This window comes from Ascaphus truei, chromosome 1 (assembly GCF_040206685.1).
Source record: "Ascaphus truei isolate aAscTru1 chromosome 1, aAscTru1.hap1, whole genome shotgun sequence".
NCBI lineage: Eukaryota > Metazoa > Chordata > Amphibia > Anura > Ascaphidae > Ascaphus > Ascaphus truei.
Window position 1 is genome coordinate 413,251,692 of NC_134483.1, and position 144,179 is coordinate 413,395,870.

The 144,179-nt window shown below is 44.4% G+C and overlaps 1 protein-coding gene across 1 annotated transcript; it reads right to left on the reverse strand.

The window, feature by feature from the left end:
* Window positions 1-9,902: 9,902 nt before the first annotated feature.
* Window positions 9,903-73,535, reverse strand: SMAD1 (SMAD family member 1). Its single transcript, XM_075614176.1, has 7 exons — window positions 73,306-73,535; window positions 41,820-42,359; window positions 26,967-27,221; window positions 22,666-22,785; window positions 15,986-16,207; window positions 14,790-15,046; window positions 9,903-11,429 (listed from the first exon to the last, which is right to left on the reverse strand). The coding sequence occupies exons 2-7, from the start codon at window positions 42,217-42,219 to the stop codon at window positions 11,286-11,288; spliced, it is 1,398 nt and encodes a 465-aa protein (XP_075470291.1). The 5' UTR covers window positions 42,220-42,359; window positions 73,306-73,535; the 3' UTR covers window positions 9,903-11,285.
* Between the last annotated feature and the right edge of the window lie 70,644 nt (window positions 73,536-144,179).

Sequence of the window (144,179 nt, forward strand, 5' to 3'; positions counted from 1 at the left end):
TTGTATATTCTAAACATCTGATTACTCTATACAATTACTATCAGATGTGTTTGCCAATAGGAGGGGCTTTATAAATCACTCGTGTATCAGCCCAACCATACTACTTGAGAAAACGCCATTACAGACCCACTTGCTAAAAGAAGCATATGACTAGCACTGTGGATAATACTGGACACATAAAGCTTGGCCCTCTGCAGACGCACTTACCAGAATGCCCTCCTACTGTCTCTGTACGTTCTCTCTACCTACCAATTAGATTGTAAGCTCATCGGAGCAGGGACTCCTCTTCCTTAATGTTACTTTCATGTCTGAAGCACTTATTCCCATGACCTGTTATTTATATAATGTTATTTGATTACCCCATGTATTACTACAGTGAAGCGCTATGTACATTAATGGCGCTATATAAAGACATACAATATAGCGTGAAACGCATGGGAGAATTCCCTTGTTTTGTTCACTTATGTACAGCAGGGCCCCGCGTCTCAGCGCTCCGCTTTTCGGCGATCCGCTGGTGCCGAGAAGGGGGCCGCCGTCTTGCCGCCATGACCGCACATGCGCAGATCGGGCCGGCCTGGGGTCGTGCATGCGCGGAATGGAGGCTTTTCTTGTTGCGCATGTGCAGTACGGCGCATTGCCGGTCTGCACATGCGCACCTAACAAAAATCGCCGATTCCACTTTCCGCCAATTTTCGCTTTACGGCGGGTCCTCGGAACAGAATCCGCAGTATTAATGGGGCCCTCCTGTACTTCAATAAAACTTTTTCCATTTTTCTATACTGGTGTATAAAGTGCATTTTTCAGGTCCGCTGACCAGCCAATCCTTTCCTTCGTTGTTGCCACTGTTTTTCAATTGGGCAGACACACGGCAGCTTAGCAGGACTCGACATAAAGGAGAAACCACACTTTCAGCATAAGGGAGACAGTGTTTCATTGTGTGCTGTGCCACACTTCACCGGGACCACGGAGGGACGAAAAGTAAACTTCCAATCGAGCAGGTAAGAGGTAATTAATATTTTCCTCATTTATATATTTCCCTGCCAGTTGTTCAAATAGAGCCTGTGCTCAATCCGCATACAAACCCTACCAAGTCCTCATTTTTCCTTCTGGCTCCCAAGTGGTTCCGTTCAGAGGATTGAACATACCTGCACCCACCAGCTGCTTTTACCTGAACTGATATACATACAGTTAGGTCCGGAAATAATTGGACACTGATACAAGTTTTGTTATTTCGGCTGTGTACCAAAATAAATTCAAGTTAGTTAAATAATGAATATGGGCTTAAAGTGCAGTCTATCAGCTTTAATTTGAGGGTATTCACATCCCAATTGGAGGAAGGGTATAGGAATTACATCTCTCTAATATGTAACCCCCTCTTTTCAAGGGACCAAAAGAAATTGGACAATTGACTCATAAGCTGTTTCATGGACAGGTGTGGGCTATTCCTTCGTTATTTCATCAATTAAACAGGTAAAGGGTCTGGAGTTGATTCCAGGTGTGGCATTCACATTTGGAAGCTGTTGCTGTGAACCCACAACATAGTTACATAGTAGATGAGGTTGAAAAAAGACATAGGTCCATCAAGTTCAACCTATGCAAAATTTAGACAACAGATACTTTATCCTATATCTATACTTATTGATCCAGAGGAAGGCAAACAAAAAACCCCATTAAGGGGAAAAATTAATTCCTTCCCGACTCCAAGAATTGGCAATCGGATTAATCCCTGGATCAACATTCTTCCCATGTATACTTATTTGGTATATCCCGGTATACCTTTCCCATCTAAAAAGATGTCCAACCTTTTTTTGAACAAATCTATTGTATCTGCCATCACTGTCTCCATGGGTAATGAATTCCACATTGTAACTGCCCTTACTGTAAAGAACCCATTCCTTTGTTGCTGGTGAAATTTCCTTTCCTCCAACCTTAAGGGATGGCCCGAGTCCTTAGTACTGCCCGTGGAATGAATAGTTATTTTGAAAGCTCCTTGTATTGTCCCCGAATATATTTGTATATAGTCATCATATCCCCTCTTAGACGCCTCTTTTCTAATGTAAATAAATCTAATTTAGCTAGCCTCTCCTCATAAGTTAGATTGTCCATCCCATTTATTTATTTGGTGGCTCTTTTCTGCACTCTCTCTAGTTCCATAATGTCTTTTCTTAGGATTGGTGCTCAAAATTGTACTCCATATTCAAGGTGTGGTCTTACTAGTGCTTTGTAAAGGGGCATAATTATGTTTACTTCCCTTCCATCCATTGCCCGTTTGATGCAAGATAAGATCTTGTTTGCCTTTGCAGCTACTGCATGACATTGGGCACTATTGCCAAGCCTGCAGTCTACAAGCACTCCTAAATCCTTCTCCATCAAGGATTCCCCCAATATATCTCCATTTAATTTGTAAGTCTCCTTTTTATTCTTGCATCCCAAATGCATAACGTTACATTTATCTGTATTAAACCTCATCTGCCATTTACCTGCCCACGTTTCCAGTCTCTCCAAGTCCTTCTGGAGAGAGATTACATCCGGCTCTGATTCTACTACCTTACACAATTTAGTATCATCAGCAAAGATGGAGACCTTGCTCTCGATCCCAAACTCAAGGTCATTAATAAACAAGTTAAAAAGCAGGGGTCCCAGTACCGATCCCCGAGGTACTCCACTCACGACTTTAGCCCAACCTGAAAAAGTTCCATTTATGACAACCCTCTGTTGTCTGTCCTTTAACCAGTTTTCAATCCAAGTGCATATATTATTGCTGAGTCCAATTTTCTTTATTTTGTACACCAACCTCGTGTGTGAAACTGTATCAAAAGCCTTTGCAAAATCTAAGTAGACCACATCAACTGCATTACCCTGGTCTAAATTCCTACTTACCTCCTCAAAGAAACAAATAAGGTTAGTTTGGCAAGATCTATCCTTCATAAATCCAAGCTGACTATTACTAATAATTTTGTTTTCCATTAGGTATTCCTGAATATTATCCCGTATTAAACCTTCATGTAGTTTCCCTACTATTGAAGTCAGGCATACAGGTCTGTAATTTCCCGGTTGTGATCTAGCTCCCTTTTTAAATATAGGCACATCTGTTTTACGCCAATCTTGTGGTACTGAGCCTGTGGAAATGGAGTCCTTGAATATTAAATTATAATGGTTTGGCTATTACTGAGCTTAACTCCTTGAGAACTCTTGGATGTATGCCATCGGGGCCAGGGGCCTTATTAAATTTAATTTTTTCAAGTCGCTTATGAACTTCTTCCTCAGTTAACCAATTGTTCATTAATATGGTGGTTGCGGCTTCCTCCTGCGGCACTACTATTGAACTTGATTCTTCCCTGGTAAACAGAGGCAAATAATTTGTTTAATACCTCAGCTTTTTCCTTATCTCCAATAATCTGCCTACCCATCTCACACTGAAAGGGTCCTATATTTTCTTCTCATTTTTTTGTTATTAAGGTACTTAAAGAACTTTTTAGGGTTGATCTTACTTTCTATTGCAATCCTTTTTTCATTATCCATTTTTGCTACTTTGATTGCCCTTTTGCAATTTTTGTTACATTCCTTATAATTCAGATACGATGTCTCTGTCCCTTCTGACTTAAAGAATCTAAACGCCTTTTCTCCCATACCTGTTTATTTAGCCACATTGGTTTTGACTTATTTCTTTTATACTTATTACCCAAGGGTATACACTGATAAGTGTGCTTTTCTAACAATGTTTTAAAGACTGCCCATTTATCTTCTACATTTTTCCCTGTAAAAACATCATCCCATTGTATTACTACTAGATTAGACCTCAGTTTATTAAAATCTGCCTTTCTAAAGTTTAAGGTCTTTGTTGAACCCAAGAAATCTATTTTTTGATAATTTATTTCAAATAAGACCATGTTATGATCACTGTTACCCAAATGTTCCAGGACTTGAATATTTGTTATTACTTCTACATTGTTTAATATGACCAAATCCAGTATTGCCCCTCTCCTGGTTGGCTCCTCAATAATTTGGGTCATATAATTGTCTTTAAGCACCCCCAAAAACCTGTTTCCTTTTGTTGTAACGCTAATCTCATTGCCCCAGTCTATGTCTGGATAATTAAAATCCCCCATTATGCAAACATGACCCAGTTTTGATGCCTTTTCCATTTGCAAAAGTATTTTAGCTTTCTCAATCTCACAGATATTTGGTGGTTTATAGCATATTCCCACAAACATTTTCTTAATACTTTTACCTCCACTGCTAATTTCTATCCACAAAGTCTCTACATTTTCATCATTCCTTTCATAAACATCATCCCTTATAATAGGTTTTAGATCCGGTTTAACATATAAACATACTTCACTTCCACTTCTATTTGTTCAATCCTCCCGAAAAAAGGAATAACCCTCTAAATTAACTGTCCAGTCATGAGTTTCATCCAACCATGTTTTAGTAATGCCTATGATATCATACTGCTCTCTTGCAGCTATTAATTCTAGCTCCCCCATTTTATCTGTCAGGCTTCTTGCATTAGCAAGCATGCATTTCAGTTTTTTTTCAGCCTGTACTATTATCTTATCTTCTCCTTCCTTTCTGCGCCCACTTGGTTTAGTCTTTAGAAGTTTTCTAGTATTATCTGTATTTACTATAGGTGTCTCACTGCTTTTCAAACTCGCACTTGCCCCCATTCTATCTCCATACCACCTTGTATCCTCCTCTTTTCCATTTAGTTCATTATCTGTTTCCTTCTCCTTCCCCTCCCCCCTCCATCCTAGTTTAAAATCTCCTCCAACCTTTTTAGCATTCTCCCCACTAGCACAGAAGATCCCTCTTCATTGAGGTGCAATCCGTCCCTAGAATATACATGAGTAAAAAAGAACGCACTGGTGAGCTCTGCAACACAAAATGGTCTGGACGTCCACGGAAGACATCAGTGGTGGATGATCGTAGGATCCTTTCCATGGTAAAGAAAAACCCTCTCACAACATCCAGCCAAGTGAAGAACACTCTCCAGGAGGTAAGCATATCATTATCCAAGTCTACCATAAAGAGAAGACTTCACGAGAGCAAATACAGAGGGTTCACCACAAGGTGCAAACCATTCATAAGCCTCAAGAATAGACAGGCCAGATTAGACTTTGCCAAACAATATCTAAAAAAGCCAGCCCAGTTCTGGAACAGCATTCATTGGACATATGAAACTAAGATCAACCTGTACCAGAATGATGGGAAAAAAATGTATGGAGGCTTGGAACTGCTCATGATCCGAAGCATACCACATCATCTGTAAAACACGGTGGAGGCAGTGTGATGGCATGGGTTACAATGGCACTGGGTCATTAGTGTTCATTGATGATGTGACAGAAGCAGCCGGATGAATTCTGACATGTATAGGGATATATTGTCTGCTCAGATTCAGCGAAATTGATTGGATGGCGCTTCACTTTACAGATGGACGATGACCCAAAACATACAGCGAAAGCAACCCAGGAGTTTTATTAAGGCAAAGTAGAATATTCTGCAATGGCCGATTCAATCACCTGATCTCAACCCAATCGAGCATGCATTTCACTTGCTGAAGACAAAATTTAAGGCAGAAAGACCCACGAACAAACAACAACTGAAGACAGCTGCAGTAAAGGCATGGCAAAGCATCACAAAGGAGGAAACCCAGCTTTTGGTGATGTCCATGCGTTCCAGACTTCAAGCAGTCATTGCCTGCAAAGGATTCTCAACAAAGTATTAAAAATGAACATTTTATTTATAATTGTGTTCATTTGTTCAATTACATTTAAGCCCCTGAAATAAGAGGACTATGTATGAAAATGATTGCAATTCCTAAACGTTTCATACAATATTTTTGTTCAACCCCTTGAATTAAAGCTGAAAGCCTGCACTTCTATTGCATCTCAGATGTTTCATTTCAAATCCATCGTTGTGGCGTAGAGCCAAAATTATGACAATTGTGTCAGTGTCCAATTATTTCCGGACCTAAACTGTATACATATAGTGCAGAATAAATGAGTTCAGTATTAGGTGATACCTTTTTTTATTTGGACGAACAATTTATGTAATAGGACAAGCTTTCGAGAGTTTTCCTCTCTTCCTCAGGTCAGCAATACTGATATACAAAGGTTTCGATGAGACCGGGAAGGAAGAATGTAGAACAGAGAGATGTATATGAGGTGGGGTGGAGGAGGCACTGGAAGGGTTTTAAACACAGAGATAAGGAAGGTGAGAATTGGGGATGGGGGACTGTACATCCACAGCAGCACAGAGGGGAAAGAGGATGCTGGGGGTGTGGTGGAAGGTATAGGATAGCACAATGGCAGGGAGGACCATTACAACAAATTATAGTGTGCGAGAAACCCCATGTCTGCTTTAAGTCCACTTGTTTTGGTGTCAAAGAGTTATCATTCTGAGCTCAAATTTTTCCGTTCTTGGGTGCGTTTGAACATTCCATTGGGATTTTGATTTTTAAATCATTTATGGAATGATCTTGTTGTGAGAAATGATGTCCCACTGGTGAGCGGTATCTTCCTTCTTCATGGTGTATAGAGTGTCTGCATATTCATTCTGCCTTGAAGCTTTTGGCTGGTTTCCCCAATGTAGAATCCTTGGTCACATGTCTTGCATTGAATCATATAAACTACATTCCTGGATGTGCAGCTGTATGATCCTTTAACACTGAGTGTTCCATGGTTCTGACTGGCTGTGGGATCTTGGCATATGTGTTGACAACGTGTGTTGCACGGTTTTGTGCCATTATCAGTGGCTACATATAATACATATTTGCATTACTTGACCATTTGAGTTATCTACATACCTCTCTAAGGCTGTCTTTGACGATATGAATGGCTTCTTCACATATCTTATTAGATTTCAAGGTGGTTTTTTTGTGACGTGATCTTGCTCCTCAAAAAAAAAGAAGAATGTAACTGCAGTACAAAAAAAAAAAAAGCTAGGATAAAAATATGGAGCATCTGTAATGTCAAATTTAGAAGCAGTAGTAGATTACTTGTAGGATGTGCGCTTAACCCTTACGGGGTTTCTATGACATTCCTTGATTAGCTCAGGGTACAAATATACCCAAAAGATTTCACAGTGGACTTTCAAGCATGTACTGTAAAATAGGAGAAGGGGGGGGGGGGGGGGGGAAAGAGGGGTGTGTTTAAAAAATAAATAAAAAAACATACCAAATTACAAACAGGGCCATTCACCGAGATTAAATAACATTTTGCGTAGTACAAAGGAAAATCTCTACAGTAAATGTGGAAAAAAAACTCCCTTAGGGAACAAGCAATAGCAGATTCAGTGCTCTCATTTCTAGAATGATATCCAGTCTTCTTAAAATGCACACCATAGATATGCAGAACAGGTTAAATATATTGCAGGTTATTGATTCGGGGGGAGATCAGATTACCACTTACTGAAATCAAGGAGGAACTATTTTCTCCCTCCTTCTATAAGAAATGTTCGGCTTTTAGAAGTTAATTTAAAAAGATGTTAAACTAGAATAGCAAAGAATATGGAACATGCCGTTGTCACCATCAGCTCGCACCTTACGGAGGATGACCCGGGAATGAACCCATTGATGCAGCTACAGTTCCGATTTAGGAATTTCACAACAGTAATTCTTAATAAAAAAAACCACATTGGTCATTTAGAGACCCACTCTAGGACAACACCGTAAAAACTTACCACATCTTTCCATCAACCTGCAGCCCCAAAACAGACCAATGAACTCTTGGATATTAACGTTCACATTGTTAGATGGATGATGCGGATTTGTGAATAGCCGGCTTTGCTTTTTATTTTCTGCACGTGAAATCACCAGACACAGAAGAAGCAAACTATTTTGACCACAAATTAACCTACTGCTTTAACGTCATTGTGCGATGCTTGCGTCTCCTCAGGGTTATACTGTACAGAATACTGAAATTATATATCTTTTTGAATCTACTCTAATTACAAGTTGTTTGTCGCTTCATGCGCAGTATCCTTCACTGCGATAAATAGTTGTAAAAACAACTTAAAAACTTAAACCTCAGGTTGTTCAATAATAGATTATACAGGTTATATCAAACAAATGGTATTTTCATAGGAAGATAAAACAACAATTTGGAAACGCTGAATACACTTCCTGCCAATAGGCCGACTTGCATAGTAAAAAATATTTTTTACGAGGTGGATACATTACATTTTACATTGTAAGTTAGACTGCTGTTTTTGGACACATTGTCTTTACATGTGACCCAATGTCCGATAAGATCTACATGAATGACATTATATCACAACAGCACAAAGTGAAATGGACAGCCCAGCGTAGGCTACTGCTGACAACACCAGCACGGAATGCAGAGTTCTGCCCAGGAAGTTGCCAAAGCACCGTTAATGTTGGATCTTGACATTGACGCACATATAGCCTGATGATTCATGTAGCATGCATCTAATGTTGTTCTTCATGTTTGCATTTAAACAGTCACCTGTCGGGTATATTTTGAGGTAATTAGCAGATTAAGTTGTAATGGTTTGGAGGTGTTTACAGCTGGAGGCCAGACTATTTACCATGGTTCAGATCTTAAAGGCTAATTGGTGTTGTGGTGCTATTGTGCCTACCGGTCTCTGGATAGTATTTGAAGCACAAGAAGCATCTTGATGCTTAAAGAGATGCGACATCTCCCTGTGCTTCTCATCGCCAGAGTCAGACACAGGTTGCTGGGGGTATTGTGCCCGAAACTAGCATGAAAATCACTGCAGCGTATCTCAAGGTGGCAGAACAAGCAGGAATGTTGGCGCTATGTTATTCTACTCTGGGCTGTAGAAACAACTTGGTTTTGAAATCTAATTAAGGTCTGAAAGCATACAAAAGTATATAGCATTCAATAAGCAGATGACAAACCGCCAGTGTTCAGTTTCCAGTTATCAAACCTTTACGCTGCACCATCGGAGTGGTGAACCTGGTCAGAAGGGATGTTAAGTCCCCTCCATATCTGTTCATGCCACAATGAGTCCGTTGCGACCACGCGATTGCTACCCCAAACGACCTTGTGGTAGTGATTTCAGAAAAGTGCTGGCGACCATCACCAAAAAAAAGCAGTTTTCTCAAGAGTTTTTTACTGGCAAGTAATTTACCCACAGACTATATAATAAAAATACAATGAATAGCTTCAATTGTACCAGTTCACCATCATTCAGAGCTTTAGCTGCAAACCTGGATTCTAGTCTCATTGACACATTGCCACTGCATGATTACAGGTGACCGCCCGGCTTTAAATGAGTCAGGTAGTTGCACTCAGATCAAGACGGCAAAGGAAAATAAAGTAAGCTGTATGGTGGAACAGTCTACAGGATTGTTTTAAGTTAAGAGAAGTGGTTGATCAGATGTTTTACCTGCAGGATGAGAATCTGGGTGCATAAAAAGTAAAAAATATTTATTGATGTACTGTACTATATATATCCTGTGTTTTAGTAATGAAAGGATTGATTCATTAAGTGGCTACTATTTGTTTAAAAAAAACAAAAACAACAGTATTAAGCGAGATTCTGATAACTGGTGTTCTACAAAAGAACCGCCCACCGTGAGAATTTAGGGGCTCTTACCACAACCGAGTGCATTGATGGAGTCACTGCAGCATTCTTTCCTCAGGTATGTTGAGCTGTTAGGAGTCAGGCGTTAAGGCCTAAATCTGAACGCTACCTACATACATTATCATTTTTTTTTTTTTTTTTTAAATATTTGGTACATCATTGTAAAGGAAGATGCTACACAGAGCAGAGTGGTCTCATTTTTGAAGATCACACGTACCCTCTAGCAGTGAAAGGGTTAAGGAAAAACACAGTGAAGATCTAAATGGTTGTAGACTTGGACTGCAGAATAACCAAACAAACCTCTTTAATTAGGTATCGACAACACAATCTCGTTTAGGTAAGCAATAATGACAGTTTATTTAAACGTCTAGTAGAGAAGATCCACTAGATTTGGAATAAAAGTACTTTCGAGAAGTACTACAGCTTAACTGTGAATATAAAAGACTAAAAGAAAACAAAAAAAGTACAAAAAAAAAGTAACTAAAGTTTGCAGTTGCGTGAAACTGGGATTTTGAATTCTTGAACCATTTCAATTTGTAAGCTTGGCAAAAGTTTGTTCAGCCTCTTCACTGCTGCAGGGCCCTGCAATGCTTCTCCACTGCAGGCCCCTCAAACAGTGAAGGGGTTAGGAGTTAAAGCCGGGTTTTTATATGTGAACTGCTGTACTGTTACAATGCAGCAGAGATCCACTCAACGTTGCAGCCCCTTCGGCAGAAGAGAGTTTAACAGTTAAGCACATTATACTATCCGATATGGAAATATGCAGGAAGCCAAGGCTGGTGCTGCAGAAAATAAAATGTTAATAAAAAATTAAAAAAAGTTTTTGCCCTTCTTTGCTTCATTCATCTAGTTAGCCATATCTGCGCCTGCAGGGAGGTACCCAACCGACTGGATAAAGCTACAATAAAAACCAGACGCGTGTGAAACGCACAGCGGATGTCAGACAAAGCCTGCGATTGCTCATCTAGCTGTGCTCACATTTTCTGCCGACATCTAAATGTCTTGCACCTCCATGCCCCCCCTCCCCCGCCCCCCCCCCCCCCCTAAACCTTCAAAAATCATCTAGTTTATTCTACCAATTCTTTACACTTTGGGAAAGGAGGAAGGAAAAAAACAAACACTCTACAAACATCTAGTAAGGAGCACACCCCCAACATCCTGATGGTAGTATGGCCAGTACACTATTTCATAAAGGCATTACACAAGTTAGTCTCCCATGTACAACTACTACTAAAACTACGGTTTTAATGCAGCTGAGACATCCACAAGGATGTATTAACGTTGGACATCGTTTCGCAGTCTATACCTCCCTAACCCTCCCAAAAATACCTGTTTCCAAGTAGGCCATTGCTCTTTAAAGGCAGCCTCAGAATATTTACTACAGCTCAGTGTAACTAGCAGACAGCCTGCACAAACGTAGCTTTGCTTACTTTGCACCGCACTGTTATACATTACAATGCTTTACTGTGAACTACAAATCCAAAAGTTAACATTTGCTGCAGCTGAAGGGGCCACATTTCAGTACACAGCAGCTGCACAAGAGGTCCAAGGATGGCTTTTCGACCCCCTCCTCCCCTCATCTTAGAGTTGGTCACAAACATCAAGTATTAGAGGCTCCCAAAAAAAGTCTTCTTTGCCAGTACGTGTCTGACTCATACATCCTTCAAGTACATGCACGGCTCCATAGCATCTGGAGGCAGAAATGTCAGGCTCCATTAAGAGACAGAAGAGATGGGATTGTGGGGTGAGCCCATCTGAGTAAGTACTTTGTCCAGCCACTGAAGGGGGCCGTGAAGGTGAATCTCGATCCAGCAGGGGGTGCTCGTCACATCCTGGCGGTGATACTCTGCACCCCAACCCTAGAACAATGAGACGAAACGTACACGTTACCCTACTTAAGCACAGCAGAGTCGAAGAGAGTACGCATTTCTACATTTACCATCACCTGGCAGGCAGAGGGGCTGCCATCTTAGAAAGAATAACATCGTTAAAGAAAACACTGCTGCGTGATGTCTAAAATTAGGTGTGACCGACATTCGTCTTCTGTGACAAGGTCACATTGATGCTTCGGTACAAGATGGTTGGTAGTTGGTGATCTTGAATCGGTGCATCTGAAGATTACCAGCTGTAACATTTCCCCTCAGTTTAACATATACATGTGACACGGAATAACTGCAAAAATGGGTTAAACAATTAAGATACATTTATGTAATGTAACCACATAGAAAGTTATGCAGTTGGTAGCATGGGTGTTGAATATTTGTCTATCTTCCTTAAAACTGGTTTCAAGAATAAGTAACCATTTTGCTGTTCTATAGTCTCCCGACTCTTTAGCTTTTGGCCACAGAGAAGATACGGATTCAGACTATTTGATGTGACATGGTACTGGCAGTTCTTGTGCTCTGTCAAGCCTTCTACGGCCCGTAATATAGTGGTTAGCCAGCCATCGTATGCTAGGGCCGCGCGTGTGCGCATGGCAGTGAGCGTGGAGCCGGGCGATAGGGGAGAAGACCCGAAAAGTAAGTATTCGCGCCGCTACTGCTCAGTGTCTGCAATGTGTGTGTGTATGCGTGTAGTATAAAGTTGCACAATATTAATAAATAATTTCTCACAGCATGTCTTAATTTTTAATACACACAGTGACACACAGTGACACACACACAGTGACACACACACAGTGACACACACACACACACAGTGACACACACACACACACAGTGACACACACACACACACACACAGTGACACACACACACACACACACAGTGACACACACACACACACACACACACAGTGACACACACACACACACACACACACACACACAGTGACACACACACACACAGTGACACACACACAGTGACACACACACACACACACACACACACACACACAGTGACACACACACACACAGTGACACACACACACACAGTGACACACACACACACAGTGACACACACACACACAGTGACACACACACACACAGTGACACACACACACAGTGACACACACACACTCAGTGACACACACACACTCAGTGACACACACACTCAGTGACACACACACTCAGTGACACACACACTCAGTGACACACACACTCAGTGACACACACACTCAGTGACACACACACTCAGTGACACACACACTCAGTGACACACACACTCAGTGACACACACACTCAGTGACACACAGTGACACACAGTGACACACACACTCAGTGACACACACACAGTGACACAGTGACACACACACTCAGTGACACACACACAAACACACAGTGACACACACACAAACACACAGTGACACACACACAAACACACAGTGACACACACACAAACACACAGTGACACACACACACACAAACACACAGTGACACACACACACACACACACACAGTGACACACACACACAGTGACACACACACACACAGTGACACACACACACAGTGACACACACACACACACAGTGACACACACAGTGACACACACACACACACACACAGTGACACACACACACACAGTGACACACACACACACACACACACACAGTGACACACACACACACACACACAGTGACACACACACAGTGACACACACACACACACACAGTGACACACACACACAGTGACACACACACACACACACACAGTGACACACACACACACAGTGACACACACACAGTGACACACACACACAGTTTTGACACACACACACACACAGTTTTGACACACACACACACACACACAGTTTTGACACACACACACACACACAGTTTTGACACACACACACACACACAGTTTTGACACACACACACACACAGTTTTGACACACACACACACACACAGTTTTGACACACACACACACACACAGTTTTGACACACACACACAGTTTTGACACACACACACAGCGCGACACACACACACACAGCGCGACACACACACACACAGCGCGACACACACACACAGCGCGACACACACACACAGCGCGACACACACAGCGCGACACACACACACAGCGCGACACACACACAGCGCGACACACACACAAAGCGCGACACACACACAAAGCGCGACACACACACAAAGCGCGACACACACACAAAGCGCGACACACACACACACAGCGCGACACACACACACAGCGCGACACACACACACAGCGCGACACACACACACAGCGCGACACACACACACAGCGCGACACACACACAGCGCGACACACACACACAGCGTGACACACACACCCAGCGCGACACACACACCCAGCGCGACACACACACCCAGCGCGACACACACACCCAGCGCGACACACACCCAGCGCGACACACACCCAGCGCGACACACACACCCAGCGCGACACACACACCCAGCGCGACACACACACCCAGCGCGACACACACACACAGCGCGACACACACACACAGCGCGACACACACACACACACAGCGCGACACACACACACACAGCGCGACACACACACACACAGCGCGACACACACACACACAGCGCGACACACACACACACAGCGCGACACACACACACACAGCGCGACACACACACACAGCGCGACACACACACACAGCGCGACACACACACACACAGCGCGACACACACACACACAGCGCGACACACACACACACAGCGCGACACACACACACACACAGCGCGACACACACACACACACACACACAGCGCGACACACACACACACACACAGCGCGACACACACACACACAGCGCGACACACACACACACACAGCGCGACACACACACACAGCGCGACACACACACACACACACACACAGAGCGACAGACACACACACACACAGAGCGACAGACACACACACAGAGCGACAGACACACACACACACAGAGCGACAGACACACACACACACAGACACAAACACAGAGCGACACACACACACACACACACAGCGACACACACAGCGTGACACACAACCCTTCCAAGCCTGTCGCTCACAGCAGCACGGACCGTACACACGAAAAGTGTGTGTCACGTGCACCAGCGTTCGCACAGGCACGCGCGTGCCCACTATATTACAGGCCTAAGACATCTGGTGGGAAGAAATGGTTTCCTTCTAGATAACAGAAGCCAGATAAACACCACAAGCAATACAAAGAACCAAGTTAAGGTGACATTGTTACAAATTGACGAGTTATTTTCTGCACCCAACACACTCAAGCGTTGCAGACATGTTACCTTGACAAAGCTCATCCGGATAGTGCACATCTTGGTGAGCTCATAGACCGTCTCAAAGCCATGGTTTACAGACTGAGCCAAGAGCTGAGCGAACTCCTGGTTATTGAAAATCTTCAGGCTGCAGCCACTAGGGATTTTACAGACCGTGGTAGGGTGGAATCCGTGGTGATAGTTACAATTCCGGCTCTGTACGAAAATGCTACTATCACTTAGGCACTCTGCGTACACCTCACCTCCGACGTAATACAGGTGAACACCTTAAGAAAGAAAAAATACAACAGTTTTGGTTGTCTCAAACAGCCATTTATAAGCCAGTGTGTGAAGGCAAAGCCAACACGTATGCCAAGGAGACACACCAATTCCAAACAATCACCTGAATTAAACAATTGCTGCCTTGGGAACAGCACATTCTATGTGTTTCAGGATTTACCAACATGTCCGCATTGTACAGTGATAATTTGGGGGAAACTGAAGCAGTCTTTTGACTGCTCATGCTTCTTTGTTTTCTACCTAGTACACCATCACCCTATAAATCTATAGGATTTTTAAAGCAACACATAAATGGAGCTGGATTCCATGTTTATACCAAGCAATTTTCTCATGGATGGTTGCAACGTGCAATTATAGGGGCTCTATAAAATGGGCATCGAGATATATATATATATATATATATATTTAAAAAAAATACACGTATAATGGGAGATAAAAGGACTTGCTCAGAAGAAGGCAGCACAGGCCCTTCTGGCAGGGACACCTTAAATGCAGGACAACCAGCACTAGGCCACCCCTCGCTCAGGGTTCATTACAATCAGTGTTATATTGGACAAACTGCATTATGGGCTTGTCTAATGAAAAAGAAATATGTTGGCAGAGCCGTGTTGAGCCCAAAGGAATATGTCAGAAATAAAGAACTTGAAAAAGTCCCAGCAAAGACAAACCAAAATGGCTCGATTGATTCATAGACATTTCCCAGAGAATCTAAAAGTATTACAAAACAATTATCCAATGAAAAATAGGAAGAAAAAAAAAATCAACACTAGAATAGTCCGCTTTTGCAGCAATGGAGGGCCTCAAAAACTAATTTGTAAAGAAGGGAACAAAGACAGTATGACATTTTAAACAAACAAAATAAACAACCACACAATTCATGCTGTTATGTGAATGAAAACGTTCAAGGAAAAATATCTAAAAAGCACCTTTCCCAATATGCCGCCTGGTGTTCTCGATGGTTGAGTTGCGGTTGACGTTGGACAGCAGCCCAAGGCAAAATCTGTTCCTGTTGTTTGAAGGATCAGTGAACCCATCCACCAACACACTTGTGGAGGAGGCATGGAATGCTTCTCCTACACGATTGTTGAGCTCATAGTAGACAATAGAGCACCAGTGTTTTGGCTCCTCGTATGCAACAGCCTGAACATCTGCAAGAAAGATATGGTTATAATCACATGGTATGGGGATTAATAAACTTCCCACTTGCTAGCTGTGTGTGTATGCATGCACTCTGATTCTGCAGCAAACACACACAGGCAGTGACAAATTCTTGATAGAAACAGTCACCACATCTGCTCTACATTTGAATACTTCAAGGATACATATAAGTAACCAATTAATCTGCTGGCTGAATGTTCCGAGCTTCAACCAATAAGAGTTAGAGAAGAACTGTAAGAACAAACAAAATGCCTACAAGTGCATAGGTTAGAGCAGCAATAGAGACCATGTTGACCCTCACTTATTCACACTAAGATTGGTTCCATCTTTTGATTTATTCAGAGAATGTATACGGCACTCGAAATTGGATATTATCTTATATCCCATACATTTCAACTCCGTTGGATTGCGTTGAAACATCAGTTTTACTTCAGATCTGATTCCCTTTTCATTGCATTTCTCCAATATTAAATGTGGAAAGAAAACAGTCACTAAATTTCAACCTTTTCTGCATCTCTTGCTGTCCAGAAACGAAGTATATATTTTTGAACGACTAAAATCAGAGATAGAATATATGGACCAGTGACTAGTTTAGTACCTTTTTAAATGTAAATATACATCTTCATCGGGTGGATTGACTAAATGTGAATCTTTATGGGCCAGTTGCTCTTTGCCTTGTGTTGCATACACAATATGCCCTGAAGCCTTTTCACTGTGCTAGAGAATTTCTTCTCATTCATTTGAATGGAGTTGAACTCTTCTCCAGCACTGGGAAGTAGAGTTGCGATGTTTCCAGTATTGAACCTGGCTGTCCTGAATTTGTACACTAAACAATTAGAGGCAATACTGGACAGTGACCTGACGAGCTTGGTGGGGGGGCAGGGGGGGCGCACAGGATTTCCCCAAGCAGAGAGAGAGCAGGGCTGTTGCCAGGGGGCTGGGCAGGTTCTTCCATCCCAATTGGCTGCTCTAGGTAATGCAGCCAAACAGGAGCCAATCAGGTGGTGGTGCCAGGAACCTGGGGCCAAGGAGAGGAGGAAACAGCATGGAGCGAGCGGTGTGTGTGTGTGTCGAGCGGTTCGCACGTCACCATTGTGGCCAGTATTTTTGGAGAAGCCCCCTGAAAACCCTACTGAAGTACATGAACAGTGGCTGTTTTTAATTTGTAATATTTGTATCTATGTGGGTAACATATTGGTTGCCAGCTATCAAATGTATTTCTTTCTGGTTCATCTATTGTTTCTGTAAAATGTTAGTGTTTATAGAAAGTAAAAAAAAAAATAGATGTGGATAGCACGGACAACTGAAGTGCTTTGATTTAGTTTACTTTGGGCACATCATGTACTATTGGATATTGGATGAACTAACATATTTGCACACCAACTTTAACCTTTTTTTCTTTTTAGAATAAATTCAAAGTTCAGCAGGGCCATGTCCGCTTCACGTGCAAGCAGTCCCCCGCCCTATACAACCTCATCCAGTGGAAGGGATGGGGCATTCTAATGACAGATGAACCACTTTAAATGACAATTTTCAAGGTCCTTCCTTAAAACTTAACGGAGGAAACCAAGAAAGTGAAAATGCGCCTCTATAGATGACCACACTTGTTTAAGGAAGCCAGTAACATAGTTAATGTACTTACAAGAAGGTTTTTGGTGAGTTATGTAGGACTCCCCCTTCTAAACTCCACTGTGAATAAGGAGGCAACATCTTAAAAAGAAGCAGTGACAGCTGGCACTATAATAAAGCTTCAAATGCAGACAAATTATTTATTCCACAGCTACAGTTCTATCCTGGAGCACTCCTTTCCAGCATAATTAAAAAGCAGCTTCTCATTACAAGAAAGGGTTACTTAACTTTCACACATCAAGATACTAGTTACCATCAAGGCTACGGCTTTCTCAAACTGCTTTCTCAAACTCTGAAAGAAATACTGCCAGCTGGCAATTCTTACTGGATGAATCATCCCCCTCTCACAGATTTTTCACACAACTTCCTTACGTTTGCTATAAGTCATGCAAAGCAGGTGCGATTTGTCTCCGTGTTCCCAGCTAGGGCCAACAATGGAAATCACCCAACTTTACCGACAGGATGCAGCTTGTTAAATGAAATCTCTCAGGACTAACAAATCTCCTACAGAATAGGCTGCTGAACAGTTGGAACAATATTTAGGATAACCTTGCTGCATAGGGATATTTCTCAAAATATGTAAGCAACTTATTAGGAGGGCAATTATAAATTTATATAAAATGGGATAGAATGGCATGAACTCAAGAACTATAGCACAAGGGGAAACATATGGGCCTACAGCGGAGACGGCTAGTGTTATAGCTACCATATGTAGAAGGAATTTATACTTTTAGGTCAACCCCTTTGCTACAGAAGTGGGCAAAATGTGTGGTTCACGGGGTGTGTGTGTGTGTGTAAGAAATCATCAATCCTCGTCTCTCCTCCGCTGGATGAAGACATCACCAATGATCTTCCAGGTACTGCGGTTGCAAGCCTCGTCTCCATGTTGCGGCTGAATCATCTTCACATTTAGGGTCCAAGTAAAACATCCATACGTGAGCACAGGTAGAAGGCGCTAGTGAAAAATGTTCCTCTTGGGGCACAGTGGAAGGTTTCGTTGTAAGCTGGTCTTGTCTTTTACAAATCCGCTCCATCCCATCTTACAAGGGAACATATTCCACTGTGCCTCAAAAGTAAAGTGTTTGACCAATGTATCCTGCCTCTGCTCACAAAGCTTGGACCCTAAACGCAAAGACAATTCAAAAAAGCTTCAGAAAACAAAGTAGTATGGAGATATGTATGCTTGGAATTACCCGAAGAGACCAGGAAAAGAATAAATGTGTTTGAAACCAAACAAACGTCTATCACAAGTGTGAAGAAATTTGGGCTGGACAAAAAAAATAAAAAATAAATTGCAAGAAGAAATGACCATGGTTGGGCATTAATGGTATTTGATTGGATTCCAAGAGGTATTTAAAAAAAAAAAAAAAAAAAGTAAGGCGGAAGGAGGAATTCAGAAAATTGGATTGACAAGGGCTAATCCATTTTTATATATTTTTCACATTTTGTTGCTTCATACTCCACAACGCTTTCAAACTAGACTTTACATGTAGAATCTACAAAAACTACTCCGAAAACTGATAAAGTTAGAAAATACATATCGTCTATAAAGAAGATTTACAGAGAAAAACAGATTAATCTCAGTTGCATAAGTATTTAACCCCTTTGCTACTCCAACCCTAAATTAGCTCAGGCGCAAATTAATAGTTTCAAAGGTCACAAAATGTGTGAAATGGTTTCAGCCAGGGTGTAATCACAGTGATTTAACTTGTAGATCATTTCCCTGCGGTATATAAAGACCGTCAAGCTGCAACTCGCATAGTGATTCAACAAAGCAACCATGAAGACCAAGGAGCTTTCAAACCAAGTCAGGGATAAAGTGCTAGAGATGCAGGAGAAGGGTACAAGAGAATGTGAAAGGTGCCGATTATCCCTCTCAGCACAGTGAAGCCCGTCATTAAGAAGTGGACGTTGCATCATATCGCCCAGGCACCACCTGTATTAGGTCGCCCTCCCAAACAGAGCAGCCGAGCAAAGCAGGAAACTGGTTTGAGATGTCACTCTGAAGCTAATAATGACCGTGGGAGATCTGCAAAGTTCTGTTTGAGATGGAAGTCGGTGTTTGTACAACAATAAGCCGGTCCCTACACAAAGCTGGCCTGTATGGACAGGTGGAAAGAAAGAAGCCATTACTCGAAAAGACTCGTATCATGTAGAGTGTGCAAAAAAGCATCTAGATGATAATGCAGATATGTGGAAAACGGTTTTGTGGTCAGAAGACAAAAAATAAATAAAAAGGGGGGCGGGGGGAAAGAGACTTGGTCTAAATCCTAAGCGTTACGTCAACACCATTCCAACTATTAAGCATGGTGATGGCAACATCGTGTTATGTGGATGCTTCTCTTCAGCAGGGACTGTGATTCTCGTCAGGATAGAGGGGAGAATGGATGGTGTAAAGTACAGGCGAATCCTTGAGGAAAACCTGTTGGACTCAGCCAAGACTGAAACTGGGGAGGAAATTCACATTTCAACAGGACAATGACCCGAAGCACAAAAGCCAAACTGGAGTAGTTGAACAAGAGGAGAATTAATGAACTTGAGTGGCCCAGTCAAAGTCCTGACTTGAACCCAATGGAATATTTATGGTGAGACGTGAAGATTGCAGTCCATCGACGATCCCCAACAAACTTATCAGAACTGGATCAATTTTCAAAAATGAATAATGGGAAAACATTTCTCCATTGTACTATTCAAAGCTAGTAGAGACCTATCTAAAAAGACTCAGCAGTAATTGCTGCAAAGGATGCTTCTACAAAAGTACTAACTTAGGGGGCTGAATACTTATGCAACCAGTAGATTTTATTTTGTATATTTCCCTTTGCGGACATTGCACCTCCTCATATAACAGTGTTCATTTTAACCACTACAGCGTTGTAGCTTAGAATAAAAAGTTTGGTTTAAAACCTGTGCATACATTATTTGTAATTCAGGAAAATGTGACATTATTGGTAAGGGGGTGAATACTTCTGCAAACCACTATACATACTTTTCATTTTTTTTTTATATATACAAATGTATTTTATACCACAACCCTGATCTGTGCAGCACAGCAAGTGGCATTACCATTTTCAAAAGGAGATGCAAAAAAGTGTTGCTGCGTCAACCACTCAGCAGCTGAAAAAGACTGCAAAACCTACACTTTTCAATCATTTCAGTAAAAGTCCCCTTTGAAAGACAAAATGGTGACAATTGCTTTTTTTTTTTTAATGTGCAAAAAAGAAGCACTCGTGAGAAAAGGCCAAGTAATTAATTGATCCGTTAACTGCTTTGCAACACATTGCTGGCAAGCCGCCCTGGCAGTGAAAGTGTTCACCGTGGTAGGGTCTGGTTGCTGAATAAGTCACATGATGTGTGTATCATTCCAGAACACAAGCCTGGCCCTGAAACGCTCTATGCAAGTTAAAGCAGCCAGTGAAGAAAGGGAAGTGAGAAAAGAAAAAAAAATAACAGAAACTAAGTAAAACTTCCCACGGGAAGAAAACAACCAAGTTCCTAAAACAGAAAAGACCTTTTTGAATCTGGAAGGACATTCAACAGTAACAACGGTAACTCTGAAGTACCAATTACCAGGTCTTATCACGGCTCTTAAGACAGGGGTGTGTATAATACACACCCACCAGGGGTGTTCTGGCTCCCCCCAGGTGCGAGAGAGCGAGAGATCCAGGGACAGAGTGTGAGAGAGTGTGTGAGAGACAGAGTCAGAGTCAGAAAGTGAGAGAAAGATTGTGACAGAGAGAACGAGTGAGAGAGTGCGTGTCTGACAGCACACCTACACTCCCCCCCCCCCCCCCCACCGATCACAAAGCAGGGTTTGGCAGAGTCCTGCAGCTCTCTGCCTGGCTCCCATGTGCGCCTCCGCCACCCATTCTCCCATCTCCCTTTTCTCCTCCTTGCCCCCACCCACCCTCCTCACTAGTCAGTGCCACTCAAAGCACGGCCGATTGTGCTTTGAGGTTGCGCTGGTGAAGCAGGATCAAGCACGCTGCTGCTGCTGGTTGCAGTGGTGACTGACAGGCCAGTCATCACCGCAACATAGGCGCCACATTTTAGAGACGCACACAGTATATTGCCTTGTTCCTGCATTAAGATACTAAGGATTTATAGATTTTTCCCATGTTCATCTCAGCAGAAAAACGAACATCACAACCTCACAGGAAAAAATGTAAGCCATTTTCTTCGGCCATTACAGGCTAATGCATGCATTTCAATGACTCCACAGAAGCTGCAGCTCCTCAAAGCTGGGAGATGGCGGATAGCAGCGGGTCTGCAATGTGCTGCACATTAAACTGGGTGTCATGGGAGCTCTGCAACATGCTGCAAGGATGTCATGTTTCCATAAAGAAAATATACTGCATAGGCAAAGGGTAGCAGGGCCACTGTAGGTCTTGCTTTATTTTGTACTGTAAGTCAACAGTTCAAACCTGGCACCTCACTAGTACTCTTCAACTAGTTTCCCCAAAGAAGCCGGATCAGAAAATAAATAATAAGTGTTAAAAAAAAAAAAGAGAGAAGAAGCCTGATCCGTAATGCAATTTTAGATCTCTTTACAAAGACTTCCATTACTAGATTGTAACATGTTGCAAGTATTTATAATACCCGAGACCCTCCTCCTATTACCATGAACAGTCTCCCACTTCCATCACAGCGTTGCGTATGCGATGAACAGCAACAAAGTTGCAATAGCGTGTGCAGGTCTAGGGAACATAAGGGCTCCTGGGATGCCAGGTTTTGTACTGTTCCACCATACAAAGTCAACAGTGGGACACACATACACATACACGTACACATCAACTATTGATAAGCAGCGCAACATGCTTACCTGCTCTGTTGCTTATTTCTGGAGGGATGGTAGGCACCATCATATTTGTGTCCATTGGCTGAGAGCTGTCCTGGGTCATCTGATCTTCAGGAGGCATGTAAGCCGGAGGAGGGGTATCAGCTGCACAGTGGAGAGGGGAACAAATAAAATCAAGATTTTTTTTTTAAAAGACTTCCTTCAAGCCAAATCCTGACGAGTAGCAGGTGATCCTTCTGCTTTGAGGGCTGAAGGGTACTTTTCATAAAAAAAGGAAGCATGGACAGTGAATGTTGGGCGCTCTGCAATGTGTCCCCGAAGTTCAGTTCTAAAGACAGAGGGCAGCCTATCTATCGTGTCACCACGTGTGTGTGCCATGGAATACAGAGCGTGTATATTTGTCTGGTAACAAACCGTAACAGTTTCTGCACCTTTATGTATTCATCATCTGAGGCTTTCAAATTTGCCTTTCTGCTTTGGACCGTGACCAAAAATACATTTTCCGCTGTGCTGTGTGAAGCAATTTGACAGATGTGAAAGGAGAAGCATGTGAAGCTACTGAAGGAAGTGATCGATTCTCACATTACAATATGGTCAGGAGAAGGACAGACATTCAGCTCAAACGGTTTGTATCCCGATGGGAAAGACGCCTGCACCTGCATTAGCTAATGTGTCTGGGTTATTGCTAAAATCTATATTAAAGATTGCTTAGGTGCTGGCAAATTTCCTTTTCAACTTGGACTTTGACTGTAGGTAAAATTGCTATTGACAAGCTTTTAAAATCTCACCCCCTCCCCCCCCCAATCTCTATTTATTACCCATTTTCTTTTTTTATTTACAGGATTGGAGCCAGGGGGTCCTCCAGAGATACTTACCAGTGAAGTTACCAGGTTTACATTTCCATCCAGGGAAAATGGAAACAAAATGGCTGCCAAATCTCAGACCAATAGGAAGGCACAACATTGGCTGCAGCTTTCTATTGGATGGTCACTCAAATTCCCTTTATAAATCAGGTGGTCGTGACGTCCACTTAAAAATCGGTACGTATTTTGAGAACCAGGAGCGGAATATAATGTGGTTCAGCTCTCGAGTCTCCCTAATTACAATATTGGATTAAAAAATAATAAATAAAAAAGGTAAAAAGGGGGGGTTAATTAGGAGGAGGGAAGGGACTCTGGAAATGTTCTAGTGTAGTCACGAAAAGGATTGCGCTCTTGAATTTATAAAACGCCTACATACTCTCAGGGCCAGGCAGCAGAACAAGAAGAACTGGAGACTGCAATCTCTAGCAACGTTTCTAGGACATACCTCAATTTATTCACAGGAATATATTTAATCGATTATATTTTTTTTAAATATGATTTTTCCACGAGTGTTTTTTTTATGCTATTACCTGAAGCTGTACTTCAAAAGAACAGCTGCTTTAAGAGACCTTGCGACTGCTTTTAGACACTGAGGGGAGGTGCCTTCAATAATCACTAACAAGTTCATAACCACACTATAGAAACCTGAGACTCAGGGCAATACAGCAACTTAGCCAAGGGCATAAGCAGCGGACACTAGCCAGGGTATGACAGTTGAAGGAGACTGCTGTTACCACCTACACTGGAGGGGAGAGCAGAAAAATGCCTGAGCATTACACCCCTGGAAGAGGTTTTAGAAAGCAGCATGTAGGGGGTGAAACGCTGGCCCAATGGAATCACCCACACTTAATCCCAGTGTCAGCTTCTCATAACCTTGGGCAAGGCACGGTTTCCCGGTCACTAAGGCTACAGATCAGGCGTGGACTCATTGTACCTGTACACTACCAAACTATATTGAGAAATACAGTAATTAAAGTGCAGCTCTAATAGAGATTGTTAGCTTAGCTCTGTCCCTTTGTTAGCAAACAGTCTTGTCCGCAACAGACATTTGAAAAAGACTGAAAACCCCACCACAAAAGCATTTGTTTACCCATGGAAATGTTACAATTACACTTGCTCCCCGTTTACACACACGGTAAATTTAACCCATTAACCTTTCGCGTGCCAGAGGGGCTGCAGCACCAGTGCAAACGTGACCACTCCACAGATTATTTAAACGGAAGTGGAGGGAGTTCTCATCCCTTGCCACATCTGCCAGAGCATGATGCTCATTCCCGACTTCCATCTCCCCACGAAAAACCACCAAATAAAATAATATGATGTAGTAACTACATCAGGGGTGGCCAACATCAGTCCTCAAGGGCCACCACCAGGGCCACCACCAGGGCCACCACCAGGGCAGGTATTAGGGATATCCCCGTTTCAACACAGGTGGCTCTATCAGTCAAACCTGACCTGTTCGTGGCCCTTGAGGACTGGAGTTGCCCTCCCCTGTACCACATCATCATGGGGCCACTGGAGTGCCAGACCCCATAACGGTCATGGGGCCCTCCACTGTTCTCAATGACTCTGGCCTGGGCAAGGCTGCCCACTTAAATGAAGCGCAACGTACATGTAACCTTATTGTGTTTGGTAATACAGTGACTAACCTGCAGGGTAACTCCCCACCCCCCTCACAAATATAATAAAGGAACATACAATATCCGAGAACCACATCATGTGCTTAGACACCACCAGAGCTCTCCCAAAAGGATGCAGCTGTTTAGAAATCACCAATTAAAGCTGGCCCAAGCATTTTCTTGTCCGGATCAAGCACAGGAATGCAAAAATGCAGAACAAGATTGCCTAATAACTGGCTGTAAAAAATAAAACGAGATATAGACCATATAATTCAGAAAGTTTGTTTGTTTGTCCAGCTATACAAATCCACACTCTTAATCCTAGAGCCACCAAACTTGCCATGCTATCTAATAGGATTAAAGGAAGAGCGTAGGTGGGTCTTGGTATTATTGGCCCATAGCTTTGGCTAGCCCCCAAACAAATGTTCATGAAAACTTTTTAGAATTTTTTCCCCCCCTCTAGCTCCTCAGGGAATGGTTCGATTAACTTCAAATTTCGACTGTAGGTACATATTTAGGGGAGACTTAAGTTCTCCAAGTGAACTTCCGGTTTTCTTGATTTTAGCCAAATGCCTCACGCTTCGTACTTACGTTCCACTGTGAACAAAACAAAAACATGCGACGAGCTTTTATTTAGAAATTTTAGCTGTAGTGTAATCTTTCTGCGGTTTTCTTGTCATTCTCTATTATATTCTTGACTTGATAGGATACAATTGGTTAGGATACAGTTGGGGTCAGTTTTTTGTTTTTAATAGTACAGGTATTAGATTGGCAATGCTTAGCATGTTTTAGCTAAACTCTTGTAGAAAGGAAAAACAATATATATTTTGAACTCTCCCTACTTTGGACACCCCCTGGGCAATGCCAGGTAATACTGCCAGTGTTTGTAAATACACACACACACACACACACACACACACACACACACACACACACACACACACACACACACTTTTTTTATTTTTTGTCATTTGTGGAGTGCCTGCTACTATGGGATAACTAAAGATTAGGAGTAAGCGTAACTCCCCCAATGCCCGCCTGGGAGTTTAAGAATAAAAGACAGACTAGGTGGGCCAAACTGTTCTTATCTGCAGTCAGTTTTGGAAGCTGTGGCACTTCTCACCTCATTGAAGCTAGTCTCAATATGAGTGTATAGAGCACAGCAGCACGCTCAAAAATCAAAAGCTTCTTTGTATAAAAAGGGAGAGGGGAAAAAAAAAAAAAAAGTTTAACAGCAGCTGAACCGCACTGCCCACCTCATGTCCTCAAATCACCTCCAAGCATCAAGAGAAGCCCCTTACACATGCTTCTTTCTGTGAGCTGCAGGACAGCAGGGGGTCGCCAAATAGAAAATAAACAGCCCGTAACGGGCAAACCTTGGTTTCTATGAAAGCAAGTCTTACAAGGATAGCTTTTTAGTTGTATTTTGTTTTTATCTTATTCTAATGGTAACATTTCATAAACCGTGATGGTTAACCGGTGTTTCCCTGAGATTCTATTTGGAATGTAATGAGTTCTTAAAATGTTGCATTGTAAAGGTTTTCAAATACTTATACATATTGAATGTGTGTATAATTGTGTGCGCGCATGTGTGTGTGTGTGTCTGAAAAAAATACAGTAATATATATATTTTTGGGTACACAGGGATTCCACCGAGTTGACATATTTATGGTGTTCCCTCTTACAAGGTTCACTAACCACTCTAAAAGGGAACCTCTTCAGGTTGTCCGAAGGCACCGTCAGGTGACATGGAAGACCCAGTTAAGGAACAGTGCAGCAAGGGAATGATATCGCAAAGATTAGCAGATGTACAACACGAAGCGTTTCCTCCCATTAGTCATACCTGGTATCTGGAAAGGGCTTCCAGGATCAGAGCTGGCTGGGGAGTGAGGGTAGGTACTGCTACTTCCAGGAGAGTTTGGATAGCTGCTGTTGGGCGAGTGAGGGAACGGGTGACTGTTTGGCTGCTGGAAGGAGTCCGGGAAAGTGGCATTGTGTGGCATGTGTGGCTCGCTTGGCTCCAAGGTGCGGAATTGAGCAAGGAGACTGTGCTGAGGGTTGTATTCACTGTGCCTTGGAACGAGGACCGGAGGAAGAACTGGAAGGGGTAAAAAAACAAAACAGAACGTTACAATTGTGTTTGGGAAGAAAAAGGGCATAACAGCCAATTATGTTATTGGATAGTTATCAGGATCTTTGCATTAGAGACACAAACAGAAGCAAAGAAAAGGCTGCTGCCTCACAGAAAAGCACCAAAGCAGCAAATACCTTTACATTGTTTATTTTTCATGCTTGAGTAGAAGGGGATTGCTAATGCCAATTAAAGGGTTACGTTATTTTGACTGCAATCCGCCTCTTTAAATGCTATCGTTCGAAGGTACCGTATGCAGAAAATGTGCCCTCTACAGAAATTAACACACTGCTGCCAACTACACTAAAGTACAACATAAATATTAAGAGCGAGTAACAGATTAGTAGAATAGTAGAGTTTGTTACGATATTGGGAAGGGTTGCCGTATTAAAAGCCAAGCCTTTCTGGACACGGATACACACAGACACAGCGTGTATGCTAGTTCTGACAGCACCAGTATTACATTTTGGATTTTTAATTGCCCGTGCAGTTAGTTGCTCAACACATTCAGTTATAGCTTTCAGGATATCATTTTATGTCCAGCCTTCAATCAACCTGTGAATCAAAGGAGAACGCGGATTCTATGTTCTAGTGCGGTCTAGGTTTGCCAGCGACGGCAGCGCTGTCTTGCGGTGATGCTTTTACAGTGCCTGGTCAGAAGAGCGTGACACCACGCCTAAGGCAAGGACAGCAGTGTGCCACAAAGCTGCCTTGGGTGGAATGAAGTCATTTTTAGCTTCAGTAAAGCCTATTTCAGGCTCTAAACACTCGATCTTAATTTATGCCTGTGGTTGGTATTGGCACGAGTAATTCCTGTCTGGACACGACATGCAGAAAAACCCAAGAGCCGACCGTGAAGCTCTCAACTGGGTCAGTGCCACCCAGGAGGAAAGTGTACCAATGGTCATCTGGGCGATTGACTCCTTTTTAACAAAATCGGACATGTAAAAGTATTTTTAAATTATACTTTAAAGTTAGTTTGTAAATATAGTGCAGGGTTCGTTTCAAGCGATTCCCTTCCCTGTTCACTTTAGATGGGTCGGTGAAGGCTCGTCACAAAGCAAAACTAGCAAAATCAGAGGACATTCCATAAACGTTGACACGAGCCCCTGTAAGGGGCCGGTCTATGATGGTCAGTGTCACAATGTTAATCTACCAGCAGGGCAGTCATTAAATGGACAGGCAAACCAGACACCTGGCCATCTGGGATTGGGTGCCCCAACAAAAATCCATTAATTAGGCAGGGAGAAGAGCCTGTCCGTCTCAATGTGGAACTCTGTATAGATGTCCGTCTCTGCGTGACCCCCTTGGTAAACCCACGGTGTAATGGGGGCCCCAAACTTGTGACAGAGCAAAGTGCATTTTAAATCTTACTCAGTCAAATGCATTCATGCTTAAGCAAAGAGGCAATAAAATATTTCAATTCTTTACAAAAAGGTTGCCAGTTATATTGCACCTGTAAGGCAAAGCCTCAATTTCAGCACCAGGTCAACGTGTGCGAAATACCTCCCCTGTGGATCACGCCATCATATACCCAAAAGATACAGTTTATGTTCACTTCTGCAAATGCCTTTGCTCACTCAAACATGTACACAAATGAAATAAAGTATCAGTTATTACTGTATAGACATTCAAAGGAGAAGTCTCTAGTAACAGTATTGATGTCGAGTACATGCACCCATCTGATTCCTAAGAATTTCAGTCAGATACTTCCCAACACCTTCCCTAGGGAAGCACAAAATAATTGCTTTGTAAAGAGATGCTGGCCTGTCAGATTTAAAAATAAAAAAGGTCCTTTTAACAATTAAGGCTGGGTCCCCGCTAGTGCTGAGCGCGGCGCTTGCGGCGGTTACTTACATACATATATCTATATAAGTCACCGCTCACGCTGCGCGCGCGGGCGGGCACTCACAAAAACACGGGTAAACAAAAAAAAAAAAAAAAAACTAACTTTCCAGTGCGCTCAACTACCCGCAATGCCACCCCACCCCCCCCCCCGCATACATGCGGGACACCCGGCGCTCATGCGTGTAGCGCTCTCCAAGCATGAGCGCGCTCAGCGCCAGCGGGGACTCGGCCCAAGAAACAAAGTGAAAGTGCTCCACCACCTAACATCTCCCCAACACTGAGCACGTGGTCCATCATTTTATCTTAAAATCAAATTAAGTGAGCAATTGAGCAACGAAAGGGTTAATCTATTAAAATGGAACATTGCCATGAACACAATTTGGTTGTGCGTGAAACACCCTTAAGGCGCGTTGATTAGTCTTGCAATTTTAGATGTCAGAAGGACAATAATAAATATCACAGAATATAAAATAAAACCTTTTGCGGGACATAAAATCTCACACCCAACGGAGAAAAGACAGCGGCAGAAATGTTAATGTTACCAGTGATCAGGGCCGAGTTATCCTGTAAAAATTCACAATGGTGGTGATTTCATGTCCAAAAGTAAGGGAAGGGGGAAGGGGGTGGAGACCCTCGCATCAGCCTGTATTATATAGTAGAGTAAAGTCAGCAACGGTGCAAAAAGGGGAGGGAACAGAATTAATATTAGGAGACAAAGACACCCTATAGACAGCACTCGTTGTGTATGATGATGTATTGGTGAGTAACTTAAAAGTATAATACTTTATTAATACTAATTAAAATTAATGTCAAAAGCGTTGAAATCAAAAAACAACTGACAATGGTGACAAAACACACAAGACAGACAAAAATCCACAATACTAAAACTGAAACCTAGGGGGTGGGGGGGGGGGGGGGAGAGGATCTAACCAATCTGCTAAATAGCAGAGAGAAGCTCACATAAACATAATAATTAACCCCCTAGTCCAGCAATGATAGAGTTAAAAAGCCTGTAAAGTAGATACAGGTAACGGTGGACTGACCATGCACATGTATATACTTAAATGCTATACAGAGTATATAACAGTTGAATGAGAACTCACTAGTACAGCCATAAAAAGTAACAATGGTCTGATGTGTCTGGTATTGAGGGACCCCTGAAAAGAAGGTCCAACGTGCCAGAATAAGCCTAACACTACACAAATTCAAATAGTTGTCAAAGCTGTCGTGACTAGTATGCACAAGAGCTCACAAAGTGTGATACTTAGCTCTGGGGCACGGATCTAGTCCGTATCCAGTTATAGCCCCCTAGTTCAAATGTGCCACTAAAGCAAGCTTAATCAAAGGCATCAGACATATAATAGTGAGAAAACAAACACAGGTGGCTGAGGGGAGGAAGGGGTTAATCCAATGCGGCGATTGCAATCAGCAGTTACACAGGAATACTCAGGGCAGAATGATAGTGCACACACAGTACCCCTTTCAAATGTACCGAGCCATCGTCATGGCTCACGAAACAAAGTAACTCTGCAACTAGTTAGATGCTGTTAATCCAGCATGCAAAAGCATCGTTACATTTACAAGCTAGCAATTAAGCATACATAATATCCCTTCACGCATGAACCGGCACTTAGCAGTGCCTCTCACCCTCTGACCGGCATGTAAGCGTCATGACGTCAGTCCTGTAGCCGCCTCCCACCTGACGCACGTTTCGCTGGGGCGCTTTTTCAAAGGTGGTGACGTGGGGAGCTACAAGCAGAATATATATATAGTGTTGAGTAACCAAAGTGATATGCAGAACAGCTGAGTATAACCACTTGTTTCTATTACAGGAGAACGGCAGATATCTTATAACTGCAGACTGGATCGGGGGAGAAAATGGATAGAAGTGCGGCGCAACTGCGCATGTCCAATGAACGGCTCCCAGATGACTAGTTCAACATAACTTTATTTGACACACACCAGGGCTACACCAGCATCTCCCCCTCAACGCGTTTCACCCTTACGCAGAGGGCTTCGTCTGCGTAAGGGTGAAACGCGTTGAGGGGGAGATGCTGGTGTAGCCCTGGTGTGTGTCAAATAAAGTTATGTTGAACTAGTCATCTGGGAGCCGTTCATTGGACATGCGCAGTTGCGCCGCACTTCTATCCATTTTCTGACCTGCATCTCGGCGGCGGCACGCAGGAGGAAGCGAGAAGAGCGGTCTCACAACCCAAGGAGCAGGTGAGGTTACTCTTTCCCCCTGCACCGGTTGATTAAGTGACCCTGCTTAGCTCTCCCACGCTTACCCCAGTGTCCTCATTTACTGACCTGCCTCACACTGAAGCGCTTGACAGATTCTCTGCAATGGATCGGGGGAGAGCCAGCCCAAACAAACCCCCCTAGTTTTCAGTTTTAGTATTGTGGATTTTTGTCTGTCTAGTGTGTTTTGTCACCATTGACAGTTGTTTTTTTATTTCAACGCTTTTGACATTAATTTTAATTAGTATTAATAAAGTATTATACTTTCAAGTTACTCACCATTACATCATCATACACAACGAGTGCTGTCTATAGGGTGTATTTGTCTCCTAATATTAATTCGGTAATTTCATGTAGCAATCTGCAACACGCCTCGTGTATTAGGAAATCGCTGGATCTAGTCTTAGCATCTTCTACTTCTGCATTTTGTGTAGAATTGCATGGGTGCATTAGTACGGGTACCAAGTATAAAAACAAAAAAAAAGTCACAAGAAGCCAAAATACCTCATCAAGTTTCACCTGAATTACAAAAAGAAAAAGTGCAAAAAGGTTATGTTTCAGTAACTAAATGTTTCATCTCGATATTAGTTTACTCTACATTCCATTTTGTGGGGAATTGTTGCTTAATCCATTTTCATGCCATTAGAGTTGAACTTTTTTGTTAAGGAACCCTATATTTGTATTGCGAAATTCTGAGGAGCCCCCAACCCTCTCTAATAGCACGTCTGAGATCAGATGCATTGTAAGGAACCCCAACCTTCTCTCATAGGTTCTCAGATACATTGTAAATTCTTACATTTGATACAATTGTCATAATTACCTGCACATTGCAGGGAATCCAACAGGGATGCCCAGAGGAACCCAAGGGTTCCTAGGAACTATGGTTAAAAAACACTGCTGTGGAGCTTGTAATGCTGTGGAAGGAACAGTGTGCCCCTCTGTCCTCCACCCAGCACAAATGGTCAAAAGCCCTAGCAAATATCATTTGAAATGTTTATACTAGTACTGCATTGAACAACATGGAGCAGGAGTGTAAAATTAAAAAAGAAAAAAAAAAACCTTAGCCTGGTCTCCTCCCCCAACAGCTAAGGGAAATAAAAGGGGTATGTTGTGCCAAGCCCTTGGAGAATATAGCATTTTTATTTGGTCAAAGCCGGTTATAAAAGGGGAGGAACGCTAAAGAGGTAGCTCATATTCTGTTTCCTCCTACCCTCCCCCACTCTATCGAGACCACCCAATGTGAAGCTGTACATAGCCACAAGCTCTTGGAATAAAAAAAGTATTAACTATCAGTGTAGCAGATGCTTTTCCAGACAGCTGGCGTGTCCCCCTGTCCATTCCCTTCCACTGCTGCTCAATGGAAAATACACTGGACAACTGGGAGAGGTGGGTAGGGCCCATGTCAAGTCAACACATGTTGGAGAGGGGCAATTATTGAGAGTAAAGTGGGTGGCAGAACTTTGTGAACTGCATGTTGTGGTTTATTCAACCTTAATTACTGCTGTAGTTTCTCACATTTGTCCTGAAGTTCATTTGAAAATATACAATTTACCAAATGTGAAATGGCAGCTTAGACTAGGCATTTACTGGCAGGTACCACCATGATGAGCTATTCAATTCTTGGACGATGGAAAAACCTGTAAATGTGAATAGAAGTTTTGCAATGTCCGACTTGTAAGGTGATCACTATTTCCATAGGTTTGGGAATCATGGACTAGAAAACATTCTCATGAGTAACAGGAATTGTGATGAAATGAGGAAAAGGGGTCAAAGGGTGAGCAACATTTTATCTTACACACTGGACTTTCTTTGCTCCTTTAGTGCTTGAGACCCAATGTGTCAATACGTTGCAGTCCAAAAACGTACATGTAAAACCAATAGGACTTTTTAACATCAAACAGCTGTTATGGATCATAAAATTCAGTTTGGCGATTTGACCGAAACAGATTTCTGAATCGTTTCCCCAATATACATTAAGCAAACAAGCCTTCTTCCACGTACTGGAACAGCTGGGGGGGGGGGTTACAGTTAATATCATACATAGGTCCAAAGCTTGGTCACTTCAGTCTTATATTGTGGGCCTCATTAACCGCTCACAGAACTGCAATAAAAAGGTGAGTGTTTAGCAATTTATCCAAGAATTAAAAAAAAAAAAAAAGTGTCCATGAAAGAGATCGCAATAGCCTTGCACCCGCCTCTATTGGGTGAACATGCTTAGACATTCAAACACTCCAGGAGTCTGCGTGACCGAGATGAAGTTCTGACCTGTGCTAAATAAAGCATTTTTAAATAAGGTATCAAGAGATATAGAAGTGATTAAACATGTCACTGAGCTTATTTTAGTTTTAATCAAGACTGCCCCACTTTAAAGCAATGTGTCCAGAAGTCTCTAGGAGTTGGTCTCCTATAATGATAGTCTCTTGCCGCCCAGATCATTAAATACATTTAAAACTCACTTTTGTTGCACAGATGCAATACAAATGTAAGCCCTCAACTTTTAGCGCTCTGACTTACAACTATCGCTGGGGCCCCAAGTCCCGTGTTACATACTGGGCCACGTGTGGCCTACAGTCAGCCAGCAGCAATAATACAAACAGTATGGGTAATACACTTTATTATACACAGGCGCCGTGTGGTCCTCAGCAGAGGATCATTACACACAGTACACATACAGCCACACAGCGCTATGTGGGGATTGTGTTGTAGGAGTCAGTGTCCATGGTGTTGTAGCCACCCAATCCCGGGTATGTTGGCTTATGATGGTGCCAGCACACCATGGGAGGTTGTGTTGTACTGAACCTGTTGTGGGCCAGGACATGAAAAAGGTGCTTCTGTACCAGTGTCTTTATAGCCGTTGTGGGTCCCCTCCAACGGCACATGATCTAGTTTCCACTCTGGAACTGTAGCTCCTGTCACCACGTGTACACTCAGCAGACCTGGAATGAACCTGCTGTTCTCAGGTCCATGCAGATGTAGTCCAACATGGCTGCCTTTTCTTAAAAGGCTCCTCTCCCTCATAGTCTTCCCACCCCCTCTTCCACAGCCATGATTATTGGCTGCCCTCATGTCCACCAGTCATGTTGGAGAGGAACGTGCCAGGGGGCAATGGGTGAGCTCACACATATGGGGTTACACAAAACTACCCAACAGCTGCTTCTACTCTACCTCAGTCTGCACTAAACTGCAGTACTGTAACCAACTGATATTAACTACAATTCTAAGGGGCTCATTCACATGGGGAAATGATTCTCTCTTACCTTATAGTTTAAGTTCCCAATTTTGTCCCACTTTTTAATCTTGTACTTCTATTTAGTAGAATACTTCGAAAGATGTCAAAGATTTTTTTTTTTTTTCATATATTTTCCCCTGGCATTTATTTTATACTACAATATTAAAAAGTTAATTGATCTCATTACATTTAACCCATTATTGAGTGCAGCATACAGTGCTTTTTTTCCTCTTCTAGTTGGGTTACACAAAACGGTCATATTCTGCAATGATATAATCCCTTGTGAGTCCTGGATGCGAAAGTGAAAGATCAGACAGTGAACAGTGAATGTAAACATGAATCTCCTTCCTTCTATTGTATAGAGGAATTCCTGATTCACTTCCCTCCACACTCTTACCAATCCAACTGGGGCATGCAGCAAACAAATGCTTGTGTGAGGCAACACACACACACACACACACACACACACACACACGACACTGTGCGGTCTGAAAATGTGGCTATTCATTTTTGTATGTGCCTTAATGAAGGGGAGCGCAAACTTTTGGAGCTGTGCCCCCCTGCCCTTCTTTTTTTACTGGCATCAAATGACGCTGTGGGTGACGTCACATGACCCCGTTGCCATGGTGACGCGGCACAAGGCTTCTGCATCCCGGTAAGTAGGTTACACATAGGACTCGCGCGATCCCCAGCAATTTAATTTAAATGCATTGGGGAAAAGCGCAAGGCCTCTGCAAGTGCAAAATCCCCAAGACAAAATCCTGCGCCCCCAGTTAGCGCACTCCTGCCTTAATGTATATAAAAATACAAAATGTATTTTCTATTCTGGTGCCATGGACTAAGTGTTTCCTCTAGATTTTATTTTGATCCGGTTTTGGTGAACACCGATTGTCCTCCCTCCCCCGCCTGTGCTTTGGGGGCTCCTGGTTATTGCCTTTACTGTCCTACGCTACAGGTTGTGAAATTACCCAATAGCTTCCACGGTTTGGAAAATATTCTGCATTATTCTATGGCACCAACTTAGAAACCGACGGACGGCACATACTAACCACGTGGTCCACCGTGTCTGCCCATTTTCCTATCTGCCGTGAAACCTCGGACCACAATTGATCCCTGGCTTTCTTTCAATGTTCAGGATAGCCTTACGTCTAGCACAAACATGTTCGAATTCCCTTACTGTCTTAGCCCCTACCATCCCTGTTGGGAGGCTATGGCCATGTAGCCAACACCCTCACCCGTGAAGTACTTCCACACTTTGGTATTGTGCCTCTCACCCTTCAGCAAATGACCTGTTCTAGCATTTCGCTCTGAAATATAGGTCATCTTCCTGTACCTTGTTGAAACCCTTTACATACTTGAAAAAGTTGCAACCCTACCCCCACACCCCCTCTCCAGCTGTACATATAGAAAGTACTTCCTCAGTTTCATGCTGTGGTGACAATGCACCTCCATCACTGAAGTTTGAATTTGCCACAAAATTGCATTTTCTTTGCGAATTAGTTTTCGCTGGAAAAGAGTCGCCTATAATATACAAAAACAAGTGTATATCGGCACACAAAAAAAACAAAAACAAAAAACACATACATATTATACAGAAAGAGATGGCACTCGCATAGGCATTGAAGGTAGGTGCTTGTCCCATAAAAATGGATAAGTAACAGAATTCCTTACCAGGCAGACCAGGAGATCCAAGACCACGCAGCAAGAAAGGAGACAGCACTCGTAGTGAAGTCCAAAAGATGTATTTAAAACAGGAAATGTAAGGACCAAATTGTCGGTTGACTGTGCCTGTTTTAAATACATCTTTTGGACTTTACTACGAGTGCTGTCTCCTTTCTTGCTGCGTGGTCTTGGATCTCCTGGTCTGCCTGGTAAGGAATTATGATATACACACACACGCACCACCGCATTAACGTACGCAATGGGACCGGAGCATGTATGTAAAGCGAAAATGTACTTAAAGTGAAGCACTGCCTTTTTGCAACTTATCGATGCATGTACTGTACTGCAATCGTCATATACGTGCATAACTGATGTAAATAACGCATTTGTAACAGGCTCTATAATCTCCCCGCTTGCACACAGCTTCGGTACAAGTAGGGAGCCGGTATTGCTGTTCAGGACGTGCTGACAGGCGCATGCGCGAGCTGCCGTTTGCCTATTGGCGACATGTACTTACTCGCGAGTGTACTTAAAGTGAGTGTACTTAAAGTGAGTGTCCTTAAAGCGGGGTATGCCTGTATATAATAATCACAAACGTCAAAAAATGTAGACAAACGTTTGTACAAATGAGAATTCTGTAAAACAACAAGTGCAGGAAATTAATTGGTAAAGGATACGGGGGAGATGGAGCAGGATAAATCCCGTGGCTGCTTCTTGAAGGAATAACCAATTCCAAGTTAAAAAATAAACAAACAGATGTGCCTGCCCCATAGCACAATTCAAATTTTATATACGGTGTGGTCGGAGAGAAGTTAAAATGCCCCTTACAAGTGCAGGTAGATAAAATTGCAAAGTGAACAATCTCATACTAGACGTGAGTAGGGGTACTCGGAGCAGAGTCCCAGATTGCAGCTGGGGACGATGTTGATGTAACTCACCATTAAAGTCCAGTGTCTAAAAGTCGTTGTCCAAGGACAGCCAAGATGACATGGACAGCGGCAGGACACCGGACGCACCACCATGGAAAGCGAGAGGTCACGGAGCAGCCAGCACAGACAATCCAAAGCGCAAGTGCACACAGGAACCTTCACTGTCCTTGGACAAGGCCTTTTGGATGCTGGACTTTAATGGTGAGTTACATCAACATCCTCCCCAGCTGCACTCTGGGACTCAGCTCTGAGTACCCCTACTCACTTCTATCTGGCACCAGATTGTTAACATTGAAATTTATCTACCTACCCGTGGTATTTTTACTTTCATCTCCAACCATATAATATACCAAATTGAATTGCGTTATGGGCAGGCACTTCTGTTTTTGTTGATAGAGATCTCTCACTAGATTCTGGGAAAATGTTAGAAATTGTGCTTTCAATTACTGAGAACGTAATAAAAATTATAAAATACAAAAAACCCTTTTCGCAAATTAACAAAACAAAAAAAAACCCAGCACGAGACGTGCGCTGAATTGCATACTTACTTGCGGTTTTTAAATCTAAAAGGAAATCTTATTTTTTTTTTCCTCACACAGGCTTGCAAAGATATATATTTTTAAAGTGTGAAAGTTTGCGGGACAAACTGACTATTACAAAATCCGTAATCAAACCAAGTTGCACATTTTGAAATCATAATTACCAAAATGGTGCAATTTTCTTTGAAACGTTATGCAAAAAAAAACAATTATTTTACGCCGCTTCTCAATGAGCCTTTCATGCTTAATTTATGATGTAATAGTATTTTTTTGGTTACATAGCTCTGACAGTGTACGCATCGATGTACTGAACATACAATGTTTCAGGAACAACGACTGTCCTCTAGCGCATACAACCTAATGTTGGTGCCAGAGGCACAGGGAGATAGTGACTTCGCTTAAGGCCTCGGAGATAGAGTGTGCACGTGCGACGGAGCACACGGCGTCGCGCACCTGTCGGCTGAGCGATCCGTAGCCCGAGATCCACAGCAACGGGGAGGCGTGGCCGTGACGTCAAAACACTGGTTCGCCATCATTGGCTCATCCCTCAGTTACGTTACACTGATCGCACGTTTATCAATGGACAAAAAAAAAAATGGCCGTTACAGCTACACCGCTAAATGATTATCGCATGTGGCTTGGTGGAAATGTACTTTTAATCCTGTCGCTGCCATTGCTCTGGGTACATTTTTTCATTCAGACAAACAGGATATATATGTTAAAGACTTGCTGTTCACCTGTATTTCCTTACTTTAGCCCAACCAAACTTATATTATGGCTTTTCAGATCTGTGCCAGTAATCCCAGAAACCAATAACCCAGACATATTTTCTGTGTTTCAGAAAGAAAACAAGAATTTCTGAAAAAATGTATTAGGTTTTGTGAAAAGTAGGCTTCATCCCATCTTCTGCCCCGACCGTTCTTCCGTGCATCATTGTACAGGGAGATCACACCGTTTCTTCCAGTGTTACTCTGCAAAGGGGTTTGTGTTAGCAGGGGGTCCCGATGTACAGCACGCCATGCTATGTTAGGGGGGGGGGAGGGAGACCGGCACAGCTGGGAGGATGCACAGTTGGGGAAGCTCACATCATGAGCAAGGGACAATAAGCAGGAAGGAAGGGAGAGGGAGGAGGGCATAGGAAGGAATAGAGTAAACCTGTAAAAGCCGTGTTTTTATGTGACGGGACACGTGTGCAGGATTACCATAGTTACTAAGGGAAGGGGAGGCACTTCCACTGGCGTTTTGGGTTCAAAAAAATAAAATAAAAAACCTTATTGGTTTTTCAAAATCTGGAATGCAAAATAGGCAGGAAGTAGTTACATACGTAGTTGCTACATTTTCAAATCTTAAAAATCGCTTAAGTTTCCCCTTTGTTTGTAAATGCAAAGTCTCATTTTTTCCAGAGTTCTAAAGATCTTCCCGATATTTGGGTCGAACATCCGAATGAAAATGTATCGTTTGCGAAGTTTGGGTTTCAAATTTGCGAATCTTCCGAACCTGAACATATACACGTTTTTATTTTTTTCTAAAAGCGCGTGCTAAAGAAACGAATACTGGGTTTCTGATCACCGTTTACGGTTTATTAACCAGTCTAGGAAACCGGGAATGCCAATGTAAGATACAAGCATATTGGCCATATAAATAACCTACGTTTACAATTGGTACGTATACTAGACTTAATATTTACAATCAAATGCTAATTTATTATAGCCAAGAAAAATACTATTACTTAAAATCGGACGTGTAGTGTGCACACACACACACACAAATATGTATGTAACCTGTACACAGATCAAGAATTACAACAAGCACATGGTTACGATTGAGACATAGAAACTTAAAGAAAAAACTATTTTAAAATACTTGTGCTTGTTGAATTTCTTCTGTGTAAACCATCTACATATAACCTATACAAATATGCCACTGCCATTAGTTCACTTTGACCCAAGGATGGCCTGTCCATTTAAGAGGTTACCAATGGCAAAGTAACAATGAAACGCATAGTGTCTGACCATTAGAAAAGCAAGATCATGCGGTATAATATTGTAATAAACCGATTATTAATCCTACAAAAAGTGAATATTTCTTTACTCCGACGCTGAAGTCTGTATTCAGGTTTGCACAGCTTCCTCTCACTGATTAACCCCTTCCCTGTCAGACAGGCACGTGGGACCTTACGGAAGCAAAAAGGGCGCTCTCCTGAATAAGGGACGAATAGATAAGGAGTTATTCAACTTGCATTATTCTGGCACACCCGTTACAGATATGAAGTCCGTTATCTTATCTGAGCAAAAATCCTATAAACCTATTTCACGGTCACCGTTATCTTCATAGCCAGCTCTCGAAATTGTTTAGCCTGTAGGCTGCTTGACTATTCCATGGGCGAATTCCCACTGATTGATTCATAATACTTCAATAGAACCTCAGCAAGAAACTGAATGGCAACTGAATGCTATATTTCAGGTTGGAAGGGCGGAAAAAATAAAACGCTTACATAGATCTACACACCCTACTACTCCGATCTCTCCACATTATAGAAAGGGAGTTTTACTGTAGTGATGACAGAGAGCAGTCTCAAGACAAAGCCAATGAATCTATGTAAGCCACCTAAAGCAAAGAATGCAAAAGATACCAGCAGTCAATGCATTAGAAATAATGTGTTGGTATAGAAACAACCTGTATCAATTAATAAAACAATAGAGGGGGTGCCTGTGCATTTTTTATATAGGTGTGTGTGTGATCACGTACTAACATATATAGTAGTTCTATATTTTCATTCATTGCTGCAGGTTTCCCATCCCAGCACTGCATGGGTTACAGACTTCCCTTCAAACTTTAAGCATGCAACTGAAATGTGCACAAATAGCGGTGATAAAAAGCAGCCTGGAAGATGTCTCAGAACATGATTTCATTGCAACAGAAGCCAAAATCTTAAACGTCCTTTGCCAATGTTGACATAATGCGGGTGGCAAGGGGGAGACCGCCAGCATTACAAATGCCACAGTGTTTCTTGGCCAGCTAATCTTCCTATGAAGGAATTGTTTTCGGTATTAAGATTCTCAAAATTGTCAGGAAAATAAATAAATACAAGCTCAGCCTTTTATCAAGCTAAAAAGCGGGTGGTCCCTTAATACGGAGAGCAAGATTAGAGGATAAAAGAAGATTAAAACACATGCCGTGATTAAGAGAATAACGAGCCTTATCGCACTGTAAGGCACCAAATCAGTATTGTTAACTATTATCATCATACTGCACAATATAAAAAAAAAAAACACACAAAAAACTCCACTAGCTTAGGGATGTCCTCTTTCCTTTGACTGAAGAGCAGTATTAATCTTGTAAATGTAAACGAGCCTTAAAGCCTATTGCAAGTGCGTCACATAACACAGCATGGGGTCTCATCGATAAATTTCCATGTCCTTCAGGACACGTACAGCTGCGATATGTACCGTTGACTTTTGTACTCCGTGCAAAGGCTCCTAAAACTCATCGTAAACATTGATTTATGAAACCGTTGTTTGGAAGATTCTGCAGTCTTACTGAAGAACGCCAGGTGCGACTAGTGGCAATGCATGCATATAGAACGTAGCATTTGGACAATTAAATGTCTTGGTACCATGCACCAGCCTGTGCACACAATCTTAGGCGTCTTCATTACCAAAGAGTGCAGCAATATATCGTGCCGATAAGAAAAACATAATAAAAACACGTGCATTACGACATCACTAAAGCTCCATGGGTCACTCGGAACATTTAATAAACGGAACACACTCTCTCTCCCTTTCAAGCTGTGTATGTGTGAGACACAGTGACACTCGCTCCTCCCCTGCCACAACTCCTCTCTCCTACCCCATTGTCACAACTGTGCCTCCCTCACCCCTTGTGCCTCGCTCTAACCGGCTCTCAGATGTACCCCCCCACCACACGACCGGACCTGTCAGTCACCACCACGGCCAGTAACCGCATCCCCGATCGCGCTTCCTGATCATGCAAGCAAAGCAGGATAGGTCATGCTGCTGCCGGTCACGGCGGTGACTGGCAAGTCAGCAAAGCGTGCAGCACAGGGGCATCATTGGGGGGACGGGAGGGATTTCTATGGATCACAACAGATACCTACCAGGACTCTCCACTCGCTTGTAGTGATATGGGTTGATGCAAACCTCCTTCTGTTTGGAGCCAAAAGGATACTCGCAGCACTCCAGGGGTTTCAGTTCATGGTGGCTCTGCAGGTCAGGCCAGCGCCAGACACGGCAGTAAATCACATGCGGAAGACCCTTGCGGTGGGAGACTTGTAACCTGCCATCCAGGGAGCGAGGAATGGTGACACAGTTGCTGGGCTGCCCGGGACAGCTCAGGGCTTTCTCCAGCTCTTCCATGGCCCCTTTTTTCTTCTTCAGCTTTTTCACCAAGGCATCCACGGCTTTCTCTGCCCATTTCTCTTCCTCGTCTCCCTGTTTCCAGCCCAGCAGTCTCTTCACTGCGGGGCTAGTGAAGGAGAATAAGCTTGTCACGTTCATGGTGACCCGTCCAAATTATGTCACTAGCTGCTTTGAAAATAGCCCGGGCCAAATCTTATTTGGGACTTTTTGCTTTCCAGCTACAAATGACCGCTCTCCACAGAAGAAGTCACAGTCGTGCTTGTGGTTCCCAGCAGAATCTAAGAAAAATAAAAATGTATAGGATCAGTTATACATATATATGAGAAAGAAAACAAAAACGACAGACAAGGGGATCCAGATGTGAGAGATGATCTGGCAGCATCCAGGAAAGCAGAAGATATTGGCTGCTGCCTAACATACATCCACACTCCCAGCACCACCCCCCTGTGAACATGGTGACCTGTGCTTCGAAAAGGTCATCTTATTCCCCTCTCTCTTTGTGCTATTCTTAGGCTCAATGTTATTCACTTCTATATTAAAAAGTCAAATGAAAAAATAGAGACTGGAGTGAAGGACTTCACCTTCCTTAGTGGATTACTGTATGCACAATACATAGTTTATTTTATACAAAAGACATGTTCAGGGCCATATTTATTAAGCGTTGCCAAGCCACAAGACTCCTTATAGACAAATTGCTTGAATGGCTGAGATGTCCTATCACCAAACACCACTTGAGCCAGGATTCATCCAGCTGTGATGCAGGGTATCGCACCCTGGTCCAATGATAACTGCCATTGGCTTGAATGCCTGGATCCAGATACAATACCGAGCATTGCGGCTTTATGATTCCTGGCCTTAGTACTAGAAGGATTAAGAGCCATATAGTACTAAAAGCAGATAACCATAACACTTTCAATGCCAGGGCAATGGATTGCAGACTCCTCTGGCAGGAGAAGTGTTAACCAGAAAATGTCAGTGCAAAAACAAAATGATATCGGTGCCAACATACCCTTACTCTATGTTTCCACGTTTGGTTAGGATACCAGCATGGACCTCTCAGTAGTCCAGGTGTCTTACCAGAACTTAAGAGGCCAGATATTCTAAGTGAAGAGGTTATGCTTCGACAATGGGGTCTTTCAAGAGCGAACAAGCAACACAGCTGGCATTTAGCAGACTGTGTCAGTGTTGTTGGTTTATACAATTTAGACAATAGACAGGGGAAAAGCACACCGCCTTCACAGCTGCTAGAACGCAGTGTGTATAGTGCGTGTTGCTCAGCGTCCTAGCTGTGCAAAAAACAACAAGCGGGTTTTGGCACCAGCATATATTTCGAATGTCTTGCTTCTCCTCTGACAGCTAATGGGAGGCACTCGGTTTCCTGGTGGTGGCCAGAGTAAAACAGCAGCTGGATACTGAATTTATTGCAAAGTGGAAAATAAAATCAGCTCACTATCTCATGACTTTGTAGGGAGCATAATGCCCAACCAGTTTAGCTGTCGATTGACTCAACAAGTGACCCTGCTTCTTTAAATTGCTTACAGCTTAAGAGTCTGGTTGTAGGTTTTATGACCATGCAATTACAGGTTGCTTCAGCTGTGCATCAATTTATACTCCAATGCCCTGAGAAGTGCAGCTATCAAAACATAGGTGCAATAATAACCCTTGATTGAGGGTTAATACTAGAGTTGAATTGTCAAATATGTTACCAGTACAGCCCATATCCACCATTAATAAACAGATTTCAGTATGAAAGACTCATTTGCTCATGTGCTAAAATAAATATATATATGAAATTAAAAAAAAGGTTCATGGCAGCATGAAGGTCTCTAAAGTTAGAAGACTTGGGCTAGTTGTATTGTATGTTATTATATATATAGCATCATTAATGTACATAGCGCTTCACAGTGGTAATACACGTGGTAATCATATAAATAACAAATAAATAAATATAAATAACAGCTTGTATCACCCTTCCATGCACTTGAGAAAGAGTAGTAGTTGGACAAAACATTGGATCTTGGACGCTATCTACGTAAAAAATAAAATCAACTACAATGGATTTGATTTAAGCAGCATGTGTACACCTAGTAAGTATGTCACCAGCTGTCCTCAAAGTTCTAAATGTCAGCAAAGACACTGCAGACACTCCGCAACGTAAATAAAAAAATCATCTTACAGCAGCAAAACGTGCAAATTTATTTTTTATTTTTAAATTATAAGATCAGTTCTGTAGTATTAGACTTCTTTTATTTTTATTCATTTATTTATAAAAACGTTTTAGCAGGAAGTAATACATTGAGTTACCTCTCGTTTTCAAGTATGTCAACTCTTTAGGTCATTTTTAATGAGCTTTAAAGCATCCTTTGATTTCTATAGCATGTTTAGCCCACCTCCCCAGCAGTGCAAGATCTTTGCAACACTTTAGTTTGTGATATATTTTGTTGTTAATATTCCCAGCAGTTTGAGCTACAAACTGTAACAAAATATCAATGCTACCTTTATAATATAAATATACATTGTCGCTGCCTAGTTAGTCCGACTGAAGCGGCCATTATGGTAGGCACACAATCAGGAGCACCAAACGATTTCCAGTTTATGCAAGAATGTAAAATTATACATGGTAACAGGTTTCACAAAAAAAAAAGAAGAAAAAGTTGAAAGTGGTATTGCAGCTTTAAAGGAGCAATCCAAGAATATCCTACGTGCTTTTAAAAATGATCTTTTTTAAATAAATCAGTTTTGTAATATTAGATAATACTTCCTACTTGAATAAAAAAAATGGCATTGTGTTGAACTAAATTTTTTTTTGTAGTTTTATGAAAAAACGGCAAGAAAGCCAGACATTTACCAACAGAAAGTCCTTATTGCATTAATAGAATATACACCGTTTAACCAACCCCAGTCATGGATGCAGTGGCATCACTACTGCCTGGGATGCTGTGGCACGTAACGGAGGCCCCAGTACGGGACCCTCCTGCGGACTCGTGATGATTTCTTCCCACCCTGCCCTCCCCCCCCTTAAGTTGTTCCAGAGGCCCCGTGATCTTCCACACAGCAATGAAACGGATTGCCGGGGAGAGAGCTGAGCCTCCGTAACAGAGCTGCCCTCCTCCAGGACGTCTTGGCGACATGCCAACATGCTCAGCGAGTCAAGACACAGACTGATAATGGCACGAGTTTGAATCGGAGGAACCTGGTTCAATTCCCAGTGTCAGCTCCTTGTGACATTGGGCAAATCCATTTATCTCCCTGTGTCTCAGGCACCAAAAACATAGATTGTAAGCTCATCTGGGTAGGGAACTGTCTGTAAAATTCCTATGTGCTGCGTACCGCACACTATACTGTAACTGTGAAGCACTTTGATAAAAGCAATACTGCATATGAAATAATGTTATTGTTGGTTAATACCATCACAAGCACTAGTCAAAACAGAAACATGCCAACACCAGACAAATGCACTGTACGTATAAATGGGTAACAGTTTCTTCTATTAGGAGGTGTTCAAGACAAACACACACACACGTCACAAAGTGAGTGCTAAAGTTAAAACTACAGCTGATTGGTACAAAGCTGGTTCAGAATCAATAAATTAAGAAGTTTAAGGAGTGAAGCTCCACTATTCTATCAAGAAATCATTGTGTCTTGTTTCAGGAAATACAACCCGCTCCTGGAAGCTCCATTGTTCGCTTAACATGCTTACAGGATGAAGCACAAGTGTTACCTAAGCTACCCAAATCACCCAATGTTCTTGAGGAAACACTATTTCTGTAGGAATGCAAGTTCTTTAGATCACGGCTGTATCATACTTGTGAGAAAGTCCCACCAGTTTACAATGTGACAAGAAGTATGCATTTGAATTATTCTTTGTATCCGGACAAGCCTATGCGATTAAGATACACAGCCCTGACTTCTAGGTAATACATTACTTTGTTAAAAAAAAATTGCAGCTTAATTGTAACTACGCAATTAAGCACTCAAACAACTGGGATTAGGCAAGTAATTAAATAAAAAGCCGAGCCACACCCATTTCATGATCTACATATCTGGAGAGGAAAATCACTTATTTTTCCGGTTGAAGGGCAAATAAGAGCTATTGGAAACGTAAATAGTTTAAAAACCCGTTCCAAAAATGCCCATACATAAACAACCAACACAAGAGTCAACTGTAAGTACCATAGCCCTAATTTTTTCTTCTGCTCACCTGGGAAGTTCATCCCCAACACCCAAACTGAATAAGGGAGGAAGTTCTTGTTTAAGCGACACAAAAAAAATGAAATTCCTTGTCCGTCCCTGAGGAGTGGCTCAACAATTGGGCGTGTGGTGTGGGACCGCGTGTTGCTCTGCAAAAGGATACAGCTTGGAAAGATGTTTCCTTTGATGCCTGCGAGGAGTACGGATGCCTTTCCGCTGCAGAGGGTCCTGATTAAATTATGTAATTAGAGCTGAATAGACACATCTATATATAGCAGCTATCCTGCTTTTGTGCTTCCCCACACACACCCAAACAGATGTTCATTTTGGTACAAACACCACCTGTTTTCCACGGACAGTTCAAAAAGTCAGGGGGAAAAATAATATATATGTATAGGATTTGTACAGAAAAATAAGGGTGGAGGCTTTCTAATTTATTACAACCGAGCCCGTTTAGGACTGCAAGTTTTCCGCTCCATACAGAATTTGGACGTAGACTAAAATGATAATACACACAGATGTGATTCCTACATAAACATTAGCCTGCAGATGTGTGTAGATAGGCAGGGAGGAGACAAGACAGTCTCAAATGCTTACATTTCCTATATAAAAAAAAAGTTATGTTGGTGTAAAACAGATCTTTCCAGACACTTTAACGTACCACTTACTGGGTGTTGATCAAATAGGACAGAACAGCTCCATCATCAGCAACACTAACATCCTCTTGATGAGGAAACCGCCACTTGGAAAACCAAACATCCAAACTATGTCATCTACAACCCAGAAGCTTTAGGTTCCACACCCCCTCAAACAACTGGACTTCCAAAGTTTATTTCTATCAACAACAACAACTTTGTATCCCGTGGGGATAAACACACACACGCGAAGGTGAAGCATGGCACAAAGGACTTAAACGTAGAGTTTAGCGTTACGACTACATAATGTCGCCTTTATCATAGGGTAAGCCCTCACCTTTATAAAGGCTACATTATGTATCTGAAACATTGGAGTTTTGGCTCAAAGCAGCATTCTGGTTTTTCTTCTTTTGGCATAAGACTGAAGCAAAGGGTCTCCAGGGCTCAACGGTCTTAATTTCTGCTCCAGCGACTCCCGGCTTCCTTAGATACCTCTGATGGGGGTGCGGAAGCAGCGCTGGCTGGGCTGTATGGGCCTAACGAAATGGCAGCTTAAATGTCTCGCGTCACAATAAGAAGCCGCGAATCCTTCCCATGTGGTATCCCGTACGGAGGTATGCATCTCAGAAAGCAGCTGAAATCAATGGGCTCCAGATATGCCCTCCTTCCTGCCTAGATTTGTTTAAAAAATAAATATAAAGTAGAGTTTAAATGAGCAGAGGTGTGTGGTTTTTTTGAAGGCCGTTGTGCCGTGCTTCATCACGTATTGGAGTACTACTAGGCTTAGGCTTTTCTGGATAGGCTTTCAGCAGCACTGAGCCCCCCGCGGCACTTGCATTCTCAGAACTCGCACATCAAACTCCAAAAAGGGATTCTCGAAACCTTTTGTTTAATAAGAAACTCCATACCATGACTGACATTATTAAGAATGGGTGTAGACAAATGTTTTTGTTTTTTTTACATTAGATATAAATACCCCTTTCCCCTAAAGAAAACCCACTATGTATGCGTAACCAAAAACCATTACAAGTTAATACAGTAAAACCAGTGCTTTTTAGCCTCAGTCTTTCGCCCCTGCCATTTCTCTACCAGTCTCATCTCAGTCTGCCTCCCCCACTCAGTACACCTGGGTCCCTTCCTCATCTTGTCCCACCCTGTAACTCCTACAATTGGTCCCATCTTTCTACGTTCCCATCTTTCTCCTCTTAGAAAGAAAGGGGGAGAAAAAAAAAACAAAACAAAAAAACCTTCTGACGAGTTAGAGACATCTGTGCTTGAGCGCAGCACCTGCCAAAAGCCAGCTATGGCACCGAGCCAGTGTGCCACAGCCCCCACATCACGTAACTGCTCCACAGGGATCACAGCGAGACGAAATACAGAACTGAAGAGCTTCACTGAATCAGAGAACGCCACTCCCTTAGACAGCAAGTCTTATATGATGCAGCTACGGTCGTACGGGCCCTGGTGTGTCAGACCACATGAAGTGATAGCGGTCATGGGACACTCAAAGGATAAAGAGGAGAGAAGAAAAAAAAAGGACTGATTACTGTTTAGAGAATACCCAAATTACATATTCTGGATTTTAAAAAGTCAAATCTTTCTGCCAATGGTTTGTCCTGGGCAAGGGGAAGCTTGCGGGAGTGGAAATGCTGTGTGTTACACAAAATAACGCAGAGATTTTATTATAATCATCACAAATTAGTCTTTGGCCAAAGACAAAGGAAAAGGTATGAAACGTTCACTGCGAATAGTTAATTTTGTGCGTAGGTAGATATGAATGCAACTTCTGCTTACCCCGCCCTTATCGTTGAACAGTCATCTGTAATAAAAAAATTAAATATCCACAACCATGAAAAGAGAAAAAAAAAAACCACACATATTCAAGACACACAAATAAATGTTGTGCATTTTCTCACAGATACCTCATATATCCATCATCACAGTGTGACTAATTGCTACAGCGTGTCTTCCTTCAGATAATGGTCTATTTTGCCAAGAAAACTCTATAGATTTAAATTCCCTTATTTGCACAGATACAGGTTAGGGGTCGTCTTTCAAACTCCGACCCGAAGTTAGTGTTCACGTATTACAAACCAGCTATGTCCCATGTAAAGATGTGCACTCCTGTGTTACACCTCAGAAGACTATTATTGTCAGGGGAATCACTGCACGCTCACCAGAATGCAACTGAATCTGAAGAAATAAGAAGCATTCAAGGGTGTCCATCTGAGGCCATCCTACATTTTTTGGTACCTGGACCCCATCTATACATAATGATGGAAAAAGAGTTGCTAGTCCATTCCAGGAAGTCAGATGTTTGAATTTCCAAAAACAGGACCATGACATTTAGGCACCAGGTGTATTTTCATTGCCGCTTTTGGAAGTCTTAATGACTTTAAAGCTCACAATTTAAGAGAGGTATTTAATCACCACCATATTCTGCAGGTCATTGGTCACAGATAAACGCAAGTAGCCGATATGCCCGAATCCAGTGTTCTCAGTTAAGGCAAAACATTAATTTGCTCCCAAGATATAAAGCAGTCAGTTACTTTAAGGGTGCTTCAATCCGAAGGACAATCACATTATTTATGATACTTTACACATAAATCTTGGCCCCTTGCAGACACACTTACAAGAACGCCCTCCTACTGTCTCCTAGTTCCTCTTACTAATCAATTAGATTGTAAGCTCTTCTGGGCAGGGACTCCTTTTCCTAAATGTTACTTTTATGTCTGAAGCGCTTCTTCCCACTGTGTTATTTGTTATCTATGATTGACACGTGTATTACTGCTGTGAAGCGCTATGTACATTAATGGCGCTATGTAAACAGACATACACACACCACATTGTGTATCTGTATATGATCTTTTAAAACTTGGTCTGCAAAGATATCGACTACTAAATAAACCTTCAATAAAAGGACACAGCTAGCGGCTATAGAACAGCATATTAAATGAGGAGCAGAAGGCCAAAACTCCCAAGCTGCTGACCAATATCAATGTAGATATTCCTCAAGGCACTGGTGTCAATAACGACCAAAAATGTATGGCAGTATAACATGACTGCATGTTGCTACCATTAGAGCAGGATGGCCAACTTCAATCCCCAAGGGCCACCAAAAGGTCAGGTTTCAGGATATCCCTGCTTCAGCACAGGTGGCTCAATCCATGGCTCAGTCAAAGACTGCACCAACCGTGCTGAAGCAGGGGGTATCAAGAAAACCTGACCTGTTTTCGACCCTTGAGGACAGTCGTTCGCCACCCTTGCATTAGAGCATCTTAAATTACATACTGTAGAGAGGGTTAATGCATTATAGGGGGGCGGGGAGTTCCCCAGGGGTCTCCTTGTGTTTAACCACGTCACTTTCAGCTTTGGGGACCCATTGCTTTGAGGTACTTACCGGGAGTGAGGGGGGGGGGGTGGGAGGAGGGTAAGACTGTGCTGACAGTTCTTCATGCAGGTTTAAAGCCACCACGAGTCATGTAGGCTAATAGGAAGCCGTGACAGATTATGTCGCAGATCACCATTTGCCTGCGGGAAATTTAAACCTCCATTTTACTTCCCAGGAGGGAACAGTACCCGGGGAGAGGGGAGGGGGGGCACACCTTGAGAGGCGAGAACCTTGGGAAGCAGGAGGTCCTCACATCAGAGAACCACTGCATCCTACACCTTAAAAAGAACACTTTTTTATTTTCCCAGTAGTACCTCTTTAAAACCACCACACAAATGCTACCGCCATAAAAATTATATTTTAGTTTGTCGGGTTTTTCTTTTGTGCTTGAAATCTGATGCCAACTGTAGATTTATCAACGACATACTCTAGATCTTGGTCTTCTGGAGACACACACACACACACACACTTTTTGCGCAATTTAACTTACTCAACTTTCCCCCCTCAATCGCTCACTACAATAAAGTCCTCTGCACATTGTGCATATAAGGCTACAGCCCCAGTGTTGGCTGCTGCAGGCGCGCCTAGCGTCGCGTGCACAGCTTAAAGCTGCGATCTGCAGGGAGCAATGGGAGCGCGCACAGTGAGCGAACGAAGCTGTCTCAGTTGCTGTGGCACCGCATCTACTTTATGTTTGCCATCTTTGACAGAGAGACACACACACAAAGACAAAGACAGAGACACACAAACAAAGACAGAGACACACACACACACACACACACACACAAAGACAGAGACACAAAGGCAGAGACACAAAGACAGAGACACACAAAGACAGAGACACAAAGACAGAGACACACACACAAAGACAGAGACACAAAGGCAGAGACACAAAGACAGAGACACACAAAGACAGACACACACACACACACACACACACACACACACACACAAAGACAGAGACACAAAGGCAGAGACACAAAGACAGAGACACACAAACACACACACAAAGACAGAGACACACACACACACACACACAAAGACAGAGACACACACAAAGACACACACACACACACACACACACCTTAATCCCAGCGCGCTGGTGAATATTGTCCCACTTCTCTTCTTCCAGAGGGAACTAGTGATTACACAAGAGAGGACAGTATAGCATTTACCAGCTCATGGCCAATAAGCAGCGAGAAGCTACATTCCCCACCAGGAACATCTCCACGCGCTCTGCACTGGGGGGGGAGAGAACAAGTAGACAGCACGGACGGCCAGAGGTTGGGGCCGCAGGTGAAGCCCTGGAGGGCACATGTGGTCTCTGAGCGCTGATACCCATCAATCTGCATAGGTTAGAACAGAATATGCATTGCTGCGAAAATAGAGAGACTCCTGTTTCAGACAAAACCCTGTACACATGACAGGAAACACAAGTAGCCAGGATGCTTCAAGTGACCAATCTTAAAACAGTTCGGTATCTTTTCTTCATTTTCAAGTGACAAAGGCGCTACAGCACTGGATCCCTTCAATGTATATGCATGAAACAGGCCTGGATAGAGATATGAATAAGTAGTAAAGTCCCCAAATGAACCAATATACCCTGAAGGGTAAAGTGTAAGGTTAAAAAAAACCCATCAAACCCTCATTGGGATGGTCCCTGGACTCACATTGAGCAATCATGAAATAAGAAAGTACTCTTATTTCTCTTGATCATGAAGTCCTGATAGGCGTGCAGCCTGGAGGAGAAAGATAAAGCTGAGAAACAAAGTGATGCAGGCGCAGCAGCCAAAAAGTGGGTCCCAAATGGTAGATAAAAAATATTCCTTTATTGGTAATCCATCTAAAAAAGTGGAGGCACTAACCCTTCTACGCGTTTCGTGTTATCAAGTACTGTTGATACAATGTATAGTCCTTGATAAAGTGTTTTGATAACACGAAACGCGTAGGAGTGTTAGTGCCTCCACTTTTTTAGATTGATTACCAATAAAGGAATATTTTTTATCTACCATTTGGGACCCACTTTTTGGCTGCTGCGCCAGAATCACTTTGTTTCTCGGTATCTTTTCTTCGGCTGCTATCCTCTTGAGCGGTACTGGGGAAAAGTGCCTCTCACAACCAGTGCATGAAGTGCCCTTTTATTATTAAAGTACCATGCTTGATAGCAAATGTGCATAACTTGTGCTTAAAAAAAAAAAAAAAAATGTAAAAAAAAAATTGTGTCTGTAAAAGGAGGAGAAATGTTATGTTGTTCCTTTGCGGCCAGAGAGGAAGGCCCGCAATGCACTGACTGCAGCACAGGGATGTTTACAAAGAGGATACCCCATAAAACATTGCAACTTCTATAACTTGTGTGCAATGTTCCCTCGGATCCCTCTGTAGAAGTTTCATTTTAGCATCGCTTTACAACAGTCATTCGTTGCTCAAATACTTCCTAGTTACAGAAAAGCTTATAATGTAAAATATGCAGTTTTCCCAACTGTAAATAAGTCATTAGTGTGCTACTATTACTACAGTGAAAGAAAGAGCCACCATTTTTTTCTGAAAGTTAAAAACCAAAATGGCCAACCTTATGTGCCAAAGGACCATGTAATAAAATGGAAGAAGTTCATTAGCTTATTAAAACAATTGCAACATTATAATTTTTTATGGTTTTCAAATCAAATGAGAAAGGTAGAGGGGGGCCTCTGCCCTTCAACCAAAATAACGGGGCGCTAAAAAACAGCCCAGCATTTTGCTTCTCTGTAATCATTTAAAAGATAATTGGAAAATGACGGATTAAATTTACAGGATGAAATAAAACCTTCAAATAAAAAAAAAAAAAAAAAATAAATTAAAAAAAAAAGGTATAAGGGACATAAAAATAGAAAAAAAAAACAAGAGTTACGTTTAACTTGAGTAACAAGGACAACCCTTGTAAATACACAACGCAGAGGCAACACTACTTGTTTCAAATGGTGGCAGCGCTTTAATAAGTCCGGCCCAGACTGCTTTCTAAGGCTGCGCTCAAACAGGATGCAATGAGACCTGTGCATGTTCGCCACTCTCGCGCTTTGGTGCTTGCGAATTTGCTAACAGAAAACGACACCCAGCGGCGGCGAAGTACAGCGTTGACGCCGCTGCACTTGGAGACAACTGAAGTTGTGATTGCAAGCGGCAGCCGCGTCACCTGTACGTCGCCAGCCAATCACAAAACAGTTTTTTTATTACTATTAAATTGCTGAGTAGTCCCGCCTCCAAGTCGGTTCATTGCCGGCTGGGCATGAGCACACATTGCCCAGCAGACAGAGGCGCGGACGTGTAGAAGCCAGTCTGAACTCAGCCCAAGGCTACGGCCCTGCCGTCTGTCAGCGCGTGCAGCAGAGTTCCCCGGTCTGCAGTGAGCTGCAGGGGGAGAGACAGGGGGCATGACAGGTGGTGCGGCCATTATGTCACCCGGCAGGTTCACCCTCATTGGCTGAACCGCGGGGGGGGGGGGGGGCGTGGCCTACTGCTCTGTCGCTAGTTCTGCTCACAATTTCTGTCAGCAGGAAAAACGCATCGCGCAGCGCGGCGGCCACCCCTTGCAGCGGGCCCGGCCCCATTGAGGGGCGGCTCCTGACCCCGCAGAAGTCAGCGGGACCAAGCCTAAGGGTCGCTTTTGAATTGCAATGTGTTGCAAAACACACAGGCATGGAGGGTGGCGGAGGCAGCAGCAGCAGCTGATTCACACCTCAGTGTGACACTTTGTACTCAGCTTTGCCCATGCAGTTCTCACAGGTAATGTTGGCCAATCTCTGGGTGCTGCTCCTAACCTGATCAAACACATAAAGGAAAAATATTGAAAGAATAAAGCCTTTTTCCTCTACATCTTCAGAAGGACACAGAAAATGGACGCTGCACACAATAGCAACTAAAAATGGGCACGAGCGTTAAAAACTTGAGAGAAGACTGGAGAAAAACAAAACAAAAAAAACCCACCTCTATAGGATCTATATAACAAGGCAAAAGTATGGCAAATACATTACTCCAGATTAAAGGGGGGGAAGAATCATGTTGCTTTTAACTCCCCATTAATATATAGGGTGCAGATATGTTGATCCAGAATGGCACCACTTTTCCTGTTGCTTTGATACTTTCTTCCAGAGTGTGCATATAGAGGTCTATGTATCTGAGGAGGCCCACCAACAGGTCAGGTTTCCAGGATATCCCCGCTTCAGCACAGGTGGCACAATCATTGGCTCAGTCAAAGACGTACCACAGGATATCCAGATAACCTGACCTGTTGGTGGCCCTTGAGGACTGGAGTTGCCCTCCCCTAAGTAGGGGGAGGAAAGTTTCAAGTACATCAAGGCTATCTATAATAAACAGGGGGACATTTTGGCAGAAAGAATGGGGGGGGGGGGTGATAACAAGAGCACGGCCAAGGTTAGGCTTGCTCCCCCGCTGGCTGTTGCAGTGTCCGCTATGGCGGGCGCTGCGGGGACAAGAGCCGCCTCTCAATGGTGCCGGGAGTTTCAGACATACATTAAAATTGTGATTAGAACTAGTAACGGCATGCTAGGCCACGCCCCCGGCAGGTCAGCCAATGAGGGCGATAATGCCGAGTGATGTCATGGCTGCGACCCGTCACCACCCCACCCTCCCCCCATCTTTTCTCCTGGATACTGCAGCTCATTGCAAACCAGGGAACTCGGTTGCACGCGTCGCCTGCCTGGCAGATGCGCGTGCAGCGCAGCCGTAGCCTTAGAAGTCAGACAGCGCACAGCAAATAAAAATATCACTTGTGAGCACATTCACGTCTTAGACAGGTCTGCAAACCTGTATTGCCCCATTATCTCTTAGCATACAGTGCTTCCACTGCAGTCGGGGATATGTCATGTTAATGAGCGCACATTTTAACATGGACAACCCCCTATAAACGCATGTCTGTTTTACACAGCTTATCAGCACTGGCTGGGTCAAAGAAGTCAGACAGCGAGAGGCTCAGGAGTAACGTGTGTAAATACTACTAAAGCAATTGGCTAGTGGGGGCTAATACAGCACAGAAACACAATTTCATTTAACTTTACACGCTAAAAAGTCTGGTAATAAACGGGGTACCAAGCAGGCTGGGAGAAATTGTCATCAAGTACATAACACTGGGCTCATCTAAAACAGAAGAAATAGGGGGAGCAAGGGGTTAAAACATACACACGTGGAAGATGATGTAGAAAACTCAAACAGGGGGCAATAACGCCTCTTGGGGAGATGGGGAACAAGATGTGATAATATACTCACACGGCCCTGTGTAAGTAAGGGTGTATATTGGTATCTTGTGAGGTAAAACCTGACCCATCCAAATTGATGGTCAGATTGGGAACGAAGGTGAAATGAAATGGTGGGATATGGCAATAATAATAATATAGTACTTACACGGCCCAGTGTAAGTAAGGGTGTTGAAAGGTTTCTGTGGGGTACAAATTTTTACCCATCCAGGCCAGTATCGAAAACGGGGCACAGGTAATTGCTGACGAGCAAGGTTTCAAATGGGGATTCCCCTTCGCAGTGCTCGCGTTCAAGTTCTTTCCTCCCCAGTTCAGCAACTTTAGCATCAGGCAGCAATCATACAGCAGTCACAGAGACCGGACAAAACAGCATCAGCAGTAAAGCTCCAAACAAGGAGATGGTCAGCACGGTGCAGCGGTGGGACACAGGAAAGTGAGTGGTATAGATACTCCAACGGCCGTTTCACCGTAAGCCTTCTCCCGGGAGCATTGACTGGGCTCGTCTAGTCTGCCCCTATTTCTATGCTTATTGCCGGCATGTAGCACTGCCAGTAAACGCAGAGATGTGCATAGTTTACAGGTACAGCGCAAAAGTGCTCAAATTCATTTATATACCCAACCTACAGCAAGAGAGGCAATGTTGGCTCCAGGTTTTCCACTTTAGAGGCCAACAATTTAACCTCAAGATAGCTCTGCCTTTAATCTATGGCAATAAAAAAGCAGTAGCAACATGGGGGTGATATTGTTCGGCCAATAGGTGTGGTTCAAAAATACCACAAAAACACAAACTAATACAACTGAGCAGCTCAAGTAATGGAACACAAAAAGCAAACTGTTAAATATAAAATACGAAATCACAACAGTTGCTCTTAGTGACATACCAATCATTGAGAGCAACGCATCATAAAGCCATGGTCAGAAACAACCATTCACTTGGATTCCATTACAGACAACGCGGATATTGTGACTACTCCACAATTTCAGAATACAGCAACCATTTCATAAAAAAAAAAATAAAAAAAAATAAAAAATACACATATTGGCCAGATATGAAATCATACTTTGCTCAGGGTGATTACAAAGTAATCGAAACATACTGAAGTCTGCCTAGCCCAACATGTCTCACAAGCCATGTTACTTTTTATTTTTTAGGAGTCTTGGAGTATTTGTTGCTTTTGGTGATTCACTCTGAGCATTTCAGTTGTCCAGTAACACCCTGTTGAATCGTCCAATGCCTGCCTATAGCATCTTTAACCCCACTCTCACAAAAAAACACAGTAAGGGCAGCTGAGGATCGAAATAATTTCAAAGTTTTCCAAAAAACTAATATATTTGTCCCTGTTTAATTCTGCATATCAGGACTGAGCAAAGTAATCTCCATGTCTCCACATTTGTCACACTGAAATGGTAAAATCAGATTAGTGCTGGTTTAGAAGGTGAGTGCGGAGAACCATGAATCTAAGAGGCACGGTCACATCTGATTACTCCAGTCAAAATATCCCAAGCCTATGTCTGGTGATATGGTAAAGGCAATTGGCAATGATTATTGCCTGTCTTCCTAGGACAGTGCATCTAGTGCAGGCACCGCACACGGCAGAGCGCGATGCGCAGCCACAAATTGTAAAAAGAAAACAAAAAACAACTCGTCTTTTCAAGCGCAGCTGCTTGACGTGAGCGTTACGTGAAGCGGTTCAGCCAATGAGGGCGAACCAACTTCGTGACGCATCAGCCACGCCTCCCCAATCTCCTTCAGGGATAAATATCAAATCGCTGGGGCTGCAGGAGTACACACACACACACACACACACACACAATAATCCTTGGCTAAACTGACAATTATTAAATCACAACTAGGTTAACCTAGTTGGGGAAGGCACCTCCAGTCATCAAGGGCCACCAACAGGTCAGGTTATCCCTGCTTCAGCACAGGTGGCTCAGTCTTCGACAGCCTCTGAGCCACCTGTGCTAGAGCAAGGATATCCTGAAAACCTGAGGTGTTGGTGACCCTTCAGGACTGGAGTTGCCCACCATTGAGCTAGGCTCTGTCCATGATGTAATATTATTATTAACAATTAATATTTCATATAGCGTCAAGCGGTCTATTATGTATAAATTGCACGTTTTATAGACACAGGAATACAAGTGAGCACACCAACGGTCACGTTGTAGCTTTCAATAACGTGCTCTACATTTTTAGCTTGCCCCTCACAATTAGATACACAAACATTATCCCTTTTACACTGAGGGCTTACTAATAATTAAAAAAATACATAAATGATTATATTGCCCCAATAATTGTTTTTAGCATGCACAACTATTTCTTTTAAAAAGAATTAAAGCAAAGCATTGATACCACCCAACAAAAAAACCCCACCACCTCCTCAGCTGACTTTGGGGGTCCTACAGAGGTTTACATCATTTACCACCTACCAGTTCGGGAAACACTTCAGTTCATCAATGAGGATCACATGGCTCGCCACCATGTCTTTGCCATTCAGTTTAATGAACATTTCTTGGCCACTAAAACGCAAGTTTTTCTGCTTTTCCAAGGAGCACAGGAGGGGTTAAATGAAGACTGGCTAATTTATTGTAGGATGTCCTGAATTCTGTAGCAGCTGCACTAAGCTGTATGGACAGTCATTTTAATACCTTTATTGAGCATGGCACAGGCAAGTAACTTTTTGTGAATTAACCTTTAGCTGCTCAACTGAAGTGGATCTATTCATTCATGGCAGGTCAAGGATCCAATTACATAAACTAAATGTTACATCATGTGTGATGCGATCAGCAAAACCAGGAGTGGCCAACTCTAGTCCTCAAGGGCCACCAGCAGGTAAGGTTTTAAACCTGACCTGTCGGGTGGTCCTTGAGGACTGGAGTTGGCCACGCTATTAGAAATAAAGGGAGACTGCCATGTATCACAAGTACAGAAACCCTTGTGCTCTTATCCATAGCAGTCACAGGGACTGATTTTGGATGTGGGCACTTCCTGATAGAACGACAAGATTAGCAACAGAGTAAATAAAAATAGTCAGGAGCCAAACATGCGGCTTTTACATGAAAATATATCACACAACAACAAGTTACATGGCTGTGAACAAGCGTAGAACTGGAAAGAGAAAAGCCTGAAATGTTAAGATTGTACAGCTCTAAACACATTTCTTTTGTATCTGGAGGAGCCAAGGCACCCATCATTAAAAACTAAACTCAATTACACACAATGAAACAGCTGCCGAACGTGACCAGCACATTTGCTCTTGAAAGCATGAAGATGATGCATGCACACAGGGTCTGCATTTCAGTGCTAATGCGCTGTATCAGTTCATTGCCCTTAGGTCGGGCGAAGAACGACAAGTTCCAGATGGACCTGCTCTGTGCTACAGTACTCAAGTGCTGATGGGGCAAAAAAGTACCAAGGCACCAAAATGCATCTCTCTCATGTTCCTTGGACCCTGAAGGTAAAGTTTACAAGCTTATTCTGCAAGACATTTCCAGGAAAATTGATTTTATTTTAATTTATTTTTTACACACCAAGGTCACGTCTGGAATTGAATAGTACTGTATTGCTTTTCAATAGAAAAGACTTGAGAAAAGCAGTGCACAGCCAAGGGAAAAGGGTCCAACAAATTCTCTTTATTAAGACATGGTTACAAATAGGAGGTACACGGCTCTCCTACACGTTTCATACGGTTAGTACTTTATCAAGGAATAAGGATTGTATCTTCCCTAAGCATTTTTAAACTTTAGGACTCCGCTGCGTTTTCGCGCCAAACGTCATGACGCACGCGTGCCCCATGCGCCCTCCTCTTATGTCAGCCATCCCGCCCGTCAGCCACACTGAGCTCCCGAATACAATATAATTAGCCTCTCTTCCCTCAAAACCGCGTCCCCGTCGGTCGCGACGTCCTCACACCATGGCATGCAGGCACACACATATGCCCGCGCATGTGCCCGCAAAACCTGTGGAGCAATCCTACACCACGGCGCTACAAAGAGAAAATATAAATAAATACACACAAAACAATTAAACTTAAAATATGTTCAATACTAAATGACTGATAACATCTATTTTAAACTTCCTTTTAGGGAAAAAGTTGAATGTGTCGTCCCACAAAAACGCACAACAAGGTGCTGTGAAACTGACACAAGAGATATAGTATCTCCTATACATAACCATTCACATATACATAATAAAAACAGATTTTGTGTCCTAATGATATTACTGTATATTTGATCCAATAATTTGTTGTAAAAACTCATAATAAATGTGAATCTTCCTCGTGTGACTCCCTATGGTCAGATGGGCAGAGGAAAGTAAAGAAGGGGAAATGGGGTGGGAGGGAAGAAAAGGAGGGAGGGGGGAGGGAAGAAAAGGAGGGAGGGGGGAAGGAAAAGAGAAAAGGGGAAAGAAAAAGAAAAGGATGAGGTTGAAGAAACAGCCAGAATAAAAAAAATTAAAAAAAAGGATGCAAGGAATCACTATCCCACTATACAGGGGATGAACAAAAGTTTAAGATCCATATATTGATAATAACTGCTCACATCTATGCACTTTGTTCTTTACTCTCAATTATTTTTTGTTTAATCACAAATTTTATTTACAGCAACGGGGCACTGCTATGGGGACAAGTTTCGCCTCCTCTTATGCAAACTTGTTCATGGGGTGGTATGAAGCAGAGTTTATTTTTGGGAGCACTAATCACTTTAGACAAAATATAATTTTTTTAATAAAAGATTTATAGATGACCTAATTATTTGGGATGGAGACTGATACACTATTGTCCTTTTTTGATTACACCAATGACAATACTTATAATCTAATATTTACTCACAATTTTAATTTCCATCACATACACTACCTAGACCTTGTTATAGATCGATATAGGAAAAAAAATATACAAATGGATGTGTTCCGTAAACCTAACTCAAGAAACACTTTAAGAGCGGACAGTTGCCACCCCAAGACTGTCATTAAGGGTATCCCTAAAAGGACAGCACCTCAGACTGAGGAGGAATTGCTCCACTGCACATGATTTCATGCAACAGTCGGAGGAATTGAGTGGGCGTTTTGGGAAAGGGGATATAAAAGTAGTAAGATCTACACGACGCCCTGGATGAGGTCTGTAACAGAGATACTCTTAGGCTGAGGCCCCAGTACCTCCGCTGCACGCGTGCCCGTGAGACTGGCGGCGCGTGCAGCCGATTCCCCGGTCTGCAGGGAGCTGCAGACTAAAAGACCGGAGGGGGGGGGGGGGGGAAATCAAGCAGGAGTGGTAAGGATAAAGGTAGATCAAACAAAGGATGAAGTGCTTTTATTCATATCACAACACAATAGATGCAGCAATCAAGTCAAATCTATCATACATAAACATTGGGACCTACTTAGAATGGATCACAACGCAAGTACATTTGTAGACTCAGGACCCAGATTTGTATATAGATGTGCAAAAAATATTGCTTCATTTGTAGCACCCAGTGTAGTGAGCACTACAATTGAGAGAACCTCCGCCTTTCTGATAAGGGATCCTATAGATGTGGTGCCTGTAAGGCTTGTTCGTACATGAAACCTTCAACATGTTTCTTTTCCCACATCCCCCACAAGAAGTATATGGTTAATAACTTTATTAACTGTAACAGTGAATAAGTGATTGATTTATTTGCTGTCGTGTGGATGTGGGAAAAGATACATGGGGAGAACTCTGAAAGTCAGAATAATGGAGCACTTGAGACTGATCGAGAGGAATGACAAAAAAAGAATACAAATAAATGTGGCAGGCAATGGGAACTCACAAGAAAGCCCCTTGCTATTGGCAAGCTACCATTGACTCCTGATGAAGCGACCAGCGAAACGCAGAAGCTTCCACGCGTTGAGTCTCTGGTACTTGCGGCTTGATCGCAGTTGCATCCGGGGACTGTAAAGCCATCACGTGAGGCGGAACTATCGCGAGAGGAACGAGAACCCGGAAGACCAGTGACGTGCACACCAGCGCAACGGACCCCCCGTGACAGCGTGTCACAACTCAGTTCTCACTCCACGATAGCATCGTGCCGCATCCTATGCCCGTGCATGGGGCTTTCTTGTGAGTTCCCATTGCCTGCCACATTTATTTGTATTCTTTTTCTGTGATTACAGTTCACTGTTCTTATCCATCTGGTTCCAGTTCTTTTCATTATACTGGGTATATCTTTTTAGCGACATCGTGTGCAGGTGTCTTACCCACAGATATATGCATATCTGCGTGACCTGCTGAGGTTACCACGTATAAGGCTCAGTGCCTTTCTGTTTCATGGCACATGCATGACTATGTTCATTTTATCTCTCTGTTCTCTCTTGAGAGGTATCACTATCCCCACAGTGTTGCACTATTTCTCCTTGTTTTATATGTATTCATCGGTGTCCTGCGCTCCCTGATTTCTCCAAATCTTTTTTATCTGGCTGTTTCTTCAACCTCATCCTTTTTTCCTTTCTTTCCTCACCCAAACCCACCACCCCCCCCCCCCCACCCCATTTCCCCTTTACTTTCCTCTGCCCATCTGACCACAGGGAGTCACACGAGGAAGAATCACATTTATTATGAGTTTTTACAACAAATTATTGGATCAAATATACAGTAATATCATTAGGACTAAAATATGTTTTGTTATGTATACGTGAATGGTTAATGTATAAGGATATGGTATCTCCTATGTGTCAGTTTCACAGCCACACAAAAGGTGATCTTGACAACTTACTGAAATGTATGGTACAAAAGATGCAAACAGAAATGATCAAAGCAGGAACGGAGAAGAGCTGTGCATGGACTGGGCGACAGAACTGACCGTCTAGAAGGGGTAGCTGACATCAGCTCAAAAGTCACTGACCATGAACTGCGAGCCTTAAAATTACAAGTAAACACCCTGACAGAGGCCCTGGAAGATACAGAAAATCGTGCTAGACTAAATAATTTGAAACTACGAAATATACCGGAGACTGTATTGCCTGGGGCAACACCAGATTTTGTCACAAGACTGCTCCAGAGCATGCCCACCGACAAAACGGAAGAGAGACTGTCTAGTAACAGAGTGCATAAGGCCCTGGTCCTAAACAATGACCCCAATAAGATGAGTTATATTGCGGGCTCATCATTGTTCGGTGAAAGAAGCCATTACGCAAGTTTCCAGAACGCAAGTGGATAGGATTTGAGGGACACCAGATCCAAATATTCAGTGACTTAGCTCCCTCCACATGCAAGCAAAAAAACAAAAACAAAAAAAAAGTAAAAAAGGAACTGCAACCGGTCAGAGACACTAAGGGACAACCAAATCAGATTTAAGTGGGGTTTCCAATTAATCGAGTGATCTAGCACAATGGTTCAACAATAGTGGTGAAGAATCCAGAAGGAGGGAAGAGAGAGGAGAAAAAAAATAACCCTGATCAAACTGGGTCTAATACAAAGATCTAAATCACCTCCGACTGCAGGGTCACCCAGCAAATCTACCTGAATACCCGTCTGGACACAGGGGAAGACCCAGAAAGGAAGCAAGCAAAAGGACCGAGAAAGTATCCAAAAAAAGTATCTGACAAATGACAACAGGACCGTGAAAGGTTTTACCAGACAGAAGAATTCACACACAGAATGAAGAAAAGGACAAGATATTTGACCCCACACTGGATTTTTTCCCCTCACCTGCCCGGGAGCCGAGGAAGGCCGGCTGGCCTCCGTGCGGAGTGCCATCGGAGCCGGCCTCCCGCTGCGACTCATCCAATACCCTGATCCGGAGAAGAAAAGGACGCGGGAGCTCCCTAAAAAATTACTTTCTGGTGGTGTTTGATTTTTTTCCCCTTTTTTTTTTTCAGGGTCAATTTGTAACCTCCCACCACCCCTCCTCCGTCTCTTTTTTAGAGAACGGAGAAAAAAGGGAACCCCCGCCCCCATTCAGACCCCTTCCCCTTGGAAGTCTGTGAGGGCTAAATTACTATCCTTTATTCTACGGAAATCCTACAGGGGTAGTTTAGGTTAATACGTTTAAACATTTAAGTAAATGTGGTTATATATAAAGTATATGTTTTTGTTTTGCCACTTTCTTCTCTTACCCCTCCCCTTCCCTCATATATACGCGAGGCAAGAGAGATCCTACTCAGACAATAGATCAAAATCCCTGCGCACATACAAAATAACAAAAATGGCTAGGAAATATGGTTTAATTTTAATATGATAAAACTGGGTACGCTCAATGTGAAAGGTTTAAACAATCCCAGAAAAATGATGTTAGCTTTGCAAGATTTTAATAAGCAGATGTTGGATGTTGTTTTTATACAGGAAACAGGATCAACCCAGATTTTGAGACTGTCTTCTCTTCGAGTTTCTTCGCATCGGCGCACAAAATAGGAGTGGCTATACTGGTCAGAAGGTCAGGACCATTTGATCTTGAGGAAAGTGACTCCGACAAAGGTGGGTTTTTGTTCCTATGGGGCAAATTGGGAAACAATGGTCACACTGGCTAACATTTATGCCCCAATGAGAAACAGGTAGATTTTTATGAGACAGTCTTCCCTAGATTATCAAAGTTTGCGGAAGGGAAAACAATTATGGCAGGAGATTTCAATGCAGTTTACGATATAAAGCTAGATAAATCACACGCCCCAAAATGACACTGAAAGGGCAAGATCCTAAAGATAGAGATTGACCAAAATGTATACAAGAAATAGCATTATGGGATATATGGAGGATTCAACACCCTACATTTCACTCAGCACCCTATCTAGAAGGTTAGATTGTTTTTTTTTATAGAACACTCACTAATCCCAGCTCTGACAGAGTCAAAGATCAATCCAATTACCTGGTCTAATCACGCACGCTAAAAGATATCAATCCTACTAGGGTGGGACATATATGGAAGCTTAACGACTCCCTTCTGAGAGATCTTGGTGTAATTAACGAAATAAACTCACGTTTAATAGAATTATTTTCTATTAACAATACACCGGGAATGGCGCAACCAATTTGGGAAGCACAAAAAGCATGTACGAGTGGAAAGTTCATAGCCATTGCCTTTCTGAAGAAGCAAAGGGAGTATAAAACTGACTAAATGTTCAATAGACAGAGAGAGCTGACGACAACTATAAAAAGAACCCCACAGATGTAAATGATCAAAAATTTCTTAAAATAAAGGGGTGATTTGAGAATTTTGCAAATTAACAAAGCAGAAAAAGCTTTAAAATGAACCAAACAATTGTTCTGGAAGGTAATAAAGCGGACAGACTATTAGCTCAGAAAGATCCACATTTTCTCCAATATTAAATCAATTAAAACGAGAAATGGAGAAACGTCATTTCACCCAAAAGTAATAGGAGGAATTTGTAGCATACTACTCATCTTTGTATAATTTAAAAACTAAAAACAAAACCCAGATTTAAACAATTAGACACTTATTTAGACTCATGTCAATTACCAACTCTGAAAGATGAGGATAGTGTTTTATTAAATGCAGAGATTTCACAAGAGATACTGGCAGTGATTAAGGAACTCAAAAATACAAAAACTCCTGGCCCAGATGGACTCTCAAATTATTATTATAAAACATTCAAAAGCACCTTTAATACCCTTTTTGGGAAAACTTTTTAACTCTTTCATGAAGGGTAAAGAAATGCCTCCCTCAGTGTTGAGAGCACACATTTCTGTGATTCCAAAACCAGGTAGGGATCATAATTGCTGTAGTAATTATAGACCTATCTCACTGATCTATACCGATATTAAAATCTATAGTAAAATTATTGCAATAAGACTAAATAAACTGTTACCAAGAATAATCAACCCAGATCAGGTGCTGGATGCTGAGAAAGCATTTGACCAAGTGGACTGGTCGTACGTGTTTACAACTTTAGAATCAGGGGAAATATACTAAATGGTATTATTAAAGCACTCTATAACCAACCAGGGGCTACGCTAAAGATGACCGGGTTCAGCTTTGGTGTAATTAATATAATTATTGGGACCACACAAGGTTGTCCATTGTCTCCGTTATTTGCACTCTTGAGTCTAGAACCGTTAGCAAATAGAATTTGGATTAATAAAAATAGAATTCGGATTAATAAAAATATCAAAGGACTGATAAAAAAAAATAATAATAATAATCTAAAGAATATAACATAGCTCTCTGGGCAGACGATATTTTACCAACAATTACCAAACCACTGACATCACTTCATAACCTATTTGAGAAGATCTCAACATTCAATTTTTTTCTCAAATTATGAAATAAACACAAAATCAGAGGCACTGGCATTATGAGTAGACAGGGACACTTAAATGACTAAAACTAAATTTCAATTCTAAATGGGAAGAAAATAGTATCAAATATTTGGGGGGGTGGACTGCTAGATATTCAGAACTTTAGAAGGCCAACTACCCAAAACTGTTTCAGACAAAGATCTGGAAGCGTGGAATATGTACTTTATATCATGGATGGGCAGAATAATGTCAGTAAAGATGAATTAACTTCCTAAATTGCTCTGTTTCATAGCCTTCCAGTCCCTATTCCAACCAAAATTTTAAATGATATGCAAAGTAACATGTACACTTTTATCTGGGGAAAGAAAAAAACGAGAATAAAAAGAACCGTGCTTAGTTCATTAAGGTCAGAAGGTGGACTAGCTTTTCCGGCATTAAATAAATATTTTAATCACAGCACCATTAAGCCACTTACCGGCCTGGCATAGACCCACCTAGGAGGTTTAATGGGTGGAAATTTAAGCAAGTGAGATCTCAACGCTAGATACAAATATATTACTGTGGATCCCTAAAAAGAATAGACCTCAAGAGGTGTACAGTCACCCGGTTATTAAATTTACCTTATATATTTGGGATAATTGGGAGAAAAGAAAGGGACTAAAAGGGGAAACCCTCATTTATGACCCCTCTATGGAGGAATGAGGAATTTCCCTTAGGATGTATATCGGATAGGAATTATATTTGGATCTTAAGAGGAATACGTAACATCTTTAACCCTATGTTTCAGGGGAAAATATATACATTTGAATATATACGAAAGAAATATAATATTCCACTCTGAGTATTTCAGATACACACAAATCAGGCATTTTATCATTTCAAAAATCTTTCCCGCAAGGGGATACACAATTAACCGAATTTGAAGAAAGGTGCACAGTACAAACGCACCAAAGAGGGTTGATATCAAATATATATATTCTAGACTGTGCTCTCGGGACAAAAATGAAAAAAACAAAAAAAAAAACACTTGTATATGACTCAATGGGAAAAAGATATAGGGGCATTATAGATTTCCAAAAGAAGATTGGGCAGAGATCTGGGAGGCAGCAGCGAGCTCATCTCTCTGCACCACTATCAAAGAAAATAGGTATAAAATTATAAGATGGTATTTAACTACGGATAGGATTGCACATATTTATAAAAGGAGCGAGTGTGTCGTGCTGGAGAAATTGTGGCTCATTATTTCATATATTCTGGACCTGCCCAAAAGGTTCTTCCCTTTTGGAGGAAAATTACAAGAAAGATCACCAGCGTGTTTGATGTTTCTATACCCTGTAATATTGATCCTAGAGAAACCAGTGCTCAATGTGTCGTATGCCACAAACAAAATCTATCAAACATCTGTTGACAGCAGCCAGATGCACAATAGCACTCCAATGGAAGCAAATTAATATAGCATCATATCAAGTTTTTCAAGAGAAGGTGCGACATGTTTTAAAAGTATTGGTGATTTGGTAGATGGTGCTTCACCAGCAAGTGCTCTATTGTATAAGAATATATTCAGAGTATAGTGCCAATGTCCATAATAACAGAGATCACCCAAGGGAGATTAAGGGACCTAGTGGTGCCCACCTGGCTACTACAGAGATTGGTCACCTGGTAAGTGATTACCTACCCATAGGGTTTAGATCAATAAAACACAATTTTACTACATCTGGAGTTGCCCTATTTTTTTTTTGATCCACTGATGCGGACACCGTGCTCCTTTCCTTCTACATATTGCGAGATATTTTAGAAATGGAAAAATTGACGGCATTTAATAATACTACGAATAAATTAAAAAAAAAAAAGTGGAATCCCTGATTAAGTGCTTTTCCAGCAGATATAGCGTCACTGCAAGACTTACAAATTTAAACTATTTGGAAAATACTAAAAATAATCATTTAAAATGTATGCAAGTAATGGATAAGTTGTCCAAAAGTTATAAACTAAACCATATCAAAACCCAAAAAAAACAATGATTCAGGGAAAATAAAAAAGGACTATTACCAATGTGACCGCTTGCCCATCCCCCCACTACCATGGTGGTTTGATTCTATTTTTCTCCAATTTGACCAACTATTAAGATTGTTAAAACTATAAAGATATTATCACTCTATTGTTTTGATCAGGACGGGGGCTTCAACTCCCCCCCCCCCATCCTGCTTTTCCCCATGTTATCCAAAAAATAAATACAAATTTGAGGGGAGAGAAAAAAAAAAAAGCACCCGCTTGTCCCACTGACTACGAGACGGATAATGCATTACGCTACAGTTCTTCGCTCAGCTGCCTTTTTAATATGGTTTAATTATGATTACTGAACTAATAGGCTCACATCATACACTTTTGCAAGCTGAACCCCTGTCGCCCTGATGTATCATTTTGCACCAGATCAGTGCTGTAAATCAATTTGATATCTCGAGCAGCTTGAAAAGCCTGGTAATGATGCTCTCTCCCGGTCCCTAGAGGCTCTCCATTATACACCGTTTACATTATTTATAAGGGCTGGATGAGCCCTCCATTAGCCGGATAAGACTACACAGATGGAGACCCTTTTATGCACAACTTGGACTTGAAGCACTTTTACAGGTTAAACGCATTACTAAGATTTTTGTTGTTGTTGGGGAGGGGAAAATCTGGTTGATAAACGTCTACGTTTATTTTTACTAAGCAAGCATAACGTGGTTTAGAGCTCTGTCCCCCAAAAGCAGCTCAGGACAACACTGCAAACAACGGTTACAATCACGATTGATATATTCAGAATTATTCATCTAGCTCCATGTCAAGAGCAGGCCCAGTACCTGGTTTTCCAACACATTTCAGTGCCCTCATCAGGAGTAACCCTGGGGAAAATATGAGAAACGGAAAACCAGAACTGGCAATAAATCTCATGGCATTGAGCCAAGGGTGCCGATACTGCATGTTATATTGATTACTGCGCCTATATAATTATTTTTGTGTACTCCCATTTATTAATAAAGGATACCTCGATTAGAAAACAAGCTTTTCTTTCTTGGGTACAGTACCTAAAATTGCTGGCAATATGTATTAGAGGTAATACTGAAGACGAACAGAACCCCTATATAGCACTCTCTTCCTGTGTGAGATGGTGAATGAGTTAAAACATATTTATTCAAAAAACTTCGTTAAAACAGCGGAGTTTAAAACATTTATTAAATAGTACCAAGTGTTTTATAGACTCTTGGTGTAGGTTACTCCAGAGGAGTGTCAATTGGATATTAAAGTCCATTGGAGAGTGCTATATAGGGGTTCTGTTCGTCTTCAGTATTACCACTATTTTGCCCCTCAAAGCACCATTCCCTTCACCACAAGCTGTAGCGGGGGTATCTAACAAGTGTAACAATATGTATTAGAGCAGGGGTGCGAAAACTTTTTTGGTGCGGCCCCCCACCGCCTGCTCTCGTCCATTGATTCACCCCCCTTCTTACTTCACACGGCTCATTGTCGTGTGACCCGCGCCATCATTTGACGTCACCATGGTAACCGTGACGTCACATGATGACACGTTGCCATGGTCACTCGTCCTGCAGCCGGCTGAAACTTGTTAAGTAGAGGTTGCAGAGGCCTCTCTCGGTCCCCCGGCATTTAATTTAAATACCTTGGGGGAAGAGCGCGGGACCTCTGCAACTGCCCGCACCCCCCAAAAAAAAAAATCTCACGCCCCCAGTTTGCGCACCGCTGTGTTACAGCATAATGGTGCCAGCTACTTTGTTCCAACCTGGTGAACCAAAATGTATAGTGGTCATGTTTATTGAAACAGGCCACTCTCACACAGCCACCAACCCCCCCTGCTAAGAGAGATACAGTATATAGGTTTCAGTGCAATGTGACTATCAAAATATTTAATAAATAAAATCCACATTCCATGAAAAGAACATTTTCAACACGTTTTATACAAGCCAGAGGTCCCCGATTTACATCTTAGGCTACACTTGTAGTGCCAGCGATTTGAGGCTGCAGTCCATGGAAAAATCAAACTGAGATGACTTCCAGCGATCGCGACCAAGCCGTCGCGACACGCTTACTATAAGTGTACGCGACGGCGGCAATGCATTTGCTTTTATTTGACGTCACGTCGCTGGCACTATAAGCGCAGCCTTAGGCCACGCTTATAGTGCTGGCGATGTGACAAAACAAATGTATTGCCGCCATCGCGTGCGCTTATAGTAGAAGCGACGCGACGGCTTAGTCACGATCGCTGGAAGTCACGTGAATTTGATTTTTTTCAGCGACCGCGTGACGTCACGCCGCTGGCGACGGCACTATAAGCGCAGCCTTACTTTGGTGGTAGAAGCGTGGGGTAAATGTATCAGTAACCAAACCCACTGTTCCAATGTGGATACACAAAACACACGAAGATAAAATGTGAAAGCCATGGTACTCAAAATAATTTCCCGCCGAGATGTCTTCAGACTTTTGTAGGTTGACCACAATGACTCCATTATAAACCGTTTGATACGATGTAGCAAATGAGAGATGCCTGCTTGCATGTTTATGGAGTATATAAAATGAATGCTGTTCTCTCTAGTTTTAGGTCTAATTATTAAATCCAGGGGACTTTGTATTTAATGAGTAATAACCATCAATATCACTCTGCTTTGTGTTTTTCCAACACAAATATTTTTTGGAAAGTGCAGCAACAGTGTCACTTTCTGATTATCCTTCTATCCCCAGATAATTAGCACAAGCACCGAATGCAGTCAGAGTAACAATCCCAGTGACAATACCACCTACTCAGCATTTGTAGGCAATGGATTTAGACACTGGTCTTTAAATGGTGAGGTAAAACCATGGGGCCATAATGCATTGCTTCTAACACCAATGGCAACACCCACACCCTCAGCAAGTCTGCCAACAGAATACTTGGAGGTGCTCCATCTCATACCTAGTCTGAGGAGTTGGAGCATTGTATTTTTCATCCCCTGAACTCATTTGATTCAGTATGATTGTTTATTGGGTAGATATTGATTTGGAATAAATTAGTCAAATGTTGAGTTGAGGACACTGATAAAGGTTTAAAAATAAAAAAAAATGTTGGCATGGTTAGAACTAAGGGAGTTATTCTATAAGACACATTTTGGGTTGACGCACCCAATCTGGCACACTGGATGAGGTGCATTAACCCACAATGGACTTGAATAACCGGGTGATTAATGCCTTAAAATGTTAAATGCCTTTTTTTTTTTTTTTTTTAATGGAGTTATGGATCTGTTTACAGGCAGGCACCTATACTTGCATCACAATACTACTCAGAGTTAAGTATTCAATGCCTTAATCTGAAAAATACTAGATATATACTGGATAAGGAACAAATTTCATCAACTTGACGAGATGTCAAATGCCTGAGTGATTTCACATTAACGCAACTCTTATGTTACCTAATGGGACCGCAGATTAAGAAAATCCAAATGGGTTTAGTGTCAGTGTTTCAGTATTCTAAACCCACTCACACATACCAGTGGCTAAGAAGTGCAAAGTCTCTGGGACTACGAACTAATAGATTATATTTACTCTGTAGGTTTAGGTGCCACAGGCAGTGATCATCATGAAGCATTGTTGGTTTAGTGCTGATTGCTAAATTAGAACATAGCTAAATCAGGAGGTGGGTGACTGAATCTATTGTTTAATGAAGTCAAAGTATTCAGTTCCGTGCTTAAAAGATCAATAGGGAAACAAAAAAATAAATAAAAAAATCCATGCTGCAATATAATCCTTGCGACACCACCGGCTTGTGCACCAACCCACCATTATTAAGGAGGCATGGTCATGGATTGGAAGGTCACCTAACCCCCTTTGTGCACCACAGAGAAACAAAAGGAATAAAAAGTGAAAGATGGTTCACAAATCCCGTTATTCTGGATGGGACACAAAAAATAATAAAAACAGAGGAGAAAGTGTATGTATACAATTACATATCTAGCCTCTGGAGGGGTCAGAAACGAAAGCACTGGACAGTGTCCCAGGGGGTAACCTGATCCTGTCGTGTGAAAGACCCAAGGATTACCAGACAAGGATAGGACTAGCACCTCACAAAAGCTAGTTAAGGTCTGAAATGATCTCCACTGTAACAAGACATTGACAACCAGCCAAGGAGCCCTGAAACATTCCTCCAGGGAGCACCTTGAACAGCTTCCTGACTGATGCAACCGACTCCAACGTTCCACATCTGCCATCCCAAGAAAATAGAGCGACTGGACTCTCGCGCAACCGCCTTTTCCTCAATGATCTCAAGAAACCATGTTTTTAGTTGGTGACTTTTCGAAACTACGCTGCACAGCGCCCTTTCAAAATAGGGAGGTCACTGGGGAGACACAGAACCCTCTCCCTGCCAAAGAATATCCCTGGACTTCCCAGGTGGAGTTAAAAACTACTTTTGCTACAAGATGCAGAATTCAATTATATGAATGAGTTAAAGAAAAGGCAGATATCACATATGTGGGGGAGGATACTTCCACAAAGACCTTATAAAACAACGGAAATCACATTACTTTTTTTTTTCTTTCTATCTATTTTTCTGGATCCAGCAAAATGCAAGCGCAGCAATATACTTTATTATAATTTTAATTCTGCGATTTATAACCGTAATGTCAATATATATCTCAAAGTGTGACGTAATAGTTAAACAAAAATGTGCCCGAGTTCCTTCAACTTGGCCTCTTGATCGACACAAAGAGCAAGATTTAAAAAAAAATAAAAACAACACATTATGGGCAGGCAAGGAGGGATCTGGGATAATACAAGCAGGTTTGGTAAGTTTGCATGAGAAAGGGGGGGGGGGGGTAAAATATCAGAGGATCTGGATCAGCAGAGAAACCCCCTTTTCACACAAGGGCTTCTGTGCACTGCAGGCGCCATGACGCTGGCAAAGCCGCCCCCCTCCCCCATCTTCCAGGATCCAGAGCAAGGAGGAAAAAAATAAAAAGTTCCCCCTATCCCGGGGCTGGAGGACACAGCCGGGGCTGCGGCTCGTGCAGGGTCTCCAAGGCATAAAGAGGCCAAGTGATTGCTCGGGGGCCTCCCTCCCCCGCCCAGGGGTGACTTCTGGTCCAAGACTTTTATTTATTTATTTTTGTTAGCTTCCCCTGGTTTTTCTGCACTCATTAAAAATCATCGTAAAAAAAAAAAATAATGTTCAGCTCCCGGAGCGTGTTATTTGTGTGAGTAATACTCCTCTGTAACACCCTTGTCCGGGCCCCATGTGAGCGCAGACAAGGAGACCGGCACCGACTGCCAGCAGGGGGGAAGCTGCATGCTTTTGTGAGGGGGGGGGGGGGGGAGGGGGGGTGCATTAAGAAACAGATCTGCGTTAAATAAAAATGGCAAAATCAAAACATCGGATCGCCCCATTGTCTCTCGTACACCCCAAAATGTACATGCAATATAAAAGTTACAGCCCCAACAGAGAAACTTTAAGGGAGGGGGGGGAGAGAAGAGAGGGGGGAGACTGGTGTATTTCTCAGTCCATAATAACCGGGCGCAGAAAGGGTTACCTGCTGGTGCCAGTCCTGTGCCCGGTGCGGTTAGAGCGGCGGCGCTGCTGCTGCTGCTGCAGCTTGTCGGTGGGTAATAACGTAGCCAGAGGCTCGCATGCCTTCCCAGCAGCAGCAGCCCGGGATGTGAGGCAGGCAGGCTCCCTCCTCCTCCTCCTCTCTCCCCGGCTGCCTGGATTGATCTGGTCTCACTGGCGTCAGGGAGTCGGAGCCGCCCCGCTGCCAATACACAACACACACCCCGGCCAGGGAGCGTCTGCAAAGCGCGGCTCTGAGCACAACACACGGGGCACTGCTCAACTGGGGGCTCGTCTCAAAAGAGTCTAGAGGGGGGAGGGAGGCAGAGATATAGTCTGACACACACTCCACTCAAGCACATGACATACGTAGGAGACTCACACTTTCTCTTCTCTCTAATGAAGACACAATTCCAGTAACAAACACTATAGATACTTTTGCATTTAAAAAATATATATATATAAACACGGGACTCCCTTTGGCTCCAATTTTGCAGCATGAAGGATTAAGTTCATAACAAATTGTACCAAATTCAACTAAAAAGATGGTTAATAGTGTTAGCGCAGAATGAAGTTGCTATATATGAAAGCCATAAACATTTTGAATGCGAGGCAGATGTTTCGTTTTTATAGCTTAACAACATGTATTATTTTCATTGTGGATAATATAAATAATATTACACTCAGTTAAATGTAAAGTATATTTATATTTTCTAATACCAGTTAAAAATAAAAAGAATATAGACATACCCGCAATTCTATGAAAAAAAATGTTACCAAGTGGCGCTTGTGCTGAAATAAACTAATAAACTAACATATTGTGACAAAAAATACGATTGATATATGTAATCAGATACAACCGTGCTGATATGAAAGTGTCCTTAAAGAAGTGGTGTGCCGGAAAGTCCAACAAACGATGGTGTAATCCGGAAAGTGATTAATTCATGGATAGCAGCACGTGTGGAAAAAGAGAAATAAAACAGACATAGTGTAATATTGCAACAAAAGTGGAACATGTGCCCAGGAATAAGGGAATGGTCAGTTCCCTGGGAGTAGAAAGTACTCAAGATAGTAAGATGAGCAAAAAATACATTTGAATAAAAACAACAAATTAAAAACAGCTCGTCCTCTCACGCTGGCAAACAAAAATTGGAATCCTACTTACAAGATTCAAGTAGGAAATGCGCATGCAGTAACATTGAATTCGCAGGGGAGTCGCTTCTCAATGTCGACGGCCGCCTCCGGAGCCCTAACGGTATATCGTCCAGACCCGCTGGACCTCCGATGTCCCAGATGCTCACTCGCTTCTCTCGCGGGAGGTGATGGGTGTCTGCAAACTGTACCCCTGACGAAGCGGAAGGATCCGTGAAACGCGTAGGGTGGAGCTTAGCCCTATTCTCACGCGTGTGCTTACAAGAGCAGCATCAACGTGCACTCCATCCTTTTAGCGGGACTCTGTTTAGCCCCGGAACAGCTTGCAGACACCATCCCCTCTCACGAGAGAAGCGAGTGAGCATCCGGGACATCAGAGGTCACCCAATCAAGTAGAGGGAAGTCAGCTCTGTCGGCTAACCGGACGGTCCATGTGCCCCAGCGGGTCTGGAGGATATACCGTTAGGACTCCGGAGGTGGCCGTCGACATTGAGAAGCGACTCCCCTGCGAATTCAATGTTACTGCATGCGCATTTCCTACTTGAATCGTGTAAGTAGGATTCCAATTTTTGTTTGCCAGCGTGAGAAGACGAGCTGTTTTTAATTTGTTGTTTTTATTAAAATGTATTTTTTGCTCATCTTACTATCTTGAGTACTTTCTACTCCCAGGGAACTGACCATTCCCTTATTCCTGGGCACTTGTTCCACTTTTGTTGCAATATTACACTATGTCTGTTTTATTTCTCTTTTTCCACACGTGCTGCTATCCATGAATTAATCACTTTCCGGATTACACCATCGTTTGTTGGACTTTCCAGCCCACCACTTCTTTAAGGACACTTTCATATCAGCACGGTTGTATCTGATTACATATATCAATCGTATTTTTTGTCACAATATGTTAGTTTATTTCAGCACAGGCACCACTTGGTAACATTTTTTCCATAGCACTTTATCTGACTAGGGTAGTCAGAGTTACCTAATTTTAGGCAGCCACTTATTTTCACTATAGCTTATTGGTTTAAGTGATTTTAGTTATAACACATTATTTTTAGGTTTTGTATTCCTTTGAATAGCGCAGCACACACTCTTGCACTATACCCGCAATTCTGTTTTAAATTAAATTGTACCATACAGGTATTCAACATGAAGTATACGTAAAAAATCATTTCCAACAACAAAGTATGTGTTATATGCATGCAGGCTTCATACATGTAACAGACATTGTTTGAAAGTTTGTATTACTTTTTAACTCGTGGAGCGGATCTGTGGTCCTTTGACCACCAAGCAACCTCAGGTTCCCGAGATATTTGTAGTTTATTGTGCTATTGTTTGACAACAACAAAAAAAAACTACTTTGTGGCAAGGTCCCCAATAGAAAGTTGTAATGTCCTCTCTTGATGACGGTGCAGGTTTCTATTGGCTTTCTTAGCGAGGCTGATCCCGACAGCCATTTTGTGTCCAGAAACAAATTTATATCTTGGGAACAAAAGGGTCCCTGGAGGTCGGTACAGCCCAGATTCACTAATTGAATAGGAGTTAAGGCGTACGAAAGCTTAGCACCTTTTAGTGAACGTGATCCTCAAATTCCTACTCTAAAGGAGAGATGTATAAAGCTCATGAGATACGTGTCTCCTAACCCAGGTTTTTATTTTTACAGCCTACGCAGAGTTATGTAAAGGGATAGGATGGGCGCTGTTTGATCATAGTGACCAACTCTCCCTATTTACAAGGAAAACTCAGATCATTTTTTAGTTTAATGTATACATTTTATGTTATCTGGTCTCACTGAAAAGAATTCCATCATCCCAATGAAAGTCTCCCGCATTTTCAGCACAAATCTCCCTGTAAGAAGCTATGAAATGTTGGCCAGTGTTAGCCCTAATCTAATGGAATAGCATCAAATGCAGCCGGCACTGCTGTGGAACTTTTGTAATAGGCATGTGTTGGGAAATCTACATTTTGGCCCTACTTTTGGACGTTTCTCAAGATAAGTGCGCACAAAGCAAAATCCCCACCGTAATATGCTGAAGAAAACAGCTGTGCCAAACATCTGGCGTTGCCTATCTACCACACGTAAACAATGTCCTTTCTTGGAAGTTCTATCAAAAGTCTGTGTAGCCCAAATCCCTTCCTCTCAGGGCCTCTCTGCCCATCAGAGGAGAACGCATCTAACACTATCATAGCCAAGCAGTGGCATTGCTCACCCCTGGGATATCCGTCTTGGCCAACCAAGGCAGCCAGACTTTTTGAAATTTTGTGCCAGTGTCATTAACTAAACTCGTTCATTTTTCCATCTGGTAAACAAACCAAATTCTGTTTCTAATTTTATCAATAGATGGAATTTCATTTTGAGTCCACAATGCTGCGATTTCGCACCTTTTTGCTGTTGCAAAATATGCAACGAATTTATTTTCCACGCTGGCTAGTTCCTGTGCTTGTTTATTTAGCATGAAAAGCCAGGGGTCCCACGGAATTTCGAGGCCCAATGTTCTCTCCAGCCAATCTCGAATTTGCTCCCAAATTGGGGCTATTCCAGGGCAGAACCACAGCATGTGTAACAGATCCGCCGGCTCTCCACATTGTTTGGGGCACAAGGGGGCAGTACATTTTGAGCGTTTTAATGGGGTGAGGTACCGCCTCATCATTACCTTATATGTGGTCTCCTTTAATGTTGTACAAATAGAGCTTTTGGCTGCTGCTAGGACTATCTTCTCCCATTATTCCTCATCCAAACTGGACCCTAGGTCCCTTTCCCACTGAGACATGTAACTTGGTTTCCTAGGGTAGTTTACCCCAGAACACATCACTTCTCTGTACATCTGAGAGGTTAGTCCCGTGTATAATTTCCCAACACACAGAGCATTTCAAAATTCGTCAATGATGGACTGATGTGTGTTTGATATAAAATGCCCGAATCTGGAGGTATCTAAAAAAACTCAGTGTTAGGGATGTCCTTATCGACTTAATTTGTTCGAATGTCTTAATGGTATTTCTACTCTCCAGATCCTTAAGTCTCCGAACCCTTTTTGCTTCCAGGCTCTAAAGTTCTTGCTATCCAGGCCCAGAGCAAACTCAGAGTTATCAAACAATGGGGTCAATAAAGTGTGTTTGGTACTTTATGCACATATAAATTTGGTGGCCTCCCAGACAGTTGTGGATGAGGGTTCTGATGAGAAAATGGACAGTTGTAGATGATGGCCTAGCCACACTCCAGATGAGACTTCACGTAAATAACTGAAGGAATATCTAAACTCTGTGGCACAGTTAAAACACAGACAAGACCTTTGCTACTCTCCCCCCTCCTCCCTCTCTTACCCTCCCAATGTGGTGTTCTATGTTTTATGTTATTGTAATGGATCGGGGGACTCACGCTTCCCAACGTGTCCCCGTCACCTCTGTTCCCACGACTTCCAATCACCCCTCTTTCCTGCGTTCTCACTCTCTCCCTTCCTTCTCTCGCGCTCGCTCCTCTGCGGCGCGGTTTGCATGCCCTGATACACGTTCGGTTCACGTGCGCGGCTCCCGCACTGAGCGCACACGTTCCCGGCCACTCGCTACCCTCCGCGGTACCAGCACCCCTCGGCGTATGCCTATCTCCCCAGCCCTTACATTACCTGGCTCCTCCTCTTTTCCTTCCCTTCCGCCTCCGGTGCCAAGCACCCTCCCGGCGGTGCGTCCCTCGCGCCCTGTGGCACGCGCGGTGCACGCGCATAACACACTTACAGAAGGCGTGCGCACCCGCTCCAGTTATTTGCCGCCCCTAAACTCTAGCTCTGCCCCCCGTGGCTTACAAGCTATTTCCCTTGATTATTTCCCTGTCTCCTCCCCTGCTCTCTCTGACCTATCCCTGCAAACTCTCACTCAAGCCTCTGCTCCACCTCTCTTCCCTATTGGTCCTCCTTCCTTTATAACCCCTCTCTGTCCTCTTAGTCATTGCTCTGCATAGCTTTCCTGTAGCTCCTGTGTGTGCAGTGTCTATGCCTAGCTCCCTTGTCTATTTCAGCGCTGGTTCCTGTCCCTGCCCCTGTTTGGATTCCCTTGGTTTGAACTTGTGTACTGCTTTGGATTTGACTACTCTACCTTCTCCTGCCCTTAAACCCTGGCTTACGGACATCACTACGCTGCTTTCTCCAACCCTTGAACTCTGGCTTACGGACATCACTATGCTGCTCTCTCCAACCCTTGAACTCTGGCACATGGACATTACTCTCCGATCTCTGGCACCCCGGACTCAGCAAGTATACATTAACCCTTTCTTACCAGGCCCGGCAACCCATTACCACACTCCAGGCACGCCCTCACTGCTGTGGGTGCGTGTTATACCCTTACCCACCTCAGTACTGGGGACTGGCCAGGTCTGCGGGCATACAGGCGTTACAGTTATCAAATGGGTTTTCTGCCGTTTAGTCAGGCATTAAGTTATGGTTAAACCCCGCTGCGCCGGAGTTAAGACAATGCAAAGACCTTGTTGTTTGCTTGACTTTATGAAAACTCAATAAAAAAATGTATGTTGAAATAAAAAAAAGTCTGTATAGCCCAGCTCTGTCCTAAGAATAAGTGCTGTGTGCCACAGGAGACCAGTACAAATACACCAGGGATGAATTTGACAGACAGAACTACAGAGTTAATAAAAATGAATTTATTGGAAAATGGTATCCACCACTGTCCAACACAGTTTCTGAATGTCTCTCTGCTATATCATCCTGGATGGCCCTCCGCCGCCTTAAACTCAACATGGCTAAAACGGAGCTCCTCATACTCCCTCCCAAACCTGGCCTTACTACCTCCTTCCACATTACTGTTGGAACTACGATTATTCACCCATTAGCCCAAGCACGCTGCCTAGGGGTCACACTTGACTCCTCTCTCACATTCGCCCATCACATTCAAAACATTTCTAAAACCTGTCGCTTTTTTGCTCCGCAATATAGCAAAGATATGCCCTTTCCTCTGTTGCTCGACTGCTAAAACTCTGACTCAGGCCCTCATTCTCTCCCGTCTTGATTACTGTAACCTCCTGCTGTCCGGCCTTCCTGCCTCTCACCTGTCTCCCCTACAATCTATCCTAAACGCTGCTGCCAGAATCACTCTGCTCTTTCCTAGATCCGTCTCAGCATCTCCCCTCATGAAATCCCTCTCCTGGCTTCCGATCAAATCCCGCATCTCACACTCCATTCTTCTCCTCACTTTTAAAGCTTTACACTCTTCTGCCCCTCCTTACATCTCAGCCCTAATTTCTCGTTATGCACCATCCAGACTCTTGCGTTCTTCTCAAGGCTGTCTTCTTTCTATCCCCTTTGTATCTAAAGCCCTCTCCCGACTTAAACCCTTTTCACTGACTGCCCCACACCTCTGGAATGCCCTTCCCCTCAGTACCCGACTAGCACCCTCTCTATCCACCTTTAAGACCCACCTTAAGACACACTTGCTTAAAGAAGCATATGAATAGCACTGTGGTTATTCTGAACACCTGATACATAAAGCTTGGCCCCCTGCAGACGCACTTACCAGAACTCCCTCCTACTGTCTCCGTACGTTCTACCTACCAATTAGACTGTAAGCTCCTCGGGGCAGGGACTCCTCTTCCGAAATGTTACTTTTATGTCTAAAGCACTTATTCCCATGATCTGTTATTTATATTATCTGTTATTTATTTGATTACCACATGTATTTCTACTGTGAAGCGCTATGTACATTAATGGCGCTATATAAATAAAGACATACAATACAATACAATACATAAACACACACTCCACTAACTGGGGTAACTGGGGAACACACCCTATAGGCCTAAGTACGGGGACCTCCGTTAGGAAGTTTTCCCCGTTCTGCTCCCACGCAGTGTCTAAGGCTGCGTCCTCTGTGCCGCTGACCGCGCTTGGCGTTTAACGTGGTCAGCACAATAAATGGGAAGGTGTCCGGCCATGCTCACGCGGCGCATGCGCGACCATACGCTTGCGGGCTCTAGGTGCTTGCCGAGACAGATTAATTTGTCTTTCAGGCGCGCTGAGGGGGTCACATGACCTCAACCAATCAGCACTATTCACCGCTCAGCCATGCCCCCGGCAACAGCCCCCTGCTCGCGCGTAAAAAAAAATTAGAAATAAAAGAGACTGCAATGTGGTGTGGGCAACACAATTGGTGGAGTTTAATGCGGTCAGTCCAAAAGGCACTGAGCAGCGGAAACTGTGGGTTTGAAAATAAATGCGGGGATTTAAAATGGCCACCCAACTGAAGTGAAATAACAGATTCTATGAATGAAGTCTGTCCAACTGTGTATAAACCAGGTGTGCTTGCAGGATACAACAAGCAACAGAGAAGCTCAACGCTACATCCAATACAACAAAAGTACACAGTAAAATACTTACATATTCTCTTGAAAAAGGGTAATTTAGTTTAACCCTTTGGCCAAAGCATTGTAAGCCTGTGAGCCACAACAAGGCAGACCCTGTCCACAGATCCTAACACTACCAGATAAAATACTAATATACCTCTATTAGGATTAAAATTCTCATTTACCTCTATTAGGAGGGAGAAAGACCACATTGGATCTATTTCCAGCAGAATCAAAGAACCTACTAACTTGGGAAGTGGGGAGGGGTGGGCTTAAAACCTGGGAAGGAGGGGCCACTAACCTCCAACAGGTGTGTGCTTGCAGGATACACAAAGAAAGATATGCAGAATTGAGGAAATAGCGCCTCTAAGAGGTCAAGGTGAAGAATACACCTGAAGGTAGAAAATGGAGGATACAATGTGTTTTATGTGCAATGTGCCTGGCCACACAAAACAATGTCCTTTCAGGAATGGGTATCCCAGCGTTGTCCCGCAAAAGGAACTGCACAAGAAATGTTTATGGTGTGAAAACCTGGACCACACCAAACACTGTCCCTTCAGGCTGGATGAGGCTGATGACGATGATGATTATGATGAGGAGGAATCCTACGGGCCCCGCAAAAAGGACAGTCTCCATTTTCAGCAGAAGCTCCAGAATTTTTTTACCCCGTGTGTACAGGAAGGTGTGGGTCAGAAAAGACCAGAGATGAGCTACAGCCAAGAGCGCTTGGCGCAATCGTCACAGGAATGACGACCAGCCTGGGGATGACAAAGGCTACCACTACCGCCATAGACAAAAGAGAGAAACAAAGACAAACAACTACTGTTGGAAACGCGTAGGAGGTTGCTCTCCTCCGTTTGTTGGATGTTTACACATCAATAAATAATTTATTTTGTTTATTCCTGGGACCCACTTCATTGGACTGTGCGCCAGTTTCTCTCTTTTGTCTATAGCTATCCACACCAACTTGGCTGCACGTCTACTAGGAATTCAAAGGACCAGTGCAATATGTGAGTACATTTATACCTTTAGGGGGACCATTCCAATTGGAGGTGTCATATGGGTTTATTGTTTGCCACTACCTCAGGGATCTTTTGGCCCCACAGAGGATGTTATATCTCATTAGCCTGAGTCCTTTTTTCCATCATATCTGTGATCAAGCATTGGAGCACAGTTGTGACTTTAAATTCTACCACTACCACCATAAACAGAAAGGCGAGCGAATCAGAGAAAACGAGTACTGACTGGAAACAGTATTATGAGATGTCCCAGAAAGACGTTCAAAGCTTCAGCACAGAGTTAGAAGTTTCTCAGCAAGCAGCTTGCACGCTCAAAGCAGAGCTTGGTATGGTAAAGAGAGAATTTACACAATACATTTTTGAAGTGCAGGAAGCACTGGAGAGTGCAGAAAGAAGGCTGCATAAGGAACGTGACACCCTGGAGCAGCGCACTCAAGCAGAACACAAACTACGGAGCCAACTGCAAGAGCTGCGTGTGAGTCTGCAAGAGGCCAAGGTGAAACAGGCGGATGCTAAGGAGATGCAGTGAATGCTACAGAAAGAAAGGGTCCAGGCTGCTAACCAAGTACAAGTGATAAAGGAACAGCTGAGTACCCAGTATGTCCCCACAGAGCAGTATGAAGAGCTGAAGGCCACGTTGAGCATCACCAGAACATCACTGGAGGTGGAGCATAGATGCCAGGTGACACTATATGAGAAGGAGCGAGAGAAGGTCCAGAAACTGGAGCAAGAACTGAAGAAGCAGAGAGGCTGCTCCATCCCCATGAGTCAGTATGCCAAGGAGAAAGAGACCTGGAAAACAGAAGCAGCGGCGATCCTAGCAACAAAAACAGCAGAGCACTGTCGTATGATGGAGGATACGTGGAGGAAATGGAGGCCCTAAGAGGAGAATTTAAGAGACAGCAGTTTCTCGCTGAAGCACTAAAGTTGCTTCAGACAAGAAATGGAAAAAAAGGAAACAGATTCAAATCTTGTTCTGAATCAGATGGCAGATGTGGCATCGCGACTCCACTCCAAAGAAGCTGAACTGGCAGCTGCACTGAGTGAAAAAAAGAAATGCAGAAGGACAGCTTCAAGACCTGAGGAAGGACCTGGAGTCTGAGTGTGCTGGCTGCAAGATGGCAGAGAAACAAATGCGTGACCTAGGCGAAGAGCTCGAAGCTCTGAAGACTGAGTGGGAACCCTAAACTCAAACCGGCACAAGACAAAGAGGTAGCGACATTCCAGTCTGCAGGCCCAGAAGGGCTAGTAATTGCCCCAAAGGAAAAAGTCTTCAATTGGAAGACAAGGAAAAGACGGGAAGGTGGATCTCAGACGTCTCCATGGAAGAGGCGGGTGCACAGGAAAGGTGCACGGCTGTGTCACAGAACAATGTTACGTTGGGGGGAGGGATATGTGATACCATCACATAGGTGCTGGAATAGGGCAGCTATGGGCCTTTCCAGCATACACAGAGTAATTTCCCCTGAATAAGCAACCCTCAGGTGCAACTAATCAGCCTGCTCTGAATGAACTGAACAAGGAAGTGTTTAAGGCAGATACAGGGAGCTGCCATGTGGGAGTGACACAGACTGAGAGAGATCGCACTCCCAGAGAAGGTGACAGAGAAGCGCCCTCCCCAGCTGTGGACGCTGGCACAGACCCTTAGGCCCGCTGGACGGTGGTCAACAGAGTCTGCGGGGACTGCCTGGGTGATTAATCCCAGGAAGGAGAAGGAAGGGCAAGAGACCGTGCTGAAGCGGGGATGTCCTGACCTTGGCATTGGACTTACAGAGGCGAATTTCTCTGAGCTCACGTGGGGCTGAGTTCCTCTAGGAAAGGAAGGACATGAGGCAGTGCTGAAGCGGGCACGTCCGCTCCAAACACTGGACTATCAGATAAGAAAACCCTTTATTGCCGTGTGCAAAGACTGTGTAGATTGTTGCATATGCCACAGCATGTTTTTGGGGTGGGAACCAGTTTAACTGGCCATCCAGTTAGTAAGGGTTAAAGCTACCGTGTAGTTAGTTTTCCCTAAAGGAAATAGGTGTTCTTTTTATGTTTTGATTTGCCTAAAATAGGATGGTGCCGAGCGAGCCTGGGGGGGGGGGTGCTGGGTGGAGGGAAGAGAGGGGACAACCTGTTCCCATCCTTCTCCCCCCCTTCTTCTTGCCCCACCATTTCTTCACTCTCTACAAAGCCTGCCTTCTTCACACACACCCTTCCCCATCTCTCCTGTCCTTTTCTCCCTGTGTCTCTCCTCTTCCTTTTTTCCTATCTTTCACTGTCCACTTTAAATTTCTCTCAGGGATTGCATAATAGGTCCCATCTACTGCGAAACAATGTGACAAACAAGTATAAAGCATGTTAGAACTCTCAAAATCACAAAATGTTAACAGAGGCTAAACCCCAAATATAGAGACGCCTGTTATAAGTGTAGCGCACTTTCCCCCACCCCTGGGAGATATGGTGGTGACAGTGACAGTGCCTCCACCTGTACGGGATCCTACTATGTTGGATAACCCCGTTACAGGACCCAATACAGTAATACACACGCTGATAGTAATAATAACAGTTTACTGCATGCATGAAAGAATAATAACGATAATAACAGAACCACTCAGGCCTCACAGGGCTGTAACCCCACACCGTGCCCCCAATATCATGTCCACACCCCGGTGGGGTTTACCCCAAAGTACTGAGGTGCCCCTGGGCACCCAACCCCCCTTGTGTCCACAGAGTCAACCCACCCAAAGTGTGTGTGACAGTGCTGCCCACACCCGCGTGTTACTGTTTGTGCACTTGTAGAATGGTGGTATACCTGCCAGGTGCACTAACACTCGGTTGCACCAACTGAAGATAAGGGATCCACTGATCCAGCGACGTTGTCCGCGATGGCGTCCGCCTCCACGTGAGGTGGTATCCAGTTGGAGTGTCCCACCGTGAAGATAGTCTCTGTGCCTTTGGTGGTGGTTTGGTCCCAGACCACAGGCCGCAACTGCTGCACGGCGTTCAGCTGTTTTCCTGACACTAATGATGCTAAGCGGCGCAGTGTTCCTGTCTAATGGGCCTGTCCCTTTAGCAGCCACAAGCTATGTGGGAGTCGGGGCCTAGCTGGGGCCTAACAGGGTGTCTCTGGCCTAGTGCAGGGGCCTTACCCACACCCTTACCCACTGATGTCCCAGCTCCAACTGGCGTGGTCTTAGTGCGCGAAATGTAACAATACCAGGGAGCAGGGAGTTGCTGCAGCCCTATTGGCTGTTGCACCATCATTGTGGTCTTAAATCAGCTTTTCCTTAGAACTTCATCTGTGGATGTTTAGTTGGGTTATTTTTGATCAATATTGTTTTTTATTGTATTTTTGTAATTGTGCTTCATAGAAGCTTTGTTTGGTTAGCATCCTCATTTTTAGGAGTGACCATACACATTTTTAAATGTTAGATGTGTTTATGTACTCATTTGTGATTTGTGTTTATGTGTGGTCCTTTGACCTAATATTAAAATATATATATATATATTTTATATTAATCCGTGGTGCGCTTGTGTGCATTGTTTTTTCTTTGTCTTTTGGAGCGATCTCTAATGCATTTCACACATAGAGTGCTTTGGCAATGCATAATCATCATAATCATAGAGATTAGCCAGCACTACTCTTTTTCATGTTTTTTATTCATTAAAAACCTTTTTCGGTCACTACGTCTTTGTTGCTTCATTTGGCTGTGCACCTGATTGGATCTTGCCCCTGCTACTTACCGTTGCCTGGGAGCACGCCTGACAGGAGTCGCCTGGAGCGGTTCTGAGTCATCTGGAGTGGTACGTGAGTACTACCCACATGATCAACATGGTTGTGCTTTAGAACAAGCCAGCTGATCTTTATAGTGTACAGTACACAACTCTCCTCAGCGGTGTGGTTGACAGCGCTGGTTGTTCCATCCTTACAGGATGCCTGCAGTGGTCTCCCTCTCTTGTGCAGTTGTTTTAACACTTGGTATATATTTATACATTGTTAGCACGGACCCGCCTCCATCTTCATTGATTGCCATTGATACACTAAAGACATTTGGAATTGCGATATGCTTTATTATTCTCTATTGTGTTGTCTTTGAGCACGGCCTTTGTTTTTATTTTAACCCACTCTCACCCATTCTACTTAAACCGCCCAGCTGAAGTCTGGAGATCAGATCAAGAAACCTCTGCAGTCTTGAAAGCGCATGCACAAGTAAACCTTGCACGATTGACATGTTGGTCCATTAAAAGTATCTAACTCTCACAATGTATGTTTCCTGTATTGACCCATACTGAGACATTTACTCCCGCTTCATTACATCAATCGCAGACTCCATTTGCTCCTCACATATCTGTATCACATTATCTCCATCTACTTTTGGAATATGTCATTTATTTGTGTATTTATCTAATGATAATAGCTCTTTCATATGCAGTTGCTAACTGCAAGGTAACTGTATATCTTGAATATTTCCCTAAAGATTTTTCATCATACAATCGGTGTTCTCCATTTTTTGGACTATGATTCTTTTTTATGTCGATTTTTTTATTTCCACCTGTTGAAGCTGGGTTTACGCGATACTTATTTTTAGCATCCATACTGCGACTTATGTAAACTTTTTTTTTCAGTCCTATATCAAATGTTTTTGGTTCTATATGCCAGATACCTGCCTATACAGCAGAAAGTACTTTATAAATGCTAGTGCTGTTCATATAAAACTTTTACTGCGTTAAAAACAAAAAAAATATATATCCCTATAATCGTCATATTTCAAAGGCATGAAGGCAAACAAGGAAACAGATGAATCTGCAAATCTCTATTTGAAAAGTATGTCATATTTTTGTTTCACTTGTTACTGTATCCAAGATAAGAACTTTATAAGCAAGTTTCTAATGATTGCCACTGTTCGGTAAGCAGGGAGGTTAACATCAACACAGAGCAGGTGGGGTTTCCGGATAGTAACCTCGGGATTTGCTAAACTCAGGTGTGGGTTATCACACATGGATCTTGCATTTATTGCTATTGACTTGAATGGCAGTGAACGTGGGATTGCTATGCGAAAACCTGTATTAGAGCTTAGTGAATCTTCCCTAAAGGGAGATGCATCAACACAAAGAACAATATGTTTTGATTCCATTGCTCTATCGTTTTCTCTCTGTTGCGTTATACTGTATAAGTAAACAGATACTTGCCTGAGCAAGAAAAAGAGCTACTGTATACAAGCACTCACATCCTATGATAGGTGAATTGGTTGTAATAATAAAACTTAACCTTTAAGAGGGAATGCAACATAAAATAGTGGTAGACAAACAAAGACGTGTGAACATCAGAGTAAAAAGCTCAATAGAAAGCTAGGATGAGATGTGAGGTCCCGGCTTTTGTGGGTAAAATCCCTATCTCTGTGCTCCGGGACCTAAATATGTTAGGTTTAATATAGGTCTAAAGTCTCAAGGTAAAAAAGAATCAGAGCAGATTAGTAATAATCTGGACTGATCCCAAAATCCTTTAAAAAAAAAAATATGTTTGAAGCACGGGGTCTGCGGACTTGAAGCCCATTCATTTCATCATCGGGGACACCTTGCATCCAGAGATGCTCACCTCCGTAGGGGATGCCGGTGTCTCTCTTCAGTTTAAATGTCCCGGTCACGTGGCCAATAGGAAGCCGTAACCAGGACATGTATACTGCAGAGAGCTATCGGCAGCACCTAAAGAGATGTGTATCTCGGGAAGAAAGGGGTCCCCGGAGCTGAAATTAATAGGGGCTCCGCTCTGGAGACCCCCTGCTTCAAACCTATTAACAGAAAAATGATTTAAAAAATATTTTATCACCTAGTCCAGGCTGGCATTTGCCCTGTCTTTCTTATGTATATAATGGCCAATATATTGACCATTATTTACATAGGCAAGATAAGCTAAAACAACCTGAAATATATGATAAAATAGCAATTAACATACATTACAGTAAATAGTAACCTTTTAGTAGCCCACGGGTCAACTAGTCATGGATTTCTATGACTAGCTGACCAAAATGGGCTTCAAATGGGTTAATATAAACATAAAACTACACTACCTATGGTGACCCAGGCCCGGCCTTAGGGCAAGTTGGACATCAGAGGGGTCTTGCAAATTCTCCAAATTAGCAAAGTGGAGAAAGCTTAAAAAGGGACAAAACAATTATTTTATCAGAAAAGCAACAAGGCAGATAGATTGCTGGCCCACATGCTATGTAAAATACAAGATACAGCCTCTATTAAAGCTTTGAGATGATGTGACGGCAAGATGTCATATGGCGCAAAAACCATCGAAAGAGAGTTTGTAGACTTCTATACCTCCCTGTATAATCTCAGGTGCAAGCATAAACAAGATCAGGGAGTTTGTTATGCAAGTTTAGAGAAGTACTTGGAATCATGTTCCCTTCTGACACCTGACAGGCAGCTACTGAATAAAGAAAGATCCCACAAAGAAATAGCCACAGTTATTAAAGAGCTCAAGAATTCCAATACACAATGGGAAACACATCTAAATGAAAAATTAGATGTGGAAGACTGGACCAATATTTAGGAAGCCTCTAAAAACGTTTTCAATTAAGACACTAGCTTAGAAGAATTCCGACAAGTTTCTTTATCAGGGGTATCCTACACCTGATAAGCTACACTGTATGTACCCCAGCTGCTCGTATAGATGCTGGAGAGGATGCAGCCAGGAAGGCTCAATGTCCCTGTAACAGGGGACTTATCCCTGTTCACAAAGGTGCCTCTAATCCAGCAGTGTGGTGGTTAACTGCTGGTAGCAAATTAACTAGCACCACCTGCCTGATTACAGGTAGTAGAAAAAGCCTGCCTTTGAGACAGGAAGTAACTCCTCCCTAGCTCTGACTGAGAGCTGACCTTTGGAGAGACAGAGCAGAGGTTCTTGAGTCCCAGGAGAGACTGACCAAAAGAAACCCAGATCTCTGGAGCTGAACGGTCTTGAGCTCTGCACAGCAGAGCTGAATTCAAGACACAGGGAAAACTACTGCACCTGAAGCTGAACCAGGAAGTGAGATTTTCCCTCCAAGAAACAGATAAGACTTTTATTCTTAAGAGACTGCTTATATCTGCTTATTTTCATGCTATATGTTTTGGGGCTGCGAGAACTGCTTGACTAAGGGAGATGTGAACTAATTGCATAGGATTTCACTAGAAATACGCCCAAGTGAATGGAAGCTTTGTTCCCCCCCCCCCTGTGTTTGGATAATTTCCTGATGAAAAGGAACAGGCACAATAAAGCCTATTATAATTTCACATTATAAAGCCTCCTAATTGTGTACCTCTGTGAACGTCCATCCACATATGGTGTCCGAGGTGGGACAAGAGGTGTCTTTGTAGTTAAAAAGGACCATAGAGTTTTACAGTATGTGAAATTTTTTGCTATGCTTTTTTGCATACAAACAAGTCTGTGAAACTTAGAGAGAGAAAAAAAAAAAAACCTCATGCAGCAGAGATCAGAATTAAAGGGACACACCACTGCACTGAAACTTACACTGCATTGAAACTTACAAAAACACAGATGGACTCTTTACCCCAATCCCAAGAGGAGAGAGACTGCTGAAGCAGCTAAAACTTTATTTGCCTATCACAAAGCGTAATATGGTCATTGAAATAGGGGTCTTTGCCTTTCAGCCATAGTCAGGGTTCAAGAAGTGAGTCTGCCCTTGGAAAGGGATAGGTGTTTGTTGTTTTCAAAAGTTTCGCTGAAGCAGTGAATACAGATGGTGACCCACGAGTGGTACTGATTTTGCAAATAAAGGTTGCCATACCGCATAGGGCTACCAGCTGTGAATGGAGTATATGCAGAAAAGTGTGAAAATTTATACAAGACTGTGCTGAAGCAAGGGAATTTTTAGCAAACAAATGCTGAGTGTAAAATTGCCCTATAAAGAAAAAGGTTTTTCAAAGCCAATTGCTGAGTGTTGAGTCCACTGCAAAGAATGTTTTTTTTTCTGCATGTAAAAAAGTATGCCTATTATCTTGGGAGCAAAACAGACACCCAAAGTGTGAAGTGTGAATGCCATAATACCCAAAGATGAGACTGAAAATTACTGAACTCAGGCAGAAAACCAAATTCTGTTGCTGAAGCGGAGGGATTGCACCTAGCAAATAAATGGTGTATAGCAAATAGACTTTTTTACCTAGCAACTGCACAATCTTGTATACCTGATAAAAGAAAATGCATGTACAGACTGCTGATATTGAAAAAAAAAAAAAAATTACCCAAGAAAGAAAAATCTACAGAGATGCCTGTGAGAGCTACGACATCTACAAGCAAAATATGCCCATCTGTAGGACTATCACAATTGGGGGTTCTAGCAAATACAGTGGCAACAGCTGCAATAGCGCCTCCTGAGGTCAGGAAGAAAATGACACCTGATAGCGTAAAAATGGAGGACAAGATGCAGCGTTCCTGTAATGAACCCTACCCCACTGAAGAGTGGCCTTCCAGTCCAATAAAGAGGAAGACATCTCTTACGGGGAACCCGAACCGAGTCACACCCACAAAACACCCCAAGAATGGTGGGGGTGCCTGAACTCGGCACGAACAGAAAAGACCGCTCCCTTTGATGACGAATATGATCAGCAGGAGACAGAGCGGGAGCAGTGGATCACCGAATATTTCCGTCAGCTATTACAGTTGCAAGAAAAGCCAGGTGGATCCAGTGACGCTGCTAAAACTTCAAATGAAGATGGAGACCCAAGTATCCCTGCGGTGACGGTGTCATCCAAATCAAAAAGGAAGAAAAAGAAAAGCGGTTCTTCACTTACCGTGGAAGTAACAGACACGTCCGCAGATCCTGTGGAGAAAAAGGGGGACCGAGATGCCCTGCAGGCTAGAGAAAATGGAGAATTCGTGCCACGTATAACCGAATATCCAGAGGGCCCAAGGCAGAAGTCGTGTACCCCAAAGAAGTGTCTGTCCGGTGCCAACAGTGAGGAACCCTCAAGCAGTCATCCCAGGGAAGCGGAGCCGGAACCAGTGAGTGACGATCCCTTGACAAGCCCTGAAGACACCCTGAAAATTGCCAGGCGTGACTGTGATTTACTCCGTGAACAATTGAATCAAAAGAAAGATGGTTATGCGGAGCTACTGAAAAATAACGTGAAGCTACAGGAATATGTGCTCGCAATGTACTCTACAGCCAGGACAGAATTGGATGATCTCAAGACTGAGCTAGATACTGCAAATGCTGCTATTTCCGCCATGGATGAAAAGCAGAGCCAATCTGATAAAATGGTGGCTACGCTAAAGCGGAAGTATGAGGAGGCACTGAAGCAGATGACAGTCTTCCAGCAAGAGGTTCACTCTCTTCGCATAGAGCTGAATGCCTCACAACAGGAGGTCAACAGTGTCCAGATAGAGGTGGACGTAGCTCAGAAAGAGGTTCAGACACTCCACAGAGCACTGGATGCCTCACATCATGAGACCAACAGCTGCCGCACAGACCTGGAAGTTTCCAGAAAGGAACTACACAGTCTCACTGAGGAGCTGGACATTTCAAGGAAAACTATCCTACATCTTAACTTAGATCTCAAAGTCTCTCAGAAGGAGCTTCAGAACTTAAATCTGGAGATGGAAGTCTCTCGCCAGGAGACAGCCCGCCTCCAAGCAGATGTGCAAAAATGGAAGGTGGACTGCAAGGAAGCCCTGAATAGTACAGAGACTGAAAAAAGAGAAAATTTAAGATTAAAAAAAGAAAATTCTGAGTTGACAGAATACGTCAAGGGAAAGAATGAAGAGCTGCAGGCTCTTAAGAAATAAATAAACTTTTGAAAGAGGAAATGTTTGAAGCAGAGCACCGACTGCAGAACCAACTGCAAGGTCTGCGTACACACCTCCAGTATGCTGAGGAGAAGCAGCAAACGCTGCAGGAAGAAAAGCTGCAGGCTGCTAAAGACGTACAAGCGCTGCAGGAACGTCTGAATACCCAGTACGTCCTCACAGAGCAGTATGAGGAGCTAAAGGCCACGCTGCATGTCTTCAGAGCATCATTGGAGGCGGAGCTTCGATACCAGGTGACTCTGTATGAGAGGGAGCGTGAGAAGGCTCAGAAACTGGAGCAAGAGCTGGAGAGACAGAGAGACTGTTCCATTCCCTTGAGTCAGTACACCAAGGAGGAAACAGACGCAGCGGCAACCTTGACAACAAAAATTACGGAGCTCCAGAATATGAAGGAGACTCTAATACAGCCACCTAAGAAAGCACTAGCCAAACCTACAGCTGCCCAACAGGCAACAAACAGAGGTAGGAGTGCGGAATCAAAGCCAGAAGAATCCTTAGCTGAGGAAGCTGAAAAAATAGAACGTTCTCTGGAAAAGGAGGTGGAGGTGCAACTCAGTCCCAAAGAAGGTGAACTGGTGACTCTGTGGTGTGGAGAAGAGCAGAAAACTCTAAGGGCTAGTCCTAACTGCTCTACAACTGTTGCCATACACTTTGTCTATAAAAAGAGGAGTGCCCGACGCAACAGAAATCTCATGACCACGCACGCGATAAAAAGACTTTACGTGGAAAAAGTCCTCCTCGAGCGACTGAGGAGTGCTGATCTCAAGCACCTTCGGGAGGAGACAAAAATAAACTGGAGAAAGGACTCCAATCCCAGCGGGACAGAGGGTTCTCTTCCTCCATCCACTCTCATTCAAGTCACAGAAAGATCTCGAATGAGAGTGGAAGGATGGGCTTTGGCCGTGGTAAGCCCGAGCTTCCCACAAACATGGGAGGTATGTAACAGGGGACTTATCCCTGTTCACAAAGGTGCCTCTAATCCAGCAGTGTGGTGGTTAACTGCTGGTAGTAGAAAAAGCCTGCCTTTGAGACAGGAAGTAACTCCTCCCTAGCTCTGACTGAGAGCTGACCTTTGGAGAGACAGAGCAGAGGTTCTTGAGTCCCAGGAGAGACTGACCAAAAGAAACCCAGATCTCTGGAGCTGAGCGGTCTTGAGCTCTGCACAGCAGAGCTGAATTCAAGACACAGGGAAAACTATTGCACCTGAAGCTGAACCAGGAAGTGAGATTTTCCCTCCAAGAAACAGATAAGTCTTTTATTCTTAAGAGACTGCTTTAATCTGCTTATTTTCATGCTATATGTTTTGGGGCTGCGAGAACTGCTTGACTAAGGGAGATGTGAACTAATTGCATAGGATTTCACTAGAAATACGCCCAAGTGAATGGAAGCTTTGTTCCCCCCCCCCCCCCCCTGTGTTTGGATAATTTCCTGATGAAAAGGAACAGGCACAATAAAGCCTATTATAATTTCACATTATAAAGCCTCCTAATTGTGTACCTCTGTGAACGTCCGTCCACAGTCCCAAAATTGGTTATGTCCCCAAATTGTCCCTTTCTGGAAGAAGATAATCCAACTGATCGCTCAAGTCCTTAATATTGATTTTTTTGCTCGGCCCATGGTATCTGTTGTTAGGTAAACTGAGTCCTGAATTACATAGGAATGAATCCAAGCTAACAGACCCAGGGTGGGCAACACTGTCGCTATTCGCCACTTGTGGCGAATTGACAGTAAAACTGTGGCGAACAGGGCCGCCGGGACACTCTGTGCGACCCACAATGGCCCCCTCAAACACCCTCCCTTCCCCTTCCTTGGTAAGGATTGCGCTCCAGTGGTGTGACGCACTCCCCTCCCTCCCACACCCCCGCCTGCTCCAGCATGCGCGTGACACATGCACTCCCTCCCCTCCGAGGCCACTCCATGACGCGCTGATGCCGCACGCTCCCTCCCTTCCAAGCACGCTCCAGCGTGACGCGCCCCCCCCCCCAAGCACGCTCCAGCGTGACGCGCTCCCCCCCGAGCACGCTTCAGCGTGATGCGCTGACGCCTGTCTGCCGCCCGTCCGCTTGCCACTGGCGCCCATCCGCCTGCAACCGCCGCGCTGCAATCTGGTAGGTGCAGGGGGGAGGTGCAGGGAGGAGATGAAGGATGAAGAGTGTAGGGGGAGGATGAAGGATGAAGAGTGCAGGGGGAGGATGAAGGGTGCAGGGGGGAGATGAAGGATGAAGGGTGCAGGGGGGAGATGAAGGATGAAGGGTGCAGGGGTGAGATGTAGGGTGCAGGGGTGAGATGAAGGATGAAAGGTGCAGGGGTGAGATGTAGGGTGCAGGGGTGAGATGAAGGGTGCAGGGGGGAGGTGATGGGGGGGTTAAATGAGAAGGTGTTGAGGGGGGTTAAATGAGATGGTGATGATGAAGGGGGTGAGGAGATGATGATGAGGAGGGTAGTGGTGGTGGCGTGAGAGGATAAGGGGGGTTGCGGTCTGAGGGCCGTTCTATAGTGCGTGCGCTTGCTGCACCGTGTACACGGCAGTTATAGTTGGCTGAGGTTAGTCAGCCTTTCTATAATGGTGCCACGCGCAGGGCAGTGAGTGTTCTGAAAGGGGGAGATGAGGAAAATAAAGATTTTGCGCCGCTACCGCCACTGAAATGTGTGTGTGTGCGTGTATGTACAATGTTAATAAATCATTTATTAAAGTATTTCTTTATTTATTTCAAACGTATTTATAACACACACATACATTGCACCTCACTCGCTCACAGCATACACACAAAAAGCATGCGTCACGTGCACGCGCGTTCGCACAGGCACGCACGGGGGCGCATACACTATAGAACGGCCCTGAGAATGTATAAACTTGTTCAAACAGTGTGTGTTTAAAATGTTCGCATGCGCAACACAATACCTCAATTTTTACATGGTGTGGCTATTTTCACTTCTAATTTGCCCCACCTGTGGCTACATTGAAAAATAGGTTGCCCACCCCTGTAATAGACCATATCTGTGTAGCAGCCAAATGTTCAACAGCTAGGAACTGGAAATCTCAAACAGCCTTTACCTTGGCACAGATTAAGAATAATCTTTGGGAAATCATGGCTATAGAAAACGCACAGCGTATTTGAATGACTCTCCACCAAAATTCAAGAATGTGTTGGACCCCTGGATTCCTGAACTTGATCAGACTAGAGACTACGATATATTTAGACTATGATCTCTCACCCTAAAGCAAAACCCTAGATGTGGCTCGTCCCCCTGCTCCCCTGATTATTTACCATACCTCCCCAGACAAAGTCATTGATCCTTAATGTTTTCCCCTCTTTATGTATGTATGTCTCCTTTCTAAAGATTCTCATCTATCAAGGAGTGACTATAGGTAGAATGGTGTAGAATGTAGTATTATAAAAATGTCTAATCTGTGTTATTACCGATATCCTGATATTGTTGCACCCTTTGATGCCTGCAACCCTCCCCTGATCCTACCCTTATCTTTCTTATGTACCCTACATGCTCCCTCCGAACCAACTACCCCCTAAATGTCCTGTTGTATTATTGAAAAATGAAAATAAAGAGTAATTAAAAAAAAAAAAAAAAAACGGCCCAGACGGTCTTTCAAATATACAGTACTAGCTGAGAGACCCGGCGTTGCCCGGGATGTAATTTTTTTTTGGTGGGGGGGGGGGGGCGTACGACAGGGTTAGGCTTCCCCCCCCCTTGACAGCTAGGTGGGTGACTGAGTTGACTGAGTGTGTGGGTGACTGTGTGGGTGGGTGGGTGACACTTGACTGAGTGGGTGGGTGGGTTGGTGACTGAGTGGGTGACTTTGGGTCGGTGACTGGGTGGGTGACTTTGGGTCGGTTTGACTTTGGGTCGGTGGGTGGGTGACTTTGGGTCGGTGGGTGGGTGACTTTGGGTCGGTGGGTGGGTGACTTTGGGTCGGTGGGTGACTTTGGGTCGGTGGGTGGGTGACTTTGGGTCGGTGGGTGACTTTGGGTCGGTGGGTGGGTGACTTTGGGTCAGTGGGTGGGTGGGCGACTTTGGGTTGACTTGACTTTGGGTGGGTGGGTGGGTGACTTTGGGTCGGTGGGTGGGTGGGTGGGTGACTTTGGGTCGGTTTGACTTTGGGTCGGTGGGTGGGTGACTTTGGGTCGGTGGGTGACTTTGGGTCGGTGGTTGGGTGGGTGAGTTGGGTCGGTGGGTGGGTGAGTTGGGTCGGGGGTGGATGACTTTGGGTCGGTGGGTGGGTGACTTTGGGTCGGTGGGTGGGTGACTTTGGGTCGGTGGGTGGGTGACTCTGGGTTGTGGGTGGGTGGGTGACTTTGGGTGGGTGGGTGGGTGGTTCGGTGACTGGGTGACTTTTTCAGAGTCGGTGACTGGGTGGGTCAGTGACTGGGGTCGGTGACTGGGTGGGTCAGTGAGTGGGTAGGTGGGGTCGGTGAGTGGGTGGGTGGGGTCGGTGAGTGGGTGGGTGGGGTCGGTGACTGGGTGGGTGGTTTTGGGTGAGACTGGGTGGGTGAGTGTGAGACTGAATGGGTGGGTGAGTGTGAGACTGAATGGGTGGGTGAGTGTGAGACTGAATAGGTGGGTGAGTGTGAGACTGAATGGGTGGGTGAGTGTGAGACTGAATGGGTGGGTGAGTGTGAGACTGAATGGGTGGGTGAGTGGGAGACTGAATGGGTGGGTGAGTGGGAGACTGAATGGGTGGGTGAGTGGGAAACTGAATGGGTGGATGAGTGGGAAAGTGAATGGGTGGATGAGTGGGAAACTGAATGGGTGGGTGAGTGGGAAACTGAATGGGTGGGTGAGTGGGAAACTGAATGGGTGGGTGAGTGGGAAACTGAATGGGTGGGTGAGTGGGAAACTGAATGGGTGGGTGAGTGGGAGAGTGGGTGGGTGGGAGACTGACTGGGCGGGAGACTGACTGGGCGGGAGACTGACTGGGTGGGAGACTGACTGGGTGGGAGACTGACTGGGTGGGAGACTGACTGGGTGGGTTAGTGGGAGACTGACTGGGTGGGTTAGTGGGAGACTGACTGGGTGGGTGAGTGGGAGACTGACTGGGTGGGTGAGTGGGAGACTGACTGGGTGGGTGAGTGGGAGACTGACTGGGTGGGTGAGTGGGAGACTGACTGGGTGGGTGAGTGGGAGACTGACTGGGTGGGTGAGTGGGTGACTGACTGGGTGGGTGAGTGGGTGACTGACTGAGTGGGTGACTGACTGGGTGGGTGAGTGGGTGACTGACTGGGTGGGTGAGTGGGTGACTGACTGGGTGGGTGGGTGAGTGGGTGACTGACTGGGTGGGTGAGTGGGTGACTGACTGGGTGAGTGGGTGACTGACTGGGTGGGTGAGTGGGTGACTGACTGGGTGGGTGAGTGGGTGACTGACTGGGTGGGTGAGTGGGTGACTGACTGACTGAATGGGTGGGTGACTGGGTGACTGACTGAATGGGTGACTGAATGGGTGGGTGACTAAGTGACTGGGTGACTGAGTTGACTGAGTGGGTGACTGGGTGGGTGGGTGACTGAGTGGGTGGGTGACTGGGTGACTGAGTGGGTGGGTGACTGGGTGGGTGTGTGGGTGGGTGACTGGGTGTGTGGGTGGGTGACTGGGTGGGTGACTGGGTGGGTGGGTGACTGACTTGACTGATTGGGTGGGTGGGTGACTGACTGACTGGGTGAATGGGTGACTGACTTGACTGGGTGGGTGGGTGACTGACTGGGTGGGTGGGTGACTGACTGACTGGGTGGGTGGGTGACTGACTTGACTGGGTGGGTGGGTGACTGACTGGGTGGGTGGGTGACTGGCTGACTGACTGGGTGGGTGGGTGACTGACTGGGTGGGTGGGTGACTGGGTGGGTGACTGGGTGGGTGACTGGGTGGGTGACTGGGTGGGTGACTGGGTGGTGACTGGGTGGGTGGGTGGGTGACTGGGTGGGTGGGTGACTGGGTGGTGACTGGGTGGGTGACTGGGTGAGTGGGTGGGTGACTAATTGAGTGGGTGGGTGACTGAGTGGGTGGGTGACTGGGTGAAAGTGACTGGGTGGGTGTGTGGGTGACTAATTGAGTGGGTGGGTGACTGAGTGGGTGGGTGACTGAGTGGGTGGGTGACTGGGTGAAAGTGACTGGGTGGGTGTGTGGGTGACTGGGTGACAGTGCGTGGGTGGGAGACGGTGGGTAGACTTACCTTGACCCCGTGGCATCTGGCTGGGGCAGGAGGTGAGGGAAGGGGAGCGGGGGGGGGAAGGGGAGCGGGGGGGGGGGAAGGGGAGCGGGGGGGGGAAGGGGAGCGGGGGGGGAGAAGGGGGGGAGAAGGGGAGGAGTGGGGGAGAAGGGGAGTGGGGGGAGAAGGGGAGTGGGGGGGGAAGGGGAGTGTGGGGGGGGGGGGTGGAGAGCAGTGGGCATATGTATTGTCATAATTAATGTCTGTGCATGTCCCCCCCCCCCCCTGCTGGTTCGGCTGGTGCCCCCCCCCCCCCGTTCTCCGTGACTCGGCCCCCCCCCCTCCCCGTGACTCCACCCCCCCGTTCCCCGTGACTCGCGCTCCCCCCCCTCTTCGTTCCCCGTGACTCGCGCTCGCTTGGTCCCCCGATGGGCTGAGTGAGGCGCGTGCAGGAAGCGCCCTGTGTGGGCCTGAGACGTGAGGCTGTGCGGGTGGGCCTGAGGCGCGAGGCTGCACGGGTGGGCCTGAGGCGCGAGGCGCAGTGACTTACCTGAGCGGGAAGTAGCGCCAGGGAGGTAAGGGAGCGGCTGGGGTAGGAGGGCCGCGCTTCCCGTCCGGAGCCGGTGCAGGGCGGCGCACGTGATGGGGGGGGGGGGGGGGGCAGACAGAGGGTGAGGGGCTCCGGAGCAGCATCGTGCGTTGGATGGTCGGCAGCGTGAGTTTTGTGTTGGGGTGAGGGGGAGGGGGGGGGGTGATGGAGCATCCCTTGTATGTTTGGGCAAGTGGGGGGGGGGGTGATGGGCTGCAGTAGCGGGAGAGCTGTGGCGTGCGTTCGTAGTGTGCATGAGGTTGGGGGGGGTGGTGGTGGAGGGGGGTGCATGAGGTTGGGGGGGTGGTGGTGGAGGGGGGTGCATGAGGTTGAGGGGGGTGGTGGTGGAGGGCGGTGCATGAGGTTGGGGGGGTGGTGGTGGAGGGTGGTGCATGAGGTTGAGGGGGGTGGTGGTGGAGGGGGGTGGTGGTGGTGGAGGGGGGTGCATGAGGTTGAGGGGGGTGGTGGTGGAGGGGGGTGCATGAGGTTGGGGTGGTGGTGGTGGAGGGGGGTGCATGAGGTTGAGGGGGGTGGTGGTGGAGGGGGGTGCATGAGGTTGGGGGGGGTTGGTGGTGGAGGGGGGTGTTTGTAAGAGGCAGTGTGAGCAGTGAGTGTTAGGTGCTTAGAAGAGTTCCCAAAGGTCACTGAGGGGTGGGACAATGTGGCAGTGGTGTTGGCCGAAGGCCAATGAGAGTCAGTGAGGGGTGGGACAGTAGGGTGAGGGGTGGGACAGTGTGGCAGTGGTGTTGGCCGAAGGCCAATGAGAGTCAGTGAGGGGTGGGACAGTGTGGTGAGGGGTGGGACAGTGTTGAGGTGGAGTGACAGGCCAAAGGTGCAATGCGATTGGCCCTAGGGACACAGGGCATGCAGACAAACATACAGACATTTCAGAAATATATAGTAGATACAGTATTATATAACCTTTGAATCTCAATTAATCCCCCTTTTCAGCAAGTTGTTCAATTCATTTTTAAAAGGAGGAGAGATCACCCCCTGGATGCTAAGGGAAGAGATGTACAGTATGTGATTCCAAAGCCTGGAAGAGACCCTGACTACTGCAGTAATTATTGACCTATTTTTCTTATTAATTTGAATGTGAAGATTTATAGCAAGATCCTAGTGATTAGACTGAACAACTTGCTCCTCAAACTAATCCAGACCAAGTGGGGTTTATTTTGGGCCACCAGGTGGCAGACAATATAAAGAGGGCAATAGACCTCACATCTAGCAAATGCTTCCAAAAAATTGACATATTTCATTAGACACGGAAAGGCCCTTTGATAGGGTAGACTGGGAATACATGTTTGCAACTCTGAAACATTTTGGAATCTGGGCATTAAAGCTCTGTATAACTAACCCTGTGCTACATTGAAAGTGTCTGGTAACTTTGCTGACGTATTTCATATTAACAATGGAACTTTGCAGGGTTGCATATTATCTCCTGTTTGCTATTAGTTTATAGCCACTAGCTAACGAGATTCAGAATAATACCAATATTTCAGTCCTAGTAACTGGCTCTAAAGAATACACAATTGCTTTGTACGCGGATGATATCCTACTAACTTTGACATAGCCCTTGACCTCTCTCTGAAACCTATTTGAGGATATCTCTGGCTTCAACTACAGTATTTATCCAACTACAAAATAAATAATTCAGAGGCAATGGCCCTGAGAGTGGATGGGGGAATGTTGAAGTTGCTTAAGTTGAATTTTAACTTCAGATTGAGAGAGAACCATATTAAATATTATGGGGCAAATCTAACACATAACTATGCAGAACCCTATAAAGCAAATTACCCAGAAATATTTTCTGCACTAAAGCTGCAGACCATGCAACATCCTACATATGTGTTTTTTAAAAGAAATCAGTCTGTAGTATGAGAAAATACTTGTAGCATTTTTTTAAACAATTGACACACCCGGTTTTGAGCCCTGCCCTCTCTCTAGCAGTGCAGCAATTGTATCTAGTGACCGCCTGGTCACATGATCTTCCCCACAGAATTTTGCATCTTTGGTCCTCTTCTGCTGCACTGATAGCCATTTAGTGAATCCCCGAGCCGAATCTTTTCTGATCGATCGGCAACTTAGCTAATTTCTTATCAGTGTGTGGATTGTATTGATGCACATATTAAAAAGGGGAGGGTGGGGGGTATGGCAGCTTGGATTGCTGCTTTAAGAAAGACTTGAAGGAATGGAGGAAGTACTGCATTTCGTGGGTTGGTTGGATAATATCAGTCAAGATGAACACTCTCCCTAAATTACTCTACCTGTTTGCATCCCAGTCAATAGCCTGGACAACATGCAAAATAAGACTTCAGCTTTTATTTTCGGTGGATTGAAACCATGGCTTAAAAAAGGTGTGATCACTGCCTTTAAGAGGGAGGGAAGTCTAGCCCTTCCAGTACTAAAGAAATACTATGCAGAAGTACAATTGAGCCACTTACCAGCAAGGCACAGAACCCCGAGTGGGATAAGATGGGACTTAGAACCTCTGAGAAATGACAAGAGACATATAGCATGCCACATGCTGAGTTGTTTAGGTACAATCAAATTAAACATTTAATTTCCTCTAAATTCAAATCATTCAAAGACAAAGAGCTTACCTCCTTCGAGAGGTTATGCATTGGACAAGGGCATCAGAAGGGGCTGATCTCGGCTTTGTATATCTGTAATACTCCTATCCTACCCGGCGGTATAGAGATAGGGTGTACATGAATAACAGTCTCTCTCTGTGTCTCTGACAGGGTTTATATCTGCTCATAGAGTGTTAGCTCAATTGTTTACCTCTTATCTCAGGGTCTTCTTTCCTCGTGGGGTCAGGCCAAGGCTGTTTAAGAGTGGATGGTAGGTGCAGGTAAAAATAGAAAAGGGCGCCAGGAACTTTATAACGTGTTGGTGTTTATTAGCATTCAACAGTCCTTGAATCCATACACTGGATCAGTGAACAGAACCTCTCTTCATAGAACAAGCATCAGACTAGGACAATAGTATCAGAACATGACAGCAGCATCAGGACAGGCTTTCAATATGAACATTCTTGCACAGGGCATTATGCCAGAGTAACCACTCCCCCTCCATACAGGAGTTCCATGCAGGCATGGAGAACACTAGGACCTCACAACCTATATTGCTCAGGGAGTATGGATCCACCTACTCCCTGCAAGGGTAGCCTGCTCTTGGTCACTTAGATTCTAGGACCCTGCATCTCAGGAATCTCTTCCCTGTCTGTTAACCAAGGCCAGGAGGGTTTTCTATGACTATAACCTCCCTGGTCTGCTCATCTTATAACTCAAGCTGCATTTTCCCTGGGGCCCCTCTATCATAGAAGGATCAACGCAGGGAGTTCTTGGATCCCTCTCTCCCTGGATATCGGTTGGATTCGGTTGGCTGGAAGCCAGAGGCCTCCAGGTGACTGGACACACTTATCCTCTCCCCCCATTGGGGAGGACTGACCCTCACCCCTAGATAGGGATGAACTGAACTCTTTTAATTTGGAGGAACCCACATCTTTATACTGGAGGAGCCAGGATATTCTGCCACAGTAACTAGGCAGAATCAACTGTAGCAAGTTCCTCATCCTGTCATGTGGTCCCAGCACCTTCCAGGCCCAGACATGTGCCTGTAAACTGCAACATAATTGAAACATGAGGGGATGTGATCTCACCAGCTTGTGACTTATTAACCCTAGCACTGCTTGCTACTACCGGGACTTATATGCCAGGCCATATAAATATAGGAGGGTGCTGCAAATCATTCATTCTAAATTCCCTGGGAAGGCAAGAAAAGCATAATTACGTGACACTATGGGAAAAAGATATTTACGTCTGAAATTTCTGACAAGGACTGGACGGATATATGGGAGGGGCTGCTGCACGTGCATCAATCTGCACGACTATACAGGAAAATAGGTATAAAATTCTCATGAGATGGTACTTGACACCGGTTAGACTAGCACATATCTATAAAGGAGCAAGTGCACAATGTTGGAGAGGATGTGTGTAACATGTGCTCGCCACAAACTGGACTGAACCGTGAGGCCGAGGGGGGGGGGGATATAGAAACACCGACCTGGAGCCGCGAAGTCACGTCCGGAATGTAGATTCGTAGTCGTGAGTAGCCGGGTTGGGGTTGGAGAAGTAAGGAACGCAGATATACTCGCCGTGGTCAGAAGTAGGAGAGGGTATGGATTGTTCGGGTCACTAGCCGTAGTCGAGGGTTGGAGAGAGTATGGGTCGTTGGTGTCACTAGCCGTGGTCGAGGTTTGGAGAGAGGCGCTTGGTCATAGAAAGGAGCAGGGTTCAGGTAAGGAACTGCAAGATAAGGTATAGAAAAGCAATGCAGGACAAGGCAAGGCGGGACAAGGCAAAACAGAGTGCTTGCGACCAGCACGACATCACAAGTGAAAAATTATTATGCTCAGCCGATTTGCAGAGGCCATCGCTGAGCCTATAAAGGAGGAACAGCCAATAGCTGAAGGGCTGCACAGCAGAAGCTGATCCTATAATCTGAGCCCTGATTCGTTGCTGGGCGAGGTCTGCACAGCAGGCACTGATGAGGAACCAGTAACAGCAAGGTCTGGATCAAACTCTGGAGCGGAGCCTGCGTCCGATCCTCACAGTGTGGACACAAAGGCACTCTTTTTGATATCTTCTGGATATATGCACTGAATGTACGTTTCTGGGCCAAAATGATAGAACAGGTCAAATGGGTCATCAGGATTGATTTACCAAATTATCCTGTGACAGTAGGACTTGGCAAGCCAGTCCCAGATATTCCTCGTTAGACGCATACACACTGTAAATTGTTGACAGCAGCACACTGCTCCATAGTATTACACTGGAATCAGATCACGCCACCCCCACTCCAGGTTTTCGCGGCTAAAGTGAGATATATACTGGAGATGGAGAAACTTACAGCAATTTTAAATAACTCTATTCCCAACCCAAATTGTTAAAAATATGGCCCCATGGATTACAACTTTCCGTGACGACTATCCCTCAGAACACCAATTAGCGGACTAGTGACTATTTAAGAATTGGTTCTACTACAGGCTGATTGATGGACCAATCTCCGTTGTATAGTTATATTTGATATATGTCAAGCGCTAGATATCTGAAACTATTGACATTATTGCTTTATTGAATTGATATTTATTTAGTTTCATTATAATATATATGTTTGCCACTTTTCTTGTGCCCCAACCCCTAAGTTCTGTTTTCCTCCCCACACGATACCTTACAAAATAAAAACATCTGTTTTGAAGAAAAAAAAAACCTGTGCCTTTATTGGCAGAGAAAACGTAAATTTATTACAATAAAAAATATTTGCTTTAATGAAAGCAATTCCATTTTAAATGTAACTGTTTATGTAAATTAAGTGGGAATGCTTCTCTAACTAGTATTCCTATACAGAAATGAGAGTTAATACAGAGCATAGGAGAATATAGGTCACAATAGAGTCGTAAACTGCAACTTTGGTTGAGTCTTTGTATATTACTTTTGCTCTGGACACTTTTTTCAAATGACCAATGAATATGCTTGCTTTGGAGATGCAAAGTGTATGTGTGCCAACAGAAGGTAGGCTGGCAGGATGGAGCATACTCAGGTTTGAGCGTGCATTCACTTGATCACAGCCATTTCAAGGAGCAGGAGATTTAAGGAGTGCTATAGCTGACACACCATTTTCTCAGACATGATTGTTTTCACTACGTCTCTGGTAGAACTCGGGACCTCATGTACGTCCCTGTATTATAGGGCCACTGAAGTAAAGTCTAGCTGTTACGCCACAAAACATACACACATATTTACACTTTTAATGCACCAGTGCTGCTTCTATCTAGTCCTGATGCATTGAAATCTTGGGAGCTGTTCCAAAATTCAATAAAGACAAAGATATTTTGGTGTGGATGTAGCAGATGTTGGCATTACAATGAGAAAAGCATTTCCTTCCTGCATCCCTAATCATCAATGTGTCAAGGTAGTTTGCGTTTATTTTTCCCCATGTGCATCAACGTGCTTTAGGAAGAAATGAAGAGATGCACGTACTGTACAATAGGAGTATAACATTCTGCGTCTCTAGCTCTCAGTGTGCATCAGTGTGTCTCAGGTCTGAGCGGGTGTCAACTTTCCTTGCTAAGTTTTGCATGAGATTTAAGAAGGGTGAATAACACACTGCTTACATTTGACGTAACCAGGAACATAAATTGAAAGGAAAGATATTGTGGTGCGTCAAAGAATACGATCCCAAGGGTTAATCAAAAGGCTTATCGGACAATTTTACTAAGAACTCACAATGGACCTTCAGTTCTGAGTGTGTCATTATATTCCCCTACGTTATGCACTCAGAGTTTTCCACCTGACCGGCAAAGGTTCTGTCCTGATTGTATATCTTCCACCACAACAGATTTCTCCTTTGGGAACTGCAATGAGAATGGGAGCTGTAAAACAAAGGCTGACTGAGCCGGCCGGTGCCTGATGATCTGCAGCCAGGTGGTCATCCTGTCTCAACTATTTACAATGTTTTATTGAGAAAGTGTAATGCATGTACTACATTGGCCTCAGTGTACACGTAACCTGGACTTTGTGTAATTAAATAAGGTTTTACATGTGGTGACCTGACTGAAAGTGAGTGTGGGCACGGAAAGGCTTATTGCAGATGTGAGGTTAAAAAGCCCCAAGGCCTGGCCTGTTTGTCAGACTCGGTTGTTGCTGACAGCTATAGAAAATAAATGATGGATCATAACTACGTTGGGATTTTTTTCATTAGCTCATTAGCATTGTTGTATATTGTCCAATCTGGGATTAATAAATGCTAAAAGTCTATTCTAATGAAACACTGACTTTGTGCATGACATATTGAAACATCTGCATGCAGTATAAAGAAAGTATCACTATTGTTTACAATCTAAAGTTTGGTTATTTGACCAAGGTCACCATAGGCTGACACTGGTATATGAACGCAATCTTCCACTTAAGTGCATGTGAGAGAGCTCTTTGCTTCCTCTCTCCGCCAGAGCAGAAACAGGACTGAACTCAATTTGCATTCCCTCCTAGGAGGAACAAGAAGGGGCGGGCTCATGGTCTATATCTATACCAGATAGGCTTTCACGGGCCATGAGTCACCATCTTCCTTCTGTCACTCGTAAGAGGGGCATGATGGGGGTCATAAGCCCACATAATTAACCTGTTACTGCCTGCAGCTAGCAGGGACTTACATAACAGGGGGAAAGCCAGGTAGAAAGGGACATACCCTGTTACACTTGTGTAGCCCCGAGGTAAAATTTGGCTCCCTGACCCCCCTCCGCGAGTGCTGTGCGGTAGCGGGTGCCGCCGGAGGCTTTGACGGACCCGCCGGCACTTCGCGAGGGTGGGGGCCAGTGCAGGGAGCGGTGCAGGCTGGTTGCCGGGGACGCGATCGGGCCGTCGCTAGGGCCGCGATCGCGTTGCCACCGGCTCGGCGGCTTGAGGAGAGTGCGCCGCCATTGCGCGTAGGTTCGCGCATGCGCAGGAGGCGGCCAGCGCGCGATAGGACTCCAGGGCTAGGGAGAGGTGGCTCGAGAGTAGGGAAGGTAGTAGAGAGGTTGAGGCGGCCATTAGGGGTTCGCGCATGCGCAAGGGAAGCGCGCACGCGGCCCCAATGCTTAGGCAGCCCCCTGGGAACTACAATTCCCAGGAGGCTTAGGGAAACAGGCATCAGGTGCCTGAGTGTAGCCAATAGGGCTGGAGGAGCTCAGCCCGGGAAAATAGATACATTTCCCGGGCTTTGCAACAGTCAGTCAGGGCAGAGCAGAGGAAGGAGTAGGAAGGGTGCAGGGAGCGCGTGGCTCCTGCATCAGGTAAGGGTCCTCCCTAGATTCCCAGGCAGGCCCCAATTCCCGGGTAAAGGGCAGGGGATAACTGAAGAGGGACGCCTTAACTAGGGAGGTGACCCTTGAGTGTGGAAGGTGCTGGTTTGGCAGTGTCGCAGCGGAGAGAGCTGTGGGCACTGTCAAAGAGGCACAGTGTGCTAGCAGTGTGTTTGCTGCGGGATCCAGGGGCTGTGTGTGATTGCAGCTGCCTGTGAGTAGTGTCGCTGTATGTGCTGGGCGCAGTGCGTGCAGTGTGTGTGAAGTGTGGATCCCTGCAGGCTGACAGCGTGAGCGGTGTGTCAGCTGCAGGTGCTTTGGGAGTAGCTAGTTAATAGCTAGTTGTTAGTTACAGTTAGGACTGGGTAGCTGGGGGAAGGGGGGCAGGTTATGTTCACAGGCCCTAGGAGTTTTCCCCAAGCCATCCCCGGTTGCGGTTCCTCAGGGACAGGCCCTAGGTTAGGGTTGCTGTCACTCTAGAAGTAGTTAGGCAGAAAGCTGATAGCGGCGGTTGCTGTCCCCATGCGGTTGGTGTTGCCGTGATCGGTTGCAGTTCCCGTGGAGCGGTGGGACCCTCGTTGGGGTCCACCGGCAGAGTACCTGGAAAGGATCAGACGGACGTCTGACCCTTTTAGAAGAGAGTTGCGGTCCCGAGCATCGGAGTGCTCGGAAGGTATCTTCAATATTATAAAGTGCACCAACTGGGCCCTAGCTTAACATAGTGACTGCGCAGTCACCCACGACCTTTCGCAGGATTGCGGGACATTGGGTGTGGGGGATCACAGGACACTGGGTGGGGAATACCAGACATTGGGCTGAGGTGATGCGGATAGAGCATCCGGTTATGTTATGATGTTATGTACTGTGTTATGTGTTATTAAGTAAAGTGTTAGCTATTGTTTTATATCTACGTGTGTTATGGTATTTCTTACTCAGGGCTATCTTTCCTAACGGGAGATCCTGGGTAAGTGGAGGCGCTGCACCAGGTAACGTTAAGGGTTTCCCCAGGCTCCCAGCTAGCGGAGGCTCAGATCTCCTGGAGCCACACAGGTGTGATACGGTACCAGTAGTTCTTTTGTGTAGGAGGGTTCACAAAAAGGGCTACACTTGTAACAATAATGTTGCACAGGCACTGGTTGTTTCAGAGCAGGAAAAAGCATGCAACTTAACAAGGGAGAGCTGGTAGCCTGAGAGCTGCAAAGGTACACAGAAAATAAACAATCCTGTTCCAGGACACTCCCCGTCTGGTATCAGTAGATACCACTATATCTATCTATATATTTCTGAAAGTGTTGTATGCGTGTCTGGTTGTCCTGTGTCTAGGAGCAATCTATCTATATATTTCTGAAAGTGTTGTATGCGTGTCTGGTTGTCCTGTGTCTAGGAGCAATCACATTGGATCTTTGGCCCGTCACTCCGCCTCAGGCCAATGAGATTGCTCCCTTGGCCTGCCCGCCCGCCCCCGCACACCTCTCATTGGCCTGAGGCGGAGTGACGGGCCAAAGGTCACACACACACACACACACACACACACACTTGCTTGGCCTCACTCTCCCCCGTCAGTCGGACCGCAGCTCACCTTCCACACTGCCCTCCCCTCTCCCGGTGCCCCTCACTCTCTCCCCCACCTCCCCCAAACCTGCATGCTCCGCAACATCCCCAGCCGCACTATCACGTGCACTCCCGGACGGAGGGGAAGCACGGCTCTGGCCTCCTGCACTCCACCGGCCTCCTGCACTCACTATCACGTGCGCTCCCGGACGGAGGGGAAGCGCGGCCCGGCCCTCCTGCACTCCCCCGGCCTCCTGCACTCACCGTCACATGCACCGGCTCCCGGACGGAGGGGAAGCGCGGGCCAGGCCTCCTGCACTCACCCTCACGTGGTGCGGGTCTCCTGCCCCAGCCTGCCACTCTTGCCCCCCCGCCAGCTTCCGAACCAACCTCCTGCCCCAGCCTGATGCCACGGTGATATCCGTGCCAGGAGGGGAACCGTCTGCCGCCAGGAAACACCACCCGGTCAAGGTAAGTCACCCATCGTCTCCCACCCATGCACTGTCACCCAGTTACCCACCGTCTCCCAACTGTCAGTCACCCACTCACCCAGTCAGTCACCCACTCACCCAGTCAGTCACCCACTCACTCAGTCTCACCCAAACTCACCTACCCAGCGACCCAAAGTCACCCACCCACCCAGCGACCACCCAACCCAGTCACTGACCCACCCAGTCACCGACCCAGAAAAAGTCCCCTGTCACCGACCCACCGACCCAAAGTCACCCAGTCACCGACCCACCCAGCGACCCAAAGTCACCGACCCACCCAGCGACCCAAAGTCACCCACCCACCCAGCGACCCAAAGTCACCCACCCACCCACCGACAAAGTCACCCACCCAGCGACCCAAAGTCACCCACCCACCCAGCGACCCAAAGTCACCCACCCAGTAACCCAAAGTAACCCACCCACCCAGCAACCCAAAGTCACCCACCCAGCGACCCAAAGTAACCCACCCACCCAGCAACCCAAACTCACCCACCCAGCGACCCAAAGTCAATTCAGCGACCCACCCAGCGACCCAAAGTCATCCACCCACCCAGCGACCCAAAGTGACCCACCCAGTGACCCAAAGTGACCCACCCAGCGACCCAAAGTCACCCACCCAGCGACCCAAAGTCACCCAAGGCGACCCAAAGTCAGCGACCCACCCACCCAGCGACCCAAAGTAAAGGCAACCCAAAGTCACCCACCCACCCAGCAACCCAAAGTCACCCACCCACCCAAACAAAGTCACCCACCCAGCGACCCAAAGTCACCTACCCACCCACCGACTCAAAGTCACCCACCCAAAGTCACCCACCCACCCAGCGACCCAAAGTCACCCACCCACCCACCCAGCGACCCAAAGTCAAACCGACCCAAAGTCACCCACCCACTCAGTCACCGACCCACCCACCGACCCACCCACCCACTCAGTCACTGACCCACCCACCCACCCACTCAGTCACCGACCTACCCACCCACTCAGTCACCGACCCACCCACCCTCTCAGTCACCCATCCACACACACAGTCACCCACACACTCAGTCAACTGAGTCACCCACCTAGCTGTCAAGGGGGGGGGAAGCCCAACCCTGTCGCCCGCCCCCCCAAAATTACATCCCGGGCAACGCCGGGTATATCAGCTAGTCTAACATATATGTGGAACATATAAAATACAATAACAATGTATCAAGTCCATGTTCACATAACAATGTGATGCCGTCCGGTACCACTAGCTCCGAGATCCCTTTGGCAAGGGATGCCAAGTAGGCGCACCAGTCCGGATGGCTGGGTGCTCCACAATGTCTCTTTGTCAAAGTCTCTGCAACTGTTTCTTTTTGAATGTGTGAGAACAAACTTTTTTGCCTCTGTGATTTTGTCGACAGTATGCAACCTTTGCATAGATACCAGCCGTGACAGCTGGCTGCTTTGCCACCAAGCGTTAGGTGGAAAGAAATGGCTATGCGTCTGAGATGTGTCATTGCGCGCAGGCGGATTGTCCGATTGTTTGAAGTTTGTCACGGGCAGTGGCGCCGGAACTCCTTTCTTCCATGTCATCATCTTTTGTCGTCTGGACTACTGAACATCCTAGGCCATTTTCACATTCCCCTGATGTGAAGATGTTTTTGTGGTTCTCAGGGGTATGACCTTGTTTCTCTTCCTTGCTAGACCTTCCTGTCACTTGGATATGGCCAAGACATAGTTTGGAGAGGGATGTGTGTCCACATTCCGTTATATTTGTTCTGTGGGCATCAACGTAGTCTGGTTTGTGCCCTTTGCCAATGCATACATTGCCCACTATCACCCATCCTAGGTCAAATCTTTGAGCAAATGGGGTGTTGTGGGGTCCGTTGCGCTGTTCCCGGATTTTGTGCATCCTCAGGATGTCCCTGCCGAGCAGTAGCAAAATCTTGGCATCTTGCTCTATCGGCGGGATGCGGTCAGCTATTCCCCTAAGGTGTGGGTGATGATGTGCCACGTCTGGTGTGGGAATCTCATTCCTGTTTGCCGCCATGTTATTGCACTCTGAGTGTAGGGAGAGCAAATGGAAGCAAATTAATATCATATCAAGTTTTTCAAGAGAAGGTGCGACATGTTTTAGAAATGAAAAAATTGACTGAATTTATGAATAATACTACGGATAAATTTGAAAAATTGTGGAATCCCTGGTTAAGTGCTTTTCCAGAAGATATAGCGTCACTACAAGACTTACAAATTTAAACTATTTGGAAAATACTAAAAATAATAATTAAAAATGAATCATGAATGAACCCAATGAATCAGGGAAAATAAAAGGACTATTACCAAAGGGACCTCTTGCCACTCCCACCGTGGTTGGTTGTTTTTATTTTTTCTCCTTTTTGACTAAAATTATTAAGATTGTTAAAACTATACTAAAAATATTATTACTGTTGTTTATTGATTTGATTATGGTGGGGGCTGCACCCCCTCCCCCCACCCTATCCTTTTTTTCTGTACCCACACCTTTCCCCCATGTTATCCAAAAAAGAAATAAATATTGTTTGAAACAACAAAAACCTATGCTGAGTAGCTAAATACTGCGCACAGATGTAAAATCCCTAGGAGTCGGGCAGTGAGGATTACATGTTGATTAATGAAGGAATTATGTTATATAGCCATGGCTGGTCCAGCTATCTCTCTACCTTCCCTGTCACGTAAATTCTAATAAGATACAGACAGTGACAGGCTATCCTATGGGGTTTCTCCCCTCCTCGTGCTGACTTCCTGAGTGACTGGAGTGGTGGTGACACAGAGATCTGTGAATATCCAATTGTGGTGCAGATACTGGGTCCTCCCTCCTTGAGCCCCAGGAAGGAAGTAGCTAAATTATAGATTGAAGTTCAGCTCCTTAGGGGTGAGACCTTGAGTCACAGTGTGAGAGAGTTCGAGACTATCCCTTCATGGGGTAGGAGCTTTCCTCATCTCCTCCTGGCTGGGAGAGAGACATGTGCTCAGCCCCTTATGGGCTGAGGCAATAAGCTAATCCAGAGAGGCCTCACCATTACCCACAGGCCAGTACCATCCAGAAGCCAGGGATCTATCTATCTTATCAACTGGAGCATACGCTGTAACGACACCAGCAGTGGCAGCTATAATAAAGACCATCCTCATTTATACTTGTAGCTCCACAGCAGTCTGTGTGGAGAGAGGTATTGGGAGTAAAGGACTGTTATAGCGGGGCCCGCCTTCGGCAATGCTGAAGCCCTCTATGTCTGGAGGCGCCGTCACCAAGAAGTAAAGAACCAGAGGAATCCCCAGAGTTTTGTCCTGTCTTTCCCCCACAACATTGCCGGCATCTCATATCTCCTGTGCCATCACAGGCAATCAGCACTACACGTAGCAATAGCCGTGCAAAGATCTCCCAGAGAGGGGGGGGGGGAGGGGGAGGGGCTGATGGGGGAACTATACTGCGAGCAAAACACTGTCAATCGTTAGTATATTTAAATTAAAATGTTGGTTATCACACATAATGATTCATCGTTTATGATTATCTCACCTGAACAAGGTGTAATTACCACCTTGTAATTCCTGGTTACCAGATATGTATTCTATTTAATAACGTCAAGAACCAAATTTGTAAAATCATCAAAATAGAGATGTAGTCAGTGTGCTTGCTGCCATGAAGAACGGTACAGTATACTGTTGAATATGTGTCTTACTGTGTTGAAAAACGATGGCATATGACTAAATGTACAGAAATCTAAGAATTCTATCAAACGTTTCTTTACAGACACTGCAAGTGTATTCCTTCATTTAACTGAGCTGAGACTCCTCTAAGCAACTGGCACCAGTTAGCTACTGAGGACTCAATTTCCATAATACACTAAACCAAATTTGACAGATCATACACTTTCAAAAATAAACATGGAAACAATGTACAATCGTCCTTACTCTTTTAAAGAAAGGTTTAGAATAGGGGATTAGAGGAATTTTTATGTTTGGTACCACCTATTGATACGATCGACTCTTTCTTCTATCACTCTACTGCTGGTAGTCTACACCAGTGGTTCCCAAAACGCTCCTCAGGAACTCCTGATCACACCAGGTTTTAGAGATACCATGGTGTGCGCTTGCTCACAGGTCAATGCACCCAAATTGCAAATGCCCATACTGTTGAATCATTGAAAAAACCTTGAAGGTAGACTGCTCAGAAGTCAGCACTGATAAACGAATATTGATGAAATGGTGAGTCAGGGGCTTCCCATTTGAGATATAATAACGTAAACACAACAAATAAGAGGGGATATTCCCTAAGATATCTCTAATAGTAATTGCTACCATAATCAGTATAATCTAAGGGTAAATGACATTGGTTAAACAATAACATTTAATAGATAATATAATAAAATATATACTAATGTAACTAATCAAACAATAGAAATGGAGAGGTCCCTGAGGAGAGATTTGGGAACCACTGATCTACTACGTGCCCTCATTCTCTCCTGTTTATACTATTGTAAACTACAGCAGGGCCCCGGGCATACGGCGGGTTCCGTTCTAAGGGCCCGCCTTATAGTGAAAATCGCCGGAAAGCGGAACCGGCGATTTTCAGCTATGGGCATGCGCAACCCGGCATTTCCCCCCCTTGTGCATGCAGGACCTACGTTCTGCGCGCACAAGCTACGTTCTGCACATGCGCGCCGATGGAAAAGCCTCGGAGGAGACATGGCGGCCCCCTTCTCGGTTCCGCCGTATCAGCGGATCGCCGAAAAGCGGGGCCCTGCTGTACTACTAAAAGGCTCTTCCTGCTTCACACCTTTCTCCATTGTAGTCTATGTAAAATACTGCAGCTAGAATACTCACTTACTCCCAGAACTGTGTATGCCCCTCTCCCCCTTAAATCCCTCTCCTGGCTTCCCATCAAATTCCGTATAACCAGCAGAATACTCCTATTCATCTTCAAGGCTCTACACACTTATGTTGCTTCTACATCTAAGCTTTGATTTCCCCCTATACAGTATGTGCTCATTACTGTCTTCTTTCCACACCTTCCATCTAAGCCTGTCACGGTAGCTAGTGATAGGTTATAATACACACCAAAATATCTGGGTTGAATTGAACACAGCTTAGATATAATAAATATAGTTTATTCCTTAAAGAAGGAGGACACACAAGATGATACAAATAACAGACAAGAAATAGCACTTACTTAGGGGTTGGGCAATGAAGCAATCAGGTACAGGATTGGCAATTCATACAGCAATCAGGCATCAAGTAGTTGGTAAAATCTAAGACTCTGAGCATAGGGCTGACACTGGTTTATATGTGATTTCAGTCCTATACATTTTCATTTCTGTTCTGTTCATTTATGTAACTGTATTTGTAACCATGCATTATTTGTCTTAACTCTGTGCCCAGGACATACTTGAAAACGAGAGGTAACTCTCAATGTATTACTTCCTGGTAAAACATTTTATAAATAACTAAATAAATACTCTTTCTGACTGAAAACGTTTTGAAGTCACTGTCCCTACTGGTGGAACTCTTAGTTTAAACCAAGCACATTCTCTCCACCTTCAAGTCAAATCTAAAATCACAACTTCCGAATGGAGCATTTCAATAGCTTGTACACATTCCTAGTTCTCCCCACACACACAGAGGCACTTACCAATATACTTGACCAGACACTTTTGACCCCCCAGATTCGTCAGTATCCATTGATTGAATGGGAGTTCACACCTGTAAGGCTAAGTTAACCCATACAAGAGCTTAATGAATCTGGGGGTAAGAGTTTCAACATAGAGTACCCATTAGATTGTCAATTTGTCAACTCTCTGGAGCAGAGATTCCCTTTCCTATGGTGCACTTCATGTTTGATGCACTCATTGTATTATATTCCCCTCTATTCTACTGTCTGCATTGTAAAGTGCTGCATATGTTGCTATCACTATATAAATACAAAAAAGACATACATAATTATACATAGAAAGAAATTGGATTTGATCCTTTAATACAGCGTTTCCCAAACTTTTTTTTCCGTGGCCCGGTTATTTTTATACTTCTCCTTCGTGACCCACTAAAATTTTTATCGCCTATACTGGTCTATAGGTAAAATAAAACAGATATGATTGTTTTCATATATTATAATAAAAAAGCATTTACTCTTACAAAAATGCAAGCAGTAACTTACGTGCAGAGAACATGAAGTCCAGTGAATGAAAAGATCACAGCTCCGTTTGCGTAACCAGTTGTACAAGGGTCTAGACTCGGTTCTTGGGATAGTGAGCATCCGTCCCGTACGCTGGGACACACTGACACCACAACGCGACTGCGTGACTTCCGGGTGTTGTGTGTTCTTGCGATACCCGGATCCTACAGTCTCCCTCGTCACTGCACCTCAGAATGTTAACCAATGAAACTGACTGAATGTACTACTACGGAGCTTCAACTGGCAACCAGATCGCAAGTCGTGTGTCTTTGCCGCGAACAATGAGACTCCGAAACGGCAAGGTGAGACGCGGACGGAGCACGTCGTTCATTTCGATTAATTGAATTATTGATTCAATAGTCCCGATTCAACGTTATTTACTCGTATTTTAGAGTTTCGTGAAAAAACGAAAACCTAAGAACGAAACACCTAGGTTTTCGAGAGTTTTTTTGGGCGACCCGGCATTTTGCTTTCGTGGCCCGGTGCCGGGTCGCGACTCACCATCTGGGAAACACTGCTTTCTTTTGCACTGGTTTTATCCCAGTTTTGCAGCTTGGAGACTTTAGCAATGAACCCAAGTAAACTGCAGAGTCTCAGTTTCTGTACTTGGACATTTAAATGAGTATACTGAGCAGGTCACTTTTTGGCTTCCTCCATTGCTTTTTAACAGCTAAAGCCTGCTACAGTTATGGTGTGTGCAACCCAGTTTGGTTTAAGAAAGTACAACGGTGTATTTTCCTACAGGAGGATTTAACACCTTGTGCATTAAGAGACAGAATGAATTAAAAGCATTGCGTTTAGCATTGACATCTAGAAAAGCATTTGATTGTAATCTGAACTATAATACATTCTTAACCTCAATTACTTAAAAATCACTGATCTGCACTATATCGCACGGAAACTCCTATTGACTTCAGTGGTAGTTTTTCCATGCGATAGTGGCCCAATCAGCACTATCATAATTTAACGAATAAATCCCTATTGGTCCCAAGAAAATGAACATGCAATCAGAAGAACAAATGAATATCATCCGTCAGGGAACCGAATCAGTGAGATTTGGGAATTTTGGACCACATGATAGAATTATTATGGAAAAGAACTGACTTCTATTGGTGAGATTCCACTGAAATCTGTGGAACAGCTGATGAGAAAAATCCATGAGGCTCCAAATGTCAGATGTATCTCGAACCCTCAATGAACGAGTCTCAATTGCCCACACATTATTCTTTATACATTCGACTTGCTATGTGTATGTTTTTTTCTTCTTCTATTTTAGAGCTGAATTACTTGGCCTCACTGAGCGTTATATAGAAATAACACTGAAATCAAGAATAAGTTGAAAATCAGCAGATCCCATGATAATATATTAACAAGCAGTTTACTTTTTATTACACATCTGGTAAACTAACCATTAATATGGACATACAGTGTTGCCCATCCCTTTTGGAAAGAAGGCAAACAAAAGTAAATACATGTCATTCAACACCAGGTCTGACATAACAGATCCCCCATAAGGGTGCAGCCTCACACCTGAACTAGACTTCCATTATTTCTCCCTTGGGCAACCAGATGTATGTTCCAAATTCATTATCTGGACTCTGTAACAATACACTATTTTGGTGTTTTTTTGTGTAATGCTTTCTCTGCTTCTCCTGACAGGTGCATCCTGTTAACCCATTTGATTGTGGATGGGATCTGCATATCATTGCAAACCAATGTTAGATTATTTTATTGACACTAATGATTGTGTTGTGATTTCTGTTCATTTTTCTGTAAATGTAGTCAACATTTACATATTTGCTTCAAAATAATCTCGTTTACATGTACAAGAAAACCAATGGATGGTACCAAATGGAAGCAAGTTAATACAATAATTGTGTAGTTTAACAATGTTTTATTGTTAATGTGTCCATTAATTATTTCATAACTTACCAAAATATTGGGTATTGGTGTAGTCAATATATTACATAACAGCCTTTCTTGACAGCAAAAATATGCATGTTGCTTTTTCTAAGTGTAACTCTCCCCAACATCAGTCTTTATTAATGTCCTCAGGCACAGGACACATCACACACATACGACAACGTTGTACTATTTTCTCGTGCTTATTCATGAACACTGTGCTTCCTTAAGTGCCCATTCAACACTCAGAGGGAGGTGTATCTGCTTGGTTACTTCACTGGAAATGGACCTGGCCTTTCTGTGGAGTAACGTCCGTGATACCTCGTTTAAACTGGGCCTTTACTTAGATCCTGGCTGGCTCTATGCAGGTGAAGATTGTACCCCTTTCCTGTTTGGGAACTCACTTCCACATAGGTTGAAAAGAATATGTGTTCGGATCTGCCAATAGAGCTGACACCCAGGAGTCCTCTGTCTGAGGCCCTCTGTTGCGTGTCAGTCCCCCTCTCTGGTACCTGCTTGTTGCCGTTAACCATCTCATTGGGATAATAACTTAAAAGGCACTGTCCCTATCATAACAATAAATAAGGGAGTCTCTTCTGGTCTCTTCTATTACTGCAATACTCAATCCCTCCCCTAACAAACCAACAAGAGTAGGGTGGCCCATGAGGTCCTATATCTCCAGACTGTCGCTTGAGAGTCTGAGGGGTGGTGATTGGAGGGGGGGGGGGCTTGGCCTTACACTTCGAGTCACCCTGCAACGGGCTCTGCACATCGTTGCTTCCATGCACTCTTGTATCCTTGGCACAAAACTCAGTCCCTCTTGACTTTGAGGGAAACTCAGTCCCTCTTAACTTGGCACAAAACTCAGTCCCTCTTGACTTTGAGGGAAACTCAGTCCCTCTTAACTTGGCGGAAAATTCAATCCCTTTTAACTGGAAAAAAAAAATCCTGCTTAAAAGGCACTGTCCCTATTTATAACATAATAAATAAGGGGGGCCTGGTCTCTTCTATTACTTTATGGACATATACCCATCTACTCTCCCTGAGGCTCCTCTCCCCTTTTCCTCTAAGAACCTGACCTTCCAAAACCTTCCTTCTATCCAACTCAATTCTGGCATCAGTATCCCTATGGCAACATAGGGTGGGGCCCAGCCTATATTAACCTGTATATACTAATAAAGCTCCCAGAAAATACATGTAATAGCGCATCTTGGGGTCTATTATTTGTCAAAGTCTTGCATGTACAATACTGAGGCAAAACTTGTCCACCAGATTTCTCAAAGGAAAACATGTTGTTGCATTCAACAGGATCTATTACAGTATTTTGACTGATTTTCCCCAAGTTTTCCAGATGGGATATTTCGATATACCAAATGTTTTTTCTACTTGTGTCCACATCAAATTCAAGACATTTGTAAATCAGGTTTCTTACCTTTGATGCACAGTGTAAGGAGGAAAGTTTGCGTACCATTAAAGTACCCACTATCTACTCCCTGTCGAAAGCCAACATGTGTGGAACAAAGTAGGTGCAAAATGGCTGGATACATCAAGCTGCGGTTATCTAAAATACAATATTACTGCCACTTTTTTCCGGATCCGTTAAAAAATATTGTATCTGGTAAACAAAAAGGAGGTCTAATTGTTTGGTATTAACGGCCAGACATCAAGTTCTGATATCTAACAGGACAGAATTTATTGCAGAAATACTGCAAATATTTTATTATTAACTACTCCAGGCTGGTGATAGCACAATGTTTCCTATGTATATAATAGCCAATATATTGGCCATTCTATACATAGGCAAGTTAAGCTAAACCAACCTGAAACAATTTACCAATTTTGCCAACTTACTTGATTGCCAATGTGTTTATTTAGGCCCCCATTAAGCGGGCCTAGCCATCCACAGTGACAATCAATGGTTTTATGGTTAAAACGTTTTTTTCCTGTAGTGGTGTATTTTTTAGACTTTTATTTTTTTTTAATGGCCAATAGCAAAATGTGGCTAATAGGGCTATTGGCCATCAGTCTAGAGAGGGGATAAGTTTGTTTGGTGGCGGGGGAGGGGGTGGTTGTGTGATGGAGGTAGTTACCCTGGGTAAGGACGTTAGGCCTTACGGTGCAGGGGGTGGAATCAGGAGTCAACCCTTGGTTACCTTATTTACCAGTAAGTTAGCCAAAGGGGTTAGGTAGTGTATTTTCATTTATGTATTAACCCCTTTGGTGCTTGTGGTATACCTTGGAATATACCTTAGTATGCCACAGGTATCAAACGGGTTGTTATTTTGATCAAAGGCTTCTGTAATAATAGATATTATGGAAGCCTATGATACAAATATTATTGTGATGCAGTAATTAACGCATTATTAACGGTGGCATTAATTCCCGCATTGCGACTTTTGGTTAAATATTGTACCAGGTAAATTATTAAGGCAATGATGTGCACCATCTTAAAATTGCAGTAATAAAACCCGGTATTTTATTTTACCGGGTGCGATATTAACTCTACTGTAACAGAGTTTGATGTAACCGGGCCGTAAACACATATGCAAAAAAGTATTTCTTAGCATTTAATGACATAATCCATTATTCTTTACATTTACATTGTCGGACTGGGGCATCAAAGGCCCAGAGTGCCAGACTTTGTGGTATCAAAGGCCCACAAGGGGAAACAGATTGTAGGGACTATAACCGACAAAAAAGTTGTGATAGGGCTTTTACTGTAATAGGGCTTTTACTGTAATTTAAGACGATTCCTACAAGCATGCCCCCGTGCATACATACATACACTTATGCATGCTAAGATACATACATCGATAAATGCAGAGCAAACTGACCCAAAAAGACATACACACATTGAAAGACACAGAGCACATTGACCCTCCCTGCAGCTGCAATCACGCACAGAATAGAATATCACAGAACATACGGCCAGTCTCCTGAGTTTACCCATGATTTCCTGGTTATTCTGCAGACTAGGCAAATCTGTAATTTGAGGGCCCAACTCACAGTGGGGCTGTCACGGGACTCCAGGAGTGGATATAGGACCTCGATGGCCGGAACAGAAGGGAAGGCAAGGATCGTCAGGGTCACAGGCAGAGTTTGGTGGCAGGCAGCAAGCAGGATCATCGGGGTCCAGACAGGGGTCGCCAGCAGGAAGGCAGGACAGAGGAGCAGGAACTGGGACCAGGGAGCAGGAAACAGACAGGGCCAAGCTAGTTCAATAGCAAGGGTCTTTAATAATGTTACCAGAACTCCACAGGAACAAAACGGAAATAGATCAGGAGCAGAAGCCGAAGGAGTCTGGACAAAAACAAAGAAAAGGCAAAGAGGTGTAGGAAACAGGAAACTATAAGGCAGGCAGAGACAGAAAACAGGAGCACCCAAGAGGAGACAGACAAAGGAAAACCCAGAGCAGACAGAAAACAGCAGCACACCCGGTGGACAGAAAAGGAACTGGGAGAGCTGGAGACTTTGGCCTCGGACATGGTCAAAAAGACCGTGCTGAGGCACGCTGAGGGGAAACATTATCCCTATCAGTGAGGCTTTAGACGGCGCTTCCGCAGGCATGCGGAGGGTGTGGAAATGCAGGAGACAGGCAAGTTTAAATTTTGCCGCTGAGGGAAGCGCAGGGCCTGTCACGTGACTGCCAGAAGCCAATGGCAGTCCGTGACGTCGGCACTGTGACGTGGCACCCTAGCCCCGCCTCCCGGCCTGCCTCCAGACCCGCCTCCCACCCGGCACACAAGCGCGCTCGCTGACGCTCATGCAGGGACACGAAAAATCTCCTGCTTGAGCAGGAGAGCATGAGCGTCAGCGCTGCCCAGCACTCTTCATATCACCATGTCCCAGGCCTTAGGAAAATATGTCAGGGCTATTCCTGACAGGGGCCCACCAAGGATTTCCCCAGTTATCCAAAAGCTAGTCCGAGCCTGTAGTTATATGTAATGGATTGATGAAAAAAAGATGTGCTCTAAAAAGGGTGACATATACAGGATTCTGTGGATTAAGTACAGATGTTCAAATCAAAATATAAAACATAGACATACATACACATATAAACGAGCGTATGAAACATAGTTATGGCTAGTTGCCACTCATTAAAAGGTAAGTAGCTGATTTAATTATTTACTTGCTAAAGTCCCGAAACAAGTACAGCATGTAGTTCTTTTTGCAGTTTCCCTTCAAAAGAGCGCGCCCCACTGAAGCATCTTGAGCACAGAGTACTGGGAAGAAAGAAGTGCAGATAGGAAAAACTATATATTGTGGTATTTTGTATTCACAAATGTCTATATCCAATACACTCACAAGATTATCTTGTACACTTTATCAGGCATACCTGCGCACGCCAAAAAAAGAATTACATCCAATGCGTTTTATGCAATTCATCAGATGCCCGATGAAGTGCAATTAGGTGCGCAAAATGTGTTGGATATAATTCTCTTTCTGGTGGCCTAAGTGGCATGACGAGAGAGCGAGACAGAAGCGGGTAGGCGTGAGGATGCCAGGAGGATGCGGAAAAGGACTTTAAGCGGCAATTCCGTAAACCACTGGATGCCGGATTATCCAAAGAGCAGACTGTATCTCAGAGGGCTGGAGCTGCAGGAAGACCCCAACCAATTCGATTTGTTTACTGTAAAACATAAGTGAGAGCATTTGCATTGGATACTACATTAGTTTTTCCGTCTGCGCTTTTCTTTCAGTACTGTATTTATATATAGTCTGCAATCATCGCGTGTAAGGGTTCCAGTCCTGGGTTTTGCTGTTATAGCCATTTTTGATCCTGGCAAATCTCTTCCTGGATTTGGTAATTGGCTGCACCTGTTCCAGGGCTTTAAATAGCAGTCTATTACTCCCAGCCCCTGCCAGAGCATGGTATACTATCCCATGTGTTCCTGGCCCCCATGAGTCCCTGTGCCTTCCCTGTTGACAATCCCAGCCTGTGACCCAAACCTCCGCTCCTGTGTTGCCTGCCTTGACCGCACCCTGTTATCCTGACCTTGTATCTTTGCCGCCTGCCTAGACCTCTTCCTGGATCCTGACTATGACTACTCTAACCAGACTCTATACCCTGGCTCTGGTTGGTGATCATATAACCCACCTCAGCTCTGCGGGTCCGCTTCCTATCAGAGACGAGCATCGTTATATCACACAAGCAAGGCTGTCGACAGGGGGGAGTGCAGGGACATCTGTCCCGGTCCCAGCTTTGGACGGCGGTCCAAACACGAAAGTTAGGAAGTCGGACCCAACTTCCACTACCGGTTGCTTGAGTGAGCATCCTGTACCACTAAATAGGGCCGAGGTGGACCCCACACACCCTGCTCCACAGGTAGGGCCCGGGGGTGGAGAGGAGAGTGGGAGGGAAGTAGAGGGGGGAAATGAGGGGGAGTGAAAGAGAGGGGGGTGAAAGAGAGGGGGGAAAGAGAGGTGGAAAAGAGGGGAGGTGGGAAGAGAGCGGGGGGAAGAGAGAGGGGAAGAGAAAGAGAAGTAGGAGGGGAGGACAGTGAGAAGGTGGTGAGAAAGGGGAGGGGAAGATGGGGTGAGTGAGTGAGTGAGTGAGTGAGAGGGATGGGTAGAGAATGAGGGACGAAAGAAGTGAGAGAGGTGGAGAGAGGAGGAGTGCATGTTTAGGAGGGGTACTCGCCAATAGGGGTGAGTGGACATGGGTGGGTCCTGGGAAAGCTGTTTGTGGCCCTGCGAACAAGTTTGAAAAGATGGTTCATTCTCAGACTCTCGCATTCATCTGCAAAAACGTCCCATGTGAAAGAGATTGTGCTCTGACCCCCACCAGGGAACGTGTTGACTTTTTTGTGTTCACTTTTCACTTCCAACTTACTTGGTGATTCCTTCATCTCCAACACATAATAATGGCGGTGAACATAAAAGCTTAAGATGCCTGCCCTTTGATTTTACCCCACTTGCAAATGGAGACAACACAGTTATTGTGGAATTAAAATAATGTCACAGCTTTATTTATTTAACAACAACATTGAGAACAAATGGTCAGCCAGCCCGCTAGTCCCTGTATTGCAAATGAACACGTGCGTCCTGCAAGTAGTATGGGGGAGACCCTTACATCGTGTCTGGCTGGTTTCCAATGCCCCACTGGGGAATGATTCACTCTGTCCCCCCTTTTGGCAGTCTGGGCCAAAGCGCATAAGTTGGCACTCAGCTTTTACATGACTTGAGCAGGGGTCCAGCCTGACCTCATCAGTTGGTACCACAGCCTGTCCAATCTGCACAGGGGATTTTACCACAGGCCCAACCGCATAAATCGGCGACTTTCTTCTTAGCACTTCCTAGCACGCTTAAGATGGCTGATGTGACAGTTCCACCTAATCTGTGACGATGCACGTAGTGACAGAAACTTAGAGATATGGTTAGACATAAATTAATGCATTTCTAGGGTTTGGTGGGTGGGAAAATTGAGATAATTAGTACATTTTGATTAGGGGCACAAAGTATTTAAACCATAGTTTCTGCCCTTTTTTAACACTATCCCAGTATCGGTCGGCTCCCCCCTCTCACCCCATTGGAGCACACACCACCATTTTAATAATCTCATGGGAGAGGAAATGGGGAGAGACGACGGAAACGAAACCCTTGTGTGGCACTGCAGCTTTTATGGGGGCGACAGACTCATTTTCGGGCCTCTGCCTCTTCTTTCCCTGTTTTTGCATCTAATGTTACATGTGTCATGCATTTCTAATCAAACCATGGATTCATTGTATATTTAAATGCTACAATATACATTATTAGTATCAAATAACCATAAACCAGTATCCATATAATAGCTTTAATATCAGAAAGTTCAACTTTCCTCGTCACAGGCCCATGTATTTCTGCAGTATGCAGCTGGTAATATGTACTTGTTGGCAAATAAGGTCAGCCGGCCCGTTTACCATTGAAATTAGTACCCGTTCAGACTGTGGAGAGTGTGAAACGTTTAGTGGTTTTGCTAATTGTTCATGTAATCAGTTACAAGTTGAAGGAGGCTACTTTTTCTTAACCGTTTCGCTGATGGAGAAGCAAGTGCTACTGATCTGTCATCTCACTGCCTCTTGCCACAAGTTTGTCAAGTGATGAGATGAACATCAGACTGTTGACAGTCATTTTTAATTCTGTGTGTTACCTTAGAGTATTAGCAGTTGTGTACGTCTCAGACACTTTGGACCAACATACTGCACAGCTAACATGCATAATATTGATTTTGATGCAGTAAAGATGATAACAGTTTACACACACTTCCAACTGTGTTCATTTCAAAACTGAACCCCCACAATAAATGTATGTATTTTGTCTGGTATAAATGTGCTCATACTGTCTCCTCTTTGTCTATGAAAGGGATTATAGATATTACAAAGGGAAACACGAAGGTATTATACCCAGTTTGTTACACTTTTTTTAAATGGAAAAGTCAAAAAATATTGTGTAAGAATTTAAAAAGAATGCTGGATGAAGGAGGGTACAGGACTATTAGGCAAGTACTGTATAGTAGAAAACAGTGATTAACCAAGGGCAGTATAGGCACATGTCCCTAACCTGTGATAAGGTGTTTCCCTGCAGATCCATGGAGTTTAGCTTGGCATAGCTGTGTTCAAAACCGTCTACTCTACTGATCCAGCACTCAAACTATTTTCTGCAGCGCTGATGCCCTTTTGTATATAATCTCTGCTTTGTCTGTAGGACAGCGAGTAAGCAACTTTCCCTTCCTCTTGAACCTACCAAACATAATCTATGCTGCTTGGGGTCCACCCCCAAAAGACATGTCTCAGAACAGCATGATTCTGCCCTCTGGTGTCCACTGTCCTCACACTCTCCATTCACACATGAAAGTGCTTGGACCATTCTCTTAGGATCACAAGGAAAACATATTAACTGGGATTTCACCTATATGTGTGTAGCGGTGTTTCCCCCACCCTCTTGGAGATTCTGCCATTACATGGTGCATGATGCTGATTACCTGCTGGTTCACAGGATGCCGAGTTGTTCACCGGTGGTAGTGGGGACCTCTGGACAGGCTTCTGGGTACATTACTGGTCTTTATCTCTGTTGGTACAGCGCAATTAAGGCAATCTCCAGGAAGATGAAGGCAATCTCCTGCAGAAGAACTTACTCCACTCCCCCCAGACAGATTGCACACCGAGCAGGCGTATAGTTAACTGGAACCTTTTATTCCTTTCTGCATACACAGCAACAGTCTCTGTCTGCACAGTACAACTGATTTCAACCTTCTGGATGGTCCCTAGACATCCACCCCAGGTCAAGGGCACATAGAGCAGTCCTTGCTCTTCCCTGACTCCCTAATAGAGCCAGGAGAAATGTATCACTCCTCACTCCCCCAAAGGGGAGGGGACGTAGGTACCAGTTCCCAGTACACCTCTGTGTGAGTGCCTGTCTCTTTCAAGGGGGCAGAGACACTGCCTAAATGTAGATGTGCAGCCTCTTAAATACAGAGGGGGAAGGTACAAGGTCTGGGCCCTGGATTGGGCAGAACACAGGCCTTGTCCCACCTCCTCCCCTGTCACTCAAGGAACTGCTCCTGTGGGAAAAACCCAGGATTTGTCCTAACACTGCCTGCACTGTTACCAGGGCTTGCATGTCAGGGAGGGCAGACTGGTAGCCAAAACCAGTCATGGTTACATGTGTTTTTATACCTATCTGAAGACTGAGTAGGTAGCAGGGAAACCTTAAGAAGAGAACACTGCACTGCATCTTTTTCTGTAGGTGGGATCATCTGCTTATCAGAGAGTTAATATATATCATTCAGAGTAAGGTAGTAAGAGATAGTACAATGCAATTGTTGCAATAATTTTACCTAAGTAAACAAAATGGATAATTACCAATAAATAGTAGTTCTCATCTAATTCTATTGTAACATATAATAGTTTATTGTGACTGAGGAGTGTACAACATTGACAATATTTTAGTGTCTGATCTGAAATCCTTTGGTCTTCAACAACTGCCCTTCATGTTTTCTTTTTATTATTGTCTTTCACATTCCCCATTGTTGCATAATAATAATAATAATAATAATAATAATAATAATAATAATAATAATAATAATAGTAATAACAATATTAACAACAACAATAACTGACAATCAGAGGAGGAATCTCTTGCAGCACACTCACAGGATATCATATCATTTGTTAGTGGTTTCTAATATGGTGTCCCGTGTCCGGGGCTGTCCGGTCGCCGGCCTCTTACACCTTCATAGCATAAAGGAGAATGAAGCCGCTGCACTCAAGGGTTCTTTAAACACTCCAGCGGTGCAGCACCGCACTTTTATTTAACCATCAGTGCAAGAAACAGGTGGGCACAATGTTTTGGGGGCAACAACCCTCCCTGCATCAGGTAGAGAACAAATAGTGAGATTGATGCCGCTTAAATACTTGGTTGGTTGCACTTACCTGCCGGCCCTCGACCTGCGATTTCACTACGTCGTGTGATGCTGTGTCGTCATCGCAACGTGTCATCACACATCACTACCGCCCGGGACATGCCTAGGAAACCTGGGCGGTAGTTACTCCATTGCCTTACTGGACCCAGAAGAACAAGTCAGATGCTATTCAGGCTGTACATCATAGACTCATTATTGTATCATGATGTCAGCTCTAGGATAACCACTCTCACAGCCTTTAGCGAAATATCTAAACCAGGGATGGCCAACTCCAGTCCTCAAGGGCCACCAACAGGTCGGTTTTCAGGATATCCCTGTTTCTTCGACTGAGCCACCTGTGCTGAAGCGGGGATATCCTGAAAACCTGACCTGTTGGTGGCCCTCGAGGACTGGAGTTGGCCTCCCCTGGTCTAGACAATTTCCTTCAACTCATTGTAGGCACGGCTGCAGTGGTTAAACGATCCCTTGAGTGCAGCTGCTACTTTCAACAATAATTGACATCCTGCAGTGTCATTGCGAAGCACTGTGTTACAGTCACAGTCTGATACTGGGGTCTCAAATACTCTTATGCCGCCCTACCAAGGTCATTATTCTTATTCTGTTTTTTTATTTTTTCATTTAATGAAGTAATTTCTTGCTGGAAGCAATTATTTCCCGGACGCTTTATATTCACATTGGCCATTTTTTTGCATCAAACTGTGGGGCCTATGCACTAAAGTCAGATTAAAAAATCGCCATGGTTTTTAAATCGCCATTGTTGGCAGCGCAACGCTGTGGCATTATCACGGTATGCAGAAAGCCCCGAATACCAGTGATAGCAACATTTGCAAAAATGGCGAGTAGCCGGCGCCGAGATGATCGCCCCTCTGACAAGGGCTCACCTGGTGAGTTCTATCTGCTGCAGAGAGAGAGCTGCGCAAATCTCGCCCTAAATTAAAGGTTTTACATTTAGATTTTATTACTAGTGTAGATGAGCAGGGGGTCTCCGAAGCAGAACCGCGTTGATATGAGGTTCGGGGACCCCCTGCTTCCTGAGATACAGGTCCCGTTATGGGGAGCCTGTATCTCCTATGCATTGAAATGTCCGGACACGTAACGCAGGACATTTACATTTTGCGATCGCGCATGCGCAAGATGCCACACATGAGGCGCACAAGGCAGCCATTAGGGACATAGGTTCCGCGGGGACTACAACTCCCCGGAGCCAGTGGGGCTGCACATTACATGGCGCACAGCAGCAAATAGGGTGCTATTATTCCCATGGTGAGGGGAATAGATACATTGCACACTCTAGGAGCACGCCAGTCGGAGCTGGGACGAGGAAGATGCAGGTGTAGGTACAGAGCACCTGACCTCTGCACTTGGCCAGAGACCCCATAAGGCCCCAGCTAGGCCCCTACTCCCCTTAGCTTGTGGTCGCTGCAGGGACAGGCCCAGTAGTTAGGGACACTGCCCCTTTAGCACCAGTGTGAGGGACACAGCCAGGAGGCGGCGGCGAACTGGTAATCCGGTGGTCTGGGACCAGATCACTCTACAGATCAGAGACTATCTTCAATGGTGATACCATCCAGGCGGGAGGTCACCCCACGTGGAAGCAGACGTCGTCGGCGATGTTGTGGGTGCTGGAGTACCAGGCAGGTATCATCAAGTGCACTAACTTTACACACGGTAGTTGTGGGCAGAGCCATCTCACACATTTGGGTGCGTTGCTAATTGTGGAGACCAGGGTGGTTGGGTGCCCAAGGCCCATCAGTACTTTGGGGAATAATCCATCAGGTGGGGACATTGAGTTGGAGGACACTGTGAGGTTACGGCCGTGCGTGGCCTAGTTGGTGGGGACGGTATATTGTTATTCTTCTTATGCATGCAGTAAGCTGTTGTTATTATCATCATCGGTGTGTGTATTATTGCATGGGGTCCTGTAATGGGGTTATCCAACATAGTAGGATCCCATACAGGTGGAGGCGCTGTCACCAGACGGGTGAGGCACACCCCAGGCTCCCAGCAGCGGAGGCTCAGGCCTTCTGTGAGCCACAGGTAACGCACCAAATACGCCGTAGCCACCATATCTCCCAGGGGGTGGGGGAAAGTGTGTTACACATAGGTACCACCAGTCCATGATGAAAGTCTGAATTCTTGGACATGCAGAGTGACAGCAAAGCTGGGGACTCAAGCACAAGCTGAATAAGCCCATCAGAAGGCTGATAGCTGGATACCAATTTCTCTGTAGGAGTTCCAGCAGAGTACGACGTTGAAAGCACAGAGGGCTGGTCAGAATCATATAGTAAACAGTCTAGTGGAGACATTTTATTACTCCAGGCATGGAGCGCATTTTATTACAGCATGCAGAAGTTCATGAGACTGCTCTGCCACAGCTTCAATCCGGTCAAAGGACAGCATGGACAGTAACTGAGGGGGCCTTGTGAAAGGCAAAGATACAATCTTCTTGTCAAGGTCTAGTCCAGTTACATAGAGCCACTTATCTGTGACAGATGAGGCGACTAAATAGTTTTGTGCTGTTGGATTGACCGACAGTATGGGGACAATACTTTGGGGCAGTTGGGTGTCAGGATGCATCAATACAGATTCCAAGGAATCCATGAGCAATAAACTTATCTTTGAAATGGGCGTTATAGAATAAACCAGGATTATATCAGATACTGCAGGAAAATCAGTAAGAGGAAAACTAGCCTTAGACGTGAGAGTCTTAGCATCAGCAGTGGGTACATCAGGTTGTGTAGGCAAATTAGCGAGATGTAAACTTGTCCTTGAAGTTGGAGTCTCACAATCATCAAGTGTTAAATCAGGTACTGCAGGGAAAATTTGTCTTTGAAGCGGTAATCTGTACCTCAGACACTGCACAAAAATCAGTGAAACGTAAACTTGACTTTGAAATGGGAGTTCCAGGTTCATTAATGGTTATATCAGGGGGGGCCAGTGAAAGATACGCTTGTCTCTGAAGTGGGAGCCTAAGAATCAGGAGTGGTTATACCAAGTACTGCAGAGGAATCAGGGACAGATACGCTTTTCTCTGAGTGGTAGCCTGAGAATCAGCAATTGGTATACCACATATTGTGGGGAATTTTAAGGCAAGAGTCTTAAAATCAAAAATAGGGATATCAAACATTTCAGGGAACCCAGTAGTTTGGGAACTTGTCTTTAAGACAGGAGTCACAATCAATAATATGTAACCCCCTTGTAAGTGGATGTAGCTGAGACGCACACTGCCCCCTGCCTAGCTCATCTCTAAGGTGTGCTTAGGATGTGACTTTGGACTCTGGAGAGAGGGGGTTCAGGAAGGGAAGTCTTTAAGAGTCCCTGGAGGAGCACAAGGGGGCAGAGCTGCTGTGACTCTGTGGGCTCGTGAGGCGATTCAAGGTGATTAAGGAGCCAGTCCATGAGTGGAACAACTCAGCAGATGTTGGATGGCCATCAAGGATCGATCCAATAAATGGAGCCAGAACTGAGCAGCGGTTTGCCTGATACTGGGAGGTGGGAGTAGCTACCAGGATCCTTAGTGCAGACAAGAAAACATTACATCAAAAGAGCTCCAAGGGTGTTCTGGAACCTACACACAGGGCCCCTAAGTACAGGATCGGGTGTTAGTGGGCAAAGACATTGGCATACACCTATGCAGTGTCTTGTGTGAATTATATAGTGTTCACCTTGATGAATGATCCTCCATTTTGGGGATCATATGTACCTCTACTTGTTTACTAAGAGTTATGCTATAAATAATCCAGTGTTATTTACATCACTGGTTTGTGTTTCCATTGTCTGACCCACGGCTTGTGCTAGATAAGAGATTTAGTATGGGATGATATAGCGGAGTAGGACTTGGGCCCCCACATTAGCAGATAGGTGTCAGTCTAAGGATAAAATGAGGGGTTACAAATAGGAATACCAAATGTTGTGAGGAATTGGAAGCCAAGAGCCTTAGAATCAATAATAGGTACATCAAGCACTGCAGGGAAATCAAAGAAAGATGAACTTGACTTTAAAGCAGGAACATTATGTAGCCTGGTTCCCCGTTGGTCCCACTTACCTCTGAGCCTGTTACGGGGACGCGGGGGTGTCGGCGCAGGGTGTGCGCACCTTTGGGGAGTGCTGGGATATCAGGCAGGTTGCCGAGAGGTGCAGGGAGTGCTCCGAAGGCTCCGTGGTGGCCCAAATGCTCAGGGCGTCGCCATTTTGTAGGTTGCGCATGCGCAATGGATGTCACTAGCGCGGTGGCCATTACAGAGCTCGTGCATGCGCAGAAGCACAGTAGCTGAGGCGGCCATTACGGGCAAAGGGCTCAGTGGGGAACTACAGCCCCCACAATGCATAGGGGCGAGAGACCTCATGGCGCACATCAGCCAATAGGGCTGCCGAGATTCCCTGCTCAGGGAATGGATACATTTGGCGTGCTGTGAGCCACGCCAGTCGGAAGTGGGACCTCTGAGGAGCAGGTAGTGTCCAGGGAGCAGTGCTCCCCTGGGCTTGGCCAGACCTTTCCCCTTAGGCCCCAGTTAGGCCCCGACTCACTGTAGCTTGTGGATGCTATAGGGAAAGCCCATAGACAGGGGCCTTTCCTCAGTAGCGCATATAGTCAGGTGCAGCACCGGTGAGACGCCACGCGGTGACTGCGGCCTGTGGTCTGGGACTAGACCAGCTACACGGTAAAGATGGTAAGGTGATATTATCCACGCCGGAATTCACCCCACGCGGTGCTGACGACGACGTTGGATCAGAGAGCTCGTCTTTGTTATTCTGCGATACCCATGTGCTGGAGCCACAGGCAGGTACCTAACCACGTGCACCAACACTCCATGGGATAGCGCTATCTCCAACACTTTGGGTGGGCCTTGACATTGGGACAGGGACATCAGGGAATTGGTGCCTGGCACCCAATGTACTCTGGGGACACTCATTGTTGGTTTCAGGTAGGGGTCTATATTACTGTGTGGTACAGGGTACCAATATTATTGTGTGCAGTAAAGGTTGTTCGCATATATTTGCGTGCGTACATTATTAGTATTGTTCCTGTAAGAGGATTATCCCACCCCGTTGGGATCCCTTGCAGGTGGAGGCGCTGTCACCCGACCAATCAAGTACACCCCAGGCTCCCAGCGGCGGATGTTCAGGCCTTCTGTGAGTCACAGGTAATGCACCAAACACACCGTAGCCACCACATCTTCCATAAGGGGGTGGGGGGGGGGAGGGGGAGGAGGACGAGTGCTACAATTAGAATCAGTAATAGGGACATCAGATACTACAGGGGAATAAAAAGAAGGGAATTTCCCTTTTAATCTGGGGCTTTAGAATCAATAATAGTGTAGCCATACCATCTGTGGCTACTAGTTTTCTTCCCTCCTGGCAGTAAGCCCTGGTACAAGCAGGCCTTGCTAGTAGTTGATATGGGGTTTTCCCCCTCCGAGGAGCTGCATTTGAGTGACAGCGGGAGGTGGTGACATCAGGCCTGGGCATGACCAATCATGGGACAGACCTGGTGCCCTCCTCCTTGCAGTACTTAAGGGCAGTACTGACCCCAGTGGAGATGCCTTCTCCAGTCGTCTTCCCTCCGGGGGAGAGGGAGTGTGGACCCTGCCTCTGTCTCTGCTAGAGAGGCAGTGAAGGGCTAGGACAGCTGCGGGTGCCCTTGGCCTGTAGTGACGGTCCAGGGGCCATCCGTCAGTGGTAGCTGAGAGTTACTGCATCGGGCAGAAGCCTGCTTGTTACTGTGCTGTACAGAAGAGATAATAAACTGTTCCTGTTGCTATACCGGGTGGGGGAAACACTGTTACAATAGGTATACAAAGCATTGTAGGGGAATCAGAAAAATGTGCCTTTAAAGCTAGGGCTTTTAGAGCCCGAGGAAGCTTTAGAACAAAGCGAAACGTGTTGCTCCATTTTTTATGGACCTCTGGGGATACCGTAACCAGGAAAAGCTGCCCATCGGTGCGTTCCAGCCCTTGCGTGTCAGGCGCCATCCGGACGCGGCGGGAGCTCATGCTGCGAGGGGGACGGACTGAACGGACATTGGTGCGGTTGGCTGGAGGTTTCGTTTACTTTTTATGTACTTTTAATGTATATATTTTATTCTATTAAAATGGGACTTTTTTTACAACAAGAGGTATCCAGCTTATTACTACCCCGTAAGCAAAAGTGTGTTGTGACACTAAGGATTGCTCCACCATCACCTTAAAAGACCTTCCTGTGTGCCTGGGATCACACAAGCCCGTGTGAGTATCTTTACTATATATTTACATTATTTTCGACCACCAATCTGGTGAGCTGCATTGATGAACTCATGTGCAGCTCTCAGGTGGTGAGGGAGTTCAGCTATATCCCCAGCTGGCCTGTACTCTAACCGCACAGGTAGTATTACACACCACAGTAGGTATCAGTGGTATTGTCTCACTTTTTTCCTGCTTGCTTTTTTCCACACAACTCGGGGTGAGTTGTATACGGCTCCAGTACAGCACGAGCTGATCAGAATACAGTGATGCCACCCTTGACGTTGAGGACAAAGAGGCTAACCAGACAGAAGAGAGGCAGTTTGAAGTACATCAAGGGATCCCACAAGTGGACAAGCGGTGATCTAGCTGGCTCATCATCAAAAGGACAAGGAAAACCAGATATACATGTGCTCACAGAGGCCCATGTGAGTATTAAATTATTTATTCAAATTATTCATTCATTCATTAATATACTTATCCCTGGTCATACTGTACCGGCATCAGTGCATTGACTGAGGTTCATTAGGACCCTTGTGCACGTACTAGGTACTAGGTAATTCTGGCTATATGAAATAGCCAGTTTACCCTTTTCATTGTCGGCTATTTTTATATTGACTATTTGGTGATACTTATCCGCGTTCCCCTTGTTCTTTGTTTTTTGGTTTATCGTTTGGGGACGAGGAAAAGTCCCCATTAGGGTTCGAGCTGCGGACAGTGGACCCCAAAGTCGTGCATGGGAATTGTGATTCACGTAGGGTCTGCTGATTGGGGTAATATATTTATATTACGCAATTATCAATAACTGTAGAGAGAGCGCCCAGGTAATTTTTGCTTTCCAAACAACTTGTTCCGCCTCTAAGAGAGCACATTCTCCCTGAAGGGTCTGCAACTTGATGCAGATTTCTTGGATCTCAGCCATCAGATTCAAGCGGGTAGACGCTCCTTTATCAATGCAATCCTTTGAACAGATGAACACCAATTCACAAGGAAAAACCTAAACATCACAATGCACATGCAATATGACTATGTAGCCCTGGTAAGAAATGGGGCTATAGTTCTACCCTCCTCCTGGTATAATTCCTGATAAGGGCAGGTTGCCAGGAGTTATCATGGGTTTCCCCCACTTCAAGCACTTGCCCTGAATGATGGAGGTAGGTCACCTGACCCTGTGTCCAATCAAGAGACACAGGGGCGGTGCCTGCCGAGATCATAAAGAGCAGTGCATTTCCTATTTAGAAAAGAGTGGAGTTCTGTCTGAGTTAGTGTTAGGAAGGAGAGGAGTGAGCAGCTTCTGAGTAGAGCTGCTATAGCTATAGTTAGTGAGGTGGACCAAGTACCGCTCATCCTGCTTAGGGGGTGAGGGAAGAGCTAGCCCAACTCTGGATGCCTTTGGTCCAGAGTGGCGGCAGGGACCATCACAAGGGAGAACAGTTAGTGGACTGTGTATCAACTGTACCTGTCGGCTGCTGCTGCCCAAGAGAATAAAGAGTCTGCTGGTTTTAACGATAACGTTGTGTGAGACTGGAATCTCTCAATCCCTGGGAGAGGGATTTCTGTGGTAGGGATTCCACCCCGCATCCCTGGGGCTTACTACAGATGGAGGCACTGCACCATTGAACGAGAACGAAGGCGTTCACCCCAGTAACCTGTTCCTGTTGTCCCCCATGTCATCGCGGGAGACTCAGGCCCTCCTGTTTCCAGCAGGTATGCACCACACAGAGACATATAGCCAGACCCCAGAACACCTTAGGGGACCTGATCTGCGATTGATGGGGGAGTGGGGAGTATGGGCTATAACTAACATATTTAATTAATTATTCATATATCTTAACACTAAAGAAGTCATTGTATTATTTCTATTGTTATTTTGTTCAATGTTTTCTCAGTACTAGTTGATATGTATAAGACGTAATGAGAAATACTGTAATAATGAATATTTGCTTCGTTTTTGTCAATGGCTATGTGGGATTGCCTCTTTTAAATAAACTTGTGTTACTTAATTCGCACCCCATACTGTACTTCATAATGTTTTTTTTTTTTATCCCGTGAATACTTCCGGATCTATACAATTACTCATCTAATATATCTATAATATAATTTCTGATACCATAAAATAAATACACTCAGTGAAAGCTGCATTGCATTGAATTCAAAGTGGGCGATCTTTTGAGGGTTTTGGCAGAGGAACACTGGTAAGATCACACAACTAAATTCATGACCATCTCTAACTGGCCTGTGTTCAAAATGACTGCTTTAGTGCATTTTGCTGCCAGTATCTAAACCTTCATGTGGATACAAATAAACACATCATGTTATGACAAGCTGTGCTGTGATTTTCACTTATACCCACAGATAACCAAATGAGCATGTGTGGGGTACTGTATGGTCTACATAGAGTGTTACTTAGTGTATTAGACTAAGAATTATTTCCTGCCACAAACCTTAACCCCTCAGCAGTACTGACCCCTCTGGCAGAGAAGGGTTTGATATACTATAAATAACTGTCCTGCGGGAGGTAAATGTATGAACACAGAACATGTTGGTTGAAGTGGCATGCTCCTCACTTCCAGAAAAAGCACATTACTCTGTTACTCTTTAATCTGCACATACAACTAAAAATGAAATGTAAGTTTATTTTGTTAGGTTGTCAGTGTGCACAAGAGGTTTAGTCCATACAATATGGGGTGTTATGTGTATGTTATGTTTTGTACCTGGTGCTTAGACTGACGCATGCGCAATGAGGCGTGACGTCAGATGCACAAATGGTAACCGCCATGGGAACACACACATATACATATATATATATATATATATATATATATATATATATATATATATATATATATATATATATATATATATATATATATATATATATATATATATACAGCTTAACCCCGTTATAGCGCGGTCCTCGGGGGCCACCCGCGACCACTGCGTTATAAACGGAGTCGCGTTTGTGGTGGTACCGTGTCCGCCGGAGGGGGAAAGCTGAAAACTCTCCCAGCATTCCCAGACCCGGTGGGGCAGCGGCAACAGCACACAGCACTTACCCGGCATCTGGCAGCTCTTCTCCCTGTCTCTGCTTCCTGCTTTTGCTTCCTCCTTTAAAGAGACAGTGTGTGTGTGTGTGTGTGTGTGTGTGTGTGTGTGTGTGTGTGTGTGTGTGTGTGTGTGTGTATTTGACTGTGTGTGTGTGTCAGTGTGTTTTGTGTGTGCAGTGTGCTGTGAGTGTATGCAGTATGCTGTGAGTGTGTGCAGTGTGCTGTGAGTGTGTGCAGTGTGCTGTGAGTGTGTGCAGTGTGCTGTGAGTGTGTGCAGTGTGCTGTGAGTGTGTGCAGTGTGCTATGAGTGTATGCAGTGTGCTGTGAATGTATGCAGTGTGCTGTGCGTGTGTGCTATGAGTGTATGCAGTGTGTGTGCAGTGTGCTGTGAGTGTGTGTGTGTGTGTGTGTGCATTGTGCTGTGAGTGTGTGCATTGTGCTGTGAGTGTGCAGTGTGCTGTGAGTTTATGCAGTGTGCTGTGAGTGTGTGCAGTGTGCTGTGAATGTATGCATTGTGCTGTGCGTGTGTACTATGAGTGTATGCAGTGTGCTGTGCAGTGTGCTATGTGTGTGCAGTGTGCTGTGAGTGTGTGTGTGTGCAGTGTGCTGTGAGTGTGTGCAGTGTGCTGTGAGTGTGTGCAGTGTGCTGTGAGTGTGTGCAGTGTGCTGTGAGTGTGTGCAGTGTGCTGTGAGTGTGTGCAGTGTGCTGTGAGTGTGTGCAGTGTGCTGTGAGTGTGTGCAGTGTGCTGTGTGTGTGTGCAGTGTGCTGTGTGTGTGTGCAGTGTGCTGTGCGTGTGTGCTATGAGTGTATGCAGTGTGCTGTGCAGTGTGCTGTGTGTGTGCAGTGTGCAGTGTGTGTGTGTGCATTGTGCTGTGAGTGTGTGCAGTGTGCTGTGAGCTGTGAGTGTGCAGTGTGCTGTGTGCTGTGAGTGTGCAGTGAGTGTGTGCAGTGTGCTGTGAGTGTGTGCAGTGTGCTGTGAGTGTGTGCAGTGTGCTGTGTGTGTGTGTGCAGTGTGCTGTGTGTGTGTGCAGTGTGCTCTGAGTGTGTGCAGTGTACTGTGAATGTATGCAGTGTGCTGTGCGTGTGTGCTATGTGTGTATGCAGTGTGCTGTGTGTGTGCAGTGTGCTGTGAGTGTGTGTGTGCAGTGTGATGTGAGTGTGTGCAGTGTGCTGTGAGTGTGTGCAGTGTGCTGTGAGTGTGTGCAGTGTGCTGTGAGTGTATGCAGTGTGCTGTGAGTGTATGCAGTGTGCTGTGAGTATGTGCAGTGTGCTGTGAGTGTGTGCAGTGTGCTGTGAGTGTGTGCAGTGTGCTGTGAGTGTATGCAGTGAGCAGTGAGTGTGTGCAGTGTGTGTGCAAAAAAACCCTTAACATTTAAAAAAAAATAATAATAATTCGGGGTCCACGCTCAAACCGCGTTATAAGCGGATCTAGCTATAACAGGGTTGAGCTGTATAAAGCAGAAAATAGCCGTGTTAGTCCAGTTGCGATAGTGTAGACTAAATTAGTTTTTCAGTATTAGGTGATACCTTTTTTATTGGACTAACAATTTATGTCATAGGACTATGACATAAATTGTTAGTCCAATAAAAAAGGTATCACCTAATACTGAAGAACTCATTTATTCTGCACTATCTATATATATATAACATAGAAAAAAACAAAAAACATTCCGTAATAATAGTCACTGGTGTGGGTGCAGATCCTATAATGAAGAATAAGCAATACGATACCGTTTGGAAACGAAATCAGCAGGCAGCACTCCAGAATTGAACAAACAAGTGTATTGAAAAAATAAACACAAAACCAACGTTTCGGTCCACGAATGGGACCTTTGTCAAGGTGGTGCAGTTACAGGACAGAAGGGAACACATATATATACCCCTAGAATACTCACAAGTAACAGGTGCTGCAAATCAAGTTGATTGCACAGCGTGATGTCAGATGCAGTGCTGACCTTGGGTAACCTCAATGTGAACACTCAGTACAAGGTGTACTTAGTAGATCAATAGGAAATATAGTGAAAGCCAGTGCAGGGAGATTAAAGTTCACACAGTGGCTCCCAAGCCAAAAGTGGTGTGTGTAGGCTCCACATGTATGTGTGTGGCAGAAGCCATAGAGCTGATCTGTGGTAACTATTCACATTGCTACAGTGTCACTTGTGTGGCAAACAGAAAAAAAACCCCAACCACAAATTGCATATGAGGCCAAGGTCAGACATGCACTGTCATACAAAAATCAATATTCCAACGTGCTAAGTGCAAAAATATAAATATACTCTACTAAATCAAAACAAATATTTTTTATTATAATAAATCTTGAACAACACAAACATATCTTAAAACCTAAACTAAAGCTCTCTTGATAAGGTGACTCAAATATTGTGTCCTCTTTCAGAACACAAGCTGTTATCACCATTCAAAGCCTACAGAATAAAAACCTGCTGGTTAATGGACTGTTGGTATGTCTATGTTGTTCTTTATACAGTTTCATGGGCAATTACCACCTAAAGATAGTTACCAAACTTTTCACATTCACAGCCTGTAATGATACATTTATTATGATATCACATTTATAGTAAGTGTAACACTGTAGGACTTGTAAGCATCTGCTAGCACTGTATTGCAACATGAGATTGTATTTGTAGCTAGAGGTAGTTGATCGTACTTCTTATATGCATGTTATGAGTAGCATAATACACCAACTAACCAATGGCTAGTGGTGAGTACTCACGAGTAATGTGATATTAATACCTTCATAACCACATGAGTATATGGATAGAACCCACTGTCTATATAAATGGTATATAGCTGTTCCATAAAAAAATTGCCAGTACTCTTAATATAAAGTACACACCTTATTCCACGGCTTAGGTTAGGACTAATATCAGGGGAACCCAAATGCGTGTGTATAACACCTATCAGTCCCCTGCTAGATCGTTACACATAGTTCATGCTGTCTCAACTAGTGGTTGCCTGCATGGCCCACAGCTTACTTAGCTAGCCTAAGAAGCACCTGTTGATGAAAATACAGACGCTCATAGTACAAAAAAAAAGCCGACAGGTAAGTAAACAGCTTCTGTTCCTTAAACGTTTCACCAGGACTCTTAATATAAAGTCCAAACCTTATTCCACAGCTGAGAATTGAGCTAATATCAGGGGGGCCCAAATGTGTGTGTGTAGCATGGCCCACAACTTAGTTAGCTAGCTTAAGCACTTGTAGATGAGAATACAGACACTCATAGTACAAAAAACAGCCCACCAGTAAGTAAACGCCTAGTTTCTAAAGTAAATGTAGTGTTGGGCAGATATAGATCTGGTAGCTTGATATTTACATGCTTCCTACTTACAGTACATATAATGTGCACCATATTAGTCAGTCGCACAAGACCTCTGCACATTAGATGCTGTGGAAATATACACATCCACCTAACACATAACTTTATCGGAGACCACTCAAGTCTTGGCCCCGAGACCTGCCTTATATAAAAGTTCCGGTTCCCAGTCCCGTTATGTACATGACTGCAGCAGTATAAAGCTCACTCAACTAGTGGTTGCCTTGCATGGCCCACAACTTCGTTTAACTACAGTAGGTGATAGCTACAATAAAATAGAGGGTTTTGAGTCACCACCTTACTCAGACTGAAACCTCCGTTTCAGTCGCGCTACTGACGTCACCTACTGATGTCAATTCCGACGCGCGTTTCGTTCTTAGAGACAGAACTTTTTCGGGGGTGGGAGGTTCCCTATTATGGAACTCGCGCTATTTAGAAAGGTAACTCCTACCTGACAGCTGGGATTAGATTACCATGGCAACCGTGGGTGTTAAAAAGCCGGTGAATACAGGCTGTGAATGTGAAAAGTTTGGTAACTATCTTTAGGTGATAATTGCCCATGAAACTGTATAAAGGACAACATAGACACACCAGCAGTCCATTAACCAGCAGGTATTTATTCTGTAGGCTTTGAATGGTGATAACAGGTTGTGTTCTGAAAGAGGACACAATATTTGAGTCACCTTACCAAGAGTGCTTTAGTTTAGGTTTTAAGATATGTTTGTGTCGTTCAAGATTTATTTTAATAAAAATTATTTGTTTTGATTCAGTAGAGTAGTGGGCATCATTTAAGGCTCTTTTCTCTGTCATGATTGTCATCTAAAATGTTGCGGGAGCTGAGAAATTCAATTAGTGATTTTAGCTTCATTGCCAATTTGCAGCTGTTGTCCTACGTATTAAAAATAAATGTGACCCAGTGTCTTTTATTGTAATAAAATATTGACTTTCTTTTTGCAGATTTAGGCTAATCCATCACTAATGGATTGATTACATTTGTCTTTTTTTTTCATTTTTATCGGGGCACCTTACATAGACTAGCAACTATATATCATTACAACAGTTTGTTACAACCGTGGTAAGAGTTTATTCCTGATCCCACACCTAATGAATTAAAGGTGTAGCTAGTCTTTTATGTCAATGGAAGCGAGGCTAAGATCTCCTATTTTTAACTCTCTCTCTTTCTACTAGCTGAATTTATTTTAACTACAGTGCCCACGGTTATTCTAACACAAACTAGTGGCAATCGCCAAAAAGACCCAGATACACCCAGGTAAATGCTGGATACATGCCTTAAACTTGCCTTAAACTAGACCCAGCATTACTGCATTGATTAATGGCCCATCAGATTAACAGCGGGGGTCCCTGGCAGTCCCATTCAAAGTGAATGGGACTACCAGGGACCCCTGCTGTGTTAATCCTATGGTCATTAGTCAATGCAGAAATGCCTTAAACTTGCCTTAAACTAGCCAGGTTACACCCAGCATATACCTAGAATGTAACCGGGCTAGTTTAAGGTAAGCTTTAGAATACTCATGGTCTCGTCTGTATGTGATAATTAAAAGGTAAATGTAACGTATATTGTATGTAGCACTTGTTGGAATGCTACTTAAGGGCCCCAGAGGGTTAACTGCAGGTATAACTACAGTATATTGTCTCTACCCCATTGTTGCAGGGTACATACAACCACACTCGGGTTCTCTTGATAAGGCTTATTTATTGAGCCTTTAAAAATACAGCACACAAAAACAAAACAGCTTCTCTTCAGCATACAAAAACAAAACAGCTTCTTTTCAGCATGCAGGAAAACAGACAGTTCATCAAACATGTACTTAGAAGACAGACCTTTGAGCAGTAATCTTACTTCAGCATTTCAGTACTCCCTCTTGATCAGACAGCCTCATGTGTGTGCAGCCTGGGGGTTTTAAAACACCTTGATTATGCAGCTGGGACCACTCTAATTGTCAGGAGCTTCCCAGCTGAAAGTTAACCTCGTCACTGCTGCACTGCATCTACACATACGTCTGCCAGGCATAGAGCTGGTGACGTTAATTCACCCTGTCACACCCATCCCTAGTAGTTATATATATATATATATAAGGTATAAGTACCATGTTAGCCGAGTTTTAATAATCAAAAACGAATAGACGATACCGTTCTGTGGCTAACAAAATGCTTTTATTTGTGCGAGCTTTCGAGATACATTGATCTCTTCTTCCGGCGGTGTTACAATGAATAAAGCAAGCAAAGGGTTTACTTAAAAACAGTGTCTCTTTTGAATGTTATCTGTGCTTATCCCTCCCCCGTGTGTAGATGCGATTTATGACTTGAGGTGTTAAATAGTCCCTGAATGTTAGTGATGTGTGTGTGTGTGTGTGTGTGTGTGTGTGTGTGTGTGTGTGTGTGTGTGTGTGTGTGTGTATCTGTATGTATGTATGTAAATATAAATGAATGAAGAGCCCACAGTGTATACAGCGCTTTACAAAAGGTGTGTGTGTGGAGTGGGAGTCTATATCTATGGTGTGGGTAGGTGTGGAAATGTGAGACAGTGTTGCATTACTAAAAGTTTGTGCAGATACTATGTGGTCCCTATCGGTATATAGGTATGTAATTACATAGAGTATATTTATTTGTAAGAGATAGCTGTGTGTGCATACGTATAGCGCAGTATGTACAGTATAGACATGGCCTTTAGCACTCATGGAAAGAGAGTTCACTTGTGTCAGTAATGACTCATAAAACTTCGGTCTCTGTTTAGGCCACCGCTAAGTGTCCCGAACAGTTGCATAAATTTGTATTCATGCAACCGTCTCTCTTTCGGTGTTCTAAGATTACCTTTGAGTATGGCCAGAGTCAGAGAAATGTTCGCCGACAGGACTGTCTCTTGTTCCGCGTGTGATGCTGTGGCGATTTAGATAAATTCTCTTGTTTAGCCCCTGTCCCGTCTCACCTATGTAGTAGCAGCCCCCTGGGAATTTCATGCACATGATGAGGTACACGAAATTGCTGGAGGAACAGGTGAACCTTCCTCTGATTTTGTACTCCAGATTCCTATGTGGTATTTGTATTGTGCCCGCTGTGTGGAGCATTGCGCAGGTTTTGCATCTTGCGTCTTGGCATGGTCTTGTCCCTCATTCAGTTGTACTGTTGAATACTTTACTCCACACCATGTTCCTCTTACAAGAGTAAGGTGGTGACTCATGGCCTGTGTAAGCCTATCAGGAATAGGTATAGACCATGAGCCCGCCGCTTCTGTCCTAATTAGGGAAATTCCAAATTTAGAGTTAGTCCTTGTGACGATGGGGAGGATTTGGCCCGGGATTAAAGGGGTTACACCCCATTTGGCCATCCCCTGACCTCACCAGGGAGACAAGGGGTTAACTGGGCTGAGGTCCAGAAATGTGATTTAACCCTTGTTATAACATGAAAATGTATATTCCCCTGTTCCCATGTTTTATTATTATATCAGTGTCTGCATCACACACACACTAGGATTCATCAGGGAGTACAAGGGTTAATAGTTCTTTAATGATTATAGCCCTTTGTGTAATTTTCCCGCCTTTTCAGGCACCATTTTGCAGGGTCCCATAGGCCGCCATTGGGGCTCCATATGTTTCAATGGCGAATCTTGCTGTTTGGGTCCTGTTTCCTGTGAAGACCAGCAGATGGCGTCCGAGAGGAGGAGCAGCGGTTTCCCATTGTAAGTCAATGGGCCCATTGACTTCAATGGAGATCCCTCGTAGGAGCTTTCCAGGAACGAGTTGGCTGCCGTCCAAACAGCAAAACCGCAAAGCGGATACAATTTCTAAAAGAGAACTTTGATCACTTATTAGCCAAGTTCAATGACAAGTGGCGTGGGAATAAACAGTTCTAGAGCACCTAGAAATAAAATTCTTTTTGCCCCTAGTTCCTAGGCCTCCCCCCGTTGAAAGTCTATGGCGGTGGATTCCCATAGCCGCCAACGGCGGCGGTTTGCCATTGAAGGTCTATGGTGGCGAAGCCCGTTGTTTTCAATGGGGATTTAGTGGTAAACCGTGATTTAATTTACAGCGGAGATTTTTGTATTAAAATGAGAAACGGTTTTAAGTGTATTTGTGTAACTCCGGTTCCGAGGGTCGTAGCAAGTCGTAAATTGGACCATATGGTGTCCCAGTTCCGGCATTGAGAACTGGGAAGTTTGGACCTGCTGGACCCAACGGAACCGGATATTTTAATATGTTTGTATTTTATCTTTAATACTGTGTCCCAAGGTATGGATAAAAACCAGAGGAAATTCCCTTGGCAATCAGGTAGCAGATGGTCAGAGAAGCGTCCCAATGTCTAGAATTTAAGTGCTGTTCAAAGGAGTTTATCACCTACACTCTTTACAGGAGGGCGGAGATGACTCAAACCAGAGCAGGCCATGTGTCCCATTTCACACACTACAACAAAGGGTTTCCTGCCAGATATTCCGTTCGGTAGACTAGCTGGCATTCCTGATGCAAATGTGGGATTACAGAAATGAGACCTCAGAGTGCTAATGCGCATGTGCCAACTAGCAGGGGGGCAGGTATCAAAATGTGTTCCCAGGTTAGTGAGTGGCTACAGGTAATTGAAAACCAATCACCTGTACTTAATGTTAAGGATAGGGTTACAAAAGGTATATAATCTGTGGTCAACCCTTTGTCCTGTGTTAGTTGTTGTCTTCTGATATCATCTGAATTGTTACCTGATTGCGAGAGAATTGCTATGCAACATACTTCTCATCCCCCATCCCCAAAGTAAGTGTACTTCTTGTCTGTTACTGTATTATTTCGTGTGTTCATCTATCCAAAGGAATAAATATACTTTATTATATCTAAGTCTCGTTCAGTTCAAACCCAGTATTTGGTGTAAATTACAACCTGTCATAAGCTATCGTCACAGTCCTTTTCCTGCTCTGGAAGAGAGAGGAAGCAGTAGAGCTGTTAGACTCTCCCATGGCGGGATGAGCGTGCTCACCTTCAACCTGTGGGTTGGAGGAATATCAGATTCAGCCACAGATGCCCTATACTACCAGGGGCAAAGCACCATTCAGAGGTATGTAGCCTCTGAGACCTTGCATCGATGTAAGAAGATCTGCAGTGCATGACCCCAATAAAGATCCTGTTCAGAATATACCTCTGTCTGAGTATCAGTCCTTGGGCAGGGGGAGAAAGAGTGCAATAGTGTGGGCTGACCTCCGAACTCCTTGGAGCCCGCTTCTGCTGGAGGCGCTTCGCACCATGAGAAGATCTCAGAGAAGAACCTAAGCCTGTGCTGATCAGCCACTACACCGCAGATCAGCTCAACTCTCCTGAACATACAGGTATGCCCCAGCATCACATGGTAGCAACAGAGTAAATCTCCCAGAGGGTGGGGGAAACAGTGCTACATTTATAAATATAAATATATATATATATATATATATATATATATATATATATATATATATATTATATATTTTATATATATATATATATATATTTCAGAATGTGTGTCTGTGTCTCATTATGCACGCCCAAACTATTAGACCTAGAACAACCAAACTTGGAAGGATTATTTATGTATCAAAATAAGCCGAACTGTCACAGTTTGAATCCTTTCAAACACTGCAAACGGGGTTCATTCTATGAGTTATTACAATCTCTATAAGCAAGTCAGCCACTGGATATTGTAAGCCGGGCCGCAGACAGCTTTCCCGGGCCCCAGGACTAACGTTTCCACCGGGGCCCTCTCCCACGTGTCAGCGGCCTTGCAAGAGAACCCCCTCCCCTTTCTAGCAAACCTCCTTGCCTCCCTCTTACACCCCCACATCACCCTTCCCCCCTCTCTCACACCCCCACCTCTCCCAACC

Coding starts and splice junctions, on each gene's coding strand:
- SMAD1 (XM_075614176.1), bottom strand. CDS start 42,219: ATGAACGTGACAAGCTTATTCTCCTTCACTAGCCCCGCAGTGAAGAGA. Junction 22,786..26,966: donor AAGCCCTTTCCAGATACCAG/GTATGACTAATG, acceptor TCCACTGTGCAG/CTGATACCCCTCCTCCGGCT. Junction 16,208..22,665: donor AGAAATAAGCAACAGAGCAG/GTAAGCATGTTG, acceptor TCTTTCTTGCAG/ATGTTCAGGCTGTTGCATAC.